The sequence below is a fragment of the Caretta caretta genome, chromosome 27, assembly GCF_965140235.1.
Source record: "Caretta caretta isolate rCarCar2 chromosome 27, rCarCar1.hap1, whole genome shotgun sequence".
Taxonomy (NCBI): Eukaryota; Metazoa; Chordata; order Testudines; family Cheloniidae; genus Caretta; species Caretta caretta.
This window is the reverse complement of record NC_134232.1, coordinates 12,815,714-12,947,698: the sequence shown is the minus strand read 5'-3', so window position 1 is coordinate 12,947,698 and position 131,985 is coordinate 12,815,714. Positions and strand designations below refer to the sequence as shown.

The following is a 131,985-nucleotide window of genomic DNA, read 5'->3' as shown; positions in this document are numbered from 1 at the left end:
AGGGCTGGCAGTACCACCAGCTCTGAATTCGCCCCCAGGGACGAGAAGACCCATCCCTCCCCTGCCTGCAGGGTAGTAGGACCGGCCACTCAGCAGAGCCAGAAATTCAAATCTCCCACCCACTGCCAGAGCTCTGGTGATGGCCGGGCCCACGGGAAGCCAGGTTGCCTTCCTCCCAAATTCCCCACAAGACCTGAAGCTTGGCCACCGGCACATTGCGTAGATCCAGCAGCTTATCTGCCCTCCTGATGCTCCGACACCCTACACCAGGGCAACGCCACGCAGCCCGATGGACCCAGGCCCCTCGTAGCACAGGGACTAGAGCTAGCTCTCAAAATGGACCCATTTGTCATGCGTCCTTCTCATAAAAAGACTGGACCAAGCCCCCCAGCCACGTCAGACGAGAATACCAAACCCAGGGAAGGGATAGACATCACAGGCTCGTCGACGCTGTCAGATCTTGGAACTCACAAACCAGCTCAACCAGAAATGGATTTTCCTCAGCCCATTATTGGAGAGCGCAGCGTTGCTTTAGGGAGAAGTGGCCCCTGAACCCAGCCCAGGTTGGAATACGCTGGAAAGGCCTTTTGTTTGCCTGCTCCATTGGATGCATGCCCCGACAATGCTGGTGGAATGGGAGCTGGTACGGTTTTTATCACATCTGGATATTGCAATTGGAAAAATGCACCTTCGTGAGGCAAAGGTTTCATCAAACCTGAAGGCTGCTTAGCCCCCTTGAATGCAGTGGCTGATGGAATTGCAGCAAGGGAAAGAGAAGCTACAGGTAATTTTTTGCTATGTCGACATTTCTGTGACCCCCCCTCGGGGAGAACAAAGAACCACAAAGAATATGCAGTTGAATCAACTGGCTGTATTTTGTATACAATGTTATTGTGTAGTAAATAGATGTCAAGCAAGATTGCTTATGAAAGCTTGTACTGTTCTAAACCTGAGAGTCATTATAAGATCTGGCTACAAAGCCTGGTTATGAATTTATGTATTTGTGTATATAAAACTGCTCATAATTTGTGCTGCTAAACCCCACTAATACAGGGTGGAGAAGCAATCAGGGACCGGGAGGGATGCCGCCCCAATGGGCCAGGACTAGCTCCAAATAGGATTGTACAACCTAGGAACAGACCCTGGTGAACCATTAAAGTTAATGGGAAAACACGGAAACAACGTGAAAGTGAAAATAAAATCCTAATTGTGGGAAACTACGAAAGGAGAAAATTTTAACTAGATTTTAACTAAAATCTAAAAAATTTTAACTAAATTTTAACCAGGCCAAGAGGACAAAAAACCAAACCAGCCTTTGAAAACCAGCTCTTCATCAGCATCTACAAACTTTCAATCCTTGCACTTGGAGGAAAGCTCCACAACTTGATTGCAAGATCCAGCACACAAAAAATGTTCTGATTTTATTATTTCCGTGTGTTTGTTCGCTCGAGAACATTCTGCAGTTATGAATTTGATTTTTATATTTAATTTGATCACAGCTTCCTTTTTCAGTTGCCACACTGGCTGCTTTGGTGTCACCCTCACAAAATGGAAAGAAACAGGTAGTATTTAAAAACCTTGGCAAAAGTTATGCAGTTTGCGGTGATAGATCTTACTCCGAACAATTCATCAGGAATTGTCATCAACCTACTTAAACTTATTGCGGGACACGATCCAGAAGTCAAGGGTGCGCGGCAAACCATTCCGAACAATGCGAACAATTTCACACGCTGCTGAAATTCAGAATGACAACACTGATATTATGAAGATGGTTTTGAAATATATTGTTGAAGATATTCAGAAAAACGGTGATGTCCTAAAATATGACACAACAAGGGATGCTGTGACTGTAGAAAATTTATCCACTGGTTTATGCTACGCTGTTGGTGGCAAAGTCCTTGTGGGAGTAGCCCAATTGCATGGCCTCACTGCCGAAGCTATTACATAACAAATGTTGAAAGACCTCCATGAACTGGGTCTTGACTAAAAACACTTGATGTTCTTGCTTTGATGGCTCCAACCTTACGTCAGGCGGCGTACAAATACTTTTACATGGGAAATTAAACAAGCAAATACCTGACGCACACTGCTTGAATCACCAATTACATCGGGTGCTCACTCCTGTGTGAGAAAAACTCAGCAGGGCCAGCTATGTTCTCAAATTGTAAGTCTCTAGCTGAATTTTTCCGCAGACATGACGGGAGTGTGCCGTACAAAGCCAGCACCTGCAAAGACTCACAGAAACAAGATGGCTTGGAAATAATCCCCAATAATTTTGAAGCGATTCGGAGTCTTCTGTCAAACTTTTTGTGGATGAATATGGCAACTTGTCCACTGACGCAAGAGGGCTGTTGGATGTTTCAGAATCATCTACATTCTTGTTCTTAGCTGAGCTTAAAAGAATGGTTTTGAGTGTTTGCTCCTGTGAACAAAGCCCTTCAGAAGGAACAAATGCACCTTGCGAAAGGAATGAATTGATCACACTTGCCGGTGAATAAGTGATGGGTTTTTCCTCAGCAATTTCATCCATGACCCTGTTTTGAAAGATGAACATTAAGATGTGCCACAAAAGGGCTAAGATTTCATAGTCGCTGAGCACTTCCCAGGCTGTCAAAGTGTCGGTGAGCCTCCGTGGCGCCAGATGCACCATGAACTGACTGATGAACACAGTGGTGAATTGCAAAGGAGATTTTTTTCTGAGAACACCAAGTCACACAAAAACTTGTCAGCAATGTACTCCACCTGAGCTCCAGACTTCTTGAGACTGGAATCTCGGGGTGCTTTCATTGACGTGCTTGGATTAGGGATTGAGCAGGTGAAAATGGAAATGGCTGTACTTAAAGCAGGGGCGCAGTCACAGGTGGGCCATGGCCCACCCACTTAGCATCCAGGCCACCCAGATCTGAGCAGGGGTGTAGGTCTGCCACAGTGGCCCGGAGCATCTGAAATCCAGGAGAGAGCTCTGCGCCCACCCTCCAGAAAGCTACACTCCGGCAGCTCTGCCTTGCCACGTTCTGAGCTGCCCCATGTGCGTGCCCAGCTTGGCAGGTGGAGCTGTGCCAGGGGGCACCAGGGCTAGGAAGAGGGCATGGCATCAGGGGAGAAGCTGAGCTGGCAGAGTCATTGCCCCTCCACCCGAAATGCCCACCCAAATTTCCATGCCTAGCTACGCCACTGACTTAAAGCAAAGAATATGGAGAACTTCTAGGTGCTGCCAAGGAATTAAAGGAGACGTTCACATGTAGTCCTGAAGTGTCTACAGTGGTCTTGCTCATCATCTGCAAGGTGTGAGAATTCCTTTGCTTGTTTGTGATCACACCAAAGGACGAGCATGACCCAGGACAGACCTAATCGACTTCAAACCTGACCTGGGCTGTCTTTGTGGCAGAATTCAGACATCATTCGCCAGGAAGAAATCAACTTTAGTCTCTGACCAGTTTGGGGATTACATAACACTTTCACGTAATGCTCTAGTCTTTTACATTTCTGACTCTGTGACCTGAATATTTCTCATACGGAGCGAGCCCATAAATAGGGCTTTATTTTTAATTGCATAAAAACAAAGTTAAAAACAAGGGTTCTGACTGACACTGCGTTTTTCACTCAGTACATATGAACTTCTGAGGACATCCTCAAGTGTCCCTCTGAATGCATCCGATGAAGTGAACTATAGCTCACGAAAGCTTATGCTCAAATAAATTGGTTAGTCTCTAAGATGCCACAAGTCCTCCTTTTCTTCTTGTCAACCAGTCTGCTCTGTGCCCTGCGGCGGTGTCTTAGTGACAGGCCTGCTAATGGCCCCGTCGGGCCCCCAACTCCAGCGAGGTTGTTGAATGGAGTTGGCCTCCTTCCCAGCAGTTTGACACTCGGCTGCCCTGGGGAGGGGCCAGCAGAACTGCTGGGATTAGCTAGGAATGCCCGACCCTCAGTTAACAACCGCACCTGACCCTGGGAGCAGCTGGCCCCGGTGCGGCCCGAAACAGCGCGGCAATGCCCTGGGGGACAGATTAGCCGCTGTGTGCTCTGCCCCGTGCCCAGTCGCGTTCCTGACCCCTGACCAACATAGAGGCCGATGTGATTAGTGTGTGTGTGTGTGTGTGGGGGGGTGGGTTTCAATCCTCCCCTCGCAGATCACAGCTGAATCGTGGCACTTTGGGCTCAAACAGCTAACCCAGTGCAGGGGGGCGCAGGGACTGTCCATGCTGGGGGGCAGTACGGGAAAGGGGGGGGCAGGGCAGAGCAGGTGTTGCCGGTTTGCTTACAGAATCTGCTCTGACTGGGGCAGCAGAAGCCACCGGCTGGTTTTCCCACTCCCAGAACAGAAGATCCCCGTGCCCTGCCGGAAGGCCTGGTAACGCTGGCTGCCCCATTCCTGCTGGGCCCTCACAAAGTCCCGCCTCCTCTCACGTTTGATGGCAAGGGGTGGATCTCAGCTACGCACCCCTCTCCCCCCGATGTGATTAAGCAGCCTGTCAGCGCCTGGAAAGCAGGACCTTGATGGCTTTGTGCAGAGAAATCCCTTTCCCAGCCTCCAGCCCAGGGGTGTCAGCTGACACACCAATGGCTCATGCTCTAGGGGCACAGATAGCCCCATGGCTGCCATTCCTGCTGGCTAAGGGCTACCCCAGAGCACTAGCCCCAGCCCCATCCACCCCCCCCACAGCCCAGGGGCCACGGCTGTCCGTACTGACACCTCAACCGCCACCATAGCGGAACCCAGGCAATATTGGGGCACCAGACTTAACCCACCTTGTGCCCCACAGTCCCATCTCCAGGGGGTGACGGCAGCTGTCAGCGTTAAGATGAATGGGCCAATTTCACCTCTCTTGGGGCTGTTGTTTTAGGCTCTCTGCAGACTCAGGCAGGCAGAGGGGATATTCCCCCCCCCCCGCCCACACCCCAGGGTCACATTTTCAAACTTTTCTTTGCATCCTTGAGGACTAGCAATAGGTTTTCTTTTCTTTTCTTTTTTTTTTTTAAAGCCAAACTCTCAGCCCATGACTCCGGAAGCTGGAGCTGTAATCCCTGTGCCCAGTCAAGGGGTTGTAAGAGCCCCTTCTGCCTGTAATACCCATTCCCCCCCCCCCAGGCTACGCAGGGGGGTGTAGCGCCAGGCAAAGCTGGGGCAGCTTGGCCCGGTCGCACAGAGTCACGTCAAGTGGGGAGGGGGGCAGGAGCACTGGGGTCGGGGCAGAAGTCACACCACTACACCTAAGATCAGGGAGACCCCTTTGCCGAGGGGGAGATGGCCTGTCCTGACCCCGGCCTCTGCCTTGCTTGTCTCCTCTTGATGCCACAGATGCCCTGCCAGGCAGCAAAGCTCCCCCTGTCCCTTAGCGCCCCGGAGGCTGGAACCCGGCCCTGTGAGGCGGCCGCTAATCCCAGCCTGGTGCATAGAGCGCAGCTGACCTTTCGCCAGCCCGGGGACGCCGCGTGCTTGCCCTTTGGACTAGCCAGCTGGCCGCCAGCGCCCACTCCCCTCCCTGCCGCTGAACTAGACGAGCCCTCAAAGGCAATCTGGCCCTACTCCTCTTCCCCACCCCTCCTCGGGCCTGGTGCCCTGTGACGAAGTGGGACTGTTCTTAATGTTTCCTCTGAATAGTGTGGGGGTGCCTCAGTTTCCCCTAGGCAGTTCTTAAGTATCTAGGGGGTGGGGTAAGGGTGTATGATCATTGCAGAGCCCTAGAGGGCATGTGTGTGCAGGAGTCTGGACACAGAGAATGGCCGACACCCTGTTTCCTGGCAACTGATGGCCTGGGCCCTTCCCCCCCTGCAAGGTGAGAGCTGAAGGGTTGGAGAACAAAGGAATCAGGTGACCACCTGGCCCGGGAAAGGAACAAAGCCCAGAGGAGGAGGGGCTGGAGGGGTTTTCAGTTTGGGGCTGGCTGGGACATGGAGTGAAGTGCAGACGTGGTTGTCTGGCTCACTGCCCCCCAAAATGGACCCAGCTGAGGGGTCCCGTTCTCTGCACCTGCAAGCTCTGTGTTAGACCATGTTCCTGTCGTCTAATAAACCTTCTGTTTTACTGGCTGGCTGAGAGTCACGTCTGACTGCGAAGTTGGGGTGCAGGACCCTCTGGCTTCCCCAGGAGCCCCGCCTGAGCGGACTCGCTGTGGGAAGCGCACGGAGGGGCAGAGGATGCTGAATGCTCCGAGGTCAGACCCAGGAAGGTGGAAGCTGTGTGAGCTGTGTGTCCTGAAGACAGGCTGCTCACAGAAAGGCGACTGCCCCAGAGTCCTGACTGGCTTCATGGGGAGCAGTTCCAGAGCATCGCCCAGGGACTCCGTGACAACTGGTGGCAGTGGTGGGATGTACTGCACCCCGTGGATGGCGCTTCCTGCAGTAAGTGACTGGGGAGCAGTAACACGAAGGGGGATTGCCGAGGACCAGGCCTGCTGAAGGCTCAGAGAGGAGCGGTTTCGGGGGGCGGTTAACCCCTGGGAGTGTGTGACCAGCGAGAAGGACTGTGCAGTAACAGGGTTCCCCTGGGGATTGCAGCGAGCAGTCCAAGGGGCGGAGGAGTCTGCAGCTCGACCTTGGCAAAGAGGTGGTGACCTCGAGAAGGGCTGGCACACTAGGGGTTCTCCCTGGAAACCGTGGGGAGCTGAGAACACACGGGCCTGTGAGTCCACAACAACTTGGGAGGAGCGGAGTGATGGCCTGTCACCGTCTCCTTAAGAAGGACATTGTAACCCTGTGCAAAAAGAGAGGGTTGAGCATTGGAAAGTTCACCAAAGCAGAGTTAATCGTGCAGCTGGAGGAGGATGACCGCTCTAAGGAACAGATTCCTGACCCCAACTGGGGCTATAGCAGGATCTGGGAGCAGCTGAAGCGGGAGCCAGGCATCGCCAAGACTCCTGTCCCCGACCAGACGGTCTTCACGATCGGGTTCCCCATCGGGGGATCGAGACGGACGGGATTGGAGCTGAGTCTGAGAGAGCAAGAGGACCGTGGGAGACAGCGAGAGCCCGAGAAAGAGCTGCAGAAGCAGCAGCAGCATGAACTGGCGGTGGGGGAGCGGAGAGGCCTAGGGGACCTCCCCGGGGTAAGTGGGGATAGACCCCGGGGGGCCAGTCTGCAGGGAACCTCAAGACTAAATTGCTGCCCCTGGTTAAGGAGGGGGGGTGTGGATGCCCACCTCACTGCCTTTGAGCAGGCTGGCGATTTGAACCAGGGGGACCCTGCGGAAAAGCCCCGGTGTCTAGCTCCCTTGCTGGGTCCCAAGGCCACAGACTCCGTCAGCCAGATGGTTGGGGATGTGGACAGGCTCCCACTCCTGACCCCAACCTATATGTCTGTGTGGAGTTTCCTGGGGCCAGGCCCCTCGGACCTCCAGTGGGAGCAGAAGGTGATGGTCAATGGGGAGACATTCTTGGGGTGGCCAAAGGGCATGGGCTGCATAAACCTTCCCACATGCGGCCTGCGAGTGCTATCGAACACCCCTGACCTAAGGGAGGGCGGGAAACTGGAAGGGCCTGGTGTAACTCCTACCAAGGAATGGGAGAGATGCTGGGGCATCCATGGGAACGTTGGTGGCTTCAAACTTCCCCAGGTCACCGGCTAAAGTGACCCCGCTCAGTTCGATCTCGAAGGGGGGAGAGATGTGACGAAGTGGGACTGTTCTTAATGTTTCCTCTGAATAGTGTGGGGGTGCCTCAGTTTCCCCTAGGCAGTTCTTAAGTATCTAGGGGGTGGGGTAAGGGTGTATGATCATTGCAGAGCCCTAGAGGGCATGTGTGTGCAGGAGTCTGGACACAGAGAATGGCCGACACCCTGTTTCCTGGCAACTGATGGCCTGGGCCCTTCCCCCCCTGCAAGGTGAGAGCTGAAGGGTTGGAGAACAAAGGAATCAGGTGACCACCTGGCCCGGGAAAGGAACAAAGCCCAGAGGAGGAGGGGCTGGAGGGGGTTTTCAGTTTGGGGCTGGCTGGGACATGGAGTGAAGTGCAGACGTGGTTGTCTGGCTCACTGCCCCCCAAAATGGACCCAGCTGAGGGGTCCCGTTCTCTGCACCTGCAAGCTCTGTGTTAGACCATGTTCCTGTCGTCTAATAAACCTTCTGTTTTACTGGCTGGCTGAGAGTCACGTCTGACTGCGAAGTTGGGGTGCAGGACCCTCTGGCTTCCCCAGGAGCCCCGCCTGAGCGGACTCGCTGTGGGAAGCGCACGGAGGGGCAGAGGATGCTGAATGCTCCGAGGTCAGACCCAGGAAGGTGGAAGCTGTGTGAGCTGTGTGTCCTGAAGACAGGCTGCTCACAGAAAGGCGACTGCCCCAGAGTCCTGACTGGCTTCATGGGGAGCAGTTCCAGAGCATCGCCCAGGGACTCCGTGACATGCCCCCCTTGCTGACTCCCCAGGCAAAGCTGCAGGGAGCACCCGCCTCTCTTTTGCAGCCTCATCTGGGCGCACGGGCCGCAAAGCGGGGGGATGATGGACAGCCAGGGGTCGGGTAAACAACATAACCAGAGACTTGTTAACTGCTTCACGGGGCCCGCTGCCAAAGCCAAAGGGCGGGGGGGGGGGAGGGGGAGATGCTTTGAACTAGCACAAAGATAGACGCCTCCTAAATCCCCCAGCTTGGGGGTGACACATGATCCAAGCCTACAGCAGCAACGCCAGCCCCAGCTGCCCCTCTGCGGCCACGTGCTGGGCTGCAGGGGAAGGGGAACGGCCCCGTCTTCATCCCCGGCAGGCAGGCTCTAGCGAGTCGTTAGTCATGGTCGGGGTAAGGGCCAGAGGCACTCGTCAGGGATCAGGCCCCTCCCTCCCGTGCCAGGCACTGTACATATTCCCCCACAACACACAGTTTCAGGCCCCCTCCCTCCCATGCTAGGCACTGTACGTGTACACACACACAAAACAGGTGGCTGAAATAAACAAATAGGCAGCTCTCAGCCCAGAGTCAGCAGCCCGGCTGCCCTGAGGGCAGGCCTCACTCTATCAACTTGACCAACAGGGACACTTCATCCATCACTGTGGCCTCCTCCTCTTCCTCCCCGCCTTGGGGCGCCGGGCTCAGCGTCACCAGCGTGGCCTCGGGGCTGGGGGGCTCCTCCTCGCTGGAGGGCCCCTCCTCGGCCTCCGGGGGGTAGTAGTGCCGGGCAGCGGAGAGGAAGTCATCGCCCGCGTCCAGGACGAGCAGCCGGTCCTGGGGAGGGAGAGACACAGCCAGGCTGGGATGGGGAGGGGCACAAGGTCAGGGGCAAGCAAGGGGCTATGACCAGAGGGAGGGACCCACCTCCCCCTGTGGGGGGAGCAGCAATTACCCATCATCCCTCACGGAGGGATTGCAGACACGGGGGAGAAGGGGACCCCTGCCAACTGCCCCCCCCCCCGCCCCACACACCAGGACGAAGAGGTAGCGCTCGGGGAGGCTGCAGTGGCGGTCGAAGAGGCTGGTCTGGTCGGCCAGGGCGGCGAGGAGCTGGCGGGCCTGCAGGGGCTGGCTCAGGGAGCTGTAGGAGGCCGCGGAGGTGATGTCGAGCAAGCCGTGGGCCTCGCCGCTGAACCCTGCCCAGGGATGGGAGGAGAGAAGCCTGTGAGCCCACGCTCGCCCTCGCTAGAGCTATGCGGGGCCTCTCTGCGAGGGGATAAGAACCTACTACTGCTACCAGGCGCTAGAGGAGTTACTCCCTCCAGCCCCAGGGCAGAAGACGCCAGCCCCTCAGACCAGGCATTGCCCTGGCACCAGCCCATCGCCCTGGGCTCATTAACACTCCCCCCACGGGGGTGAGGCTCCGGCGCTCAGGAGAGGCAGGGTGAGTCCTGCTCTCTGGGTCCGACGGTGCGTGCTGGGCTCCGCGTCCCACTGAACAAGCCCCTCAGCTGCACTGCCTCCCGGCGAGAGGGCCCAGCCCAGCCCCCCCGCCCCTCTCCGCCAGCAGGGAAGGGGATGCCGTACCCAGGACCTCTAGGATCTGCCTCCAGCGGTCCTTCAACTTGTGGCGGATTTGGCGGTGGGCGCTGATGTCGAAGCTCAGGCGTCGGTAGCCCTGCGGGGGAGGGACTGGGGGTCAGGCCCCGGAAACCACAAGGCACCAGCTCTCCCCCCATGGCTGCCGTGCACCAGCACCACTGATCGGTCCACGGCCACGGTCCCAGCCCGGCCTTGGACACTGACTGGGAGTTTCACAGGACAGTGCTGCTTTGGGCAGCAGGGGGCGGACCAGGAGCCAGGACTCCTGGGTTCTATTCCTGGCTCTGGGAAGGGAGTGGGGGCCAGTGGTTTAGAAGAGCAGGGGCTGGGAGGCAGCTGGCCTGGATTCTAATTACAGCCCTTACTCCACTATGTGACTGTGGCCAAGTACCAGCCTCACTGTGCCTCAGTTTCCCCATGGATACAGTGCAGATCTGTTGTGAAGGCTCTGAGATCCCAGCATCAGAGCAGCCTAGAGCACTTCAGTGCCTGGTAGATGTGCCAGCTGGGGTGAGATCCCACCCAGCCGAGCTGGGCACTCCCATTGGTCTGACACGGCCACTCACTCACCCCCTTCCTGTAAGGGAGTTATGGTCCAGTAGCAGCCAGAGGAGCTAAGTGAGAGCAGGGCCCTGTTCTGTTGGGCGCTGCCCAAACACTGCCAGCCACAGCCCTGAAGAGCTCCCAGGTTAAGCAGACAGGCGGGGAGGAGAAACTGAGGCAGACGGGACAAGGACTTGCCAAAGGTCACAGCACCAGTCAGTGGCAGAGCCAGGCATAGCCCAGGCCTCCTGGGGCCCCATTCAGAGCCCTACACGTCTCCAGCCCCAGGGAAGAAGAAAGTTCCCTGCGGGTAGGCGTGCTCAGAGGGGCCCTTAGGGAGTCCTAGGGGCAGCAGGGGCCGGGGGCACCGACCTCCGAGCCGCGGCGCAGCCTGGCCCGGTTCTGCAGCAGGTTGTAGAGTTCGCGGTCGTCGTCGCGCTCCATGTGGGTGTCGTCCACCGGCTCGTTCCACAGGTTGGTGGCCTGGGCCCGTTTGCGCTTCCCCAGCTGATCGAAGTACCGGAGCATCTCACTGCAACGAGAGGAGAGCGGCCCCGGGCGAGACAGCGCATGGCATGCACCCAGCCTGGCGCCCAGGCCTTAGGCAGCACCAGCTGGCTCGGCCAGACGCTGGCATGCAAAGGGGGCCACTTTACTGGGCAGTGGGGCAGCTTTCCCCATGGACCCCTCCCTTCCAAGCCCCTGGCTGCAAGACTGGGGGTGAGGGAAGCCGGGCGGGCGCTAAGCAGGTTGTAACAATGGCTCATCCAATACCCTGCTTCAGTGGCAGCCCAGAGCCAGTGGCTCAAGGGGAAGGGGACCCCCCCAAACCTCACACACACTCATGTGGCCTGGTGGAGAATGCAGGGTCCTGGGGGGTAACCAGGAAGGAGGCAGGGAGCTCATACCCCCAACTGGAAGAGGCAGTCGAGCCAGCAGGAATCTCGCAGGCGCTGGCAAGGGGTGAGTGGGGGGAGGTGGGTACCAAAATTGGCAGCAGGGCAGGTTCAAACCGAGGCTTCCTGACCCAGGTGCCGGGTGTTTTTAAAAAAAGAAAAAGGGGGGGGGCCTGAAATGCCCTTTAGATCTTTGTGGGGGATGCGCCTGGGGGCTCTAGGGACATTGACAGGGGAGGGAGATCCCGCTCAGTGCTGGCAGCAGTGGAAACGTTCCCTCTGCAAATCCCGATCCCAGCGGAGCCTGGCTGGATAGCCCCGCTCTGTCCCCATCAGCCCCCCACCAAAGCAGCCCCCGTCATTGTAGAGGAAAGAGGAGCAAAGGTGATTGGGAAGCGGGGTTCAGAGGCGTCTGCCCTGCAGCCGTGAGCACGTCTTTCTCCATCCTTGTATGAACGCCTGCATGGCTGCCACGTCTTGCTTCTCCCGGGGCTCCGAGTTCCTCCGACACACGCTCGGGGCCGGGATCCTGGCACAGAAATGGAGCTGGCCCCGCTGCGGAACATGGCGGCCGCTGACCAGCATGCGGGGATGCCGTGCCAAGCAGCTTCAGACAGGCATGCGGGAGAGAACACCTTACGCTTCTCAGGGCTGCTACCATAGCACCGGACGCAAACGCTGAATTCACTATGATGTCGAACAGAAGGGAAGGACGGACGCGGTTTAAAGCACTGAACCGGGACTCAGAGCTCAGCCACACATACCGCGTGTCGCGGTCTTGCTCCGTGCCTCAGTTTCCCCAACTTTAAAATGAGGCAAATAATGCTCTCTTTTGCATCCAGTTCTTCAGAGAAGCGACTGCCTCTCACTCCGTGCAGCGCCCAGCCCACCGGGACTCCAATCTGACTACCCTACTGATATTAATAAATACCTGAGGAGTGGATTGTTCTCTGGCTCTTCTTGTTCACAGGAGCAGCAGCAGATCTGGTGCCAAACATCCATTCTCCTAATGCGTGTATGACTCAAACCCAGAGGAGCAGCAGAGGTCTCATCAAGGGGCCGCAAACACTTCTCCTGCGAAGAAACGGCTCTGAAGGAGAGTGAGTGAGAAGTTCAGTGTGTTCTAAATTTAAGAAAAATGCAAGTCAAAAGCCCTGATCATGTGAGATCCCCCCTCACCAGGGCTCACAGCCTTAAGCAAGGGGGACGCAGCCTTGCTAAAAAAGAGGCTCTTCTCTGCATCGCTTGGGGTTACTGGGCAATGAAAGCCGGTTTGTTTCCTTCCTAGCAGAAAGCAAACCCGTGGTCTGTAATGGCTGTAAATACACACCAGGCCCAGCCCAGGAACATGATGACCAGGTCCTGGAAGGCTGGGGGATTCGGGCGCAAGCCAGGGATGTCCCCTCTCCTAGTACCTCTTGGGGGGAGCTGCTCAGATGCAGTGGGAAAGGGGTTGCTTTAGCAGACGGGTCACACCGTGCTTACCAGCCGGGCAGTACAGTCAGGCTCAGCAGAGAGCAAGGACTGTCTGGGCCACGGAAACCGACCTACTCCTGGAGAAATCCCCCTTCCCCATGCAGGGTGGAAGCCCGTGGGCATGAATGAGCGTGTGCGGGTGACACACGGAGTTCTCCGCACACCAGGACGGTCACGTTAACCCCCCATCTCCAGCGCTCCCCTCGCATTCACGGCTGAGCACAGCAAGGAGCGAAGAAGGTGCACCGTGCCGGCATGTCACGCTAACGGCTCTGTTAGCGGCCTTCATTCCCCCCACCCCCCGCTGGCGACACACACCGGGGCAAAAAGGGATGCTGAGGCCTGTGGAAGCTGGGTGCCTGCCAGGGTGTGGAAGAATTCCTTGCACCCCCTCTACCCACCCGAGCAAAGCACAGTGCAACTTTCCCCTGCCTAGATGCAACTGGGCCCCGCTCCCAGCCGGAGGGGGCCTGGGCCAGGTGATCAGAATCCTGCTGGAGGCATGTGCCTTTTACTCCGCCTTCCAGCGGGACACAAGGGGACAGAGAACTGCAGGGTGCACTAGACTGGTGGGCCGTTGCCTTTCCCTGGCCCCGGAGTTACCCCTATGTCGACAGGGGGAGGGTGGGGCCCCATTTGCAGTAGGTGGGACTTGCACTTGGCTGTCAGCCCTGCTTTGAAGGCCCGTTGGTAAGCCAGGGCCCGGCTGGCTGGGCCTTCCCAGCCGGCAGGGACAGTGCAGGCGTAAGTGGGCTGGTGTGCCCTTACTACGACTCAGTGGGGATGTTTTGGTTGCTAGCTCCTAGTACCGAAAGGGGAAGGGTCGATGGGAAATCAGGACCCTGAGACTGAGAGGCGCCAGGAGCAATGGGGAGAGGTCAGTGCTCCAGGTCAGCCTCAATCACAGGGTGGGCTAATGAGGGAGTCAGGAGGTCGGGGGTCCCGTCCTCCAGGGGAGCTGGAATGGCCTGGGTCAGACTCAGACAGAGCGGGGCAGAGCTAAGGAGAGAGCAGGGGCCCGAGCTGAGTGCGGGAGCAGGGCTGCGCCGGACAGAGAAGCAGCCCAGGGGGCTGGAGCCGTCCGGAGCCGGGCGCGGGGAGGAGCTGGGGAAAGCGAGCGGGGGACCCTGGGCAGCCGGCCCAGTGCAGGGAGACGCCCCAGCCAAGCCACCTGGCAGGCCAGACTTGGAGGGGATCGTAACCCCGACGGGATGGGAGCAACGCTGGGAAGAAGGGTCCTGCCACTTAGAGCCCGAGAGCGCGTGGCCACCACCAGAGCGAGTGTCCGACCCGCAGCCTCCCTGTGGCGCAGCCAGGGCCTGGGCCATGGGAGGGACACACTGACCTTCCCGAGACACTGGTTGGGACGTCCCCGGGCCACAGAGCGGGGTGACGGGTTTCCTTGAATCTTTCCCATTACTTCCTTTTTTTAAAAATTTGGTTGCTGTTTAATAAATTGTTTTTGCTTTGAACTGTATGTAATGATCAGTGGGTCAGGGAAGTGCCCAGTGCAGAGAGAGCACCCAGGAGTGGGTACACCCTAGCCCCTGTTCTAAGTGACCACGACACAGTTGGGGGTCGAGACCCCCAGGAATCCTGGGCCCAGCCTTGTTGGAGTTACGAGGACTCTGGCACACAGGAGAGTGGAAGGGGAGCCCCCGAGGTCAGGCAGGCGTCTGGGTAAAGGGAGTGGGAGCGAGATCCTTTCGGTAGCCCACTTCACCGGGATGTGTATAAGCCAGCAAAGTTCCCCACAATAGCGGGACCATTTCCCCCGCTTACACAGGCTCTGTGTTTTACTATATGATTAAAAGGGCTGGCCCTGGGAAAGGTCGGACGCTGCTGCTCCCCCCACAGCAGGGCTTCAACCCTTTAGGGGACGGCTATTTGCAAGCTGCCTTTTGCCTCTGTCAACACCAGCCAGGCGTGGGAGGCAGGCAGAAAAGTCCCGGAGCGTCAGTCCAGCCACAGCGAGGGCAGGGGTTCACGCAGCCCCAAGAGAGATTCGCTGCTGTGTGCGGTTGAACTGGCTTCTTCACCGAGTTGCTGTCGGGTTTGTTTCACAGGCTTAGGGCTTCTTAGTTCTTTGCTTCATTTAAAAGAGCAGGAACCAATGGGCCAAACGCAGAGGGGCAGTTCCAGAGCCTTCAGTGATCCCACCGAGATGGACTCTTTTGGAAAAAGCAGGGGCGAATTTGATCCATCATCTCCAGCACTCCAATGACAGAAGCTGCCAAGATGCAAGCCAAGGTGCATGGGAGCCCTCTTATCTCCCGGGTGTTCAGACTCAGAACCAAAGGATGGGGAAAGGGTTAGAAGTGGGGAAACCAGGCCCAGGGGAAGACACTGATTTGCCCAAGATCACACAGCAGAGCTGGGCACAGAACGCTGGATTCTCTCTGCGCTAGCCACTGAACCATACTGCCTGAAGCAGGGAACCAACCCTACGAACCCGAGGCGCAAGGGCAGCCCCATTGCCTCTCACGGTCGTGCTTCATGTTACTGCAGATCTAAGCACTTGCAACTTGTTTCTTGTCATTCTCGCAGTGCACCAGGGCTGCTTTCTAGCTGGCCAATAAACCTCTTCCAGGCACCCCCAGGCCGTACGGCCCTGCTCCAGGAAAGCACGTAAGCACATGCTTATGCAAGTATGCCCACTGGGCTACAGCAGCTTACAAGTTAGGTGGCTTTACAGAGGCCTAAATGACAAGACAGTGGGGCGCAGTGTAACGTTGGGCGACACAGGTCAGAGGCTCTTCTCTGTTGTAGGTTTTTATTTGACGAAGGTACAAAGGTTCCAGGCGGAAGGCAGCAGTTTATTAGAGCGACAGGCTTTCTAACCAGGCTCAAGAGGAGCCCCCACCCCACCGTGGAAGAACCACAAACCCCCTGGAACTCGCTGCACAGTCCCCGGGGCGGGGGTGCACAAGGTCCCCAAAAGATGCTTCATGTCGAGGCGATCGCTCAAAAGCCTCACGTCCTGGCGTGCGTGGCGCGGGGGAATCGGGGTTAGGGGAGCGAGTTAACGGTGTTTTCAGATTTAAAGAAGCTGAACGAACAGGATGGAGATTGATTTTTACAGGCCCCGCCGAAACTAGTGAACAAGCAGAGGTTAGTATTTCTTCTTTACCCCCCCACCCCCCCAAGGCTGTATCATCCCCCCTCACAAGTATTAGTCTATCCCCAGAGCAGGGGACTACTTCACTTCGTTATGAAAATGGGGTCACAGCCTCAGAGGCCAGTAGCCATCGCCTTCCTTTGACTGCCCTACGCAGCCAAAAGGGACTTGCCAAGGTCGCTCGTTCCCGGACTGAAAGGTTTCCTAGAATCAGGCAATCCTTCTCCGAGTTTAAAACCGTTTCCTCCCCAGCATCCCACCCACAGACGCCACGGCTGCTACGTCAGCGAACTATGGCAATGGAACAAGCCTGGCAAGGCTCCACTGGTCCTTCGCCAGAGCTTGTGGTGGACACGAATTCTCAACAGGGAAAGATCTTCGCGAGCTGGAGCCAACTAAGAAATGGGGAAGTGGTTATTTGAATAGTTTTTTTTACCAGGGTGCCCTTCCCTGGGCCCAGTCACATCAGAGATCCAGATATGCCCACAGCTGGGGCTGCAGAGCTATTCTAGACTTGCAGAGACTCTGCCCTGGGTATATTTCACAGCCTTTTGTGGACCACACGTGCCTAAACTAATCCGCCACTGCCTGGCAACACCTTTATCAGTGTGCTCCCTGGCAGCTGAGGAATGACAAGGGGTAGCCAAGTGCCCACAGGGTGTGAGCTACCAGTCATGCCATGTAAAGCAATGACTGTCAGCAGATCAGAAGCAGAGGCTGTCACATGCACCTGGTGCCGAGAGTTCCTCCATTTCCCACTTTAACCATTCTCCAGCAGCAAAATGAATAGGGATGCCTGGCCCTGCCCTTCCCTCTCCTCCACAAGGCATTTAGGTAAATACAGGAGCTCCAGACCAATGAAAGTCATACACCATTATCAGAAATTTTTTAAAAAAGGACAGGAGACATATTGGGGCAGTGGTGGGATTATCCAGCCAGAAACTGCCACCTCCGCTGGGTATGGCGAGGGAAAACAAAGTGATCAATAAAGGGGTTTGGCACACGTTTAAATCACAAAAGTCTCCACTGATTCCCAGAGCTGCTCAGTTAGTTTGATCCTTGATTGGAGGGGTGAAGAGAAAGGGATCTGCGGGAGTGGGGAGGGACCGAGGCATCCCTCGGGCCTCTCAAGGCATCCACCCCCCTTTCTGCATTCCTGCAAAGGTTGCTCCAGTTAGCATTGTTGCAGTGATAGCCACCTCCCTGGTACATGGTCTGGTGCAGCCCTCCCTGCGGGGAGGGAAGAGGTCTGCATTCCAAGCGCAGGCAGCTCCGCGGCAGGCTCGCTCTGGCTTCTTGGAAGTTGTTCCCCACTCTGTGTTAAGGAGAGAGGGCAAAGGGATGTCCCGTGGAGGGTCATGAGCTGCTGCTCAAGGCCTGCCCGACACCTCGTTGACCCGCTGCCGCAGGTGGAATGCAAACTCGAACATGGTAGCTGCCAGGCTTTGATGGATCAGGTAACGGGGAAGCCGACCCTACAGAGAAACAACAAACCGGGAACACAGGGGTTTATTTTGCTGGCTAAGATTGTACATAGTTCCTATCCTGCATCTGAATCCTGGGGAAAGCTGCGCTCCGGATCGTCTCTCGGAGGCACTGCTCGTTTTGTCCCGCTTGAAGCCACCACCATGTTTCCAGCACAGGTCTCTGTGGCTGCTCGAGATGGGTTTCACTGAGTATTAACCAGAGCATCTCAGAGCTTTTTTTAAACAACTGCATCAGTGCGGTAACAGGACGGGCCCTGTCTGGCGGATTGGCGAGAATCACAGCAAAGAGCAGTGACAGCTCCCAACTGCTTTGAGCTGCTTTTGGGTGTAACTTCAAGTGTTTTGATGTCTATAAAAAACCCCGCATGGTTTGGGTCCTCAGCTGCCCTGTGCCATACTGCTGCAGTAGCCATCGGCAGTGGCATTCAAGCCAGTCCTCGCCCAATGGCAGGGGGCTGTGGGTGGAAGGGGAGGCGGGGCAGCCTGTCTCCTGTGTTTGTGCAATGCCTTGTGCAGTGGGGTGCTGGTCCGTGACCGTGGCTCCTAGACGCTACTGCAAAACAGATCATCAATAGTAGTAATAATTCACCACGGTAATAGTAGTAATAATTCACCACCAAGGCCCAGCTCTTGTAACTTTGAGGGCATGCGGCAAGGCCGATTTTGCCAGCCTCTCCCCATGGGGACTGCATGGAAGGGGCTGAGAGGGTGTTTGGTGGGCGGCTGTTCTGCAGGGTACTATGAAATATTTGCACTGCCGTACCACCCCGGTAGCCTGTCATTGACCAGGACCCTGTTGCATTAGATGTTGGTCAAAAAGAACAACACTAAAGGCCGTTCTTTACGGGCATTTCTTCAGGGACACAGGATATGCCAGGAGGGCTGGAGCAGTGGGTCCACCTAGCTCGGTAGCCGTCTCAGACAGTGGCTAGCCCCAGATGCCTCGGGGTTAGGTGAGAGCTGTATAATGGACAATTATGAATAGCTTGGCTGCTACAGAAGTTTCTTCCTCACAGGCAGCAGAGAGCAGTGGGTGAGGGCCTGTCTCACAGAACTAGGCAGGTTTTCACTCCCCATTGCAAACAGCTGATTTCTTCAGAGCCAGTTCCCATAAAGGAGACCCAGACACAAAGCTCTGGGCCCAACAGCCCGAGTGAGAGGCGCAGCTGGTTTCTGCTGCTCTCAGCTCTATCCCCCAGTTTGATTCCCTAGCAGGACGGTTGATTTTGGAAGTGCTTTTCAATCATGTGATGAGCAACAGAATAGCCGACCGACTTCTCTTGGAGGGGGCGGGGGGAGATGGCGCAGGCCAAGCGCTCCGATGAATGAGGACTTTGTGCTTCCCCGCTGCAGCAGAGGGTTACCCCGTCAACAATGTGAGTGCTCAGCAGGCCGGGTCTCTTCTCACCTCCCACCAGCCCCTGGCACCTGACCCCGGCTGGCAGCTCTTTTGTATGCTGCCCTTGCCCGAGCAGACAGCAGGGACCAAACACAGCAGTGTAGCCAATAACTCCAGCTCGGAGTCACTCGACGTGTTCAAGGTGCCTTGCTCCCTGCGAGGGGAGGCGGTTTCTATTACAGGTTATTGGCAGCAACGGACACAAGGGTGGGCAAGCTTTGGGACGGCAAGACAAGATCTCACTGCTTGCGAATACTGGCAGAGCCGCGAGCCAGATTCTCCAGCTTGTGCTCTGGGGAGCCCCGGCTGTGCTGGATGCGAGGCACATGCCGACGTGGAACCCACTTTACCTTGAGGTCCGTGTTGAGGATCCAGAGGAAGGTGCACACTTTGGGATTGCTGGCACATTTCAGTACAATGAAGCCTCCTGGCCCGTTCTCGCCCCTGGGAAAAGGAACAGCACAGCATGAGGCTCTGCAGACTTCATGTCACATACACGTACGCTACTGGGCAGATACACAGGCAGGCAGCCGGGATCCCGAATGCGCCCATGCAGCACAAAGCCAGCAGCACGTTCGAATGATCCGTCACTGCGCTTGGGTGCGCCGAGAGGCGGGAGGTCACAGCTGGAGCAGGCCTTGGGCAAACCTAACCGGGAAACAAACCGGGCAGGAGCTCGCTAGCTCTGCTGCCAGAGAGAACGCCGCATCTTCAGCTGCCATGTGGAGATTCCCGCTCATGCCGCACCTTCAGCTTTTATTTCCCACTGGAAGAGTTAAGCGAGGTCCAGTGGCCTGTGTGAAGGGACTGGGGGTGGCGGGGGGAGGGGGGGTAGTAGGCATTTCCACATCACAACATGCCCTGCTACCTCCACTGGCAACAGCAGAGACACAGACATGGATGGGCCGAGCAGGCTCCTCTCTATACCGGCTGGGGGCGCCTTCAGCCTCCAGAGCAGTGGTTCTCAACCTGTTTATCATTGTGGGCCCCACATGCAGGTCTCCACTGGATGGCAGTGAGGATGTCCCATGGGCCACAGCTGCAGGTTGAGAACCACTGCTCCGGAGACTGCTGGTGGGGCCCGTCTCACCAGCGCTACCTTTGCTGGATATTGAAAGCCAAACCCAGTTAAATGCTGGTGCTGGTGAAAAGAGAGCTGTGGCGAATGAAACCCTTTATGGTCAGGGCAGGTACTGCATGGGCAGCTTCCTCTTCACGCCTCTGGGTCTGCTTAGCAGGGGCAGATACCAACAGATCCCTACTGATACATGCCAGATTTGTGACTAAGAGGCGAAAGGCCCCATCCATCCAGATATGTTTAAAAGGAGACACGTGTTACCACGTTCCTGCTTTGCGACACTACGTATATTTCTGCTGGATATGGCCTTAAAAGGATTCTCAAGGCCTGAAAAGCCCCAGCACCTAAATAGACTGAGGCAGTTACTGAGCCTGTGAGTTAAATGTCAATTACTTTAATCAGATTACTCTGAAAAACAAAGTCAGTAAGAGAAGCAGCTGAGCTGGTCACTAGCCACCTGCGGCACAGCCTGACTGTAACAAAGAGGCCTTGTTGGAAGAGATTCAGACCCCGATTAATGCATCACAAGGCAGCCGGCCACTGTAGTTTGGAGTAGAGAAATGCCAGAGACCTTGGCCAGTGCTTTGAGAGAGCTGTAGCTCACGAAAGCTCATGCTCAAATAAATTGGTTAGTCTCTAAGGTGCCACAAGTACTCCTTTTCTTTTTCCGTATTGAAGGGCTCTCTGTTCACACCTCCTGCTCCGTCTCTCTGTGCCCTAGGCCTTTATTAAAACTACGGCCAGGCATGAGAGAACAAAAGGGCACACACATAACAAACAACACACATGATGAGTTCAGCTGCTTATTCCCCCTTTGAAGCTGCAACTGTCCCCATGCGAGAGCTAATTCCACAGTGATGGGATGTGGAGTCGGTCAGGGTTTTTGATCTGTTGTCCCCCCCTACCCTGCCCCCACTGCCTCAACCCGAGCTGCTGCTGACCTCCTAAGCAACATGATGATTCCATACCAATTGTTCTTTAAACAAAGGAAGAGGAACACAGGAAGTAGAATACAGTTCTGCAGACAGACAGGCTGCCAGAGGTTTTGTAAAGTGGCAGTTTCCTTTAAACAGCGACAAGAAACGCCCCCCCACCCTTTTTTTAAACTCAAGCGTCTGTGTGCACTGAATGTCTAATATTATACAGCAGTGTGTGCTACAAGAAAAATCAGACATTTCCCCAAGCCAAAACCCAAATTCGTACCTGACGTATTTGGACAGCGGAGGCTTCAAACCGTGAGTGGTTGACATCCCTGAGGAAATATAGCGGTCTCGTCTTCTTTCAATGCGACGCACGTTTACAAAGTCCCTACATAAATAAAGGGGAAATCAACTGCTGTGGGGTCTGCATGGGAGCTTTAGGACAGCACAGACATGGAAGGTCCAACATTCAATCTACTCCTATGGAAAAGGTGTGGCAAAAATATTTTAACATGGAGACACTATGTACATTTATGGTTATTAACGGGACAGACCAGGTATTCAGTGACTCACACAGAGGCTTGGAGCCAAGACTCCTGGTTCTCATCCTGGCTTGGCTATCGATTTTGGCATAGGACCTTGGGCAAGTCATTACACTACATACTACACTATGTTACCCACCCATAGGGCAGGTAGAAATGCCCTCTTGGACCCATGGTATGTTTCATGAGTAAGATGGCTGGCCTGGAGCTCCCTCACACAAAATCTCCTTGATGTGTTCTAGGTGCTTGGTGGACTAGGCTCCGGAGCGGAATAAACTCACCTGGGTGACACTACACCACCTGCAGCCCCTGCTGCAATGTCGTACGAGACAATGGTGTTATCTTCAACCCGCTGTAAGATCTGAGTGAAAGGAGGACAGAATAAGAGATGTTTCCTCTCACCTGCCTGTGGATCTGTACATGCCAACAGCTAGGAATAAGGAGCCTCCCTCAAAATTGCCCATGGATCCAAAACAAGTGAAGAGCCTTTAGCGGCAGATCTGACAAATACAAGCCTTGGAGAGTTCAGCATTAGCATGACCACGTTCACCTTCTGGTGTTGAGAATGGTCTGCTCTGCCCTTCTGTATAACGAGCAGGCATTTCCTTCGCATCCTGGACACAGCAACTGCCTAGGGTGAGTAAGCTCCTCCAAGCCAGGGCAGCGAGAATGACCTTGGCTCTGTGCCTCCCTGGGGCTTTCGTACAGACAGGCTTTTGGTGCAACTAGCTACTTCAGAACGTTCAGACCGCCTGGATGAGCAATGTATCGGTATTCAAATGCAGCCATGCCTCCAGCTCCTGCAGGGCCAGGCACGGCATGCAGTAGGTTCTGTGCTGCGAAGTTCCAACTCCAGAGGGTTATTAAAATGCCACCTTCACAAAGCACTTACCTGGCAAGCTGCCACTGTTTTATTCCACAGGATCATCCTCTCAGGTTGGAGAATCACCTCCTGGTAGACTGTTTCAGCAGAACACTGCATGAAGGCCTGAGAAAAGGACTAGACAGTTCAGTTTGCCCCAGCTGCCTTCCCTGGAGCGTGTATTCAACATCACAAGATAAAGATCACAAGGGACAACCAATTGAGTGAAACAAGTGCTCATGAGAAGCGATAGCAGAAGAACTGGCTGGAGCCAGACAGTGCAGACAGGAATAGCGTACCTCCATCCTGAACAGAGCAATGCCAGCTATTCCACCCCTGGGCTACTCTGGCGTCTACCACTTATACTGAAGCAGGCAGCTGTTTCAGGAGGTTCATGGAAGGCTACTAAGAGCGTCAGCAAAAATGAAACACTCGCCTTCATCTGCAGTCTCGTGTGGGTCTTTAGAGGCAGAGGGATAATGCAGTAACATGGGGTCACCCAGATCTCCGTTCATTAGAGTCTTTTCATGGGCAGTTCTGGCAACATATGTACCGACACAAAGAAAAGTCACCACGGCAATAGGCCTTCACTAAGAGATTGTTTATAGCCAAACCACTACAGTGAGTCACTTCCTAACAACATCTGTTAATGCCAGATTGCATCTGAAGTGGGATTACCCCTGATCTTGGTGGACGGGCAGTTGCTATCTTATTGTAGTTCTGGAAGCTGCGGTTGGAACAGGATTCTTTCGTCACCTGGTCCAGCTTTCTGCCATTGGACCCCAGCGTATTTGTGGGGGGTTGGATCAATCTAGTTTTAGATGGCAAGCCCGGGCGTTATCCAGGCTGTAGAACAGAGCTCAGTGTAAGCATGCAGCAGAGTTGTGTTACTGAAAGTCCCACCAACAAGTAGAACGGGCTTTGCAGTTTGACCCGTATTTCTGGAGCCACAGAAGAGCATGAGGGACCAGCTGTGCTGGGCATTAAGCAGAGTTACTGCCTGGGGATTATGCCCCTACAACAAAGCTGCAATTTACCAAGCAAGGAGGTAGAGGCCAGAAGTCCTTACCTTTAAAATAAAGGTCTTGCCATGGAAAGGAATTTCAATGGTGTAAACAACATCGCCAAACTCCTGCGCAAGAGAGAGTCAAGTCACACTTCACATGCACAATCCTTTACACGCCGGTCGCACCTTGCACCCCAGGATCTCCAAGCACATTTGAGACTTGTGTCACGAGCCAAGCTGCACAACGGGCAGACCCACTGCCATGGCTAGAGTCAGCCCTGAAACGCAACCCCCTCCATGGCAGGACCTTTTAAAAGTACAGATCAACAGTCCGCAGCAAGTTTAGGACAGGAAGTGAAGACTGTCTCCAGCTGAATTTTAACACGCTTCCAAAAATCCACATGTACAGATGGCTGCAGACAGAATGCAACACGCTGTGGCATACACGTGACAAGACACAGAAATGGGATGAATCTGTAGCTGGATGCGTAGCAAAGGGGAGGAGTCTATTGCATGTGACAGCTCCCTTAATTCTGGGTATGGTGGTTTTCAAGATGGCACCACTCACTCCCTTATTTTACCAACAAATGTCTTTGATCCTTTCCCACTCAGTCATCTGCAGTTCCACACCATAACTGCAATTAAAGGCTAACCACACTCCTCCGCCCGCCTGTGGCTGGGGTGGTGGGGGGAAAGACTGATGGGTTCCCTCTCCTGTCAAACAGGAAGGTAATTGAACGTCTAATTAAATAAGAGGCGATTTACATTTAACTGAACTGGAATAAGATTCCTAATTCAATCATGTCATTGTAACGCTTGTTAATTTTTCATGGCGTAACCAGGTTCGGAAAGCCCCACCGTTCTGCAGTCTGCTAACCCCTCCATGCTTTCTGCAGGCAAAGAAGGGAAATACTTACATTGTTTTTTTCGAATTTCCAGTTTTCCTCCTGGGCTAGGATTTGATCCACAACCTCCATTGCTTCTTTGCCTTGCTGGACATATTCCTTCTCCTAGGAGAAAACGTGATCTATTTACTGCTCCCTTTACTAATGATCCTGAGCGTGCGAATGAGTGATTTTGCCTCCTCGTGGCTGAACAAAAGAGGAAGGGACTTTCCACTACTGCACCTGCTACAGATATCCTCCTTCCACTCGGGTGGCAGAGGCAAGCGTGTTGCACCTGGCAGGCCAGAATTCTAGCCCTAGGTGTGTCATTGACACACTAGCTGTGTCTCTCCACAGTTGTGATACCTTTCCTCCTGAGAGAGTCCCCACCATTTTTGCCAGATGAAATGGTACAAGCCACAATGAGATCACTTCTACTCCCATGGAGCTGCAGCCACCTCTGGGGTGAAACAGCAACTGCTTAGCTACCCCGCTGTTTTGGAAACAATGTGAAGAATCCTGTGTCCAAGTGAAACGCTGATGGGATGTTAGGGAGGGAGAAGGCTGTTACCCACGCTGGAATTTGACAGGATAGTGGAGTCAACACCCCCTTCCTCCTTCAGCAAAGGTAACCAGTAAGAACCAAGGAAACTGGAGGGAGCAGGAAGGAGACAAGCTGCTGTCAGGGCCACAGACGCCTTTAAAAGCTAACTACAGGAGGGGGGTGAAGGGGAAAGTAACTGATGCTGCACACGAGACGAATGATTCCCAGTAATAAGGGGTGACTGGATACTGAGTCAGACCTGTTTTTCCCAGAGCACCTGAGCAACATCGCTCAGCTAAGGGAATGATTTGCCAACGTTTCTTGGCAGCAAATAACATTTTGTGACCTTCGGTTCTGAGAGGAGAAGAAGAAAGGGGACAGGATCTTTAACCCCTCGATTTATTCAGCACCTTGATGGGTATGTGCTGGAGTAATTAGCTAATTACAGACCCTCATGTCAACATGCATTGGGCAGCCATCAGAACCAGACATTGAGAGATGCTCAGAACCAACAGGGGCAAAAGTGGGTCTCTAAAATGGCAAGATCACCGCTCCTCCATTTACCTGGGCTGTCAACGCTTTCCTCCCCATATCATCTTCATCAGACTCATTATCTGATCCTAAAGAAAGGTACAGAGTTGTGAGGAAGCTAGAGATCCTGCTGGTATGATTTTATGAAGGGGAGGGCCCTCATCGGGTTAGCCCTCCCTCCCTTTCCACTTCACTCTCCAAATGCACAGATCCATGCAGGATAGTCGGTGTGTTCTCGTATAGGAAAAGCGAGAGTGGTTACAATGGGAAATGCTCCAATCCCCCAGCCCCAGTGCCGTCCCCTCTGAAAATGTACCAAAGCCACAGGTTAACACCCTTTTCTGCAGCAAGCTGTGCAGTTCACACTAGCTTTTCGGGTGTCCAGGGTAAGGCCTTTGCTCTTCCCAGAGCAACCTCAGACTGTGCATTTCAAACCCTGTGTCCTGAGGCCTGGAGCTTTGGTTGAAACACAGCTGAGAATGGATTTTGATAGCACAGGAAAGTCAGGCATCAAATGTAAAGTAGGTGGCTATTTTTCCACCTCCTGACAATCTCATTCTGATCCCACAGCTGGGCACAAAAGCAGCTACACAACATAATCTGCCCCCAACGCTGGAAGCAGAGGGGAGTTCGTGGTACTGTGCTGTAACACTGCTCAAAAGGTCGGTCTAATTAGGGAAAGCTCAGCGAGGAACTTTGAGAGGCAATAACAGGGAAAAGGAAACCCAGGGGATCCTGCAAGCGGAACGAGCTGAGAAAGCAACTCAACCCACATACAAAGGTCACTGCATGCCAAGAAGAGGCAAAAACATTCGTCACCTGCAAAGGACTCCGGAGGGGAATAGAACTGCCCGTCAGAAAGGGCTCCGGAATAGAGCAGAGGGCCGCGGGAGGCTGCGGCCTGCGCTGCCAAGTACCCTAGGGAACCAAGAGACACAAATTGTAAACATATACAGAAGCCAGAGTTTACTCCTAACATTCATCCATGTCCTTCCTCCTCCAGGTTAAGCTACCCAGTTATCTAATGCTTGGAACACAGCTCAGTACTGGGAGCCGGGCTGTCTCTGGGACACACAGCCCAGCCTAGAAGGAGCTTTCAGTCCCTGCTCCCTCACTTTTCATTTCAGACACAGCGCTTTATCTGCATGGAGATCAATGAACTCTTTTCCCTGTCAAATCCAAAGGTGATTAAGCGCCTAATTAAATAAGAGCTTTCCCTCGAAGCAATCCAGAACACGCTCTTAATCCAATAGAGGCATTAAACACTTGCTCATTTTTCATCTTAAAACCTCCTCACAAGACCCAAACATCCTCTGGTTTTTCCCAGCCCACCAATACATTTGTGATCAAGTCTCACTAGACAAATTCTTCCTGGTTTAGACGCCGCCATTTCCCCCCCCTACACTCTTCTGGTTGGGAAGACAAGAGCGAGAGGAGAAGCTCCTTTTGCAACCACGGCCACGAGAACTGGAGAGTTACAGGTCAGAGTGGGACCTTGGGATGAGCACATGAGCTCCTATATAGCCCAGGTTGGAGAATTTCAGCCAGTCTCCCCTGTGTTGATCCCAACAACAAGGGTTTGGCTAAAGCATCTCTTCCAGAAGGGCACACGGTCCCAACTCTGCTCTTGGGAGACTGTGCCAGTGGCTAATCACCCGCACTGTTAAACAGTGAGGTCTTATTTCTAATTTGAATTGGCCCGACTTTAAACTTCCAGCCACTGGTTCTCGTTCTACCTGTCTTCTTTACAGTAAGGGTCCTTTTAGTAGTTGGTATGGTCTCCCTTGACCATAATCAAGTCAGACGAGGCAACTGATCTCCACAACCTGCCTGGAGATCACTTTTAATCCTGGTTCCCACACACCACCTGGTGACAAGCTGCTGCCAAAGCCCCAGCCGGTTTGTTTGCTCCAGCCGTGAAAAGGGAAAGTGACTTACATCGTTCCTCTTCCGCCTCCTGAGATAAGACTTTAAAATCCAGGAACCAAGTTTCTAGCCAGGCGATAACGAAAGAGACGATGGGAAGTAAGTACCCAAAAGCTCCCTTGGCTAGCAGCTGGGGGAGAAAAAGAAAACCACAGGGAGTTTACACAAGCGGGGAAGTCACACCATGAGACAAAACAAAATCTCCCATTAGAGCCCTTGAGAGCAACTGACCTCCGAGAGGATGACCTTCACGATGAGGAAGGCACTGGACACCAGTGTAGTGAACTGGAAAAGGGAAGATGGTTACACACATCTACATGCCAGCTTCAGTTTAAAGAGAGACAAAGTCCAATACATCAACAACAGAAAATGGATTCCTTACCGCGATGACCCACCAGTGGCGCAGTTTTAAGAGTGCATAGCCCAGAAGTAACACAAAAAACCGGAAAAAAGCCAAGACCTTTAAAAAACAAAAGAGGCACAGATAAGGAGAGAGTAATTATTATTTCTGTTACACTCACGCCGAACTGATCATGCAGGGTGCCACACTGACAGAGCAAGCCACAGTAAGATCTTCAGACATGGACTAGCTAAATAGTCAAGACAAGAGGTGGGAGGTGAACGGCCCAAGGTCCCTCATCAGGTCAGTGGCAGAGCTAGGCACAGAAATCAGGGCTTCTGAATTCCCGTCCAGTGCCCTATCCATTAAGCCATCTTGCCTCTATCTTAGAGAGAAATGTCTTTCCCTTTGGCTTTTTAGCATACTTACAAATATATCAAAGAATGAGGTTTTAAACTGGTACTCAATGATTTCGATTTCCAAGTTCTTCTGAATGCCATTGTTGGTCTGAGGGTTAGAGAGAATAGAAACAGAGAAATGTTGAGTGCAGAGATAAACTAAAGAGGATAAAAATCAGACAGTTCTGTTCAAAACATTAGTTAGCTCAAGTTAGGTATCAGGGTTGTCTGCTGAATGCGTAAGTGGACTCATCAGCAAATGTTTAGCCATGAACGTATGCAACACTTCATTTCACTTCCATTTCACTGTCTGTTTCACATGCAAGTAACACAGAGCAGGAACAGCATGTAGATGCTTTAAAGTGCTTGGGTACTAGAAGGTATTGAAAAAACACCCATTGATTTAAACCCACTGATTTAAAAACAAAAATCTCAGTCACTGAAAACCAGCTTCCTTAAGAAAACTGCTTGTGTGTCTTTTTTCCACTTGATTCCTGATGCTAACCAAGGACCCCTTGCAATCCCACACTCACGGAATAAGCAGCCACTTTGACCTGCAGGATTTCAAACAAACATTTTCTTTTCGAATCCAGTTATTGGAAGCGTGCTCTGAATGGGATTGAAAAAAAAACCAACTGATTTTCTTAAAGGACCATTGACGAAGAAAGAACTCGGAAGGTTGTGTGATTGATGATGCTTCCACAGGGTGTTGTCTACATAAATATTCTTTTTCTTTTACAAGTTATACCATACAAGATCTCTTCAAGACTACTTCAGATCTGTTCTCAGATGATACCTATTAACAGGCATTCCAACGCTAACAGAGAAGTACACTAAGGTTAGGTCTACACTACGAAATTAGGTCGATTTTATAGAAGTCGATTTTTAGAAATCGATTTTACACAGTCGATTGCGTATGTCCCCACTAAGCGCATTAAGTCGGCGGAGTTTATCCTCAATACCGTGGCTAGCATCGACTTACAGAGTGGTGCACTGTGGATAGCTATCCCATAGTTCCCGCAGTCTCCGCTGCCCATTGGAATTCTGGGTTAAGCTCCCAATGCCTGATGGGGCAAAAACATTGTTGCGGGTGGTTTTGGGTACATGTCATCAGTCGCCCCTCCCTTCATGAAAGCAACGGCAGACAATCGTTTCGCACCTTTTTTCCTGGGTTACCTGTGCAGACGCCATACCATGGCAAGCATGGAGCCCGCTCAGCTCACTGCTGCTGTTGTGAGCATTGTAAACCCCTCGCACATTATCCTGGAGAATGTGCAGAACCGGGCTAAGAGATGCCAGCACGAGGACGATTGTGATGAGGACATGGACACAGACGTTCCTGAAAGCATGGGCTGTGGCAATTGGGATATCATAGCGGTAGTGGGGCTGGTTGATACAGTGGAACACTGATTCTGGGCCCGGCAAACAAGCACAGACTGGTGGGACCGCATAGTGTTGCGGGTATGGAATGATTCATAGTGACTGCGAAACTTTTGCATGCGTTAAGGCCACTTTCCTTGAACTTTGTGAGTTGCTTTCCCCTGCCCTGAAGCCCAGGAATACCAAGATGAGAGCTGCCCTGACAGTTGAGAAGCGAGTGGCAATAGCCCTGAGGAAGCTTGCAATGCCTGACTGCTACCAGTCAGTCGGGAATCAGTTTGGAGTGGGCAAGTCTACTGTGGGGACTGCTGTGATCCAAGTAGCCAAGGCAATCACTGAAGTTCTGCTATCAAGGGTAGTGACTCTGGGAAATGTGCAGGTCATACTGGATGGCTTTGCTGCAATGGGGTACCCTAACTGGGGTGGAGCGATAGACGGAACGCATATCCCTATCTTGGCACCGGACCACCTTGCCAACTAGTATGTAAACTGCAAGGGGTACTTCTCAATGGTGCTGCAAGCACTGGTGGATCACAAGGGACGTTTCACCAACATCAACGTGGGATGGCTGGGAAAGGTGCATGACGCTCGCATCTTTAGGAACTCCGGGCTCTTCAAACAGTTGCAAGAAGGGACTTACTTCCCAGACCAGAAAATTACCATTGGGGATGTTGAAATGCCAATAGTTATCCTTGGGGACCCAGCCTACCCCTTGCTCCTATGGTTCATGAAGCCGTACACAGGCAGCCTGGACAGTAGTAAGAAGCAGTTCAACTATAGGCCGAGCAAGTGCAGAATGGTGGTAAAATGAGCCTGTGGATGTTTAAAAGCTCGCTGGCGCTGTTTGCTGACTATGTTAGACCTCAGCGCAATCAATATTCCCATTGTTATTGCTGCTTGCTGTGTGCTCCATAATATCTGTGAGAGGAAGGGGAAGACATTTATGATGGGGTGGGAGGTTGAGGCAAATCACCTGGTGGCTGATTTTGAGCAGCCAGACACCAGGGCGATTAGAAGAGCACAGCTAGGTGCGCTATGCATCAAGAGAGGCTTTGAAAACCAGTTTCATGACTGGCCAGGCTACTGTGTGACAGTTGTGTGTGTTTCTCCTTGCTGCAAACCTGCCCCCTTTGTTGATTTTAATTCCCTGTAAGCCAGCCAACCACCCTCCCCCCTTCGATCACAGTTGGCAAAGGAAATAAAGTAACTATTGTTTTGAAACCATGCATTCTTTCTTTATTAATTAAAAAAAGAAGTGAGATAATTGACAAGGTAGCCTGGGTGGAGTGGGGTGTGGGAGAAGGGAAGGACAAAGCCACATTGCTTATTGTAGCCACACTACAAATCAAAACTGTTTGAATGACAGCCTTCTGTTGCTTGGGCCATCCTCTGGAGTGGAGTGGCTGGGTGCCCGGAGCCTCCCCACCGCGTTCTTGGGCGTCTGGGTGAGGAGGATATGGAACTTGGGGAGGAGGGCAGGAGGTTATACAATGGATGCAGCGGGGGTCTGTACTCTTGTTGGCTTTCCTGCAGCTCCAACAGACGCTTCATCATGTCTGTTTGCTCCCACATTAGCCTCAGCATCGCCTCCTGCCTTTGCTCCTCACGCTCACTTAATGCTTTCCTGGCCTCTGCCACTGAATGCCTCCATGCATTAAGCTGTCCTATCAGTGCGGGAGGACGCATGAGCTCTGAAAACATGTCATCACACGTGCATTTTTTTTTGCCTTCTAATCTGCGATAACCTCAGGGACGGAGATGATATGGGGAGCACAGAAACATTTGCACCTGGGAGGGGAGGTGGGGATAAAAAGGGAGAGTAAAATTTAAGATGATACATTTCTGAGAACAAAAGGGAGACTCTTTCACAGTGAATCAAGCAATTCACAGCAGACAGCACATGTGCTTTAGGTAGAAGGTCGCATTTTGCCTTTTATATTGAGCGCCTGCTGATATGGTGACACATCACAAATGGCTGGGCAACAGAATTCGGTTTCCAGGCAGCCATGGTAAGCCTTTTGGTACGCGGGGTTGGCTTCTTACACCTTCATAACATGTGGGAATGGTTTCAAACTGCAGCGCCATCCTTTCCCATAGCAAGCAATGCCGGTTCAGTTTCACATTTAAAAGGAAGGGCTGCAGTTTTCGGGTGGATGTGAAGCACACACCTCCCCACACCCCACCATTTGGCTATTCTCTGGGATGATCCCTTCACCCCTCCCCCCACCGCGTGGGAATTCTCTGGGACGATCCCTTTTAGCCAAGCGCAAACAACCCAGCATGAACAGGGTCCTTTGACTGTTCGCTTACGAAAATTCCCCCATTTCAGCCAGGTGACCATGAATGATATCACTCTCCTGAGGCTAACACAGAAAGATACAGACTGAATGTTGCTTGAATGTGACTAAAACCCAGGACCATTCACTGACATGCTTTGTGCTGCAATGATTCCAGACTACTTGCTACTGACTTGGTGTGGTAAAGTGTCCTACCATGGAGAACAAAATAAGGCAGCCCTCCCCAGAAACCTTCTGCAAAGGCTTTCAGAGTACCTCCAGGAGAGCTTCATGGAGACTGGGGGGAGGGAGAGCTTAGTGGTTTGAGCATTAGCCTGCTAAACTCAGGGTTGAGAGTTCAATCCTTGAGGGGGCCATTTAGGGCAAAAATTGGGGATTGGTCCTGCTTTGAGCAGGGGGTTGGACTAGATGACCTCCTCAGGTCCCTTTCAAACCTAATATTCTAGGATTCCGGCTCCATCCCCAGACACGTTAACAGACTTTTCCAGTAGCTGTACTGTCCGTGAATGCATCCCAATTCTTCAGGGCAAATCAAACAAACACTATTGCTTTTAAACCCTGTACTGTAGTTACAAATGTGCACTCACCAGAGCTGCCTTCTCCGGCTTCAGGGTTGGGGATCCCGCCTCGGGAGGGTATTGGCTCCAGAGTGATGAAAAGGTCCTGGCTGCCGGGGAGAACGGATTCACCGCTTGCCTGCTGCACATTCTCCTCCTCCTCCTCTTCCTCATCCACAAAATCCTCCTCCCTGTTGTGTGAGACTTCCCCCTTGCAGGTGTCCACGAACAGTGGTGGGGTAGTGGTAGGGTCCCCCCTAGAATGCCATGCAGCTAATCATAGAAGCGGCATGTATGGGGCTCTGATCTGCAGCGACCGTTTGCCTCCTTTGTCTTTTGGTAGGCTTGCCTGAGCTCCTTAACTTTCACGTGGCACTGCTGTGTGTCCCTGTTGTAGCCTCTCTCCACCATGCCCTGTGCGATTTTGGTATATATATTAGCATTTCTTTTTGATCAGAGTTCGGCCTGCACAGATTCTTCTCCCTATAGAGCAATCAGATCCAGTGTCTCCCTTTCAGTCCATGCTGGAGCTCGTTTCCAATTCTGGGGGAGACTGCATGGTCACCTGTGCTGCTGAGCTAGCCATGCTGACCAAATAGGAAATTAAATCAAAAGTTCCTGGTGCATCGGAGTTCAAAGTGCCGTACAGAGCGGTCACACTGGAGCACTCTGGGATAGCTCCCAGAGGCCAATACTGATGAATTGCGTCTGCACTACCCCAAATTTGACACAGCAAGGTCAATTTTAGCGCTACTCCCCTCACCGGGAAGGAGTACAGAAGTCGATTTTAAGAGCCCTTTAGGTCGATGGAACGGGGTTGGTTGCGTAGATGCATTCATTTTAAAATCGACCTAACATGGCTAAATTCGACCTAACCCCGTAGCGCTAAAGGGCTAAAGAAGGAAGACGACATTAGCACTGATCAGTCAACTCCCAGGTAAATGTGCTGTGGCTTGAGGCAGAGGGGAAAAAAGGAAGCCAATTCGTTCTGTACAGGAATGCTATTAAGGGTCTAGCATCTATTGTGTCAAAATAACTCTGCTTCAGAGCATAGTTAAGGGCCTGCCAGTGGGATTTTTGTACCACAAATCCTATTTTTAGAGGCTTGGAACTTTGGCTTATGAGGGACTGGATGGTTCAGGTAATTGGAACCAGCCTTTCACCTTCAGGCTATTGGGTGGAATACAGCCCAGCTGGACTGGAAGTTGTTACATTCTGACAGCTGTTTCATGGTCTATGAGAAACCAGTTGGTGGGTCTTCGTCCATAGCGGACAGCCATTCGCATCATAAAAGCCGCTGCTGTCATGCGTACCCTTTTGCTGGAGAGGCCAAGGACTGACTAGGCAGCCACCAAAAAGCGTTCCCTATAGATCAGGGCTGGGGCATATGGGAGGAGAGCAGTGATTCTGCACTGCTGCTGTATCTGTTCTGTGGTGAGAGGAGTTCTGTCTCCCGGGCTGGCAATCCAGCAGGTTTCACAGAGCAACGGCTTAAAAATTCATACCAAAGATTGAATTTGACAGGAGATCTCACCACAGGAGGGAAGGGACGAGGGCTTTGGGCTAAACTTCTTGGAAAAAAATGGTAGGTTTCAGAGTGGCAGCCGTGTTAGTCTGTATTTGCAAAAAGAAAAGGAGCACTACAGCTTACGTGCAAATAAATGTGTTAGTCTCCGAGGTGCCACAAGCCCTCCTGTTCTTTTTTTGGAAAAAAATGAAAGTTTAAACAAACACCGCTGCCCCGAAGAAACAAAAGACTGTTTGGGGAGTTCCTTTCACTCAGAAACGGACGTGCTTGGACAATTCAAGTGTGCAGGTGACTGGTGCACTTAATGAGAACTGAATGAGTTGTCAATATTGCAACAAGCGAGTGAGAACCATTTGAGCGTTTTAGATGCATGAGTCACTGCACGAACCTGGTAATTTTCACAGCAGTGCAAGTGAGCCATCTTAACACGTTCAAACATACAGCTCCTGGGCTCAAGGCCCATAGGTTATCATTTAGTCTCAGTTAAGGGCAACTCACAAGCTAACACAGCTGGGAGCAAAACTGGATCCTGAAAAATAATTTGGTAGCTTGGACACTAGCTTTATTTCCATGAGTCACGTTGCAAATCAAAATTCAAGAGACCCCTCCTTCCTCTCCCACCAGCCCTGGAGGAGGGCAATCCCACAGGGTCAAGGGAATTCACAAGAGGACAGGTCCCACAAGGGGTTTCTATAGTAACCCATTGGCCCTAGTGGAACACTGGCTGTTAATTTCCTTGCTCCTGTGGTTCCTAGACAGACCCTCAGTACTACTCACGTCATTTCTGGGGGGTGGTGTGAACTGAACTGCGGACTGAGACAAACTGTTAAGTGCAGACTCTGAACGAGGTAAACAGGACATGAAGATAATAGCTGATATATCCTCGGGGATCCAGTCATAATAAATAAGGCCAGACTGGTGAGGGCTGCACGTAGAATTGGAGATGCATCTCTGATCATCTCCTTTCTGCTCCTACCATAACAGGATAGAACAGCAGCACATGCAGCTTCAAAGCCCAGTCGCAAATGTGTAAGCAAGAAGTCTCTCCCTGCAAAATGCAACATCCCCCTTCACCCGGCAGGGAACACCACAACACAGGAGACAGGCAGCGGCTCGCAAAAAGTTCATCAGTTCCCCTTTACTAAGGGGGACGCACTGGAGGAGGTTGGTCAGAACAGACCCGCTGCTCAGACTGAGCAATGCAGCTATCCACAGGATCTCAAACCAGGCTCTTTTCCAGCTGGGATGGTAGCACCAAAGCTGTTGAGATGCTGCTTTTCTGACCACTTATTAATATCACAAGCAAGGTCACTGTGACATTCTGTACCTCGGGGGAGTGCCCTGTAACCTCCATGTTCCGCATTGATATAGAATTGTGATCTTGCATATAAAGCAGGCCGTGTGAGGTATCGGGGGAAAGGTTCTGATCTGCTGAAATACATATACGGATAGAAAAATGACTCTCATTAATGTCTATGAAGTTATGAGAATTGTGTTGTATGGTTGTCACTAAAACACGCTGTAAGTTGGCGAAATCAGCCAGATATTAGCTCCCCAGAGGCAACAGCAAGGAAAGTAACCAACACCCCAGCAGGGTTTCAAACAACCCATCAACAGCCATTGTCCAGCAAGGGAGGGGCAATTCAATGACCTGCAGGAGGCCACACCAGGGGAATTGCTCAACCTTGCCTAATGACAGGTTTCAGAGTAGCAGCCGTGTTAGTCTGTATTCGCAAAAAGAAAAGGAGGACTTGTGGCACCTTAGAGACTAACCAATTTATTGGCGCATAAGCTTTCATGAGCTACAGAATGCATCCGATGAAGTGAGCTGTAGCTCACGAAAGCTTATGCTCAAATAAATTGGTTAGTCTCTAAGGTGCCACAAGTCCTCCCTTTCTTTCAACCTGGCCTGGAGACTCAGCAATGCCCCCCAGACATGCCTGGACTTGTGTGTTCCCCAAACACATGGGACTGAGGGTATAACACAGAACAGAGCAGGCCCCTGCTTCACCTTTCTCCTGCCCCCACCCATGCTGCAAGCAACAAGGACACAGAGAAGACTGGCCCAGATTTCAAGGGTGAAATCTGTGTACTATGAACTGCGATATCCAGTGGGGTGAGAAAAAACTGCTTAATCTAGATGTTGCCCAATCTAACAGGGTTAAGAGTTTAGACTGGGTGCTTATGTTTTATTTTCTTTTGGTAACTGACTCTGACTTTTTGCCTATCACTTAATATCACTTAAAAAATCTATTTTTTGTAGTCAATACATTTGTTGTACTGTTTATCTTTACCAGTGAGTTTGTACAAAGTGTGTGGCAAATCTGCTCAGGTTTTGCGAAGGCTGGTGTATATCCACTTTCCATTGATGAAGTGGTGAACCAATTTGGGGTGGGGGTGTTTGGCTGGGGCCTTTCCCTGTGTGATTCATGAGTGGATCTGGGAGCATTCATTCAATCTAGCTGGGTGTTGGGTCTCCACATGAGTGATCACAGCACCTGGAGGAGTTTGCTGCTGGTCACTAGCAAGGCGCTGAGAGACAGGCCAGGCTGGAGAGAGTTCAGGGGGCACAGCAGTCCCACGGTCCCAGGCTGCACCCCGGGGATCCTGTCACAGTCACCATGTGCCCAATGCCAAGCCCAGGGAAAGGATGAGGACCTCTGTTTGTAACAGCTTTATGGGCCAGATCCTCAACTGGTGTGAAGTGGTGCAGTGCCCTGGAAATCAGCTGAGGACCTGGCCCTAGGGTTTCAGAATGGGGCTGTTAAAATGGGTGGACGGCATCCCAAAATCAACAGGGAAGATTCATTCACTGCTCCCCCATCAGAAAGCGCCCAGAACTCACATTCAGCTCAATTATCCACAGCAGAGACACAAACAGCAGGTCGAAGGTGACAAAGAGGCAGAAAGTCCTCCTGACATCCGAGATGGCTTTCCTCTTCTCCGGGGAGAAGTAATAGCGCGGTGAGAAGCCCTGGCTCTGCGAGAGGGAGGTGCTCATGGATGCAATGGCTGGGAGGCTCCGCTCCAGGTCATGCTGCAAGTCTCTGGGCTTGCTCATCCTCAGCCGAAACAACTACATCCGCGAGCTTGTCACCATATCACCTGCAGGGAAGATGGAAGGGACCTTTAGACACTTAAAGGGATGCTTGGTTTGCTTTACTAGCTGAGCCAATTCTTATTGGCTGCCTTGCAGCCCCAAAGGATCCCAAGCTAGGAATCATAGAATCATAGAATAACAGAGTTGGAAGGGACCTCTGGAGGCCATCTAGTCCCACCCCCTGCCCAGAGCAGGACCAATCCCAACTAAATCATCCCAGCCAGGGCTTTGTCAAGCCTGACCTTAAAAACTTCTAAGGAAGGGGATTCCACCACCTCCCTAGGCAACGCATTCCAGTGTTTCACCACCCTCCTAGTGAAAAAGTTTTTCCTAATATCCAACCTAAACCTCCCCCACTGCAACTTGAGACCATTACTCCTTGTCCTGTCATCTCCTATCACTGAAAATAGTCTAGATCCATCCTCTTTGGATCCACCTTTCAGGTAGTTAAAAGCAGCTATCAAATCCCCCCTCATTCTTCTCTTCCGTAGACTAAACAATCCCAGTTCCCTCAGCCTCTCCTCATAAGTCATGTGTTCCAGTCCCCTAATCATTTTTGTTGCCCTTCGCTGGACTCTCTCCAATTTCTCCACATCCTTCTTGTAGTGTGGGGCCCAAAACTGGACACAGTACTCCAGATGAGGCCTCACCAATGTCGAATAGAGGGGAATGATCACGTCCCTCGATCTACTGGCAATGCCCTACTTATACACCCCAAAATGCCACTGGCCTTCTTGGCAACAAGGGCACACTGTTGACTCATATCCAGCTTCTCGTCCACTGTCACCCCTAGGTCCTTCTCTGCAGAACTGCTGCCTAGCCATTCGGTCCCTAGTCTGTAGCGGTACATTGGATTCTTCCGTCCTAAGTGCAGGACTCTGCACTTGTCCTTGTTGAACCTCATTAGATTTCTTTTGGCCCAATCCTCCAATTTGTCTAGGTCCCTCTGTATCCTATCCCTATCCTCCAGCGTATCTACCACTCCTCCCAGTTTAGTGTCATCCGCAAACTTGCTAAGGGTGCAATCCACACCATCCTCCAGATCATTAATGAAGATATTGAACAAAACCAGCCCCAGGACCGACCCTTGGGGCACTCCGCCAGATACCGGCTGCCAGCTAGACATGGAGCCATTGATCACTATCCGTTGAGCCCTACAATCTAGCCAACTTTCTACCCACCTTGTAGTGCATCCATCCAGCCAGGAGACTGACCCCTCCAATATATTCATCCCATGGAGATGATCAAGGGCACAAATGGGAGCCAGCTGCCTCACTGCCTTCTTCACCTTTGAAAATCATCCCCACCCCCAATTCAACAGAATTAACTCCCCCTGCTATAAGCAATACCTGGTAAGAGAGGCCAATGTTTGCTCTTTGGTTTACGAGAGCTCTTGCGTCAGCAGCAGGAAGCGTTTGGGTTATTTTTCCTGCCCCGTTTCACACTTGTCCTCTGAGCCTGTTAAAATGAGTAGGAACCTCTCTTGCCTCCCCCAGCTTTCTGCCACACCCCACATTCACACTCGTTTCAGGGGTGTGAGGATGTGCCACCAAAGGGTCTGGCTGAAAGAGAGTCCTGGTGGTCACGAAGCGCAATTTCACTCCAAACTAAATCTGTCTATGCTCTCCTGCTTCAGAGCACACTTTGCCAGCACAGAAAGCTGGCCTGCTTGCTTCTTTGACCGCAGAATCTTAGCTTTTGCCACTGATGCGGGATGGCATGGCCTTGGGGAAAGGGGCACATGAGATGTTTTTGCAGAGGCAGAGATATGAACAAAGGGTCCTTTAATATAGAATCCCAGGAATAATCCCAAGGCACCCAGCTGTGGTGGAACAAGTCAGTCTAGTGGGGATGGATGGTCCCCAAGGGCTAAACGTTCCACATGGCTCTTGGGTATCGTTACTTTGTGCCATTAGCTGCCCATCCCACGGACGGAAGCGCTGCCTGTGTTTAAGTCACGTAGCTGCGCCGCTCCCTGAATCAGAGCTACTGACTACACAGACCCTTTTTTCAAAACCCCCGTTAGAACGGCAGAGTGAGGTGGATTTTATTCTGCCCACTGTATTGACAGCCCTGACAGCCAAGCTCCGATGCAGCATCTTTATTGCTGCACGTAGACTAAAGGAGGCAGAGAGAACAGCTGCATTGTCACACCCAGAGAAAGCTGGCCGTGCTGGGCATTTAGGATAGACCTGTGAGCGGAGCAAGATGGATCAGGAAGGCGTTAGGTGGTGCGACAGCACCTGGTTTAGATGTACGTGTGACCTGTTGCACTGGAACAGGTTTTCCCTTGCCTGTAGTCAACAGGAAAATGCCATGCTGCAATCATGTGAAGTACTGTGTTTAACCCTGGCAGGTTCCGTGATACTGCTATCTAAAAACCAGTGAGGTGTCATCATTCATGAATGCTCGATATGATTGGTCAGCGAGATAGTTACTGTAGTACTACGGTGGGTTTTTAAATTTCCTGTGCGACTGTAATGATCCAGCTTGATAGGGAGCTGTGGGAAGAGCAAACAGAAAGCAGTGCACTAGATCTAGATAAGAACATCCCAGTGTGCAGACACAAGACAAAGCTGTTTGAAGCTGTTAGCTTCAAAGAGCCTGTCTCCAAGGAAGCTGCAAGTCTGGTTTTGCCCAAGCTAGGAGCCTGGAGAGCAAGAGAAAAGAGTTTTAAAGTCCTTTTTAGGGGGAGTCACTTGTCAACAGCTATGTATGGAGACAGGCTGCCAGAGAGAGTACGCAGAGGGAGTCTGAAGCAGCTGGGCCCTCCCACATCCAGGGAATAGCCAGCCTCGGGGTAGACTTAGACACGATGTTTTCTCTCAAATGCTTTTGTTCTAAATTACTTTTTGCGAAGAGAAGGCTTTCTGGTCACTGCACTAACCACAGTCATTGTTCGCAGAGGGAAAAGACTGCAGGGCCCGAGCCTAAGGTCATTATGTCAGCGTCCACACTACAGCCTTGCTCCCGCTGATGTAAGTGCCCTGCTGCACCGACAGAATAACTCCACTTCCACGAGATACGTAAGGCTTCTATCGGTGTAGTTATGGCAACGCCGTGTCCCTGTAGACACTGGGGGTTACTTATATCAGCTGTTGGCTGTCATTCTTGTCAATTTCATGGCTCCCAGCCGGGCTACGCCCACCCGGCTCCCTGCTTCCCACTGGGAGCCCGGCTGCAGGATGGGCAGCCAGGCTCCTGGCAGTGAGGAGGTGAGGAGTTGGGGAGGCAGCCGGCCTCCTGGCAATGGGGAGTTTCTAGGGTAGACATGCCCTAAGTGTGATATTCTGAGGCCATCACAGTTAGTACCATGGGCCTGCAATCCCGAGGCTGGTCAGAATGGGAGAATCATGTGATACCCCTGAGCCAGGTGATGGCTCAAGGCCTGAGAGCAGGTGCACTTGATGAGACGAGGACAGTTCAGAGGTGCAGTTTGCCCAGTAACTGTGATAGGTACCTAGGATAAAAGATGTTCCTTAACCCGGTTCGTATGTGGTTTTTCCTGTCCATATATGCAAGAAGCCACCGTGTTCTAACCCTGATGGTGCTCCACCACGTTCCCCAGTTGTGTGGATCATTGTAGGATAGGAAGGACCAGAGAAGGAATAAACATGGAGCCCTACAAGTCATTTTTACAGTCACTTTCTGACAATGGCAGCACTTTAGAAGAGAGACGTCACTTTTTATAAACAGTAACAACAAGGCCTTCCACCGCTACGAGTGGTGGGGAAGAGTCTCCAACTGAAAAAAGTTAAGACATCTGTGAGTGCTAAATAATATATTGACACGTACACAGTGCCCCATTCTCTACGGTAGAGTGTCATTGTGTTCTCAGCCTGAACAACACTTTACACTTACAGTCCTCTGCAACTTCCATCAATTCTTCACAGCCGCCGTCCCCCAGCCAGATACATAAACAGCGGTACCCCCTTTTTTACAGCTGGGGATACGGGATGGGAAGTAACTTGCCCAAGAAAACACGCAACCAGGACTAAGAGTTCAGAAATTCCTGGTTCCCACTCCATGCTCTGTCTAAAATAGCGCACCGCCTTCCTAGATAAAACCAAAATATACCTCTTTACTTAGTGGATTTTTTTTTTTTTTTTTTTAAGACTTGATCTGCTGCGAGACCAACACGCTGATTAAGAACACCTGAGAGAAAACGAGCGCTAGTCCACTTGCCCTTCGATATGCAAAGAGCAAGTTGAATTTTGCATTAAACCCAACTAGAAACAGATCTGAGGGAAAGAGGACTTTTCGTTTCCAAGCAATTCTAAAAGATATGAATTCCAAAGCTCAGGGACAAGCATGGGTTAAGGTACTGTAGAATTCTGATAAGCAAGTGATCTTAGAATCTCATTATAAGGTCCGATGTGATGCATTTCTTTTCTGGGTTCTCCCAACACAGGCCTGTTCCATTAGACAGGGATGGAGTTTGGAGAGGGAACAGTAGCATGCCAGGGGGGTTTTTTAGCTTAAAAAAAAAATCCCCCCAAAAAACCCACACAAGCTTTCTTCTGTGTGAAAGATTAATTATTGAGCACCCTAGTGCTTTATTACATATTTATATATTCTCTGAAGTCTCTCTTTTTGTAGCAGGATGTCTGCTCAATCCAGGAGAGAGAGAGAATTGGTTTTATGGTGCTGCTCAAGGGGTGATGCTCGAATTCCAAACACAACAGGGTTTGAGAAAGAGCAGCAGGGAGAACAGAAACAGCACTTGCTATCTTGAGAAATTCCGTGGGTGACGATAAGACTCAGAAAAGGCACCAGGAAGCTAGAATGTCCTATGGACACTCTTCTGATTCAAAAAGCAGCGGTAACATTATTAACATCTTTAAGGAGAGTTGGGGTTTTTTTCTTACTCCTCAAGAGTTTGTGTTTCAAGCACGGGCCATACACTGGGATAATTCACTAACCAACTTTGTCCTCTCTGATGAGGAAGTGTTTCTAATGATTTGAGCAGGAATTTTGGAGACAGGAGGCCCCTGCATCAAACAAAGTACTTGTCTTAATTTTCAAGGCCTTTAATGTCCTATCCCATCATCTTTCATTCACTGATCGAGATATTGACACCTACCTCCGATTGGCCAACAGCAGCCTCTATAGCCCACTTGTTAGATTTTCAAACAAATGTCTTCTTGCTTTCCCCAATGCTGCCCCTCACTTTAAGCATCCACAAAGCTACTTCCCTATCCTCCTGCAAACCCCTACATAAACTCTCCTTTGCTGCGATGCCTACAAAAAAACTTGACAACAGTTGGGTCACTGATGAGCTGAGACCACCGCCTGTCCTTCCAATCAGTATTGTCTTATTGTCTCCTTGTGCTCCCGCTTCTGTCTGCATCCACCTGTTTCTCATCTCATACTTAAATTGTAAGCTCCTTGGGACAGAGACCGTCTCTTTCTTCTGTGTTTGAACAGTGCTTAGCACAACGGGGTTCCGGTCCACGACTGGGGCTCCTCGGTGCTACTACATACCGATAAAAAAAACCCAGCTTTGCCACTGACTGTGTGGCCCTGGGTGAGTCACTTAGGGAAGCTGAGATAGTGTTTATCTGTACAAGGGGCACAATACCTACCTCACATAGCTGTGTTGCAAGAATTACTTGGGGTTTGTATGGTACTATTAAGTGCCAAGTATCATCTAGAGATGCCAAGAACTCAAATATAGTAGTTACATTGTAAGTGAAAGGGGACGTGTCCCACCCTAGCCAATAGCAGATCAATATCCACATCACAAAGACACCTCAGGATTCAGTGAGACTGGCAGTGGCTGTGTGTCTGTTTGAAAGGTCCAAGCCTGGAAAAGCAGATGGCACTGAAGGTCAGGGTTGAGAGACACTGGCAAAGCGGCTTGCATAGCACCTGTCCACACTATTCTGGGATCTCGACAGCACTGCCCTTTAGGCAGCAGCGAGTGGGCCCAAGAATCTGAACTTGTCAACAGACTTTTCAAGTATTAGATAAACGTGAAAAGAACACCAAATGCAAATAACACACTGCCTTTCACACAGATCTGTCCTATGAGGCCTGACGTGCTAACACACACAGATGTTATGACCCAAAAGAGACACCTGTGTCAAAACACTGCAGGGATTTGCATTCAAGTGTGGTTATGTCATATCCTATGTACTGCACAAAGAGACACTTAGGGCCTACCATGTCAGCATCCACTTGGACTGCCTTGTTCTGCAGATTTAAGTAATAAGTTTCCCATTAGCACATGTTTGCATGTTAATTACATGTCTTGCAGTAAGAAGACTCAGTCTAGTAAGAGTTTCTCTTTGCCTCCCACTCCCTAGACTTCCTATTACGGATGTGTGTTCTCAGCTCATAAAATGGCTTTAACAACTAATTCTCAAGTCACCTCCTTTGATAGTTGCAGATTTTACACCAAATACTGTATCAGAAGACAAACTGGCTCAAGAGACTATTAGACTTGGATCCTTTCAAAGGGATGAACTACAGAGGATTTACTAGAAGTTAAAAAAAAGTCCTGGATTCCCTAGAGAATAGACATGTTTTCAAATGTAACCACCACTGTACACTCCCTAATAAAGGGGAGAAATCCACATTGCAGATTTCTCTGTTTCTTTGCCAGAGTGACATAACATCTACAGCTCAGCTCTCTCTCTCTCTCTCTCAGGATCGTAGAGACATAATTTTGTTAACACACAGCAATTACATTTTTGATCATAGCAATAATTAGCACTTACACACCACTTTACAAATGTTAATTAATGTTCAGCACACCAGAAGGCAGGTACAGATTATCTACTGAATACACTTTCCCCTAGTGCTGGAATCTTATAAAATTTGGGGCGTGATTTTGAAAGCAAACTTTTGCAGCTTCTCTTTAAAGTCTTTCAGGACAAATTAGCATCTGTACCAATGTTACTGAAGGTTACTGCCTGGGTCATATTATGTATTTGTTTCTGGTAGCTCCCACAAAGTGCTAGGACCTGTCCCAAAGAGCTAACATTGTAAAGTGAGGGAACAAAGACAAGGATGGAGGGAGGGAAGAGAAAAGTGAATAGCAGAGTAGCAAGGTAGTAATCTGGTTCTTAAAAAGAAAAGGAGTACTTGTGGCACCTTTAGAGACTAACCAATTTATTTGAGCATAAGCTTTCGTGAGCTACAGCTCACTTCATCGCATCCGATGTACTCCTTTTCTTTTTGCGAATACAGACTAACACGGCTGTTACTCTGTAATCTGGTTCTTGACTCCATTCTGACAATGAAAAGTTTTACTTTTAACACAAGCTTGGGGCGGGGGCTTATCTATAGAAACAGCCTCTCAAAATCCTCTACAAACTCTGCTATTAAAGCTTATGCTCAAATAAATTGGTTAGTCTCTAATGTGCCACAAGTACTCCTTTTCTTTTTGTGAATACAGACTAACACGGCTGTTACTCTGAAACAGCTGGATTGTTACTTGAAGAGGTGGGCTTGTGAACGAGCTGAAGAAAGGTGCTCCACGCCTGGGGGGAAACAGTTGCTGAGATGTTTGTAGAAGTGCTAGACAGAAGAAATCCTTCCCCCTGCCTCCCCATAGCCTTTGCAAAGAGCAAAGTGTGAGTGGGATCAGTGCTGGGCATAAGTATATTGGTGCCCCATACAATGTTATTTTGGTGCCCTCTCCCCATCACCTCTGCTTCCCTTAGGAATCCAAGCACATCTTTTCCATCGGGCACCTCCAATCCTTGCCCAAAAGGTGCTCTCCCACAGCATAGCTGATTGCCCTCTGCAAAGACAGCTTCTTTCCATAGCAAAATCCTTCCTATATAGTGGTGCCCTAGACAGGTGCCATCCAGTCTATGCCTAAATCCTCCCCCACAGCTGGCAGCCTGACCTCAGAATTTCACTCTGCAAGCAGGAGGAGGAAGGCCTGTGAAGGGGAAGCAGTGATCCTACTTCATGCCACAATGCTGCTGAAGGGCCAGTGCCCTATTATCAGCCCCTCAGACCCCTTGATCCTGGTTCATCTCATGAAAGCCCTGCCTGGGAGGGACAAACGGGCAAGGAGGCCACATACCAGCAGTGCAGGTTGGAGGGGTGAGTCTGTGCTGTGTTTAACCCTGGGTGGTTTTCTGTACCCCACACGAGTGCCCTTCCCCTGAAGGGCAGATGCCCCCAAACTGCCACTACCCCCCACCCCACGAGAAGGAACAAGGAAGAGCTCTTACGGCTTCCTTTCAGCACCCAAAGCTTGGTATTGCAGCCATCGGCGCTGAGCCAGGGACATGTAACTTCTTTGGGAGTCAGAGGAGACTCCTTAGTCCCCCCCGAGCAGGGATGGTTACTCAGTGAGGCGAGGACCCTGCCTCCCCACTTCATGGGAGGACAGGCTGCTGCTGCACAACTCCAACCCCGTTATGTCCCAACAGAACCAGACTGTGTATTTGACTGTACAACGCTCAATTCTTATTACCTGCTCTCATTCCCCCCCAGAACAGGGTGAAGCCTCCTCATGGAGCAGGCCTGACACTAATCAAAGGTGGATTTGTTTGATGGGCTTCATTTTCCCCTTCCCAGTTAAGATTTTTGCTCAGACCTGGGTGTAGACAGGCCCCTGGTTTCTCCAACCCCACCCCCTTCATCAGCAGTCACAATCCCAGAGATCAGACAAATTGCAGTCAGAGTTATAGCGATGACACACGCCTTATCACATGGCTCAGTTTCCACTAGTGACTCTCCTTCCCCTACCTACTGAGACTTTCCATCACTGAACTAGATGCTCCCAGGAGACGCTGGGCATTACAGTCATGTGACTTAACAGTAATCAAGTATTTGGTGTTACAAGAAGAGGTTAATCAAAACCCAAGGCTGTGCACGTCCTCCCTCACAAGCAGAACAGTGAACTTTAAGCCACTTTATCTCTGGATTCAGAGTAGCAGCCGTGTTAGTCTGTATAAGTCTGTGTCCACAGAAAGAACAGGAGTCCTTGTGGCTCCTTAAAGACTAACAAATTTATTTAAGCATAAGCTTTCGTGGGCTACATCCGATGAAGTGGGCTGTAGCCCACAAAAGCTTAGGCTCAACTAAATTTGTTAATCACTAAGGTGCCACAAGTACTCCTGTTCCTTTTATCTCTGGAGCTTCTTTAACTAGCCACCAGACACCACCTAGGGCAGCAGGAAGACCAGACAAGGGATTCTCAACTTGAGAATTCACTCTTGGTCAGAGGGCTGTTTTAAAACAATGCACTTGCGGTTACTCACACACGGTGACTCAACAGGACAGGCTGGCCTCTTCTCCTTCCTTCATACCCTGACTTCCTCCGGCTACGGATCAAAACTGACAATGCGTCAGCAGTCTTCCTAATAGCCCTGGGTCAGCAGCTGGCCAAGGGTACATTAGGGAACTGAACCCAAACTGCAGAGTTCAGTTTGGATCCAAACACGGACATCTGAGCAGGGGTTTCGATCCCGCGTTCTGATTCAGGACCATGTGGCACACAGATACTCAGACCTCAGGGTGTCAGGAGCCAAATTAGTGATCAACATTACCCAAAAGAGCCACAGCAGCGTGAATTCATTATTTACTGTTTATATATATTGCATATTTTCCTCACAGCAAAATGACTGATCAAGTATTATTTTATCAACGACAACTGGTTAATAGTATAGTAAAAGCATCCTGATTGGTTAATAATTCAATCACACAGGGTTTTAATATGTGCTGCAAGAAGGAGACACAGTAAAGAGCCACTTGCGGCTTGCAAGTATCACTGATCTAGCAGAATGATGGGGTAAGCCCCCCAAAGAACTGTTTTCTGGCATTTAGTCTCACTGCCCACAAGAGCCTTGTGCTCTCTGATCCATACAGCTTACTGATCCTGAAGGGCTGAACATGCCCTAAGGCAGCTCACTCCCTCTCCTTTCCTAGGGGCAGAACAATTTGTACACAGCATGCTGTGCGACTCATTATCCCTGCCAGCTCTTAGGGCACCCCCCTCCTGCCTCAAGAGTACCACCCCTATTTACTGCATTCTGGCTATGTTACTGTTGTGTGTGCCCGACGGCAACTGTCTGTGCAGCTATTACCAGCAGGAGAGTGGGGTGGGAGGAGGTATTGTTTTATGGTCTCTGTGTATATAATGTCTTCTGCAGTTTCCACAGTATGCATCCGATGAAGTGAGCTGTAGCTCACAAAAGCTCATGCTCAAATAAATTGGTTAGTCTCTAAGGTGCCACAAGTCCTCCTTTTCTTTTTGCGAAGACAGACTAACACGGCTGTTACTCTGAAACCTGTCTGTGCAGAGTGGCTGGCTTTAAAAGGGCTGTGCTAACTGCAGAGAGCCACTGTAAAGGCGGATGGCACCTCTCAACCATGTTCTGCAATTAGGGAGATCAAAAGAGCCCCCCCAAAGCCTTCTGGCTTACCCATTTTTCCAACATCCCTTGAAACCTATTGAAAAATCAAGATCACACTGTGCAGCCATATCTAGGTTCCTTCTTTATTCAAAATGACAGAACCCTGTCTGCATCCAATTTGCAGTCTCCGCCGTTCAAGCGAACACCCCCCCCAGTGCAGCTGCCTCATTAGCCCTTCACACTATCAAAACAATTTTCAGAACACTTCAGTGGCAACTTAATTGTTCGAGCCTCTGCTTCACACCAACTCCATCGTGCTCTCTGATCATAGCAACTTTGAGTCCAGGGGTTTGCGCTTCTTCCCTTCCCTCCTCCCATGCTCCCCTGGAGTTTACTGTCTGACACCGACCACTTCCCTCCCATCCCTGCGCCTGCAAGTCAGCAGGAAAAACACCCTGCCTAAATATTCAGGAAGGCTGATTTCCATGCCACTGCAGATCAGCTGCGAAACTCCAACGTGCAGACTGGCAACTCAAGGTCTCACAACTGTGGGATGAAATCTCAAGGTCTGATGTAATTAATCACTGTTTTTATTAACAATCACCAGCAGCTGCCAGCTTGAGTTTAGAGACCGACCTTAATGAGGAGACTCTCAGGGCCTCATATAAAAATTAGAATTAAAACATGCAACAGATCGAGTTTGTCTGGAAGTAGGTTTAGGAAACATAAGATTTGCTATTAGGCCATTACTCCATTAAGTTTCTGGCCTCCGGCAGTGACCATCAGATGCTTTTAAAGGAAATAAAATTCACCTCATATCCACAAACTACTCCTAGCATTAAGGGGCTCATGGGTGGAGAACGGTCATGACCCCTCAGGCCCCACCATAGCACTTTAGAGGTTACTATGCAGTCACGGATAAAATCCAGTTTGCCACGAGCTTCCTGGAACTGTGACTGCCACAGGCTGATTACATTCCATGCGAAGTAGCATTTCCTTTTATTTCATCTAAATTTAATCTGCCATTCATTTTACCAAGAGACCACTTATTCACTCAAGGGCTTGGGTTCAGATTGTATGCTGCTCAGAACAGGGAACTGTGGACGTATTTGTCTATGAAGTTTCATGCACTCAGGGCTTGGCTACACTTACATTTCGTAGCGCTCTAACTTGTTGGCTCAGGGGTGTGAAAAATCACCCCCCGAGCGCAGCAAGTCAGAGCGCTTTAAAGCGCTAGTGTAAACAGGCTCCGCGCCCTGGGATCCCCTCATGGAGGTGGATTACCAGGAGCGCTGCGCGCGACCACACTCGCACTTCAAAGTGCTGCCATGGGAGCGTTCCCGTGACAGTGCTTTGAAGTTTCCAGGGTAGCCATGCCCTTAGTAGCAGTGCATTAATAATAAAACACACAGTGTAAAGAGACTGATCAGATTGCACTGTACTTTTAATGGAGATTTATTTAAAGTTGCAAAATCTCCTTTTACTTGCGTCCTTTATGGTGGTGTGATCACCTTTGGCGAGGTGCTCAGATCCGGTGGTGATCCATGTGACACAAACACTTAGAAAGATTCAGATTTATAAACACATGAGGAACTTTAGATGAACTTTGTACTGTTCAGTGTAGACCGTAATCAGCGTTACCGTAGGGTGGGGAGAGTTGCAACAGTCTTCGCAAAGTCAGGTCACTTTGTTTGCTCATGAAGCGGCTGCCAGGGCCAACGCACACCTTTGAATCTTTGCTTTCGAGCAGCCCAACAAGAAGCACGCGGCATTGTGCGCACTTTCAGATCAATGCAGCACTCCAACACAGACAGCAGCATTTTCCTCACACCATAAAGTTTTACAGCACTCAAGTTTGGACAATACTCGTAGCAGCACCAGGCGAAAGATCAAAAGCAGACATATCCAACACTTCTGCTGCGCAGAGATCCCAGGGCTGAAGTAGAAGGGGCGAAGTATATCAGCAGAGGTTGGGCATGGGGGGAAAGCAGTATTAGAAAGCAGGGACACTACCTGTCAGGTTGGATGGGCAGACCCCTGAAAGTCCGGCCCTCTAGCCTTGTCCGTAGCTTGCAAAGTGAGGGCAGCTACAATGCAAGAACAGGAGAGTGGAGAATCATAAAGGCTCTGAGATGATGACAACATGTTTTCCAACATGATGTGTAAACTAACAAGATTTTAAACATGACTTAGTAGCTAATGGAGACAGGACAAGTTAGGGTTAATCACAACCAGCTAACACGTATTTTAAACAAGAATGTTTGCCCTCATTAAGGACAAAATTGCACTGATTAACAGGATAAACATTTTCTAACATGAGTCATTCTCCTGGTGTAAACACAGTCAGACTCCTGTGAAATGCCCTCCTACCCCCAGAAAACAGAAACAATAGTAGTATTTAGATTTCAAAAAAAAAAAAAAAATAGCACCAAGAATAAACAAAGACTTAATTCTGACAAGCTGCCCAGCAAAGGCAGTGTCTGGATCACTCTCATTTGCCTGCATAGTTCAGGGTCTCAATATGTTTTGCAACACAAGCCTCTAAAAATAGAATATTCAACTACTACATAAGCACCAGCCTTTCATGTTACAGGTTATTGATGAGTGACTACCACATAGAGGTCTCAACACTGCAAGTCACAGCAAGCTCTAGGGATATTCTTGGCTTATTCCTTCTGGTAAGTGTTGTTAAACAGATAGAGGGGGGTCTGCAAGTCAGGAACTGAGTTCTGGTCCCAGCTCTATCTATGATTTGGCGTGACTTTAAGCAAATCACTTTATCTCTGTATGCATTAGTTTCCCCATCTGTAGGCAGGAGATGATACCACTTCCCAGCAAGGGGAGAGAGGCTTAACTAGTTAATATTTATAATAGCACCTTGAGGTCTTTGGATGGAAGCACAAGGTGGCATTAGTAAATATTGCTACAGCTTTTAGCAATCTGTTAGTCTCTGAACGCTTCTAATAAATGTTTACTGTCTACAGAGCTTTCTCTTCTCCTCCTTGCTAGGTCGACTCTCCTGTTTATTACCACTATTGCCAAAAAAACAGATCAGATAGTTTTAAGCCACTTAAATGTAATGGCGCCCTTGGCGAATTAGTGCATAAAGCAGCTTTGGAAGGATTTGATTTAAATCAGAAAATCATTGGTAATTGTCAGTTTCTCCCTCCACCCAAACATCAAATTCCATTGTCAATCAAGATTTACAGGGAGAATGCTAAACCAGAACACTGCTACTCTTCTAGACAACAGGTGTCCCTTATTTGCTCTCAGTTTTATCTATTAATCAATGATTAATGCGAAATATGATCAAGGGTGACTTTACTCACTGGATCTACTTACCTTTAGCACAGGAGTGGGCAAACTATGGCCCGTGGGCCACATCCGGCCCATCAGACCATTTAATCCGCCCTCAGCTCCAGCCAGGGAGCAGGGTCTGGGGATTGCACTGATCCCACGCTCCCGCTGGGGAGCGGGGTCTTGGGCTTGCCCCGCTTCACACGGCTCCCAGGAAGCAGCCGGCATGACCCCCCTCTGGCTCCTACCCAGTACGCACAAGCGCAGCCAGGCGGCTCTGCACGCTGCCCCGTCTGCAGGCGCCACCTCCGCAGCTCCCATTGGCCGCGGTTCCTGGCCAATGGGAGCTCCAGGGGTGGCACCTGCGGACAGGGCAGCGCACAGAGCTGCCTGGCCGTGCCTCACAGTCGGAGCGGGGACATGCTTCCACGAGCTGCTTGTGGTTTAAGTGCCGCCTGGAGCCTGCACCCCTGAGCCTCCCCCACGCCCCAATCATCTGCCACAGGCCTGATCCCCCTCCCGCCTTCCAAACCCCTCAATCCCAGCCCAGAGCCCCCTCTTGTACCTCAAGCCCCTCATCCCCAGCCCTCATACACCGCCAATACCCCAACAGCCTGCCCCAGCCCTGCTCCCCCTCCTGCCCTCCAAACCCCTCTTTCTCAGCCTGGAGCCCCCTCCTGTACCCCAACCCCCTGATCCGCAGCCCCACCCCAGAGCCCTCACCCCCCACTGCACCCCAACCCGGCACCCCCTCCCGCACACTGAACTTCTCATTTCTGGCCCCATCCCAGAGCCCGCACTCCCAGCCGGAGCCCTTACCCCCTCCTGCATCCCAACCCCGAATTTCGTGAGCATTCATGGCCTGACATACAATTTCCACACCCCGATGTGGCCCTCAGGCCAAAAAGTTTGCCCACCCCTGCTCTAGCACGTTGCAACCCTTTCCCCAGGCCCTTCACTTCATCTGCTTTGTTTAGCCAGACTGTAAGCACTTTGGGGCAGGGACTTTACTTACTCTTAACTATATTAATATTATTTCTTCTTTGTAATCCTGTAGCATCTAGAGGCCTCAACCAATTTAGAAGGATGATCTAAGGGATAAGAGACTGGATTTGGACTCCGGAGATCTGTGTTCAAATCCCTGTTTAGCGCCAGACTTTGTGTGTGTAATCTTGGGCAAATCAATGAACCTTTCCTGTGGGAATATTATTTCCCTTCCTCCCAGGGGCGTTGCAAAGATAAAATACATTAATAATTGTGATGCACTTGGATACCATGGAATGAGGGCCATGTAAGTATCTAAATGGATTGGAGCCCTATTATGCTAGGCAAACAGAATAAGAAACAGCTCCTGTTTTAACAGCTTAACAATTTAAATTATACAACACTCTACACAATGTGACTCCAATCCTGACCATGGCCTCAAGCTCTACCGCAATACCAATAATTAGAGTCATAAGTATTGAGGGTTTTTTTAGTTTCCCACTAGTGCAAAAATGTAAAAGGGTCAAATCTGGCTCAGATTTTAAATTCCATACATTTTAAAAAATTCCAAAAGCAACCTAATACATTCTCCTGAATGGCTGAAGCCAAACTTTGTAGAACGGAAAAAATTAGAAATGGAAGTGACTCACGACTGACTGGAAAGAGTGAAAATTTTCATAATCAGTCTGCTTAAGTGTTTATTTGCAGAGCTGTGAGAAACAGTTCTAAAAACTAAAAGAAAAAAAGTGAAAAGTACATTAAGTGTTCAGTTTTTTAAATCTAAAATTATTAGAAACTTGGGAATTTTTAACACTCCCAAGAATCAGTATAATGATAAAGTTTTGAAATAAACACTTGCAAACACTCAGGTTATTAATAGGAGAAAAATCCAGAATCTGAGCCCACAGATAAGCCATCACACTCTGATAGCTGGTACCAAGGGACCAGTGTTTCTCAAACACTTTTCGGGCCCACCAGGACAGAGAGAATATGAAGCTGGTGTATTGGCAGTGGCCAATGAGCGGACTCTCTCTTATATGGATGGAGCTGTCCTGCGGGTGAGTGAGAGAAGTGATAACTTCTTCCCCTGTAGACCTCAAAGCAATTTACAAATGGAAGCTAGTATCATTATTACTTAAATACACACACACTGAAGTACAGAAAGAGCATGGGACTTGCTTAGTCACACAGCCACTCAGTAGCAGTCAGGAGTCCTGACCCCAAGTCTTGAACACTGATTTGTGGGGATCAGTGCTCTCTTATTTCTCCCCTCCAAACCAGCTGCCTTTTCATGGGGCTAACAGGCACATCGTGCGCAATGAGGACAACACACCAATGACCGCCAAAGCCTCGCCACAGAGCCGTACAAAGGTGTCAGCTGGACCCCTCGGACAACGGCGCTGAACAGAAAGAGCTGACCCCAAGGGATCCCCCTGAGGTGGGGAGGCTCCATGAGGGTCAGACTGAGCCTCCCGCAGCTCCCCAGGCCTGGCACAGATCACAGCCTGCAACCCCGCCGCCCGGATCAGAGCAGGGGACACAACCCAGGAGGGACAGACTCAGGCTGGGGGAGAGGCTGAGCCCTGACCCCCCCAGCAGAGCATGACGAGGGGGACGGACAGACAGACAGACACCAAAGGGGGGGGTTAAGGCACAGACACGGGGGTACGAGGACAGACAGACACACCAAGCTGGGGCGGGGGAAGGGAATAAGGGGCCCTGGGAGGGACTCAGAGAGAGGAGAGGGCCAGTGAGACAGACAGACGGACTCAATAGGGGAGGGTCAGACGGACAGGCGCGGGGGGGAGGGTCGGACAGACGGACGGACAGACAGACGCGGGGGGGGGGGGGTCGGACGGACGGACGGACAGACAGACGCGGGGGGGGGGGTCGGACGGACGGACAGACGCGGGGGGGGGTCGGACGGACGGACGGACGGACAGACAGACGGACGCGGGGGGGGGTCGGACGGACGGACGGACAGACAGACAGACGCGGGGGGGGGGGGTCGGACGGACAGACAGACGCGGGGGGGGGTCGGACGGACAGACAGACAGACAGACGCGGGGGGGGGTCGGACGGACGGACGGACAGACAGACAGACGCGGGGGGGGGGTCGGACGGACAGACAGACGCGGGGGGGGGTCGGACGGACGGACGGACAGACAGACAGACGCGGGGGGGGGGGGTCGGACGGACAGACAGACGCGGGGGGGGGTCGGACGGACAGACAGACAGACAGACGCGGGGGGGGGTCGGACGGACGGACGGACAGACAGACGCGGGGGGGGGGTCGGACGGACGGACAGACGCGGGGGGGGGGTCGGACGGACAGACAGACGCGGGGGGGGGTCGGACGGACAGACAGACAGACAGACGCGGGGGGGGGTCGGACGGACAGACAGACGCGGGGGGGGGGGTCGGACGCCACAGCCCGGGGTGTCAGGGCGGGCGGCCCCGTCGGTACCTGCTCATGGCCCCAACCGCCGCCCGCGGCTCTGTCCCGGCGCCGGTGACAGCTTCAGGCCGGAAGCAAATCCCGGCTCGGGGCAGGCCGCTTCCGGGCCCCGCGCCACCCACAGGCCGCTTTCACCAGGCGTCGGCGTGACCCCTGACCCCGGAAGAGATCGGGACTTTCCCTCCCTCCCTGCTCGTGGGGAGGAACCATCCGGCACGGGGGCGGACATCGGGGAGAAACCATCGCGGGGAGAGGGGGACTGAAGCCGGGCTGCTGGGCATTGTACAGCCAGAGCGGGGGAGCCCCTGACTGCGGGGGCAGGACACTCCTTCATGGGGAGGGGGAGCCCCTGATTGTGGGGGGAGCCCCTGTTTGTGGGGGCAGGACACCCCTTCATGGGGAGGGGGAGCCCCTGTTTGTGGGGGCAGGACACCCCTTCATGGGGAGGGGGAGCCCCTGTTTGTGGGGGGAGCCCCTGATTGTGGGGGCAGGACACCCCTTCATGGGGAGGGGGAGCCCCTGTTTGTGGGGGGAGCCCCTGATTGTGGGGGCAGGACACCCCTTCATGGGGAGGGGGAGCCCCTGATTGTGGGGGCAGGACACCCCTTCATGGGGAGGGGGAGCCCCTGTTTGTGGGGGCAGGACACCCCTTCATGGGGAGGGGGAGCCCCTGTTTGTGGGGGGAGCCCCTGATTGTGGGGGCAGGACACCCCTTCATGGGGAGGGGGAGCCCCTGATTGTGGGGGGAGCCCCTGTTTGTGGGGGCAGGACACCCCTTCATGGGGAGGGGGAGCCCCTGCTTGTGGGGGCAGGACACCCCTTCATGGGGAGGGGGAGCCCCTGTTTGTGGGGGCAGGACATCCCTTCATGGGGAGGGGGAGCCCCTGATTGTGGGGGCAGGACACCCCTTCATGGGGAGGGGGAGCCCCTGATTGTGGGGGCAGGACACCCCTTCATGGGGAGGGGGAGCCCCTGTTTGTGGGGGGAGCCCCTGATTGTGGGGGCAGGACACCCCTTCATGGGGAGGGGGAGCCCCTGTTTGTGGGGGGAGCCCCTGATTGTGGGGGCAGGACACCCCTTCATGGGGAGGGGGAGCCCCTGATTGGGGGGGGGAGGACCCCTACGTGGGGATGGATGGCACCCCCCCTCTCACTGCCCCTTCGCTAGGAAGGGTCTCATGTAAGGGGCTCCCTGTGGGGATGGGCGCGGTGCAGGCAGATGCTGGCATAGGGCAGGATGTCTCCAGGCTAAGGAATCTATGGAGGTGCCAGCATCCTGGTTCCTGCTTGGCTCATGGAGATAGGAGCCCTCGGACACCTCCCGTCCCCCAGTAATATAATGTGAGGGTGAGCTGGTGCCTGCTCTCCGTGCTGCGGATGGCCCCCCTTCTCCTGATCAGGGCTGTCGGCTGGATTGTCAACGTTCTCAGCAGACTGGGACGAGCTGTGATCTGAGCACGGGACCAGGAGCTTGTCCTGAGGTCCAAAAAGCAGGGCGGGCAGAGGCCTGGGAGAATGGACAACTGTCTGTCTAGAAATGGTCCAAGGCTTTCATCAACCTCCATTCTCCCTTTGGAGCCTCAGCAGTTTGCCTCAAACTCATCAGGCCCATCTTGCTTACACTGGGGCAAATCACGAGTAGCTACTGAAGTTAGTGGACTTGCTTTGCTGCAAAGCAAGCATCACTGAGAGGAGAATCAGGCCCTCCAGGCTGTGGGGTGAGCACAGGCGCTTGGAAAGAGATGGATTGCATATCACCTGACTTTCAGCTCATTTGCTGGTAGGTATTGTTAGTGAGGCAGCAAACCCTGGAGAGCCTGTGGGGGAAACCCACGGAGGTCAGTGGAGTCTGTGTGGGTCTCTGGCTAGAGGAACAAGACTGGGAGTCAGGAAATCTGTATTCAGCATGACCTTGGAGAAATCACTTCACCTCTCTGCCCCAAATCCATGTTCCTTAAGTGGCAGTACAATATGGTAGCCAGCCCCCTCTGAGCCAGAATTTCCTACCTGGGTAGTCCACTGCATTCCTCATTGGATCAGCCCAGAACAAGCCCTTACAAGTCTGCCACCTTCCTGCGGGAAGGGATCAGGGAAAGAAACAGGCCTGTGTTGACTGGAGAATGCAGATTGACTTTGTTAATAACATGAAACTGGCCCTTGTCCGCAGTGGGACGGGTGCCAGGACCTTGCATCTTGGCAGCTTTATTTATTTCCTTGTGAAAAGTCAATTGGTGGAATGAGGGTATTGCTGGCTTCACTCAAGATGCTGCTCTTGAGCAACAGTGCCCTTGCTGTGAGCCGTTCCGTTGCCAGCCAAAGCAAAAACCAGTTCCTGTACAAAAACAAAGGTACCCCTTGACGCTGCATTGGGCAGCCAAACCCGTGTGCGTACTTAAAACACACACTGGGAGGAGCACAATAAGGTGTAGTGAGGTGGGATTAGCTGGACTAATAACCTCCAGAGGCAAGAAAACAGACTAGGGCCCAGATCCTCAAAACTATTCAGGCACCTAACTGTTGTTGATTTCAATGGCATCTCTTGAGTACAGCATATGGGTCATGGGACTTAATGGCCAACTGTTACTAATAGCACTGCAGAATTCAGGGGGGCTGGTGGTGGATTACAGAGACCCTTAGACCTAGGTCACTGCTTCTACTCCAGCCCAGCTTGGGTGGGAAGTTGTTACTGACTGATCCTAGCAGGTGTGGCTCCATATCACAAAAACCCACCACCACTTCACCTCCTTGTTGAAAGCCTCAGCAGAGAAGCCAAAGACTGACTGGATCCTGACTGCCCGTCTGACTCTGAGAGGGGAGCCTGGCAGGTCAGTATGATGAAGCTTGCACAGGTGCTGCCCATCCTGTACCTAGCCCTATTTCCCCTGCCTTTCCCATCCTTGTACAGAGAGCCTAACAGCCATTGTTCTGAGTCTCAGACAAGAACCTGCTCTTTCACCATCTGGCGCTGCAGTGACTCCAGCCCACGCTCCCTCTGTCACCATCTCTGTGGCTCTCCAAGGCCCTAGCACCCTATGGAGCACAAGGGATTGCGAGTTGCGGCCAAGTCTTCTGCTTACCAGCAGGGAGGCATTAACCTCTACATCAGCCCCACACACTTACTGTACCCTGCTGGGAGGCCTTGGGCCCTTGGTGACAGAAGGAGGACTAGCCAGGCCTATTGTATCAGAGTGTCTCCTCCTTTACCCTCTCCCATTAAAACACACTGCAAAGATTTATTTACAAAGCTTTATTACCGCAATGAGGTGCACGGAAGGGGCGTTGCTCAATACAGGATCAAAGGGTACAGAGAGAGAGAGAGAGAAGGAGAGAGAGTGACCTAAACTAGACTAAGAAGCTGCCTCTTGCTCGCAGTCCCCATTAGGGATGATATAACCATGGAAAACAGCATTTTGGATTTGGCAAACAGGAACTTGCATGTTCCATGTTAATGTTCCCACCAAAGGGGCTGGTTCAAATCCAGCTCAAGCCACTAGCCATTGTAAGCTGTGTGGTGGCTCCTGTGAAACAAGTCAGTGGGTTCTTGGCTCAGGTCCCAGGAGATAAGTGGCCACATGACAAAAATCACCCTCACTAGCACAGACTGGCCTCTTTTGTTAGGCAGCATCAGCCTGGAAGCCAAGGATTGAGTGGGAGGCCTTCATCCTCACTAGAGACAGGGGCTCTAGGGGAATTAGGTACGTCCAAAACTTTGAGGATCCGAGCCAGGGTCCTTGCTACAGATTGAGCTTGAGGCACGTTGGTGGGGGAAGTTTGACCCTGTCTGCCCTAGGATATAAACTAGAGGACTTCAGTCTCCAGGGCTGGTGAACCAACACTATGGTTTGGCTCCACCTCTGTTCAACCCTCCGGTGCCATTTCACATTTTAATTTTAAAGTAATCCCACCTGACCTATCTCCCCTGTGTTCGGTGCCCCTGCGCCCAGACTCCGCTCCGCTGAAAGTCATGGAGATGCGCTAGTGGGTGGAATCATCTTCAAGCTTTTCTCCTCTGCTCAGCACTCCCCTAGTACCACTGGGCTTCCCCCTGCCACATGGAGCTGGAGTTTGCTCCTGTGTTCCTCTCTTGCTCTGTGGTCTTTCAGAGAAGCTAAGAGCTGGTTTGCTTTAATGAAACATACAAACCAGTGGAGATAAAGACCAGATAGTCTCCCTGCTGGAAGGAAGGAATTCGTGCCCAGCTTTGCCCGTGCATGCACCCACAAACCCTTCCACACAAGCCAGGATTTCACACCCTAGGGCAGCTCTTGCTAGGACAACTCCAAGGCTTGTGAGTCTCAGGGTCTGTTCCTGGTGGGCAGGGTCTCCACCTCCCCTGCACCACCATCACTGACACTAATTGCCCCCCACACACACACTTTTAGCATGCCCAAGCAAAAAGGGCAAGGACTGAATGGACCAAAAAGACTGAACGGTCCAAAGGAAGGGCCTTTCTTTAGGGTTGAAGACACGGGGGAAGCTGGCTTTGCTGCCACCTGTACTGCACTGGGACGTGCGATTGTCTCCTAAGCGAAGGAAGCCCCATTGTTTGGCACAGTTAGACGGATAGGACAGAGTACTAGTAAATGGAGAATAGGGGAAATCTTGCAGTAGCCTCCGGGCCTGGGATGGATTAGATGCCCCACGGCAAGAGGACTTGCCCATCTCTATCATCTTGTTGGACATGCAGAGACTTTCAAACATCTGTCCAGCTGCCACCTTTTGCCAGCACTACATTCACTTAACAGAAACAAGCCAACCATTGGCAGGTGATGGGAAAATCAGAAAGATGAGAAAGGAAAGGGGGAGGGGGGAATAAAGTAAATGAGGCTGTTAAGGAAAGAGAATCCATAACGTGGAGCGGGAAGATGAGTGCGTTCCACCTGTGGGACGGCTTCCTCCATCTTCCTTCCGCCACCCAGGCTAACTGGTGCCTCCCAGCGGGGAGGTGGTGGAGCAGTTCTCTACGTTCACAGAGCGCGGAGGTCTCTCTGCAAAGCCAACATGTCTCCGCTCCTTGATGTGTTCTTGGGAGGGGAAAAGGAAAAAATAAAATGCAGAAGCTGTAGATTGTGAGCTCCCCAGGGCAGGGATCAGCGGTTATTTGTTTGCACGGATCCTGCATTGACAGGAGTGCTTCGTTTATGGCTCTGAGGTGCAGGTCCTTAGAGCTTGGGACTGCTGGGGCCCCGGGTCTCTGACACTCCCTTGTCACCACCAAGGGAGATGGACAAAGCAGCACCTCACCAGTCCTGGAAGGTCAGGCCCCGCAGGAAGTCCTATCGGAACGGCCAAGGTGTACAGCCGCCTGATTGGCTCGCACCCACTGCTTCAGCCAGGAAGCGACCCGAGGGGGTGTCTGAGTAACCGTGCATGCTCCCCATTGCGGCTGCATCAGATTCAGCTCTTGCCTATCTCCCGCAATCTGCCTCCAGCCCATTCCCACTTCACTCCTGCCCTTGCCTCATCTCTGGCTACAGCCCTGACTGCTGGCTAGCAGACCTGGCCCTGACCCTGGCTCGTCGGCTGCCTACTGACTCTAACTGGACCCTGCAACCACTGATCTAAGTCCTTCCCATTGGGCCAGACAGCCTGTGCCCCGCTTCCTAACACTGGGGTGACTGTCCTACTGGGGTGACAATAATCCTGAATGCAGCTCTCCAAACTGCCCCAGGCTGAGATCCCTTTCTCTAATGGGAGGACCTTGCTTCCCCCAACACTCACTGTCATTTGCAAAACAGTTACCATTTGCAATCCAAATGCATGATTAGAGGGGGAAAATCCATTCCATGGATCCCATCAAGTGAACCTCTGGGGCAGGGATCCCAGCTTGTAGCTGTTAAAAAGCCACATGGCTCTTTTTGTGAGTGTCTGGGTGTTAACCAGAGTGTTGTGGCCAAACTCTAGCTCAGGGGAAACCTTTCCGCTGAGCCAAGCTTCTCCATGCGGTTTCAACAGGATGCAGGTTCCCCCTTCGCTTTGTGTTCCCAACTGTTAGTTGCCGTGTGCTGTTAAAACAGTAGCCACGTTCCACCCCAGAGGTGGCTGCATTTCAGCACTGGGGATGTGGCTCTTGTATTTTCCTTTGCTTACCCCACGTTTGTGGGTTAGATGAGGCTTCTTTAATGAATGTCTGTGAAGCTCTCTGAGAGCCGCCCAAGGAGCGGGTCTCCCTGAAGCGTCAATGTGCTCTGCATTAACTGGCTCTATTTATGGACTCTGCATCCAGCCCCGATTAATTCTGTGGTTGCTCCTGCTACACAACATACACCCCACCCCTGTTCTTGCTCCTCAGGCTCATGACGTTACCGCTCGGGGAAGGACTGTCCTGCCCTGGATCTGGATCCTGGGCCTTGGGCCCGTCTCCTTCAATAGCTTCAGGTTTCTCCCATTCAGCAAGTGAGTTCAGCTCATCCCCGAGTTCCGCTATCCCGCCAGCGAAGGACACTTTCTGGCCACCTTCCAGGAGTAAACACCAGCATGTTAATCAAATTCTAGGAGTGTCCATCCCCCAGCACGGAGGGTTCCAGACTTCATGCAACAATCAGACAAGTGCTTTAAAATGTCACCATGAATCAGTGAAATCCTGATTATTGATCCAGATCCAAGCCCTTCTTCCCCCAAAATTAACACTGGGATCCTCTGGAAAGACCCTTCCCCTTGTTTCCTCTACCAAAGGCTCCAAAGTTCCTCTCAGTCAGCCCACCAATCTACACACTCAGTCAGGGAAGGCTAATGAAAGACCTTGGGAAGCCAGATTAATTTGCAGCCACAAAAAGCCGCTGATTTGGGGTATCTCGATTTCTGAGACACCTGGGGGCCAGCTTACTGAGGAAGAAGAGGTCAGATGGACAAATCGACGGGAGCTGCGGGTGATCAGTGCCCCCTGAAAATCAGGCCCCTCCTGCCTTAGGCCTTGTCTACGCTACAAATGCCATCCTGGCAACGCCCCCGGTGTAGACGCAGCTTGTGCCAGCAGATGGCGTTTCTCTGTGGGCATAGCAAGACCACCTCCCTGAACAACATTAGCTATTCTGACAAGACTTAGTAGTAGGCACCTGGCCTTCGGGTTGGGGGCTGGAAAATGGTGCTAATTTTAGCCTTGATGCTGCAAAACCCAAACAATAAAAATGCAAAGGGAGACCAAAACCAGGGCTGATAAAGTCTCGGCCCCAGGTTAGTGCCAGGCCAGGTAGGTGCCTCCTCTGAAAACATAATGGAGATGCTGACTGACCCTTAACCTTGGAGGTATTGCTGGGTCTCCCACCCACTGCAACAAATCCCCACTGATTCTCCGTTGTCTATCGCACCGGCGGATTACCTTTCCTTTTGTGTGATTTGATGACAGCTGGAGAGATACGGGGTTCAAATGCCTTGGTCTCATTTCCCGGGGCTTTTCGGGAGGCAGCAACAAAGGAGAAAAAGAACAAGACGCGTTGCACAGAATTCTCCGTTGGAAATATTAACAAAGGGGATAAACAAGGCGGCAAGGGGGCCACACGCCTGTCGCAACTCCATGTGCTCTGAGCGATGGCCCTGCAGGGGTACAGAAGGGCTCCCCTCTCATAGCTAAGCTGAACGGTGGGACATGCTTACCGTGTCCAGGCACAAATCAGGAAGGCTCAACCACTTAAGCAGCTAGATCCTGAGCAGCACAGTATTAGGGGCGATCAAATGCCCAGTGAGAGCCCCGACTCAGGGGGCAGGGGTTGGGGGAGAGCACAGATAGATATCTGAGCGATTCTCCGATTTACATGGGTATCAATCTGAAGTGACTCCTTTATAGTCAACGGAGCTGCACTGGATTAGCCCCAGCATTAGCACCTGGAGAATCAGGTCCCCTAGGCTGGGAGGAACCCAGTGCTAGGACAATCATGTCTGAGAGCTATGGGACACTGGTGCCATCTGAGTGATCCCCCACCCAGGGGAAGTGGGTTGTGGCTCTCTGCCGATGGTGTCACACAGCGTGAGACCACCCCCTAGGTTGGTTATGCCCTTAGTGTTCAGCTTTCCCTAAAACTGGAGGTGTTGCAGCACCTTGAATGGAGAGAGATCAGACTTCTATTGTTTCCCTGTCAATGAAAACACCACCCTCACCCTTTATAGGGTTAACACGCTTCCCTGCAGCGTGAAGAACCCAAATCCAAGGGGAACTAGCTAGTTTGTGAGAGCCCGAAAGCTGAGAGTGGCTAACCTCCAAAACAATGGGTACACTCGCCCCTCCACACACACAGCTTTGGGGGCTGAAGGGGAAGGGAAAATGGAACTCAGAAGGGAACCGCCTTCAGTTTGAGAATCACAAAGCAAACTCCTGCTGAAGGAGGTTTTGCAAACCCAGGGTGTCGTCACTGCAGAGTTAACTCTGATGTTATCCCCAAGCCCTCTCCTATCCACACAAAATCCTGTCGCCCAAGTGGGTCTATCTTCACTGCAGTTAACCCAGGCTCTTATCCAAGTTTTAGCTCAAACCTCTCCCCACCAACCCCCTCTGACCTGGGTTTGGAGACGCTCTAAGCCCAGGCTAGCTGACCAGGATGGGGCTGAGTTAGCCCCGGGCTCTAGTTTAACCCAGGGGTTAACTCCGGCCACACCACTTGAGTGCTGATTGTCCTCCAGTGTTTTCCCCACAATTCCCCCCAGGTGCCCAGAAGGACAGACAAATTCTTTCCACGGCTGGCTGGCAAAGAATCCTAGAGCAGCCCAGCTTACTGCACACAAAGAACCAAGGGATCTTCCTCCCCGAGAAGTCCTAGCAACACACACAGGAGTGCAGCACCACCAGTGAGGACCCATTAACGGGGGCTCGGCTGCTGCTCACACCAGGGCTAGATTAGCAATTCTGCAGTGCAGCCAGACCCCAACAGCACAGCTGGGTTTTGTCTCTTGCTGCTGCCAAGCAAAACCAAAGTAGTAGCAGAAAGTGAAACTGATCAGCTTAGTTTCCTTGTGTGTGTGTGTGTAACTGTGACTCCTGCTCCCTGCCCGTGTGACAGGGCTGTTAGCCCTCACCAGCCTGAGCCAGCACACGCCCGAAAAGGCAACAAAAGTCAAAATGGCACCAGCCACAAAAACTAAAATGAAGGTTGGGGGTTTCGATTTTGATGCTTTCCATTTTAATCCTCAAAGGGGTTTGTCGTGACCCAGAGAAGGAAACATCGGGCCAGATGCTGATCTCAGTTAAACCAGCATAAATCCGGAGTAATTCCATTGACTTCAGTGGAGTTACTCCAGATTTACATGGATGGAAATGAGATCAGAATCTGATTTTGTTACCATACGCAGGGGCCAGAGGCTGATTTACCCAGTGTAAATCCAGAGCAACTCCATCAGTGTCTCTCTGGTTTTACCCCAGAGGAACTGACAGCAGATTCTGGTCCTCAGTTTTTTCTTGGCAACCTCCCTTTCAAATAGAACAGTGCCAACCAAACCAATGACCTGTTGTGGCAGGGGAGAGCGAGGACTCTGGGGCAGTGAATGCAAAGGGGTTTCCTTTATTACGGCGGCTGGATGCAGACAGACACCGCGATTCTCTCTCACTCCAAGACCTGCTCGACAGCCTGCGTTCCGCAGTGTCAACCTTTCTACGCTCCACCTGCCCCCCCACACACCAGCCTTGCCGCCCCCCTCCAGAACCTCTGGATGTTGTGTTTGCAAGAAGCCTGGACACCAGCGCAGGCGTGAAACCCCAGGCCCGTCTCCCCGAGGTGAGAGACGCCGCCCGCCGCGATGACATGTGCCTCCTTCCCGAAAACATTTCTCTCTGCTGCAATCACCAGCTTCCCAGCGCCTCTGGAGCTTAGCAGCAGGGCGGGGAGTGTGCGTGCAAACTCGGGAAGGGGTGAGAGCCTGTGAAAAGCAGCGTCAGCTGTTTCCCCAGTTTTGGCTGGAACCGTTTTCTTTCTTTCCATGGTACTTCTTTTACAATCCCTCTTCCCTGTCCTTTCACAAGAGGGAGCCATTCCCTTACCGGAGTGCTGTTTTGGCAGAACTGGCTTGGGACGGGCTGCTGGTACCTCAGGTGTCAGAGGCAGCTCCTTCATCGCCTGGGCTCCTGGAACGAATACAGTAGCAAGATAAGCCATCTGGGGAGCAACCAGCGAAGGTCAGGGCGGCTGGCGCGCCGTCTGCAGAGCACAAATCCTGTCCCTCCCCAGCCCTGCCGGCCCCGGCCATTTCAGCCCAGTTCAGCCCCTGTCTGCTACCCCAACGCCCGATCGCTCTTGCTGCCCTCTGATGGCCCTTTGGTGGGGTGAGGTTGGCAGCTCTTGGTCCTGTTGCAAATAAGACAGGTGTCCCCGCCGGGGAAAAATCTCCTCCTGCCGCAGCTGGCTCTGCTAATCCCCCTTTGTCTTCAGCCACAGCAGAGCAGCCAAGGACTGAACGGGGCCTGGAGATCGGCTGCCTCTCTCAGCCCTAGACCGATGCCACCAGGTCAGGATACAGCCCCATTGGGCCAGATTCCTCATTCCCTCATGCTGCCACGGCGGTCTAGTAGCTAGGCCTGGGGGGTTGGGACTCAGGAGACCTGTGCTCTGGTCCGAGTTCTGGCAGGGCCCTCAGGGCAACTCTGTGTCTCAGTTTCCCCTCCCATCCTTTACCTCCTCTATTTAGACAGTAAGTAATGGGGGGGCAGAGGCTGCTTCTCGCTATAGGTACATATAATTCCCTGCATCGTGGGCCCCTGATCACTCTGAGGCCTCTAGGTACCTCTGTAATAGATGGAAATCACAGAACGCAGGGAGGACCCTCTGCAGCTGCTACCCTCCCTTCCTTCAGATGCCTCCGCAACCATGCGGCCTATCAGAAACCAGCCAATTGGCGACGGCTGGAGGGGCAAACTGGGACAGCTGGTGCTCTGGCTGTTGCTAATTGCAAAGGTATCCATGTCTATAAGATTGTATCTGTCTGATTATATCCTTCTCTCCCCCTTTCCCCCCGACTTCATTCCTGACTTGTCTACTTAGACTGTAAGTTTGCTGGGAGTTAGGACAGGTGCCAAGTCTTCCCAAGTGTTTGTGCAGGGCCTCGCCGCCTGGGGCCCCGATCCTGACCAGGGCTTTTAACTGCTACTGGGACACAAATCTGAAATGGACACTCAGATGCTCGGGGAGGGGCACATGACAGATTCCTACACAGATTTCACTACCTTTGTGTTGCCAGCACTCTGTGCATATGGGGAACCCAGGACTGGAAGGGAAGGGTGCTGCAGGGCAGGACTGAGGGGGCATTGGCAGAGCTGTGGCGGGGGGAGCCCAAGGCTGGGATAGAGGGGGATGTGCGTCAGAACTGAGCAGCATCAATGGATCTGTGGCGTGGGGTGGGAGCCCAGGACTATAAAAGAAACAAAGAACTTGACTCTAACCCGAACCAGCCTTTCCCAGCTCTCGCTGCCCAGAGCGGAAGGGAGCTGAGATGCCAAAGTGCCAAGATAAACGTCCCCACCGTGACCCGGGTCCATTCTGGATGAGGAAGCTCAATGATTCCCACCCCCCACCGAATTTAACTGGGAGGGGGGGAGAATCTCGCCATCCCCGGACGGTGCAGGGAAAGCAGGTGGGTGGGTTGGGGTGGGTGTGTGTCTCTGATTGAATGCCAAGGCACCAGGCTCACCGCTCCTTCGTGCCAAGCAACAGTGATGGTTTCCTAGGTGACTGACGGCTCATTGTACCAGGGAGGGAGCGTATGCGTGGAGGCAGTGGGGAATATTTACAGGTTTCTCCCTAGCAGCAAAGGCGCTAAATGAAGGGATATTTTAGTATGCGCAGCGGGTCCCCAGCGAGTGGGATCTGAGGAAGGCGGGGGGGGACAGGGGAGAATAGCGAGGCCTTTAAATAGAATCCTGCTACGCTGGCAGGCCTCCCACCTGCTTCCAAACTCCTTGACCTCCAGACTCGGATCCAGGGAAAACTGCCCTGGACTAAAGCAAATCCCCTTCCCCCAGGTCGCTTCCTTCCAGGGCTCAGAGAGGTTAGAACCCCCAGCCCACCCCCTGCTTCCCACAAATGGCCAAGAAAGCCCCATCTGCCCTCTGCGCTCCTGAGTTCCACCCCAGGGCCTTTGACCAGCTTATTCTGAGCTTCTTCCCCCAGTTCTGATTGGGTAGCATCACTGAGCCACTTTGCACTGGTGTCACTGACTGCACCGGGGGGCACGGCGCAGGGTTCCCACCCATCTTGCCACCGCAGCTGGAGTCTGTGTGGTGCTCGTCCCCGGGATATCTCAGAACCTAGGGAACCCAAACAGCTGAGCCCTGCACAGGGATCCAGTGCACCAGGGCACTGTGCTTGGAAACCTCCTTCTCTCAAACAGGAATCTCAGCACAGCAAGGCCAGCAAGATGCCCTGGGAAATGCCCAGCCATCCTTTGAGCTGGAGAATAGATGCAAACTCTCCTGGAGGGGCCAGCAAACAATGGCAGCCAGGACTGGGACGAGTCATCCCGGAGCTCCTGCTGAGTCTAAACCTGCAGGTAATTACCCCCGATGATTCATCCCGCTCTCTGGTTCAGGGACGGCTCCTCAGCCTTCACGAGGCACCTCAGGGATGGACTCAGCACAGGGAGGAAAGCAGCGATTCCCATCACTGTGATACCGAATGGGACGACCCTTCTAGCTAGAGAGCTGTGATTTGTGCTGGCATCTATCACTGTCCCCACATGGAGAAACTGAGGCACCGAGCGGCTCCCCAGGGTCAGCCGGAAAGCATCTCTCCTGAGTCCAAGCCTAGCAGTGACAGGAGTGCAGCAGCAGCCGCCAGCCATTGGCTACGTCTGTTGGCTGCATTATTTGCAAAGGACCATTCACCCGGGGCTGTTTGAAACACAGCGCCAACCTTACGGGATCCAGGACTAGACGCCCGTCTCCCTGGCTCCCAGGCCTGTCCTCGTAGGACATGATCACGCTGCTTCGCACGCTCTGGGCTCCCCTCCTTTGGGAAGATCTAACGACCTGAGCGTCCCTCTCTGGCTTTCCATTACCCCTCTTCCCGGACAATGGCACCGCTGTGTTACACTGCTGTGTGGCAAGGTGCAGTACCGACTGCTGCCACTGGGGGCATCAAGCTTCTCCCGGCCTGGGAGGCTGCAGGACACCTAGCTGCCCCTAAGGGGAACCTGGTGGGGCCGACTCGAGGGACGCCTGGCTGCCTGCACACGCCCCTGCAGCCCTACAGCACTTGCTCTGGGCACCAGCTGCTCCTGCCCCTCGCCTCCCCCAAAGTGGCTGGTTATGCCGCATTTCTCTTACCAGGAACGACGCTGCTCTCCAGTTCACACGGGCCGGGGATCTCGGAGTCAATGTCGTCTGGGTCACATGACTTGTCGTCCTCGGCCTCCCCTTCGGAGCTGTCCTCCTGCTCGGCAGCATCCTCGTCCTCCAGGCCGCTGCTGGCCTCCAGGTGCGACTGCACTATGCGCTGCATGGCTGGAATGCACAAGGAGGGAAGAAGAGCCAAGTCGTGCCAGTGGGAGCCGGGTCCAGCCAGTGCAGGTTCCAGGCGACCCAGCCCCTGTTGTCTCCAGCACCAGAGTGCAGAGGGATCCAAGAGACGGGAGCCACACCCCACTAGCGATCTCTCTGTGTGTATTGTACTGTAGGATCTCAAAGCTCTTCACAAACACCAGATCACATTCACAGCCTCCCTCACAGCAGATCAGTGCTATCCCTGCTGCACAGATGGGGGAAACTGAGGCACAGAGCGAGGCAGTCACTTACCTGAGCTCAAACCCAGTCAGTGGCTAGAGCTGGAACAGAACCTAGGAGTCCTGGCTCCCAGTCCTGTCTTCTAACTACTTCACCTTTCTCTCGGTACTCCATACAGACCTAATTCTTCTTTCACTCACATCAGTTTTATGCCCAAGTTTACACACTGATTTCAGAGGAGTTAATCCTGATTTCACTTGCTGAGAGAATGTTACCAAGTCCGGTATCTATAAAGGACATTACCAGTGTATCCTGGTACAGTAACACCACCTGTGAACCTAAAGTTTGTTCCCCAACCAGCTTTGCCCCCTCCATCACCCGTGCACGCTGGCTGGCTTGTTATAGGGTTGCTTGTAAGGGCTGCGCCATGTGACCACTGCTTGGCTGTTGTGGGTGGCTACGAATCGCAGGACCACGTGCACTGGCTTGTCATTGCAGGGCAGTTCCCCGAGTCGTAGGCTTAACAGGTGCTGACAGCACCTTCAGAGACGAGTCAGTGCCTGACCTCCCTGCGCTCTGGGTATGTTTGCGGAGCTGCTTTCTGGACGCCCCGGTTTCTCCTCTGACTAGCGGACCCAGGGGAGTCGGCAGACTCCTCCTGGGAGCAGAGAGGCCTGGTTGCATGGTAGAGACCCACCAGCCCTGCACAAATCAGCCCTCTGCTAAAACAATCTGCACGTCTGCCTGTCAACCTGGCCATGGCAAAGCTCTGGGTACGCAGGCTCAGTGCAGAACACAGGGCAGCCCTACAACAACAAATGTCAGTGCCTGGGTACACTCAGCGCCCCCCCCCCCCATGTGCATTTGCTCCGGACGGACGCGTCTAGCATGCTAACGGACCGACCAGTGGAGTGGAGACACGCAGCTTCAGAATAACAATGCAGCCTGCAACGCTGCAGCCCCAGCTTCCTGCGACCTTCCCCCAGCCTGCCTGGGGATCGTATGAAAGCTCAGAGGTCGGATGGCTACAGTGCGTTTACTGCGTTTAAAAAACCCGCAGCAGCACCCAGTCTCAGCCTGGGTCAGCTGATCTGGGCTTGCAGGGCTCGGGCTCCAAGCCTATCCAACTGCAGTGGAGACCTTTGGTTTCTGTCTGGAGCCTGGGCGATGAGACCCCCGGTGGAGACATACCCCAAGTGCCCCCCTTGAAGAGCTCCACAGTATCTCATGAAGCATCAAAGGAGCCAGAGTGGAAAACCTGGCCAGGAAGTGAAGTGGGGAAGCCCCAAGGAACTTAATAGGGCCCCAGCTCCCACCAGGATGATTGTCCTGTCAGCAGATCACGCTGCCTCTCACACCCTGGTTTGCAAGAGGAATTAGCTTCCGGGCCAGTGACACAGACAAGGCACATGGGGCAAAGCCCTCCCTCCCTCAAATGAATCCGGCGCTGCCTCAGCGCTTTGATCACTGGACACGCTGACTGGGTCCGGGTCTTCCTCCGCCTCCTCCCCTTCACCACCACGGGATGAAGTGGGGACCATCCTACCCGCCTGCCCTTGGTGCGATAACGGAGGCGGCGCAGAAGGGTTCCAAGCCGCGTGGCAGCCTTCAGGAAATCTGGCTTCTCGTGGGATCTAGTGCCACTGTCCACGAGCTTCCCAGCCCGGGGAGTTTGCGGCTGGGTGACCCTAGGCTAGAGAGCGCCGTACTGCGCTGGGTAATGTTCACACGGCAGCTGGGAACCAGCCTCCTGGCCCGGGCAGACAGCCTCGCGGCTCTTCCGGCTCAGGCAGGTGCCTGGGCTTCTGAGCCCACCCCCTCGGCGAGAGAACCCGAGCCGGAATGGCCACGCTGCTAGCAGGGGTCTGCTTACGTGCCCTGGGCGATTCGCTCCCAGCTGCAGCGAAGACAAATCCTCTGCGGCCTGCTCCTCATCACACCCTCCCAAGAAACCCTGCTGCTTTAGCAGCGACCTTGAGATGGTCCGAACAGCATGGCATTTCCACCCCCTCCGAGCCAGCACCTGCTCTCTCGGGCCGGAGATCGCCACTGACTTGACAATCTGGCCATGGGGTCACAGTGTGGGGCCGAGTCCTTACTGAGATGCTTCAGTGCAAGCTGAGCTAAGCTGAAAATCTGGTCCCAGTTGGGGCTGCTGAGAACCCAGCAGGTGGGGAAAGCTGACCCAATTTTTTGGGGAAGCTGGGGAGGGGGCAGAACTTGCCACACAACCCAGGGCTCAGCTCAGATATGGGGCCTTTTGTTTAAAAAAAAAAAAAAAGGCAGTTTAAATGTATATTTCAGGGATGAAAAATAAATGGATTAGGGCTAGATGCAGCAGAGTGGGCGTGCTGGGTCACTGGCAGGAAGTGGAGGTGGCTATAAACACCACCACGGAATAAGCCACTGTCAACAGTGAACCATTGTCTCCGTCTCTCGGATTGGTTTTGTTTCCCCGAACAAGGCTGGTCACATTCCTTGCTGAGGACTACATCCCTGCCAAGGCTGAAGAACAAGGAAACATTTGCTTTGTGTGAGCTAAGAGCTGGGTACAAAGGACTGGAAAGAGTTGATTACGGGCACTCAGAAACAGCAGTCTGAAATGCAAGTGCTGTGGCAGCTTTGAGCCGAGGGGAAATATGGATTTGGGGATAAAATGGGGGACAGGGAGGCAGGACTCCTGGGGTCTCTTCCTGGCTGTTGATTACAGCAGGAGGCAAGGGAGTCAGGTTTCTTGGTTTGTAACTGCAGGAGGAAGTGGGGTACATTGGTTAAAGCAGGGCCCTCCTGGCAGTCAGGACTGCTGAGTTCTGTTCCTGGCAGGGAGAGGGAATACAGTCTAGTGGTTGGATCACAGGGTTGGGGGCCCCAACTGGCTTCTATTTCTGAGAGGGAATATGGTTCAGTGGTTAGAGCAGGGGCCTGGGTTCTATCCTTGGCTGGTCAGTGTAGGCGTCTCAACCCCCTGACTCTACTGCTCAATTTAGGGCTGATTTATTTGGAAACTTGATCCTAGGAACTGAGGCAGGGGAACCAGGAGGCCAAATCCCAGCTGGACCTGGGCAGGGTGCGACCTAAAGCCATTGTCCCTTTAACACACGGGTTAGCTTGTTCCAACAGTAAAGCAGGACTGATCGCAGGGGGAATAGGGGGCTGGGCCCAGCTGCCCTCCCGCCCCAGATTAGAGGAGTGGGAGGCTGTGCCAGAGAGCCCCACGGGCCACACTTCGGCCTCCACTGGCTCCGAGGCAGCGAACTCGGCAGGCCAGCCCAGCGGCCTGAGCTGCCGCCAATGCACTGAAGGGGAGTGGGGGAGGTTGGGAGAGGAGCCAGAGAACTTAGTGATAAGCTCAGTGGGAGAGATAAGAGTGATGGCAAAGGGAGGTGGGGGGAGAGCACCCTCCTCCAGCCTTGATGGCAGCACAAAGGAGCCTGCCGGGAGCTCCCCCTCCGGCCGGCCTTGGAACCAGCCAGTGCCGGCATGGGAGCAGAGAGGCAGGAGCAAAGCCAGCGCGGGCGGATCGGTGGCCGGAGGGCCAGCGATCAGCATGGCAGCTGCTCGGGGCTCCCCGACGCTGGCTGGGATGCCCCAAGGCCAGTCGGGGACAGACCATCACAGCACCTGCTGTACTAAGGGCTGGGCCGTATTGACCCTCTCTTCATTCCACTGACCCCTGGGCCCTGATTCACCCCAGCGCTGGCATGGAGTGTGGCCTGGGGACCGAAGGGAGAGGGTGATGTGCCTCTCTAGTCCTGGAACCTGCTCTGGCCCTGGACAGAGTTAGAGGGGCTTTGAGCCCCCATGTACAATGGGCATTGGAGCCGCCCAGGGGAGCAGGGCATGGGAACACCCTGGCCATCCCTCCTCCTGCCCCTGGCCACCCCGTCCTGCTCCCAGAACTGGCTGTGGAAAGGGGATGATTCATGGGGCACGGGGCTTACAGATCAAAGGGGCCATAGGAAGCTGAAGAATTGGCCCTTGGGTGGGTCATTTTAAAGGCACAAGGGTGTAAATCTTCTAGGGGGGAGGTGTACAAGTCCCTGGGCTCAGCACAGGGGTAACTGGGTGAAATTTACAAGGGGTCAGACTACACGAGCCAATTGTCCCTTCTCGCCTTCAACTCTGATGAATCCTATGACTCTTTGAGTCCATCTGCACAGCAGTAAAAGACCCATGGCACGGCCATGGCTGGCCCAGGTCAGCTGACACAGGCTTGGGCTGCAGGGCTATAAAACTGCCATGCGGGGAGGGTCCCAGAGTCTGGGCTTCGGCCCAAGCCTGCAAGTCCACATTGCTATTTTCAGCCCTGCAGCCTGACCTCTGTGAGTCAGCTGACCGGGACTCAGACTGCAGTGTAGACGTGCCCCATGGCACAACAAAGCAAGATCCAGGGCTAGATCCTCCGCTGGTGTAAATGGGCACCCCTGCGCCGGAGCCGTACTGGTTCACACTAGCTGAGGGTCCAAGCCCAAGGCACTTTGGGGTTTTTCTAAGTTGTGTGGCCTTTGCTGGCCCAGGATCATCCAGGCTGGGCCTTTCTCTACCCAGTGCTCCCTCTGGGATGCCCGTTTTGGGAGCGATATTGACCCAGGGCCTGATTTCCCCCTCGCTTCCCCCTAATCACAGCCCCCTCTATAGCCCCATGGGCCTCGGCTCCAGCTGAGGGAGCAGGTAACGCAGCCCCCCCAGCACCATCTGGGTCCTTCCCTCTCTCGCTGCCATGCGGGAGGCAACGTGCCTTCAGAGGCAGCAAGGGAACAAAGCAGGGGGCTGGGAGGGAACACGGGGGAGGAAGAGCAGAGCCTGAGTCCTGGCAGATTTCACAGAACCCGAGATGTGATAGAGACAGGTGAGAACAATAGGTGCATGCAGATGAAGTGGGAGCAAGCGGCTGATGGGAAATTGCTATGTACAGTACAGAGCGTGTGTGCGCATATGTGCGGGTTTGATGCAGTGCATGTGTGTGTGCGAGAGCGAGACAGCGTGTGCGCGCGTATGTATGTGCAGGAGTGAAACAGTGTGATTGTGTAAGTGTGAGAGAGGGAGCGGGAGAAGTAGCAGAGCAAGAAACGTTGCCTAAATCCACTCCTCATCCCCACTATTCACCATTCATATCCCCGCTCCGGGCCTCAGTTTCCCCATCTGTAACATGGGAGTGGCTGCATTTGCCCACCCTGCGGGGGGTGGGGGTGAGCCTGAACTCCAGGAGGTCTGCCCTGTGCACTGAGATCACAGGGACGGCAGTCAGAAGGGGCGAGCTAGGCAGAGTGATGACCCTCTCTCTGCAGCTCACCCCCTGCTGTGGCAGCCCCTTCGCCACGCACCCTGCAATGAGGTCCCTGCGTGGCAGCGAACTCTTAAATACCTGGCAGCGTCTGCAGCGCAGACAGATTGTCGAACGCACACACGGCGTCAAATTAGGGCTTTAAATAGATCATGTCAGTGAACACGCTGGGCCTGATTCATGTCGCTTTGACACTGGTGTAACTCCACCCGCTCCAGGCAGGTCGCTCCTGATTTACACTGGGAGGGGGAGAGAGTGGAGAACCAGGCCCTTTGATTTTGCCATTGAGGCTCGTTAAGATCAAAAGGTGCTAATGAGAGATTTGAGTTTGGTGTGGGGTTGGTTCATTACACCCTTCCACCTGGCAACATCTGACAGCTCAGATAAGGACACTTGCTGAAAAAAACAGGGCCATGCCCGTTAACTCCACTGAAATCAGACAGAAGAAGTAATTTGCTCTGTGTTTGTACAGAGCCTAGCGCGACGGGGCTCAATCTGGTTGGCCTCTACAAGCTCCTGTAATATAATAATGAGAAAGAACCTGGGAGGGAGCAAGAGACCTTCACCTCGGCAGAGAGGGTCCTTCCCAAACCTCACGTACCATCTAAGTCCCATTTAAAGATCTCAAAATAAGGCTTAAGTGGGACATCAGCAATGCACAAAATATATGCTGGCCCATTCCTCAAAAGATCATTCTTTCGCTGATGAGGACAGCTTGGCCATAGGCAAACCTATGAGAAAACCACAGCTCTTTAACCCGCAAGATCAGACCATATAATTGTCAGAATCGTAGAGGGAACACATTCTGGGTTTAAATCTCTGTCTTTTTTTTAACACAACGCCTCCATAAAGAGGGAGCCAGGACTAGTGGAGTGAACAAGAGTCTGGCCGCCAGGATCTTCCTATTCTAAGCCCAGCTGAGCCACAGATTTGCTGTGTGGCCCTTGTGCAAGTCACTGCGCCTCTCTGTGCCTCAGTTTCCCTACCTGTAGAACAGGGATGGAATTATTTTGCTCCCTCTTCAGGCTGCTGCTGGGCTTATTTGATCTCTGTAGAGCTTTTAGCATTTTTAAAGTGCTGCACAATTACCACCCCTCAGCTCTGAGGCATTTAAAATAAAACTGACTGGCTATTTTTAATGGGATATAGAGGAGGGGAAAAAAAACCCCAAACAGTGTGCCGGCTCCCCCTGCTAGCCCGGCTCTGCAGCAGCAGTTGAAGCCCCAAAGTTATTATCCAAAGGATTTTGTGGCCTTTAAGGATTTTAATTTTTCCCTTGTAGCTTTTGGAAACCTAACCTCACTGCAGGGAAATGTGAAACTGGCTAGAAGCAGGAAGTGAAACTGACCAAGATGCGCTGTGCCAAGCCGATGGAAGACCAATAAGGTGTCCATCAACAAGGAGGTGCGTGAATGAGGATGAAACACGCAGCTGTGTAGAGGACAATAAGAAGGCCACGCATCCCTAGGGGATGAAGCAGGACTTGACTGATACAGTGACATTGTGGGTGAAGTGGGACATACGTGATGCATGGACTTTGCACTCTCCCTCGGCGCGGGGTGAATTTCACTGCTGCTCCCAAGCTTTCTTTTTGCAAGGGATGACATGAAAGTACACGTACCTTTAAGAGAGGGAGGTGTGTAGACACACGGGTTGGTCCTCTTTGTTTTAAGCAGGTGGCCCTCTCCCAGCGTTCTCTGGAAGGGAGGAGAATGGATTGTCAACAGCACCAGAGCAGAGCAATCAAGAGAGTCTCCAGTTAACATGGGTCTATGAATCAAGGGCCAACCTCAGGGCTGGGACAGCAAGTCGAGCAGCCCCCCAGGTGACCCAGCCAAAGAGGCCCCAGCTCTGCCGCCTTCCCCCGCTCATCATGGGGAGAACCCACGTGCGCTGCCTGGTGCCCCTCTCTTGGCAGGGACAAAGGCTGCCTGGGAGACCTTGGATGATGGTTGTTAAGCACAGAGGCCCCAGGTGGGGTGGCGTGGTGGGGAGCAGGGGCAAAGTGCAGGGAATCCGAAGCAAACCTTGGGCACTGAGCAGAGCAAACAAACTTTTGAACAATGTGGAGCGAGGATTTCCACGCCACTTTGCGAATGGCTCACTCACCCCTTGGCCCTGGGCCTCACGTTAAAAACAAAGCCCTGGGCCCAGATTCGAGGCTGGTGAAAAACACGGGCTCCACCAGCCTAGACACTGAGGTCCAGGTCTTTAAAGACTGCAGAGGTGTTAGTTGCCCACTTCATGCTGAATGGCTTCTTGCAACATGTATTAACTCCTTGTGCTTAACAGCCTGTGAGTACCTTCCCCGGGCCTGAAGGAGAGCTCAGGGTGGCTTGAAAGCTCCTCTCTCACCAACAGAAGCTGGTCCAACAAAAGATATTCCCTCCCCCACCTCGTCTCTCATATCCTGGGACTGATACAGTGACAACACTGCCCAGGTATTTCACTATCCCTTAAAGCACTGGGAGTTTGGCACCTAAACGTCTCTGAGGAGCTGAGTGCCTCTCTGCAGAGAACAGGGACAGTGCGGTCAGAGGTACCACAAGCTCCACCACCCACCACACTGCCAATGTGCGTCAGTCCGGAGCAGAGTTCTGTTCGCTCCCGGAAGCAACTGGCTCCTTACTCCACCTGGGTGGGAGAGAAGTGGGGCTTTCTGGAGAGAGAGGATCTAGAGGGCGGGCTGAGAATTCCTGGAGGAGGAGCCCTAGGAGCGGCCAGCCCTGAGGAAAAGGGGTTTGAACTGAACTTTGCTTCACTGTCAATTCCCCAAACTCCAAGGAGTGGGGACGGTGGTCAGGGGGTTGGGGGGAGGCCGGGGGAGTTTGGATTCTAACTCATGTGACAGGTTTCAGAGTAGTAGCCGTGTTAGTCTGTATTCGCAAAAAGGAAAGGAGTACTTGTGGCACCTTAGAGACTAACAAATTTATTTGAACATAAGCTGTCGTGAGCTACAGCTTACTAAAGCTTATGCTCAAATAAATTTGTTAGTCTCTAAGGTGCCACAAGTACTCCTTAACTCATGTGAGTGGACTGTGTCTGAGAGCAGGTTGTGGGATGCCCTCCTCAGACAGGCCACTTTGTGCCCCTTGCTAGGTGGAGCTGGGCTGAGGCCAAGAGCATTCATGTCACATAAGTTGTCAAACAGCCATCGGATGGTTACAAGTTTCATTCACTGTCACCGAGCTGGGGCAGGATTTGAACTGGCCACACGGAGGTGAAAGGTTCCATATGGCACTGTCCATGGCCGCCAGCAAGGGGCTGGTTTTGTTAGTACACTGCAAGGTGGTGAAAGTCCACGGCAATTACGAGATAAGTCGCAAATCCGCTACAGTAACAAACTGCGAGTTCTCTGCATCGTGGGGGGCGGGAGGGGGCTTGAAGAGCGGCCAAACCCTTAACCAGTTCCTAAGCTTCAGATTCCTGGCTCCTGTTCACTTCATCCTCCATTACAGCTTAGCACTTTGCGTGCGTTAAGGAATTTAATTTCACTCGAGATCAAGGAGAAGTCATGGAAAATGTGGGCAGAGATAATCTCTCGCTGCGAGCTCCTGGAGCGTGGGGATTGAGCCGGGCTTTGCGGCAGCTCAAGTTGTTTGGGAACTTCCAAGGTAACTTTGCACGGCGCAGTCTATCACTGTCATGCTGGCCTCACAAGAGCGAGGAAAAGGCCCAAGGCCGTGCACCGGGGGCGCCCTGACGTTTTCTCCCTTCATCAATGCTGAGTAACTGCGGTGACTTGCAGCGCTCCTGAAAGGTCGCCACCGACAGCAGCAGCTACGCACGACCAGCGCAAGCTTCCCCTGCCAATGCCCCTCCACCCTGACCCATGGTCCCCCCCGGTTCCAGTCCACAGCTCTGCCAATGCCCCACAGGCCTGACTGTGCCCTCTACGTCTCCCATGCCCCGACCCGCACGCCCAAGCTTGCCAGCTGCTGTGGGGAAGAGGGCAGTGCCAGGGTAGCAGGTTTTTCCACCAGAGGGTGAACTGGGAGGAGTCTCTCTGGAGACAGGCCATGCCCCCGAGGCCGTGTTTGTGCCTATTCTCAGCCAGTTGCACCACTCAGGAGGAAGGGGTCTTTGTAGCATCCGTGTTGCCACCACCTCCACCCTCCCAACTGACTGGGGCTGCCGACACCGGTCAGAGCCTGGGCTGATCGTTTTACTGCGTCTCCATTCAGCCAGCCCATCCTCCCTGCTCCCTCCGGGCAGGGCCCCATCACTGACCTGGTATGGGGAATAATCCTCTTCTGCAGGAGGGAGAGGGCGGGAGAGAGGAGGGAAGAAGAAAAAGACAATCAGGGCACAAGCCAGGGCAGCAGGACGACAGCAGGGGGCACCCGCTCCTGGTCAGAGAGGGGCCCAGGTCCCTGGGTGCTTGGGGCCAGAGCTGCTAAGAATGGAAGGCAAATGCCACTTTGGTTCGGGGCCCAAAGGCCAGGCCAGAGCTGCCCCCCACCCTTTGCCCTGCTTCCTCTGGGCAGGGAACTCCCCTGCCCGGTGGGAATTGCCCCATGCCAGCCTCAAGCAAGGCTGCAGCGAGATCGCCAGGCAGGGAGGTGCCAAAATGGGAAGAGTCATCTGCCAGCACCACCATGGAGCTTCCCAAAGGCTGCGGCACCAGGCCATAGCAGCCCAGAGCCAGACCCACTCTGCTGGGCACCGAGAGCTACCTCGGGCATCCCTCGAGGCCTCTTAATCTGGGATTTGCCCTCCAGGCTGGGAGGGAAGGGGGATCCCCTGGGACCAGGAGGGGGCATTGGGGTGGGGCATCCTCAGGCTTTAATCCCAAACCCTCTTCTCACCAGGAAGGGGTCACCTGCCCTGCTGCCCCTCAGCTAGTTGGCGATGGCCACGAGATCTGCCCTCAGACCCAGCCATCACCAGCTGTGACCTGGCAATGGGTCTGGTTCCCCCTGCCCCGCAGCCCTCTCCTCCCCTCCAGAAAGGCCGATGAGGGCCCTGATGGTGGCTGAGCCCCTGCCTTTGTGGAAACCTCCCTCTGCCGTGTCCCCCTCAGTTGGGATGGAGGCCACGACCCCCTTCCAGAGCGGACTCACCTGGGGACGAGTGCTCCGACATCTGGAAGAGCATGGCGGGCGTGGGCCTCCGGCGGCGGATCTAAACCGGGGAGAACGGTTTGAGCATCTCTCTGTTGCCCCATGGGGGGTGGGGGTGAAGAGAGGCGATGGAGCCTTGCTCCCTTCCCCCACAACCTCGCTTCGTTCTGGCCCACAGGGAAGAGGTTTCCCCTTCCTCCACTACCCCCCTCACCCATCAGACCCATTGCTGTGGCCCCCAGGATATGGCACCGGGGGCCATGCAAGGCATGGCAGTGGGATGCTCAGCCAGGAAGCTCCCTCTGACATCCTTGGTGCTGACACCCATGAACACGGTAATGGTTAGGTCGCTGGGGCCCGGATATCACAGCCGACCATGCTGACCAATGCTGTCTCGTTGTTTCCTGGCGCTCCCCTATCTGAACCTATCTCTTGTGTTATGCTTCACTTGCCAGCTCCTTGGGGACAGAGATGATCTGTTTATTGTGTGTTTGCACAGCACCCAACGCAACAGGGTCCTAGACCAGGACTAGGCTTCCTGGGTGCTACGGTACTACAAATAATAAAATCCTGCGCCCCTCAAGTAACCCATCACCATCACGTGCCCTCTCCAGCCCTCCACTGGCCCTCTAACCCATCACCCTAAGCCAGACAACTTCTAGTCCACCACCTAGCTGTACCAAAAAGCTGCAGCCAAACCCTTACAATGTATGAATCATCACCGCCCTCTATTGGGCAGCATTGGACTTGCACATATATACCCTCTACAGGTTATAAGCCATGCAACAGCTACAGCCACTGGGGATTCCCCAAGGGTTAGGAGCAGGTTTCCAGCCCTGCCACACTGCCCTGGACATTGCATGTCCTCTGGGAGCCCTTTGAAGATCACAGGGCAGCCAGCTCTCACGATTTTCTCTCTCGACATTGGACAGCCCCGGCCCTTGGACTCACGAACATCTCCGATTTCATTTTTTAAAAATAAGGACGTTTGCAGCCCCTGTGGCTGCTGGGGAAAGCAGGGGAACGTGACGCAGGGGAAGTCTCAGAAACCGGCAGGCAAATAAAAAGAACCCCCAGTTTGTTTAGTTAAAAAAACAAACCATGATTTTTTAGCCTATCTTGTGATCTTTTGGGGGACTTTGACTTGTGGTTTTGGGATGCCTGGAGCTGGCCAGGCTGGCTGACAATCCTACCACCCTTGTTGGGGGGGGGGAAGTGCGAGAGAGAGAGAGAGAGAGAGAGATTCTGACAGTGATCTAGTGTGTTCCTTTGCACAAGTGTGCATTGATTTTACATGAGTGTCTGGTGTGTAAGTTTGGGTGTTAGTATCTGTGTGTAAGTGACCTTGTGCGTGCATGTGCATTGGCTTTATGGGGGAGTGGCTGAGTGGTGTGTGCCTTGGTATGTATCAGGGTGTAAGCGATCGTGTGTGAGAGGGGTGCTGTGTGTGTGTGTGGTGTATCGGTGTGTATGTACACGATCAAGCGTGGGTATGCGAGTGTGAGACAGGAGATGTAAGGGGCTCGGACCTGGGGATGTACCAAGGTCTCCGCATCCCCAGTTTATTAAGCAGGGACGCGTCTAAGCATAGGGACACCCTTGAGAGGAGTTGGTAGGAGAGGATCGGACGGGCAGCCCAGCGGGATGAAGGGAGAGAGACCGGCTCTCGCAGGGGCCAGGCTGGTGGCGCCGAGCACCTGGAGGAAGTGAGATCAAAGCTGAGTGCATCTTACAGGGGCCATTCTGGGGGGCACATGTGGGGCAGCATCAGGGCAAGCTGCTGGCAGCACCATGGTAGACCCATCCCTGGCCTGGCTGGCGCCCCCACTTGAAGGGAGGGGAAATCAGTCTCTCTAGCCCTTTGGCCTCCCTGTTGAGGCTGCTAACAAGGGGGCCAACTGGTGCTAAGGGTGCGATTTGTCACATGGACACAGGTCTGCCAGATGGAGGCCCCTAAACTCAGGTCACATGGGGCATCCGAAGTCCATGAGATGATAACGTGACAGGCCACTGGGAATGTAATTTCTCCTAGAACTCTGGGCGTAGTCTGGGGGGGGGCATTGCCCCCTGCACCAAACTGCAAGCCTTGGGCAGGTGCAGAATTTCCCCCATTCACGTGCTGCCCCATTGGCCTGACTGGAGCTCCCGCCCCCAAATATAGGAGTCAAACTACTCCCATGCCTAGAATGGAAACCAGGTTTCATTTTTGACCGATAACGCTGAGGTCACACTCCTCTTGAGTAACACGCCGGCTAGCGCAGGTACAGTTACGTGGCTGGAGGGGGGAGTATATTGGCTAGACGTGCAATTCACGAGGCTGACCCATGCTAGTGGAACCGGGTTCACTTGTGAAATTGCACCTGGCATCATAGGTGCTGGAACGAGGGGTGTGGGGAGTGGGGCGGGGGGCCGCCGCACCCCCTGGCTTGAAGCGGATTCCATTATATCCAGGCTTTACCGTTTGGTTCAGTGGTTCTCAGCACCCCCCACTCTACAAGTTATTCCAGCACCCTACCTGGCATGCACTGCCTGTAATCTCTCCTGACCCGGCTTGGCACTCTAAAGCCACCTCGCTCCATCAGTCAGTAAGCAGGCCCCCCAAGACAGGGGGGAAACTTTGAGCTGACACCCTCCCCACCCTTCTGATCTTGGTGGGGGGGACCCGGATCCAAGTTGCATCTGGATTCAGCAAATCCAGTCCTCAGTGCTGCCTGTCTGGAGGCACCGGGGCTTGACAAACACAACTTGTGCTCACCTGTGCAGCTGGGGCAGGTTTTTGCAGCCGGATTTAAGCCCACGCGGTGACGGACAAGCCCCCAAATGGCTGTTCTCACTCCAGGGGCATGGTTAGGCAAACAGCTCAGGTTCTGCCCTCCTGGCTGCTAAGGGACTAAGGTGCCTTTTATGAAATTCCATCCATTTAATGCCCAGATGCCTTAGACCGCTGACCGGCTCGAGGACAGTCCTGGCTCGGCGCATTCTCCATAAATGGAGTTAGAGCTGAGCCGGGAAGGCATTGATGGGGGCATGGTGCTTTCAAGGCGATGTGCTCAGCCCTTGGCTAACCAGAGATCAGGTTCGGGGTCATTCTGTAGATAGGGTCTGATGCTCAACCGGTGTAAATCAGCCCCATTGAGGTCAGTATAGCCTCACTGATTCACACCAGCAGTGGATCCCGCCCGCTGCTCGTTGGCGTGTGAGCGTGAAGGATGCGTGTGTATGTGAGTGTGCGCTGAGCTTGGGTGTGCGGGGTGCGTACCTGAGTGGGCTTTGATTTTTTTATTATTTTTAGACGGAGTATGCCGTTCAGTATGCCGGTGTCCTGGATGATTGGGTGTGTGAGGGATGCAGCGTGCACACACCCTGGCATTTTAGTGAATGCACGGCTGTGCGTACGAACCTGGGGTGCACACAAGTGGCCTAGGGCGTGAGTTTGTTTGCACTGGTTTTGTGGGTGGGTGTGCAGGAGGGCTGGGAGTGTGCAAATGGCTAAGCGAGTGTGTGCAGGTGCGAGTGTACCCGAGTGGCTGGCTGACCACCTGAGTGAATTGTGTATCCTCACGTGTGTCTGGGTGTGTGTGTGACTGGACCTGTGAGTGAATGTCTCTGAGCCTGTTTGGTCGGGGGTGCGGGCGCGTACGTGACCCGAGCAAACAGGCGCCAGCCCTAGGACCCAGCATTGCTCCGCTGTGTAAACTCCCCCTGCCCCGGCGGCCCCCAATCCCAAACGAACCCGCCGACACGCTACCCTTACCATGTCCACTGCCCTGGGGTCCAGCTGGCTGGGGGGTGCCGGGACGGAGAACTGGATCTTCTTGCGGTCCTTGGGGTCCATCGCACCGTCGCTCTCTCCCACTTCCCAGGAGAGTCTCCAAGTCCACGTCTCTCTCTGCCCCCTGAACTGAACGCAGGGAGAACCGTGCAGCGTGGTCCCCCCCCTCTTCCAACCCAGGCAGATACTGGCTTAGGCCAGCAGGGTCTCTCCCTCTGCTCCCCAGCAAGTGAGCCTGCGCCCCGTCCCCCAGCCGAGTTAGACAGCTCCTGAGCCCTGCTCCATCCCCGCTGCACAGTGAGTGGTGGAGACGGGAGGGGAGAGGCAGAGAGAGAGAAGAGGAGGAGAGAGGGAGGGAGGGGAGAGCTGAGCAACTACTGGCTCTCAGGAGTCTGCCTGAATTATTAATCTTCCTGGGCAGGGGGGGCAGAGGGCTAGCTTAATGAGCCCTTGCGGGGAGCCAACTGGCAGGGGGGCGGTTCAAACAAAGCCACCCACATCCAGTCTTAACCCTTTCACCGCCCAGCTGCGGAGATGCCCCCCAGAAACAAATGGATTCTGATGGGCAGCATTGCCCAGTGGGGCAACCAGGCTCTGGATGTTGTCCAGGAGATAAAGCAGCAGGCTGGGAGTCAGAAGACCTGGGTTTTATTCTGGTTCTGCCCCTGAGTTTAGGCAAGGCATTTAGCTGCCCCATGCCTCAGTTTCCCCAGCTGGACAGCAGGGGCAGTGATTAGCGCTGGTTGGGACTTGTTCAGTGAATTGTTTTGGCATCCCAAAAATGCAAGTTAGCGAGACAGGGTCAGGTGCAATGAATTTCCCAGCTTGAAAATAATGTCGAGGAAAAACAAACCAACCAAACGGTCAGTGTTTCAGAACGCTGACATTTTCCAATGACATTTTCTGTGCCATTTTTCCGGCACAGAACAACTTTTCAGTCCCAACTCTAAGCTGATGTTACTGAAAAGAAGTTTAAAGAAGAAAGGCTGAAATCTAAATCAAGCACTTCAACGTGATCAGAGTGAAAGTTTTTGATTGACCTGAAACAAGGGGAAAAACATCAAATCGTTTTTTCAGTTTGTGAATTCTTTTGAGGCTTCAACGTTTCAGCCCCATTTGAGATGGGAAAAGAATGTCAACCTCTCAAACTCATTCGCCACTGCCCCCCCAGCCCGCCACATGCTGCTATTGTAATTTGCTATGGGGAGCTACACTGGATGCGCATGGGTACCTAAGGCTGCTTTGGTCGTGTGTATGTATGGCGTATGCTCTTTGCATGTGTGCGCATTGGTTTTGTGTATGCATCAGTGTGTGTGTGTGCACACACCCATGTGCATCAGCTGAATGTGTGGGCATGGTGCGTTATGTTGTGTGCAGGTGTGGGTGAGCGCACTCTGAATGTGTACACATGAAAGCAGGCATTTTTTTCTTCTGGCTGCAGGTGTGTTTGTGTCGGTTTTGTGTTTGTGGAGTAACACACACCTCATTCCAACAATCTCCTCCAGCAAGAGCCTGCTAATTTGGAAGCTGCTGCATTTCAAAGGGCAAGGTTAGTAGGTATAATGGATACAACACTGGGCAGGGACAGAGGAGACCTGGCTCGGTCACTGACGCTTTGTGTGACCTTAGCAAAGTCACTTATATCTCCCCAAGCCTCAATGCCCTATCTGCAAAATAGGGATAACATCTGTCTCACAAGGATATTGGGAGGGAAAAAAATCCATAAATGAGTATGCAGATCAGCTAAATATCTAATAGGACTGGTTTTCAGAACAAAAGGTCAAAAGACTGGAACTTACTTTGGAACGCAATGTTCCAAAAACCCTTGAGTCAGAAACGTCGACATGTTTCTGTTTCCCCATGATGCACGGAGGCCACTCAGAGGCAAGACCACGGTGCATCCTGGGAGATGCAGTCCAGCTAGGGAGCATGACCTACAGGGAAAATGGACGCATGAGGGACCTGCGACTACAACTCCCATGAGACACTGCAGTGGGCAGATGCAAAGATTAATGGAGACCCCATCCCCAGACTAACCATTTTGTGTTGATTTTCCTGCAGAAAATTCTCCCGAAATTGATCTTGCCCCTCAGAAAAAAAAAAAACCCTAGATTTTTGGACAAAACCCCCATTTTCTGATGGGAAAAATATTTCACTTGACATTTTTCCACCGGCCCTAGAATGCTGATAGCTAGAATCCACTGGTATCATGTGGAACAGATGCAGCTCCAACTTCCCCATTAAAACTTTGATTAAAACTTTCCATAGCTACACATCAAACCCACCCGGGGGACTTGGAGTTATTTAAGATCCTTTCATCTGAAGTCTTTAACATCGAAGCTGGATGTCTTTTCTAAAAGATTTGCTCTCATTCCACTGTGGGCTTGTTAGTGTCACTTATATGGCAGGGGAGAATAATTCTCCTCGTCGCAGCAATTGCTGAGTGGGAATCTCTGGTTGGTGTTACGCAGCAGGTCAGAGTAGAAGGTCACAGTGGTCCCTTCTGGCATTAAAAAAACCTTACAAATCTCTAGACACACAATTTTCAGAGGAACAGCCGTGTTAGTCTGTATTCGCAAAAAGAAAAGGAGTACTTGTAGCACCTTAGAGACTAACCAATTTATTTGAGCATGAGCACATCTGATGAAGTGAGCTGTAGCTCACGAAAGCTCATGCTCAAATAAATTGGTTAGTCTCTAAGGTGCCACAAGTACTCCTTTTCTTTAGACACACAATGTACATTATTATGTGTATTGTATTAGCATGTCACAGCCTCAGTCATGGACCAGGAGCCCGATGTGCCAGGGGCTGTACAAACACAGAACAAAAAGACCATCTTTGCCCCAAAATGCTTCCAGTCTGTATCTAAAGCCATTGGCTCAGTCTTCCTTAGCTCTCAACATTGCTTTGCCAGCAGTGTCTTTGCTCTCTCCAGAATGCCGGTCTTAAAACCTAGGGGCCCCCAGTCGGTGTAAATCAGCGCGACTCCATTGAATTTGTGGATTGCCACCAGCTGAGGATCTTACCCAATGAGCCTAGGACTGTGTATTAGCTGCAAAGAACAGGCTGTTCCTGCTGTCGCATGGTACAACTGAGAACGGGACGGCTCTGGCCCCAGGGGATGTAGGAGGAAGGGAAGGGCCTTGGAGGCTAACCTGTGATTTCAGGAGCTGCCAGTTGCAGAGGGGAAGCGGGGAGCGTGTGTGCAGCCAGCCAGTTCCACACACAGGGGCGTATGGGCTGCGGACCTGACTGCCAGGATCAGCAACACCGAAGGGGACATGCCCAGCTCATTCTGGAATGCGTTGACTCTGCCAGGCATTGCCCAAGCAAGCTGCTCACCCCCACTCTCTCTTCTAACCCGAGCCCTGCCAGCTTCCCACTGTCCTGCTGGTTTAGCCTGCAGCTTGAGGGCCCTTGGGGAGAGAAGGCAAACCCCAGAGCTGGTCGCACGCCGGGGTACAACCCCACCCGCTTGGGAGGGGCTGCCTGTAGAGATCCACAAAGCTACATCATCCTCCTTCAAACTTCCCCCAAATTTGACACCGGCTAGGCTGCTGCTGAGCTGAAATGCTGCCTGCCACACTGACCAAGGCTGTCGCACTGTTTTCTTGTACTCCCCCATAGGTCTGTTTGCCTCCATCAGGTGTCTCTTGCCTTGTACTTAGATTCTAAGCTCCTGGGGGCAACGACTGTCTTTCTTGTTCGGGGTTTACACAGCACCTAGCACCCCATGGTCCTAGCCTGCCACTGCGGGCAACAGTGATGAAATAAGAAACAATGAGAGAACCAGTTTGCCTGATAATGCATCCAACAAGAATGGCACTGCCTGCGGGGTGCTCGGACAACAGCAGAGCCCAGGGGAATTGAGCTCCAGCGTTTTACTTTTCAATACAAAAATGACTTTTTTGGAAAAAACCCTCCCTGAAAATCTTATGAAAATTCTTGGTTTCATTTACATTTTTCAAGTTTTCATTGGCAAACAGTGTAATTTTCAATTTCTTGCTTGGCAAAAATGGTCCATTTTGGGTTGTTGGAATATGAAAAAAAAATCATTTTTTGGTTTTTCAACCAAAAGCTGAAAAATTCAGTGAAAACAGTCTCAATTTTTTTATTCTGATGGGAAATAAAATCCATTTTCCAGCCAGCTCTTGAGAACAAGATTCAGCAGCTACGCATCTCTTCTAAAAGCCAAGGTTTGGAACGTGAACTCCCGACGCTTGTTTTAATACCTCGCTCTCGTGTCATGCTTTTCAGCAGGTGATCTCAAAGCACTTCTGAGCCTTTATTGCATTTATCCCCACGACACTCCGCTGAGATAGAGCAGGTGGGAAACTGAGGCACAGAGGACGTAAGTGACTTGACTGAAGTCACCCAGGAAGTCTTCACTGCCCAGACCACTGCACAATCCTGTCTCAGCTCATTCAACTCAGAGCCCCATCTGTTCCACATGTTTTCAGCTTTGGCCTGGTCTTTGCTGGGACATAAGGTGTGTTTTTGCCACATGTTAGCGGCTAATTAACATGTGGCATCCTTCTAGCGTGGACAAGGGATCTGTGGTTTTAACACGTGAGCATGGCACCGGAGGAGCTTTTTGCCTCAATTAGAGTTTGTGGCCCTGTTGTAACTATGCCCCCACACCCTGCACCAGACCTTTCGGTTTGTGTTCTGTAGAGGATCCGGGTGAACAGGGTTTGTGGTTACTAGATGCCCTGCCTGGGTAAATATTTTCCTGGAACTTGGCCACTTAAAGCAACTGGATCACCTCAAAATCCCAGCACCTGAGCCTGTCTAGTGGCCTGCAGTAATCTCAAAGGCTAAAATTCCTACTGACTGCAATGGGGAGCAAAGTTAGATCAACATGGAGGGGGGCTTTGGAAAATACCACCAAGAGCCTGAAACTCGGTCCCGGGGCTCAGTTAAAGGACATGCAAATGAAAAGCAAAACTGAGCTTTGCTGGGTGTTGCATCTTTACAGTGGAGAAAGACAGTGGAAAAGTTTTCCTCCCAAATAATTTTGGGGTCTTTCTTCAGTTTGGTTAACATAAATCTATCACCCCTGGCTAATGAACAGTTGGGAGAAAGATTTCCTTTGTTAAATATTTAGCACCACCGCCCCTGCAATTAAGGTCTGAAAGGCTCCCAGCAGGTACTCAGAGAGCCCTCCTCCCGACATGCCTGTGCTCTCACCACTGGGCCATGCTACCTCCCACCGAGCTGCCCGGGGCCGAATGGCACGAGAATGCTCCGCAGGGCCCGGCGCTCGGGCACGGTAGGGGAGACTGATCATGCTGCCGTCTCCGCTGTGCCTGGCTCTCAAAGCCTCCTGGGGAGGCGGCAGGCTGGCCCCAGCACCAAGTCTGCTCTGCTCCGCAAAAGAAACGAGCGCCGAACCTCTCCCCTTCCCCGCCCCGCCGCTTTGCGGCCTCCCCCGCACCCCGCCCCCAGCTCGTGCTCCCCGGTGGACTCCGCTCTGCGCAGCTCCTTGCCAGCTGGGGCTCTGCGCCTGAGGCAGGTGGGAGGAGCAGCTTCGAGGCTCGTGACACAAAGAGCTGTGAGTCACCCGGGGTCCTCCGGAGACCCGTGTGGTGGCTGCTGGCGCTGGGGCATGCTCGGGAGGGATGGAGGCAGCTGCCAACAGCGAGCTGGGCATGGCTCTGGTCCAGCTGGGGTCTGGAAACGCAAGCTCACAGGGTGGGGACGGAGCGGTTCACCTGGGATGCCTGGAGGTTGCGATTCTCTCTCTGGCTCCAAGCAGGCTTAGGGAAGGCCAGCTGCTGTCTACACTCCGACTCCCACCATCGCAGCCTGGTGGGGGGGGCACCCCACTGCTACAGGGAGAGCGGGAGCATGTCACCAGCCCTCAGGAGGCAGAAACGAGAGGCAGCTGGAGTCTGTTCCCGGGCCGTTGCCAACTGGATGGCTCCAAGCTGGGAAATGTGGGCAACCCCACTGCAGAGAATGGGGATAGCTGGGGGTCCCTTGGGCTACGCTCTGGAGAGCAAAGGGTGGTGCCTGGCGGGGTCCTGGTGAGTAAGGGGGGGCTGGCTGGGGGCCCCACCAAAGAGATGCCCTGGAGAGCAAGCAGAGGTCTGCCGGAGTCTCCAGGGTCAGTCCCAATCTAGCCCCTTATTCACATGGCTCCTTCCTCATTCCCAGCCGAGGAAGAAGCACAGTGACTGGCCTGGGGTGGGTCTAGCCCAGGGGAGGCTGAGCCCGTTCTCTGGCTGGATCCACAGAACCGGCTTTGTGACCACTGGCCCCCCCGACACGCACACTTCTGCAGTCCTTCTAGTGCCCCTGCATTGTAAGGGGGGGGGCTCCAAGTGAAAGAAAAAGAGCTAAGGTGGGGCATGATTCAAAGAAGGTTGAAACCCCCCTGGCATGAAAGGAATCACCCAGAGATCACCCAGGATATTGACAGAGCCCAGCTGAGGGCCTCCCGCCACCCCCACCCCCCCATGCGGGTGACTTCAAGGTGGGGCTTGCCAGCTCGTCACTCGGCGCCCTCCCGGCGGGCGGCACAGGGTTAGGGTTTAGGGTCCGGGCCCCTCTGCGCCTTTCGGGCCCACGAGAGCCTCGGCAAGCCGGCTAGTTACGCTGCAGCCAGGGTCAGGGAGCCAGAGGGTTACCAGGCCCACAGCCTGCGAAAGGGGCCCGGGGGCATTTCCCGGCAGGCAGCAGGGTGGGATCTCGCAGGGGTTGGCACCCGCCAGTGGAAGGGACCCCAAGGTTGTTATGGCAACGGGGTCTTTTGTATTGTTCTTAAAGAACACTGGGACTTTTTTCTAACCACACGAGGTTTCCCCCTTGGTGACTTCTCCGGGGCAGGCGTTTCCCGGCCACCCAAGGGAGCCATGGGTTGGAAATAGCCCCCCCTGCCTCCCCCCCACTGGGCTCCTCCCCAGAGGGCAGAGCACACATGCCAGCTCCTGCCATGCGGGGAGCGAACCGGGCGCACTGCAGGTCATTCAGCCTCAGCCGCACAGCTCGCCACAGTGCGACTCACCACAAGACTCAGAGGGCATGGCCAGGGCTGGGACAGCAGGGAGCTATGGGTCGGGAGGGAGGGGCATCGGCAGAGCTGTGTGTTGGGGGCCAGGGCTGGGACAGCAGGGAGCTATGGGTCGGGAGGGAGGGGCAATGCAGAGCTGTGTGTTGGGGGCCAGGGCTGGGACAGCAGGGAGCTATGGGTCGGGAGGGAGGGGCATCGGCAGAGCTGTGTGTTGGGGGCCAGGGCTGGGACAGCAGGGAGCTATGGGTCGGGAGGGAGGGGCATCAGCAGAGCTCTGTGTTGGGGGCCAGGGCTGGGACAGCAGGGAGCTATGGGTCGGGAGGGAGGGGCAACGCAGAGCTGTGTGTTGGGGGCCAGGGCTGGGACAGCAGGGAGCTATGGGTCGGGAGGGAGGGGCAACGCAGAGCTGTGTGTCTGGGGCCAGGGCTGGGACAGCAGGGAGCTATGGGTCGGGAGGGAGGGGCAACGCAGAGCTGTGTGTTGGGGGCCAGGGCTGGGACAGCAGGGAGCTATGGGTCGGGAGGGAGGGGCAACGCAGAGCTGTGTGTTGGGGGCCAGGGCTGGGACAGCAGGGAGCTATGGGTCGGGAGGGAGGGGCAACGCAGAGCTGTGTGTCTGGGGCCAGGGCTGGGACAGCAGGGAGCTATGGGTCGGGAGGGAGGGGCAACGCAGAGCTGTGTGTTGGGGGCCAGGGCTGGGACAGCAGGGAGCTATGGGTCGGGAGGGAGGGGCAACGCAGAGCTGTGTGTTGGGGGCCAGGGCTGGGACAGCAGGGAGCTATGGGTCGGGAGGGAGGGGCATCGGCAGAGCTGTGTGTTGGGGGCCAGGGCTGGGACAGCAGGGAGCTATGGGTCGGGAGGGAGGGGCATCGGCAGAGCTGTGTGTTGGGGGCCAGGGCTGGGACAGCAGGGAGCTATGGGTCGGGAGGGAGGGGCATCAGCAGAGCTTTGTGTTGGGGGCCAGGGCTGGGACAGCAGGGAGCTATGGGTCGGGAGGAAGGGGCATCGGCAGAGCTGTGTGTCTGGGGCCAGGGCTGGGACAGCAGGGAGCTATGGGTCGGGAGGGAGGGGCAACGCAGAGCTGTGTGTCTGGGGCCAGGGCTGGGACAGCAGGGAGCTATGGGTCGGGAGGGAGGGGCATCGGCAGAGCTGTGTGTTGGGGGCCAGGGCTGGGACAGCAGGGAGCTATGGGTCGGGAGGGAGGGGCAACGCAGAGCTGTGTGTTGGGGGCCAGGGCTGGGACAGCAGGGAGCTATGGGTCGGGAGGGAGGGGCATCGGCAGAGCTTTGTGTTGGGGGCCAGGGCTGGGACAGCAGGGAGCTATGGGTCAGGAGGGAGGGGCATCGGCAGAGCTTTGTGTTGGGGGCCAGGGCTGGGACAGCAGGGAGCTATGGGTCGGGAGGGAGGGGCATCGGCAGAGCTGTGTGTTGGGGGCCAGGGCTGGGACAGCAGGGAGCTATGGGTCGGGAGGGAGGGGCAACGCAGAGCTGTGTGTTGGGGGCCAGGGCTGGGACAGCAGGGAGCTATGGGTCGGGAGGGAGGGGCATCGGCAGAGCTTTGTGTTGGGGGCCAGGGCTGGGACAGCAGGGAGCTATGGGTCGGGAGGGAGGGGCATCGGCAGAGCTGTGTGTTGGGGGCCAGGGCTGGGACAGCAGGGAGCTATGGGTCGGGAGGGAGGGGCATCGGCAGAGCTGTGTGTTGGAGGGCAGGGCTGGGACAGCAGGGAGCTATGGGTCGGGAGGGAGGGGCATCGGCAGAGCTGTGTGTCTGGGGCCAGGGCTGGGACAGCAGGGAGCTATGGGTCGGGAGGGAGGGGCATCAGCAGAGCTGTGTGTTGGAGGGCAGGGCTGGGATAGCAGGGAGCTATGGGTCGGGAGGGAGGGGCATCGGCAGAGCTGTGTGTTGGGGGCCAGGGCTGGGACAGCAGGGAGCTATGGGTCAGGAGGAAGGGGCATCGGCAGAGCTGTGTGTTGGGGGCCAGGGCTGGGACAGCAGGGAGCTATGGGTCGGGAGGGAGGGGCAACGCAGAGCTGTGTGTTGGGGGCCAGGACTAGGACAGCAGGGAGCTATGGGTCGGGAGGGAGGGGCATCGGCAGAGCTGTGTGTTGGAGGGCAGGGCTGGGATAGCAGGGAGCTATGGGTCGGGAGGGAGGGGCATCGGCAGAGCTGTGTGTTGGGGGCCAGGGCTGGGACAGCAGGGAGCTATGGGTCGGGAGGGAGGGGCAACGCAGAGCTGTGTGTTGGGGGCCAGGGTTGGGACAGCAGGGAGCTATGGGTCGGGAGGGAGGGGCATCAGCAGAGCTGTATGTGTCTGGGGGCAGGGCTGGGACATCAAGGGGTCAGGATGCACATTGGAAAACATAATCCCAACTATACATACACAATGATGGGGTCTAAATTAGCGGTTACCACTCAAGAAAGATCTTGGAGTCAGTGTGGATCTTTCTTAGAAATCATCCCCTCACTGTGCAGCGACAGTCAAAGAAGTGAACAGAACGATGGGAATCATTAAGAAAGGGACAGATACTAAGACAGAGAATATCCTGTTGCCTCTGTATAAATTCATGGGACGTCCACACCTTGAATACTGTGAGCAGATGTGGTCGCCCGTCTCAAAAAAGATCTATTGGAATTGGAAAAGATTCAGGAAGGGACAACAAAAATGAGGAGGAGTCTGGAATGGCTTCCTTGTGAGGAGAGGTTAAGAAGACTGCAACTGTTCAGCTTGGAAAAGGGGCGACTGAGGGGGGATCTGATCGAGGTCTGTAAAATCAAGACCAGGGTGGAGAAAGTGAATAAGGAAGTGTTATTCACTCCTTCTCATAACACAAGAACTAGGGATCACCAAATGAAATTAATAGGCACCAGGTGTAAAACAAAGAAAACGAAGTATTTCTTCACAGAACGCACAGTCAACCTGTGGAACTCCTTGCCAGAGGATGCTGTGAAGGCCAAGACTACAACAGGGTTCAAAAAAGAACTAGATAAGCTCATGGGGGATAGGTCCCTCAATGACTATTAGCCAGGATGAGCAGGGATGGTATCCCTAGCCTCTGTTTGCCAGAAGCTGGGAATGGGCGACAGGGGATGGATCACTGGATGTTTCCCTGTTCGGTTCATTCCCTCTGGGGTACCTGGCACTGGCCACTGTCGGCAGACAGGACACTGGGCTGGATGGACCTTTGGTCAGACCCAGTCTGACCGTTCTTATGTTCTTAGGATTGAGGGGCATCAGCAGAGCTGTGGGGGGAGAGAGCACAGGGCTGGGATAGCAGAGGGTCGGGATTGAGGGGCATCCGCAGAGCTGGACACTTGCTCAGCACTATTCCTGCTGGGTCTGAGGGAAGGCAGGAGGGTGCGGTGACTAGCAGGGTCCATCCAGAAGCCAGAGGGTTTAGATGCCAGCCGAATGTCTACTCTGCATGGCTCCCCTCCTCACCAGGGACTAGTCGCTGAGACAGCACCTGTCGAACCCAAGCACTGCAGTAGCCACCCTGCAGGCCCTTAGCCGGCAGCTCGGGGGGTAGGCGTCCCTGGTGCGGCAATAAGGACCCGTCTCTGATGGCTGATCCTAGGCAAGAAACCTGGGGAGAGAACTGGGAAAATCTCAGGATGGCCTCCTGCAAACACCCCGAACACCCACGCACACGCATTCATGGACACCCCCTCACCCCCCAACCCTAACACACACATCACAAACACCCACGCACACGCATTCATGGACACCCCCTCACCCCCCAACCCTAACACACACGCCCCGAACACCCACGCACACGCATTCATGGACACCCCCTCACCCCCCAACCCTAACACACACATCACAAACACCCACGCACACGCATTCATGGACACCCCCCAACCCTAACACACACACCACAAACACCCCAAACACCCACGTACACACACACGCCTCCCAACACAGGCACACACATACAAGTGCACACAGGCCTGGTCACACCAATGCACGCGTGCGCTCACACACACACACACCCATTGCTAACACCCCCCCGTCCCCCTCCACCAAATACTCATCACCCACATGCACTGGGGCCGATCCTGCTCCCACTCCCACCAGTTTCACCCCGCAGAAGAGCCACTGACCCCAGCCCAGCAAGTGTGGAGCGGCAGGAGGGCAAGACCCGGGTCTGCTTTCGAGCTGCTGCAAAGGGCTGCGCATTGTCTCAGCAGCAATTTCTCTAGCAAAGAGCGAGTAAAAATAGCAGAACATTTCGGGTAATTGCCACTTACAGGCTCACCCTTCTCTAGGAATTAAATTACATTTTATTACTTTGATTTGCTTTGATGGAGCATTATGGGGCTGCTTTCAGCGGAGAGAAGCCTTCAGCTTGGGGTGGGGTGGGGCGCGAAAAGAAGGAAGAGGGGGGGGCTCGGAAGCTGAGGTGGGGGGCTTGCAAAGGAAGGTGTTTGGGGGAGGGGCTTGGAAGGCGAGATCCTTGGGGGTGGGGCTCATGGAGAAGGGGAGATCTGGGAGAGAAGAGGCCTGTTGCCACAGGGAGGGCAAAGCGGAGGAGGAGACAGGGGAGTCGGAGTGCTGGGGCGTCTTCCATTGTCCCCAGTCCCTTGCCCCAGGCTTTTCTGGGCAACTCTTGGACCCCAGCCCCCCTCCACCCCCCCAGATCAGCAGGGGAGGTGCTCCTCGCCCACTCTGCACTGCTGTCAGCGGCCAGCGCACTAATGATCTACGCCTAGTGTCGTGTTAATTACATGCCTGCCCATGCTCAGCTCCGCCCCAGGGCGAGTGGCCTGGGGGACCCCCAGAAGCCCCACACTGTAGGTTCAGTGGGTTTGTTCCCTCCCCTGACCTTGACAGGGCAAGGAAGGTCTCTGGGTCAGGGCATGTGGTGAAAAGACAGTGACCCCCCCGCCACCATCAGGGACCTCTGGATGCACAGATCTAGCCCCCATCCCTCCAGCACCCTGGGGAAAGGCTGCACGGGTGATTTGGGGGGGACAAAGAGCGCATACAGTGTTCCCAGGGGTTACACATACCCTCTCCCGAGGTCCATGGGTAGCTGGAGGGCAGAATTTTTCCTGCCTCAGAGGGATCCCTTCTGGGGATGAGATCAGTTCTATCCAGGGCTGGCAAGTGAGAGGGTTAGGGGGGACAACTGAACCAGGGCCCCCCAAAACATCTGTAACAGGGCTGAAATGGGAGCAGACTGATACAGTGGGGCCCCAAATTCCTCTCCCTGGTCCTGGGTCTATCTCCACGGCCCATATGCTCCTTGGCCCTTCTGCAGAGACTGTTGCCAAAGGGAGCTGGGCAGCAGCAGCGTGAGGGGGGGTGCCACCTCCAGAGCACCCCCTCATGGCCCCCATATGGTCCCCACCCTCCGCTCCCTCCCAATGCCTTTAAAACACAGGTCCCCTTCTGGGGTCTCATTTACCAGGTCTTTCCAGGTTCCGGTGGCTCGAGGTTCCAACCTGTCCCTTGTAGAGAAGGGATCGCACGGCCCTCCTTCCGGGGTGTAGGCTGCACCCCTCCCTGCCACTTTTCAACTGCCTTTTCCGGTTCCCAGGCAGGTGGTCAGGAAGCGGAGCTGAGCACGAAACCTCCAGGGCGAGACCCTCTCCCGCCCCAGCCACTGGGCTGGGGCGCAGTCTGCTAGCCGTCCAGGGCAGAAGCCTGACGCCGTCCTTCACCCACAGCTGTCTCCCCAGGGCTCTCCCTTATCACCTACCCCAGCCGAATTGGGTCACATGACCTTCATTTCCCCCACCTGGGGAAGAGAGGAGGCATGTCACAGGTGGGGCTGAGGCCCATCTCCCCTTAAAGGGCCAGTCACCCTGCAAGAGGCAGCCTCGCTGGGCCAAACCCCTTGGACATCTGACTGCATCCTGTCCAAAGGCAGGGGAGATGAAGGACCCAGTGCAGGGGTATCGGAAGCGGAGGGGGACCAGAGGCCACGGCCCCACCACTTTTTACCAGTTGCAAGGGCGAGCGATGGCAGGGAGGGGCGGAGAAGAGACGGTGCGGAGGCAGGGCCGAGGGGGGACGGGTGGTGCATGGGCTGGGGCCACGGTTCATGTGCCGGTGGCCCCCCGCCACTTTTAGGGGGCTTCTGCCTGCTCTTGAGACGCCTGCTGAACCAGGGACGCCCACAGAACAGGCAGCATGAGTCACTTGCAGGTTCAAACTCGTGTAAATGGTGGCATCCCTGTCACTTGAAGGCTTTAACTCACGATTTGAGGACGTCTGTGTCTCAGGTCGAGATCAGGGGCTTGTACGGGAGTTCTGTGGCCTGCAATGTGCAGGAGGTCAGATGAGGTCCCTTCTGACCTTAAAGTCTCTAAGGCAAGGCGACCCCCCCCCCCCCCCAGCTGACACCACCCTGGTTAGAACCAGCTGAAAAAACTGAACTTCTTTGGGGTCTAGAAATAGTCTCCCCCTCACCCGCTCCTCCCCCCAAACCAACACTTCCTGTGAAAAGCCGTAGGCATTCTCAACATTTCCCATTCTCACCCACTGCTTTTAATCCAGCGTTTTCATCTGCCGGAAAAGGCGTTTTCTTGCTGAAAACCGGCCTTTTGGTAAAGAACAACTTTCAAAAATGACGTTGATACAAAAATGCAATGAAAAGTATCTCAGAGAAGTGGGGAATCCCCCAACCCAGAAAATGGCTCCATTTTGACCCCCGCGAAAAGGAAACAATTCTGAAATTTATCTCAAAATCATTTCCCTCTTTTTTTTTTGACCACCTGAAGAGCCCCGGTCTCGGCGGGACAGTACTGGTCTCTTGTACCACCAGCAAGGAGGACGGTGAAAGACACCCAGACTTCCCCTGGCCATTGTGCCACCTTGAGACGCCATGATACAGCATTGACGTTACAGCTGGGGATGGGGGGAGCCCAGAACCATTCTGGGTTTGGGGCTGAGCCTCAGGATGTCGAGATGCTCCCAGGAGTTCCGGACTCGGATGCGCTGGTGGGAAACGGGTACGGACCATTAACCAGACCACTAGCGGATACTCTCTCCAGTTCTGGTGACCACATTTCAAGAAGGATGTTGATAGCATGGACAAGGTTTTGAAATGAGCCACAAGAACTATTTGAGCTGGAAAATCTGCTTGAAAGTGAGACACCAGAGAAGCTCAGCTAGTTTATCCAAGCAAAGATTAAGAGGTGGCTTGATCATGACGTACACGTACCTACATGGGGAAGAAATCTCTGAAAGTGGAGGGCTCCGTAATCTAGCAGGCAACGGCAGAAGGAGAACCAATGGCTGGAAGATGAAGCTAGACAAATTCAGACTAGCAATAAGGTTCACATTTTTGCCAGTGAGGGGAAGTAACCACTGGAACGACTTACCTAGAGTTGTGGTGGATTCTCTGTCGCTTGAAGTCTTTAAGGCTGGGTGTCTTTTTAAGGGATACACTGCATAGCTCAACCTCAAGGTATGGGTGGGAAGAAGGAACTGTTGGGGGAGGCCGTCTGGCCTGTGCTTATGCAGGAGATCTGGTTAGATGATCACACTGGACCCTTCTGGCCTTAATGAATTCTTAATCCGGCCCAGGCCCTCCTGGCTGTCCGAATCGGGGCGACACCAGTTTCCAGGGACCGGAGCGAAACTTCACTTATTAAACCCCAGCTCTGGTATGGAGGATTCATCAAAATGCCAGGTGTTATAGGCACCTGAACCTTGGGGGTCTGACTCTTATGCTAAGGGCCTTTTAAGCAGCTCCAGCAGCATAAAGGGGCTTCAAAGTGGGTATAAATGCTCCCCATCCCCTGGAAATCCCACCTGGCTGGTGTAGCGCTGGCAAAAGGTTCTTTGCTCACACCCCCTCCCCCCCAGCATTAGGTTGTGTGTTAAGGGTGTCGCATGGCTTTAGAGCTTGTCTCCGCATCCTGGGGGCATGGGGAACGGAGTGCAAGTTAGAGCAGTCCTGAGGGTGCTCTAGCTGACACCGGCAGGAATGGGACAACTGAGAATCAGGCCACAAGCCTGATCTAAGAATCAACGGGAACCCTCCCCACCCCCCAGCTCCCCAACCACCTCCCCACCAGGCCAGTGGTGCCTGGTGCCCAGACTGCACTCCATCTACGCTGCTGCACACGCCAAAGGGACTTCAGCAGCTCCTTCCAGGCTCAGCGTCTCTCCCATGGTCCCTGTGCATCCGGTTCCAGACAGCTCACCAGCTCTGGCAGGGAATTGTTCCGTGACCTTGGGAAAGGAGGTGGCAGTTTGATTTGCCAGCCTCTGCCCCACCTCAGCTCCCTGTCTCTGGGCTGCTCTCTCCCTTTAAGCCGGGCAGCTGGGAGGTTTGGCTGGAATGAGAGTGCTCCTGGATGAGGAAGTTGGCACTGGAGGCTTCAGCAAACAAGAGACTGGGGAGGAAAATCTCACACGGCTGGTGACCCAAACCACCCTACCCACTGCACCTCACTTAGCCCCCAGCCTCAGACACAGGGATCCCAGCCCACAGCTGCATAACTGGTATGAGAACAGGCAGTGAGGGTCTAGTGGTTAGAGCCAGGGGAGAGTGCTGGAAGGGCAGGACTCCTGGGTTTCATTCCTGGCTCAACCACTGACATGACAGGCAACCTGAAGTTTCCCCTCTGCCACAGAATTCTGGAGACCAAGACCCCTTACCAGACTCTCCCTACACTTGTGGCTGCTTGGATCCTAGCTGCGTGGCCTCCGCTGGCCGCTGCTCACTGCACTGGGAAGGGAGTTAATGAGGAAAGTCTCATGCTTCAGGGTCGAGCAGCCCACTGCTTCCAGGGGTCAGGAAGGGGATTTTTCTCCCTACCCGCTTTGCAACATCACACTATTCTCAGGGTGAATTCCACCTTCCTCTGAAGCACCAGGGCCACCCCACTGCCTGAGGGACGGACACTCAGAGGGCAACCAACACCAGGGATTGCTGGACACACGGGTCTCCGCAGCTTGAGCCACGCTGCCCCCTGGCTCAGTAACTGGGCTCCCTCTTAGCAAACCTTCAGTTCCTCTGGAGGAGTGGATCAGAGAGTACGTGACGGGCCCAGCAGCCCTGGAAAGGGGAATATTCCCAGCGCGGCGGAGGCGGCAGAGCCGCATTAGAACAGGGGTGGGTGGGGAGCGCATTGAAGAAGTGGCGCGTGGGTGCAGCGTGTGTGGGGGGGGTGAGGTGGGGTGAGTTTAACTCATTCCTGTCCGGGCTCCCCACGTGGGCCTCGTGTAGCTCTCTCGCCCCCTCTAATGGCCAGATTGTGGAGAGACCTTCCTCCCAGCGAACCGGGCTGCCGTTAGCTCAAGCCAGAGCGGCCTCAGGTGCCTAGAGCCAGAGGCCCCAGGGACAAGCCCTGCTGCTGACCCAGCCGGGGTGTTCTTGCACCTGCAGGAGAATTATAAGGCCTCACAGAGTTTAGGGCCAGAAGGGAGCATCAGATAATCGAGTCTGACCCCCCGCAAATCCCAGGGCAGAGAATCTCCCCCACTTCCCTTAGTCACAAAGGCAGTGTTACGACCCGCCCCTTGCCCAGGAGCTAGCATCCTGTTGTCATCCTATCCTCCTTCACTCAGGTAGGGAGACTGAGGCACAGAGGGGGGAAAATAACTTTGAGAAGGTCTTAGAACTGGGAACACAGCCCAGGAGTCCTGTCCATTAACCTCCTTCTCCTGTGCAGGGCTAGGGCAATGGCTCAGGCTGTAGGCTCGGATTTAAGAACATGGGTCGTGTACCCAGCTCTGCTGCTGACCTGCTGGAGGAGTCTGGGCCAGTCATTGTGCCACTCTGTGCCTCAGTTTCTCCTCCCACCTTTTTTCTGTAGAACCTATCTGGCCTGTAAGCTTGCCAGGGCAGGGACTATATGCCCAGCCCAACCGGGCCTTGATCTTGCTTGACACCTCTAGATTCTGCTGCAACAGGAAAATTAATCAAGCCCCCACCGCCTCCCTAAGCAGCAGGCGGGGATGGGACCAATCGCTCGGCGCTGCTGTTTCTTTTCATACCCGTGTGTTGCCCAAGCGAAGGGTCCAAGTGCTGCAGAGCCACCGACAGCCAGCAGGTGTCAGCCCTCAGCCATCATTTGCAGGCAGGCCGGGCGCTTGGCAGGCAGAACCCTGCAGCAGGCTGGCATGGCTGGTGCCTCACACATTAAGAACTGGGCATTAGCTCAATGACCTTGGCGCAGGGGATCCGGCTTGGAGACAGGCTGGATCAGAGCAAATTTGGCAAATTGTCGCTGGCCAGCTCTGCCAAGCCTCCCTGGGCAATCAAGGTCCTTTCCCAGCCTGTCCGCTAACAGTGGCCTGTGTCTCTTTCTTCTCTCTCTACCGCTTTCCTGGAGCCTGACATGGGCAGCACCCTGCCTATGATCCAGGGGAGAATGCCAGCCTGTGCCCAGTGAGCCTGTGAAGCTTGTTCCGGGGACGAGATGCCACCCCTCGGTGCCCCCCCTTTGCCAGGGGTGCCGTTGGAGCCACCGTCAGAGTAGAAAGTAGGGCGTAACAGTGTGGGGGGGGAACCCTCTCCCCTCCCTGGCGGATGGCATTTACTGAGGGTTTGCCAGCGAATTAACAGACCAAGGGGGCCCTCTACCTGCCGCCTGGGGATGCAGGCTCTGCCAGCTGATTCGCTTTGAACACCTGTGACAAACACACGGCAGATTTCAGCACTCACCCCGGGGGGGTTCCTGGCAAACGCCCCATCTCTACACACAAAGAGCTGGGCACCAGGCTGCCCACGAGGGCGACCAAACCTTCAAGTGCTTTGGCTCAGTGTCAGGAGAGCAGCAAGTCAGGCTTGTGGGCGCTGAGCTGGCTTGGAAAAACTCATCAGGAGGGGCTTGACTTGGAAAGGTCATAGGGTCTAGTGGTGAGAGCAGAGTAGGCAGGGGCTAGAAAGCAGGACTCCTGGGTTCTCTTCCTGATACTGGGAGGAAAGTGGGGGTCTAGTGGTTTTTGAACAGGGGAGACCAGCAGTCAGGATTCCTGGGTTCTTTTCCCAGTTCCACCACCAAGTTAGCATGCAACCTTGTCTATTGCCCCTCAGTTTACCTGTCTATATAATGGGGATAACCCTGCCCTAAACTCCCTCACAAGGGGAGCAAAGAGGGACAACTATTGTTGAGGACCAAGCCAGAGATGTTGCTTTGAGATCTTCACCTGGCAGATGCTACAGGTGGACAGTTCTGCACATTCCCCAGTACTCAGAGCCCACATAGGCACCCGCACCCAGTGAACCGCAGCAGGGCCATGGGCGGAGCAACCCCCGCTGGGATTTGAACCTGCAGCCACAGGGAGCGCCCAGGCTCCAGACCTGGGCCTGGAGATCACTTAAGGCCCGAAGTCCCTGTGCTTTGAAAACCCTGCGCTCTGGTGCTCCTCCTCCTGGCAGAGACCCCACTGGGGGCTCCCGGAGGCCTCCCCAGCTGGAGCCAGGCCTGTGGTCAGCCTGGGGTCAGGAACCCACTCTTGCACGCCACGTGCAAGGCTCGGGGGCAGCCCAGCACAGAGGTGGCAGCGGCACAAGGAGCTTGTATGGGAGCCAAGATCCCAGTGGGGCGTCAACTTCAGCTGAGACCCCCATCGTTGTCCCCTCGCAGCAGGGCTCAGAGCAAACAGCCCCTCCGAGAGGGGGAAGGGAGCCTGATGAGGGCATGAATGGGGCGGGTGGAACGAGCATGGCTACGGACAAAGGGGGGGGTCACAGCATCCCAATGCCGGTGGGGCGGGGCGGCTGCGATCTGGACAGGGCCCGAGCACCCCGTGGGTATCCCTGGGACAGCACCATGCACAACATGCTGAGGGGCTGGGCTGTGATGGGGAGGCGGCACTGCCATGCCTGAACAGCTGACCCTTGGTGAGACCCAAGCCCCCGGGAATAATAAATCTAGTCGGCTCCCCCAGGAAACGGGGCAGCCGCCGCTGGGAGTCAGGAGGTCCGGGGTCTACTCATGGCTCTTAACGAGAGTGAGAGATGAAGTCAGGACTCCTGGGTTCTCTTCACATTACTGAGAGAGGAGTGGGGGTTTGTTGTTAGAACAGGGCGGGGGGGGGGGGGGGGAGAAGAGCAGGGAAGTAGGATTCCCCAGCTTTATTCCCACTAGTGGGAGGCAGCGTGGTCAGTAGTTACAGCAGGAATCAGGACTCCTGGGTTCACTTCCAAGCTGCTGCTCATCCCTTCCATGGTCTGTGCTTCAGTTTCTCCATCTGCGAAGTGGGGGTAATGATCCTTAAACTTCTCCCCAGAAAATTTCTCCTCCGGAGGCAGACATCCAGCATGGTAAATTTCAGCCTCAATGGTAACAAACAACTGAAAACAGGTTCTTATAATGGAAAGTGTTGGGGAACCTTAACTCCATGTACTGCCTATAATTAGTGCAAGCTACAGTGGCTTGGTGTGACACACTGTCCCCCACAGTGCTGGCTAGGCCAGCTACTGATTGAGCTGTAGAGGATTGTTCATTAAGAACCAGGTTCTACCCCTGAAGCACATGATCTACTCAGGGGTTCGGGCTTACATTAGAAGCTCAAATCAAATCCCAACACCGCTAAACTCTGAGGGGGTGTCCAATTCAAATTTGAACAAATGGCCCAGTTCTTTATTTTGAACTGAACCAAATTTTTGTCCTAACGGCTGCACCATTTGGAAGCTGCTTGAAATACAGACTTGGGCTTCATATGGAGATGGGCATCGTTAATGCAAAATAAAAGAGGAAATTCCAGGTCCATGGTACCTTAATTGTGAATGATCTCCACCCCACTTTCCCAGCTCTTAGGGTTGAGGGGGAAGTCCTCCATGGAATGCAAAGCCCACAATAATATTTATATGTATTTGTTTTGCTTTGAGTTTTCCCCAAATGGCTCAATTTTGTGGAAAACCTTCTATTTCCCCCCTTGGAATTAAGACCCCTTTTTAAGCAAAAAAGTTTCAACATTCAATTAATTTTTTTGGAGGAAAATCATTTTGCATCACACACATTTAGCATTTTGCCTGTGTGAGATTAAAGACACCGATTTTGCTGAAAATGACATTTCTGGGTTATGGAACGGCCTGAAGGTTCATGACCAAAACTAATTAGGTGCTTTCACACGGTTTTCACTTCCTCTACTATTGAAACGCAGCCATCTCTGGGGCGGTGCACAGCAGCTGCTTAACAGCCACGCGGCACAACTCAGCGTCGGACAAGTGAAGAAAAATCCTGTATCCAAGCGAACCCGCCCATTGTTCTCCATTGACAACCAAGGACTTCAGTTGCGGGTTCTTCTACCTCTGAATTCTTTCCCCAGGCAATCTCGCCCTGATGTCATAGCTCATCCCTGACTTCACAAATAGTTGCCATGGAAATGACTGCGATGCAAAGCATTGTGGGATGTGCAAGATCAGGCTGCAGGGGAAGGCAGGCGGCAGGGGCTCTGAGAGAATCTGGATTGGTTACAAACCACCGTCTGTGATGGGGAAAACGATGTGGGAAAAGCCTCGCTGAGCATAACAGGGCCATATTTCCACACATCACACACACAGTTGCCTCAGCATCCAGCGTGGAGCCCTCACTCCAGCAAAGCCACCTTGAAGTCAATGCATCATGGGTTCAGGATGCAGCCCAGTTAGACCCGTCAGCCTGGTGAGACAGAGCCACCCCGCCCAGCCGCAGGTGAGGTCAGGGGATCGTACCTGGATTTGGACTTTGAAGAACCTACCAATTCAGGGGATGTTGGCGCCGAGGTTCCGGTTCAGCGAGTTTTGAAGGGACTCAGAAACAGTCTCCCAGGTTGGCTGATGGGGGCTCCATCCAGTTGGAGGACCATCTTTTGGTTGTTTGTATAGTGCCCAGCACCATGACGTCCTGGGCTATGACTGCGGCTGTGAGGTGCTACACACACACACAGTGGTGGTTGAAGTATGCGTCTAATGGGAGAGGTAGTTCTGAAATATTTGGAATTATTTGCTTTAAAGACTTTTTTCAGTTTTTCCCTGGTTTTTTAAACTCAGCTTTGCAAGAGTGTTGGTGTCATTTTTCAGGTTTGGGGTTCCTTATTCCCCTCTTTCCTCCTTTTCCATTTTGCCATGGAAAAGGCAGGGCGGGGGGGAGGAAGAGAGAAAGGAACATTTGCCATTTAGTTGAAAAAAAAAAAAAAAGTAGAAAACCCCCCGGCCACCCAGACAGACATTTTTGGTGAATTTTTTTTGTTAAAGAACTGGCTGTTTCTCATCAAGCCATTTCATCCCGTGCCACTCGCAACCTTTCAGAGTGGACTCCGTGAAGAATTCTCTGGCCTGCGTTTGACAATAGCTCTGGCTGGGGGATCTTGGAGGTTCCCTCTGGCTTTCATATTTATGAATCTACCTTCTGTAGGAACAAGCCTGTCTTGGCCAGAGGAGAGGAGTTTAGCTAGGACCCAACAGGCTTTCCCCACCTGTCATTTCCATGCAAGGAGGAATCCCAGAGCCCTGTGCAAGGAGAGAGACCTTCTCATGAAGGTCTGATCCCATCAGAACCTCTTTCTGGAGTTGCGACTTTATCCCAAATGGGAATCCAGGTTTCTCTCCATGGGCATGCATTTCCAGTTATACCAATAGCATTCTACAGCTACAGAAGTACGGAGATGTGGACACATTGTGGTTCAGGGCTGAGCTACCCAGTTAGAGAGGCACTGGAAACCCTGCCTGTTCTGTGCCCAATTCCATCGGGCCATGCACAATAAAGTAGCAGTCGTACAAGCACTGAATGCCAGGCTGCTGCACTAGTAGCCATGTGGCTCTTTTTGGCCTAGCTCAAACCCCTTCCCCAGGAACATAAGCTTCAAATTAAGAAAAGCCCCTCTTCTACTGAATCAGCATCCCCACTGGGGTTATACCGGTGTAACCAGATTTGTTTACATTCAGACCTCAGCTTATACTGAAAAATAAAGGTCCACTCCAGTGCAATGCAGCCATGAAATGCCACCGCTCTGCTCTCACTGGTGTCTGTGATGATGTGGGGCAGGCCAATGGGGATCCAGGCCCACCTGAGGAAGGCTGATGCAGTGGCCGGGGTGCTAACCTTGCTGAACTGGCTTCAAATCCCTGCTCAGACTGTCATAGCTTCCCTGGGCTCTTAGCGAACACAAGAGGGGAAAAGGTTCAGAATATCAAGTAGGGAGATCCACATCTTTGCTCTAGGTCAAAAAGAAAAGGAAAGACAGATGAGCTTGGACAAATCTCGGTGGGCTCATCTACAGGGGGAAATTGGGAATAATTACTCAACTTCCAGAATGGAGTGTTCCCACAGGGGATTTCTGTGATCATCCCCCTATAGGCAGGTTAGCCTAGGGGATACCAGCCTGTACCTCAGTAAACCTGGGCTCTATTCCCAGCTCTGCCACTGGCCTGCTGCATGACCTTGGGCAGGTCATGTCCTGCTCCATGCCTCAGTTTCCCCATCTGTAAAATGGGGATAATGATCCTGCTCTCCTTTGTAAAGTGCTTTGAGATCTACTGATGAAAGGAGCTAGGCATCACTACAGGTATGCTGGTCAGTTTCTCTGTTCATCACTCAAGGTGGGGACAGTGGAACTGCTACATGGGGCTGGGGAGGTGAAATGCACCAAAAGTCGTGAGGGGCTCAGATCCTACAGCTAAGGGGCTTGTTACATACGGACAATGGCTAGACTTCTGCCACAGAGGAATCCTCTGACTTCACCAGGGAGAAAGGGCTGGTGGCCAGCAAAGAAGCAGGAATGTGCCTCACCCCTTTCCCTCTCCTCCAGCAGCACCTGGCCTGAGCTGCAATCACAGATCAGTTTGCTGCCTGCATTCCCAGAAGAAAGAATAAAGTTAAAACATCTGTTAATTTATAAACCAATTTAACCATGACTGGTTAATAAATAGCTAACAGCTGCCAAATTCACTACCCCTCAGCTCAGGAGAGGGGCACTCTGGGATGGCAGAGATGAACAGATCAATCTAGGTAGTTTTTCCATCTCTCCCTCTCACTCACTCTTCCCTGTATATTTATTATTGTAGATTCTCCCCCCAAAAAAATCAAATTGCACTCATTAGGAGGAGGTTTCTAGATCCATAAGAAGGGGTGTGTGTAAACAAGCATACAGGCTGCATTCCTCCTCTTTGCTATTTTCCTGCTGGATTTTAATTTGTAGTTGTGGGGTCGGTTGACACGTTCAAGTCGGTCTATCAAGTAACTGGGAGATGGAGATAGTTGTTGGTTCAAAGCCACACCAAGAGGCAGTAGGCCTGGTCCAGGAGCTCAGCTCCAAAGGCCCTGGGCAGGAGGCAGTTTTACAGCTGGTTCCTGTTATGTTTGTGGCAGCACTCAGAAGTTAGATAAAAACAAGAGACTTTCTGGAAAGCTGCACCCTAACGCAACTTGATTCCTTACAATTCAGAACAATCACATACAGGAACCCCAGAGCAGAGGGAGACAAAACAGGTTGCTCCATAAAGCAGAGAGGCACAATTCACCCCCTCCTCATTCTAGGCTGGCTGGCTGAACTGACTTGGATCACAGGTTGCCCTGCAGAGGCTCCTAGCCTGCAAGCAGGGCCAGGAAACCCATTCCAAAAGAAAGTGATAGCTTGTAATTTTAACATAGGTTTCCATTCACCCCAGTTCTTAAGGCGAGTTTTTTCAGGGTTGGCCATTGATCCTGGCAGCCTCCATTTTTGAATCTCCTTCTTCTGAGATCAGCCGGGACCAAGGAACAAACAAAAGCAGTTGTCCAAACCAAGCACATGTAGCTATAAGAAAGGACAGCAAAAGGGGTGGGCACTAGCCTGGACCTTGGGGAGACCTGGGATCAATTATCTGCTCTGCCACAGACTCCTTGCCTGCCCTGGGGCAAGTCACTTATCCCCATTCTACAAATGGGGCAACGGAGACACAGTGTGGCTAACAGCACTGCCCTACCTTAGAGGGGCATCGGGAGCATAAACACAACAGATTGTGAGGTGCTCATCCTCTGGTGATGAGGGCTATATAAGTACCCAAGATAGAACATTGTGGTTGAAGTCAACTTATGGGAGTGAGGGTGAAGTCAACTTATGGGAGTGCATGGTGTCCCAACAGGGGATCCCCCAAAATCAGAGGCTTCCTTGAAAACAGGCCTAATTCCATACTAGGCCAGACAGAAGCCTGAAATCCTACCACCCACCTGCTTGCTGGGAAAGCCCAGCTACGGACTCCATCGCTCAGGCCCAAACTCTGCTGGGAAGGTGTCTCGGCTTTAGGCCTGCGTGACACTTCCTGGTGTTTTGAGGTCTTCTGACTTACGGCCCAGATCTTGCCCTCCTACTTGTGATCCTCACAGGACTCAATGGGAGCCCAACGCTGTAGTCAGGGCCCAGGTAAGGGAGCGCTAATAAAAATCCAAATGCAGGTGGAAAGTATCCAGGCTTTTAATGATCCACTACAGACTCAAAGCTCAGGGCTGCCATGAGTCTTCGCATGAAGCAGGGCTGAGATATGAATCATAGAATATCAGGGTTGGAAGGGACCTCAGGAGGTCATCTAGTCCAACCCCCTGCTCAAAGCAGGGCCAATCCCCAATTAAATCATCCCAGCCAGGGCTTTGTCAAGCCTGACCTTAAAAACCTCTAAGGAAGGAGATTCTACCACCTCCCTAGGTAACGCATTCCAGTGTTTCACCACCCTCCTAGTGAAAAAGTTTTTCCTAATATCCAACCTAAACCTCCCCCACTGCAACTTGAGACCATTACTCCTTGTCCTGTCATCGTCTACCACTGAGAATAGTCTAGAACCATCCTCTTTGGAACCACCTCTCAGGTAGTTGAAAGCAGCTATCAAATCCCCCCTCATTCTTCTTTTCTGCAGAAGAAACAATCCCAGTTCCCTCAGCCTCTCCTCATAAGTCATGTGTTCCAGATCCCTAATCATTTTTATTGCCCTTCACTGGACTCTCTCCAATGTATCCACATCCTTCTTGTAGTGTGGGGCCCAAAACTGGACACAGTACTCCAGATGAGGCCTCACCAATGTCGAATAGAGGGGAACGATCACGTCCCTCGATCTGCTGGCAATGCCCCTACTTATACACCCCAAAATGCCATTGGCCTTCTTGGCAACAAGGGCACACTGTTGACTCATATCCAGCTTCTCGTCCACTGTCACCCCTAGGTCCTTTTCTGCAGAACTGCTGCCTAGCCATTCGGTCCCTAGTCTGTAGCGGTGCATTGGATTCTTCCGTCCTAAGTGCAGGACCCCGCACTTATCCTTGTTGAACCTCATCAGATTTCTTTTGGCCCAATCCTCCAATTTGTCTAGGTCCCTCTGTATCCTATCCCTGCCTGCCACCATATCTACCACTCCTCCTAGTTTAGGATCATCCGCAAGTTTGCTAAGGGTGCAATCCACACCATCCTCCAGATGATTTATGAAGATATTGAACAACACTGGCCCCAGAACCGACCCTTGGGGCACTCCACTTGATACCGGCTGCCATCGATCACTACCCGTTGAGCCTGACAATCTAGCCAACGTTCTACCCACCTTATAGTGCATTCATCTAGCCCATACTTCTTTAACTTGCTGACAAGAATACTGTGGGAGACCATGTCAAAAGCTTTGCTAAAGTCAAGAAACAATACATCCACTGCTTTCCCTTCATCCACAGAACCAGTAATCTCATCACAGAAGGCAATTAGATTAGTCAGGCATGACCTTCCCTTGGTGAATCCATGCTGACTGTTCCTGATCACTTTCCTCTTGTGTAAGTGCTTCAGGATTGATTCCTTGAGGACCTGCTCCATGATTTTTCTGGGGACTGAGGTGAGGCTGACTGGCCTGTAGTTCCCAGGATCCTCCTTCTTCCCTTTTTTAAAGATGGGCACTACATGAGTTTTCAAAGATAATGGACAATAGCCCTGCAATCACAGCCACTAACTCTTTTAGCACTCTCGGATGCAACGCATCCGGCCCCATGGACTTGTGCACGTCCAGCTTTTCTAAATAGTCCCTAACCACTTCTTTCTCCACAGAGGGCTGCCCACCTACTCCCCATGCTGTGTTGCCCAGCACAGCAGTCTGGGAGCTGACCTTGTTCATGAAGACAGAGGCAAAAAAAGCATAGAGTACATTAGCTTTTTCCACATCCTCTGTCACTAGGTTGCCTCCCTCATTCAGTAAGGGGCCCACACTTTCCTTGGCTTTCTTCTTGTTGCCAACATACCTGAAGAAACCCTTCTTGTTACTCTTAACATCTCTTGCTAGCTGCAGCTCCAGGTGCGATTTGGCCCTCCTGATTTCATTCCTACATGCCCGAGCAACATTTTTATACTCTTCCCTGGTCATTTGTCCAATCTTCCACATCTTGTAAGCTATGAGTGGGGGTTTGAACTGGATCCAGGTAGAACCAGCTTCCCTGGGAGCAGAGGGCATGTCCTGGTCCTGGAGTGTTGGGATCCAGTTGGGAATCTGAAGTTTGGGGGGCAGGGGGTGAGCCCTGCTGAGCCCATGACAAGGTTGGGGTGTAGGGTAGATACAGCAGTGAAGCCAAGATCTAGATCCAAACAATCCTAAAGCCTAAGTAAGTTTGGGTCCAGAGATCAGTTTTGGGGCCTGTCTCTAATTCTGGGCAAAATGAGAAGAGTTTGGGGCAAGTTCTCTGGGTTTATTTGAAGCCTGCATGAAATAAGATATGGGGGGGTGGTGCTGGGAGTGGAGTGGGGGGGGGGGAAGCATACACCTGATCACTGCAGCTCAAAAAAAAAAAAATCTTTGGTCCAGATCCTCAGCTGGTGAGAGTCTGTGGTGCTCCACTGAAATCAGAGCTACGCTGGATTGATGCTGGCTGGGACCTGACCCTTTGATTCCTACACAGCTTTGCTAAGCCCTGCTCCAAAGCTTGTTGGAGCCAACAGAAGACACCCACTGACTTCAGATCATGTCCCTGGTGTATATCAATACACACATGTAGCTCAGCCCCTCCACTCCTGTAATTCACATGAGCTCCAAAAATTGAAAAACTGTTAACCAAATAAACCTGCAGAACTGCACGCTGGGGGGAGTCCTGGTCTGTAGAGTGTGGTTTAGATTAGATGGCAAAAATCTCATATGAAAGGTTCGATGCCTTGGAAAAAGGGAAAGACAAAGGCAGAAAAGTAGGGGAAAGGGATGAGAAAGAAAAAGAAAAAAATCAGAGAATGAGTTTGATGGAAAAGAATCTTATCCTTTCATGAAGAAATTGCACTTTTAAATTGGTTCCACACAGAGGAATCTCAGCTAAGGAGACTTTCAAATGCAAATCTCTTAAAAGGGACGGAACATATGGGCAAAGCAAAGCACGCACTTTTCAGAATGAAATTATTTGTAGGGCGTTTGTTTTTCTGCACATGTGAAGGAATGGGGTGAGGGGAACCCAGCTTGTATAGTTGGGCTCCCAAAGGGATAGGGCCCTGTTAAGACATTATGCCTTTGTTAGGAGAGATTGCCACCATGGCAATACAGGAGGGGGGGGGCTGCATAATTATTGGCAGACTTGGAAAATAAAAATCAAACTCTCCTCCCACCCCAAAGGAAACTCCCAAATTTAAACCCCACAGGCCAGATGCAAACTGGCCATTGAGTCCACTGGGGCTGGACCCATTTCCACCAGCAAGGTATCTGGTTCAACGAGTGAACGAATGGGATTATTTTGGGGTTAGCAGCATCCATGGAGAGCAGGGAGAACGGGTGAATCGTGGCATGCACAGGTGTGTTTGCCAGGGAAAGGAGTTGTGTGCAGAGAGCTGCAGTTCATTTGTGACCGACTATTACAGCAGTTCTGTAACCAAGTCTGGGTGTGTATACATGTGCCTGTATAGTGTATTAACCATTAACAGACACACAGCATGTCTAGTGTGCGTAGGGTGAGCATGGGGCTAGGCTCTCTTCCCAACTCCATCACTGCTGCTTTGCTGGCCCACAGCCTCAGCGCCCCCTTCTGCAAAATGGGGTGGTGACAGCGACCCTCCCTTGTAAAGCATTTGGGGATTATGGATGAAAAGTGAAACAGACGTGCAAAGTATTAGGGGGGCTTCTGCTATAGAGCAGTGACACTCGGACTGAGGCTCGCCAGCCAGATGGGGCTCTAACATCTCTCTTGCAGCATGCTGCAACGTGAGATATTCAAACCCTGGGTGATTTAATTATTACCCAGGGAGCGGGTTTTCACTAAGTTATTAACCAAATGTAGTTGATAAAATACTTGATTATTCTCACAGCAAAACCAATCTATATTTAAAAACAAAATATCTCCAGTGCCACTGGTTAAATAGGACTATAAAGCACTATAGTAAATGAAACAATGAATTCACACTCCTGGGGCTCTTCTGGTTAACGTAGATTGCGAATATGGCTCCTGAACCCCTGAAGTCAGAGTATCCCTGTTCTAGAGCAACGCACAGCCTCTGTGTGTGGTACACACCTGGCCGAGCTCATGTCAACGGCTCTGTGTGTGCACCTCTCTGGTATTTGAGCTGCTGCCCGATGTGCAGCATTCAGCCCTGTTGAACCGAAGGTGCTTCAGGGTAGGGACATTGCGGGGGGATTCTGCCCCCACTTCAGTCCCTCGATGTGGCTGAGGGGTGGAACAGCTCAGCTGAGTGTAGAGTTCCCTGCTGCAGGGGTGTCAAGGCTAAGACAGACAGTGCGAACTCCTAGACCTGCTCCCCAAGCCCCTCCTCCCATAGGGGCATGGCTAGGGGAAGGAGCACTTTGTACCTGGGCTCACTTGGGCTGGGGAGACACGGGGTGACTGTAGGAGTTAGAGCAGCCAGAGTACTCTGGGACCCCGACAGCCCTTGGAGCAGCCTGGGATTCTAGAACCCCAGAAATTATTTTCTCTCTCTCTTCTCCCCCCCACTCCCCCATGCATCCCCCAGCCTGGGCTGCATCTCCTATGAAAGGTTTCAGAGTAACAGCCGTGTTAGTCTGTATTCGCAAAAAGAAAAGGAGGACTTGTGGCACCTTAGAGACTAACCAATTTATTTGAGCCTGAGCTTTCGTGAGCTACAGCATCCGATGCATCCGATGAAGTGAGCTGTAGCTCACGAAAGCTCATGCTCAAATAAATTGGTTAGTCTCTAAGGTGCCACAAGTCCTCCTTTTCTTTTATCTCCTATGAAGTGCAGCATAGAAGCTGGGTCCATTTAGCAGGAGTGAGGATCAACCCAAAGAATCCCATAGGCCTCTCCGAGCAAGAGAGGATCTTATCCCTGCTTGGCAATAGGGCACAGGCTGAGCACGGCCCTGGGGGAGGGAGAGCGCCCGCATGTGGCTATACACAACTCTGGGAGGCGGAGAGTTTGTGCATGTATGACCAAATGTGTGTCTATGACTGGGTGTTTAGTGCATGCGGAAGCATAATTGTGCAGCTTAGGTATTTTGTGACCGGGGTGTTCATACAGAGACAGACTGAGCCTGTGTGTGACATGGAGTTTGTGTGTATATGTACATATGATCAACTCTATGTGGCTATGAGAGAGAGAGAGACACACACACCCCCACCCCCAACCATGGGTACGCAGAGTCTTGAATTTCTTCCAAGCGCTCTGGAAGTAATTGACTGCCACAGCCCCTTCCCAGCTGGATGGGAGGGGACACACTTAGCAGCTAGTGTGCCTTGGAAACAGCCATACAGATCTCCTCTCCTTGGGTCTCAGAGGGAAACAGTGGTATCGCAGCATTAACCAGGCCAGCCAGTCTTGGCCCCACCCGCCTGCGGCATCCCCATAGGGCAGATGGGCACAGCCTTCATTGCTAGCCGCCTGCCTTGTAGCTATGACCCTGGATTCCCTTCCCGGCTCCTTGGGGCAGGGACTGGCTGCGCAGCGCCCAGCATAAGCCCCTGATCTTGGATGCAGCCTCTAGTGGCTATTGGAATACAGATAATTGCTTTGTTGCATTGGGGGCGAGGAGGGGAGGGAGGAGGAAGGTGCCTGGAAACAGACTTCCTATCTACCCCCAGACTGGGTGCAACACCAACAGCCCTGCCCCTGACCTAGAGGCTCTCACCCCTGCTTGGGTGGAGTTCAAGCGTTTGGCTGCTCTGCAGAGTCAGACGGCCAGGCACTGGGTGGCTTTGTGCTGTGGACACCCCCCCCCGGAGTGAGCGACTGGGCTAAGACCCGCCAACTCATTGCACAGGGAGAGGTGTTCGGACAAGCAGCAAGTAATTTAAGAGCAAACACTTGGACAGTTCAGCTGCAGCTGTAACTAGGAGCTGGCTCCCATTGCCGTCTAACATCCTGGATCAGAACCAAACCCTTCTTGGAGATATTCAGTATCACCAGTAAAGACATTAACTCCAGCCTCCCTGGCATTACCCAGCCTTCCCAGAAGCACCTATGTTATTACCATACCCAGGTGAAGGTTGCTCTAACATGGCCTGATCCAAAACCCACTGAAATCAGTGGGCCACAGAGGAGGCTTGAAACCAAGAGAACAGACCCCAGCTCTGCAAAAATCAGGACCAAGGCTTCATTGTTGTTTCCTTTTAAGCCTGAGCTGCAGAAAGCTCAGAGTTCAGGGGGAGGGGCTGGATTAGATGTAACACTGGAGACCTGCACGGTGTCCAAACTTTCCCAGAGAGTTGGGGCTAGAGGGAGGATAGGCAGTATTGCCAACACATGCTGTTTACTTTAAAGCCCCAAGTTCCTGGAGTCATGTGATCATGAGAGAATCTCAGCTTTCATTTAAAAAAAATGAAATAAAAGCTGCACTCATGGTTGCAGAGAAAGCTTCAAAGCATGACCCAAGAGCCCCCAGAGGCTTTGAAAAAGGCAAAAGAAAAAAAACACAAACAAGAACTCAACCTCTATTTTTAAAGATTTTTTTTAAATCATGATTTTTAAGTCAATCTCACAATTCGGGGAGGGGCTTTGACTCAATTTTCAAAGGTTTCAGAACCAGGTTGCACAGAGCTGCTGTTACTGATGGGTGCTTGGGAGAGGGCTGCAGATTAAGACCAAAAAACCCAACCCCCCTCCTTATTGGAAGGCAGGGCTTTGAACAGCCCAGCAGAAGAGAGACACGGTCTGCTTACTGGGGCATCCGATCTAACCATTAAAGCAAGGGGCTCTTGGCTTTAATGTGAGAAACACAGTTTGGACCCATCTTCACCGAGAACAGGGAGTGGAAATAACCAAGTTCTTCCCCCTCCCCAGCCCTGAACCTCCAAAAAGGATTCAGTTGGAGATTCTGGATGGAGATGCAGAACTGGAGGTGAAGGGGGGTCACGTTTAAGGCTACCGGCTGCCTCACCCATAGTCTCAAATGGGACTTTTGTGCCCGGGGTTTAGGAAGTCCCAGGCCCTGGTTCAATCTGTCTAGAAGGGTTAAATTCTTTGCCTGGTGAACCCCTTCCCAACAGCTGGGTACAACACCACATGTCACACTAGTAATGTAATTTGTAAGTTAACAATGGGCAGATTGAGGTTTATATTTAATTACAACGTTTGCACCAACCTGAACTCACCCTTATTTCATCAATAATGCATGGGTTTGTGTTTATCGCTGCTTAATTAATCCGCGCTTACGACAATTAAAGGCTTGCAAAATCCCCGAAGGTGGCTGTAGGGGAAACTCTGCAGTGTCTACTGCTAGAGACTGCAGTGTGGGGCAGGGAAGGACAATGGGCAAGCCTGACACAAGGAGGGACAATCTGCCTGCAGGTTCATAGAGGGATGCCCACAACTGTAGTATCTGAGCACCTCCCAGCTCAAGGAGGAGGTGGTAGCAGGAGAATCTAAAGATTTTGATCATCTCTGCACCAAAGTGCAGAGATCCCCAGACCTGGAACTTTGGGAACTCCGGAGGCTGGCTAACTTTACAGCGGGACAAGCCGAACCACTCCAGAACATCAGATCAGAACTTCCCTAGGCTGATCTCTGCCATGGCAGCATAGACACACCTGAAGGGGTTTCAAGTTCCAGAACATTTGATTAAAAAGGGAGGGGAGGGTCCCTATTTTTGACCAACTAGAGCCAGCTGCAATATTCTGGATTTCAAAATTCTGATGAAATTGCAAATCTGGGGAAGACATTCACAACCCCCCCCCCCCCAATTTTTCAGTCAGCTCCACCTTGTCCAGGTGGATCAACATGAAAACAGTGCTTCAAAGCTGACCCAGAGACCTGCAACATGAACAAGCCATTGCGAGGCCAAGCAGCAGGATGAGCTAGTAAGAGGCCCTCGGCAGAGGCCAAAAGCCCAGGGCTGCCAGGCCCAGAGCTAAACTCTTCCCTACTTGCTTGTAGACGATAAAGAGATGAGGGCGTCACACACACCAAACAAGGGGGCTGACAGTGAAGGGGTAGCTCACGCGTACAGGGCAAGTCCCACTCTGGAGAGCACTGCCATGAATCCAAGCTCTTCACCAGACCTTCCAGCCAAAGCAGGAAAACGAGACAAGCCAAACCACCTGGGCTCAACCTAGACTGTGAGGATCCCCCAAGGGAACAAACGGTTTGTAAACGCACCAAAGAAAGAAACTGCTACAGAGCAGCTCAGGGAGTTGCACAATGGGAGGGGGAAATGGTCATACTATTAAAGCACTGGGCTGGGAGTCAGGAGACTGGGGGCTGGACTTGAGGACTTCGTGAGGTCCCTTTCCTGTGCTACATGTCCAGGAGATCTGCGTACAGCTCTCAGGGTCAGCATCACACCTGTCAAGCGGCAAATAATCCTTCCTTTGACGGTAAGATCTTGAAGGGACCATCTCTTGCTGGGTTTTTGCACAGCACCCAGCCTAGAGTAGCAGGGGTCTCTAGCAACTGCAGGAATATAAAGGATAGTAATGGACAACATGTGACCTATGAAATAGAACCAGACGTCCAAGTGAAACAGAAACAGAGCCATCCGCAGGCCAGAGAGAACTTAAGGAGACTGAAACCCTCAGGTCAGGAGCAAGATACAGTCCCAGTTGAGTGTGACCCATCACTGAGGTACAAAAACAAACAGGATGTTGGGGTCATATACAGAGACTAGCAGCCCACCCTGGGTGTCAACAGGTTATGGAGGTCGCTGGGTGGCCTAGCGGACTGCAAAGACCTGGGTTCAATCCCCAGCTGTGCTACTGACCGACTCACATGTTCGCTGTGTGCCTCAGTTCCTCCAGCCACAAAGCAGGGATGTGGATACATCCCCTCTAAGAGGCAAGAATTGATCAGAACTGTGAGGCAGCTCAGAGACCACAGTGATGGTCACAGTCGGACACAATCCTGGAATCAGTCTCAGACTGAACAGAGCCAAAGGGCAGTTTTAGGCCCCTGAAATCATCCCCTAGGAAAGCAAAGCTGATGAATCAAGAAACACCCAACAGGGAGAGAGGGAAGTGCCCAGAGAAGTAAAGTCTGCTTAGCTGCAGGAGGGGGTAGAGCTTGTGGCCTTTGTAGGTAAGCACAGCAGTTACCAAGTGGACCAGAAAGAGTGGATCATGCTGGAAAGAAGGGGAGGGGGCAGGAAGCCAGAGAGAATTTGTATTTAGTTCATCATCTACACCCAGCATCATTAGCCCCATTTCACCATAAGCTCACTTACCTCTCAGGCCAGTCCAAAGGGAAGGAGCCCCCAGCAGTGCCAAACTATCTCCAAACTCAGCATGTCTTTCCCACCACAATCACCCTGCCTCCCACCCCTCAGTTCAACTTCCCTACGGGGTCTGACTTATATAGACCTCATGCTCCTCCCACTCCCAGCAGCCTCTGAGAGGATTGGCTCAGTGGAGTCAGCTGCTTGGGAGGGAGGGGTTTGCCCATGGCCACAGTTCAGCAGGTTGCCCTGCTCTTATATTAATAGCTCCTTGAGCCCCACTGTGCTTGGTGCTGTATAAACACACACTCAGAGACAGCCCTGCCCTGGAGAGCTTGCAGTCTAAATAGAGAGGGGAGCCAGAGGCCCTGAGATTTGCCCAAGGTCACATAGCAAGGAATGGAAACCAGATATCCCATGGCTCAGTCCAGGACTCCCTCCACTGGGCCACATTCTTCTTCTCTTTCTACCTCCTGAGGAAGTGTGATCTATCGGTTAGAGCAAGGACCTGGGTGTCAGGGCTCCTGGGTCCTATTCTTGGCTCTGTGAAGCAGTGGTATCTAGTGGTCAGAGAAAACAGGGCTCCTGGGTCCTTCCGCGCTCTGCCACAGACTCCCTGTGTGACTGCAGCTCTGTGCCTCAGTTTCCCCATCTACAGAATGGGGGGTGATGATACCAAGCCCCCCCCAACCCCCCCCCCGACGGGTCTGAAAGGCTCCATTAATTAACACCTGAAAATCTCATCAAGACCCTGGGATGAATTTGCGAGAGGCCTGCTTAAAAACCAGCTGTTAGCGCAAGCAGTGGGGGTCAGGAGCCAAGAGCGCCAGACTCTCTGGCACGTTGCCCCCTTGGTTACTGGGTCTCTGCCCACACCAGCGATGCCCGGCGCTTTGCCAGCACACGAGGGCAAAGGGCAGGAATGCCAGTGCCGCTGTGGCCTCTCCCTCCCTGCCACACCACCGAACTCGGCCAGCCAAGCTACGCCGGGTTGGGATTGCGCAGGGGAAGGGCCAGGGAACTGGAGCAGCCCCCCCCCCCCGCCCCCCTCCCCCCAGCCAAGGGAGAGCTGCCAGCTCCCACCAGCCTTGAGATCTGGGCTTCTCACAGCCATGGAGGCCCTCAAAGCCCCCCCTTTTACAGGGATAGGTCACCTACCCTCCCGCCTCTGTCCCTCCATCTCTGTCCCTTTGCCTTTTCCTTCCTTTCCACCAGCTCTCTTGCGCCATGACGACCCATCTCCTTGACTCTTTCTCCCCAGCCCAGACACCTCTGCTCTCTTAACCTCCATCCCCCTCTCTTCCCACCCCCCCGCCTGGGTTGGTATAAGACCTGCCCCAGTAAGTTTCTCTCTAGACAAAGTTGGGCCCACACTCGATTGTCTGGGGAGGAGGGGACATGAAACACGCCTGGAGTTAGCTGAGAGGAAGGCGGGATTGTTCCATCCCAGCACCCTGGACTTTTCACCTATCCCTCCCCCCTTGAAACCCAGCGCCAAACAAATAAACAAACAAAAAAAACCCCAAACGGCGTTGCTGTCCCTTTAAGATGCTACCAAAGAGCGCGGCTGTCCCGGATCAGCCGGAGCGCCTATTAAAATTTTATGCGAAGTGTAAATGGGCCAGGTCTCCAGCTTCCTCGCTCCCATCGAATGATTTATTACTCGCAAATACCACAGAACTAATTAGTATAGTAATTAATTAATACGAATTTGCATATTTGCATGTGCAATTAGTGCAGTGGAGTGATTACTCTGAAAATGAGAAGTTGGGCTTGTCAGATGTTAGTGTGAACTGGACTGGAAAGCCTCATGCCGATGAACTTTAGCAGCATTACAATCCCGGCTAGGAAGCCAGGCGGGTGGGTGTGCGAGCGCACAATCACTGGGGGGGTGCTGGGGGGTTTACACCAGGCTTGGGGTGCAAACACAACTTGCTGCACACTCATGCCGCGTGCACGAGATTAAAGCCTCCTGTGTAACAGAGCCCCCCCCTTCCCTCACCGCTCCCCCCTCAAACATCCCTTTTATTCATCTATTTCTTCCGATGGCACCCGTCCAAGTTTGCTGGAATCAAAGCTTATTGTTATGCATTATGTTTCCCTTTTGTAGCTAAGCTGTGTGTAATGGGATGGTACAAGCTGCTTCCTAACCAAGGCCTTGCATTAAGAGCAGGGCCACCTTAAAGGTGTAGCAACCCTTTTCCTTGCACTGCCGGGATCGGGAGGGGGGCTGAACCCCCAACACCCCCGCACCGTTCTGCAGCCGTTCCCGATGAAAGCCTGTGAAGCCGGGGGGGGGGGTTAATTTCGAGCCAGACTCGCCCGTCTTGGCGTTACCAGCGTTGCCAGTTTTTAACCCGCCTGTCTTGCCGGCGGCAGGGGTGACCGGGACGCCGGGGGCCTTCGTGGGGAGGGGAGCGCGAGATAAGACTTGGAGAATGGTAGCACTGGAAGGGACCTCGAGAAGCCGTGGGGTGCTGGTTTCTCACTGGTTTCCATTCCCTCCCTTTCACCAGCAGCCCTAGCCCCCGCTCTGGATGCCACCACCCCCCCCCATCGCCCTATTGGGCGGATTCCCAAAGCCAAGCTCCCACCTCCCCCTTTGCAAATGTCCCCTTGTCTTTGCCATGGCCCGAGCCACATCCCCAGGCTCTTGCCAGGCAACCTCACCGTGGTGACTGTTCTAACCATGGGCCATCTCCATGGCAACTCCCCTCACCATGCACCATCACCATGGTAACTGGCCGTGCCACACACCCTTGCCATGGCAACTGTCCTCACCAGCACTGTCGCCATGGTGACGGTTCTCGCCACGCCCCCCTCAAACGGTGGGGTTTTGAAAAGCCAGATCAGAAGCTGGTGGCCTGGGCGTCTCGCTGTTGGGCACCAGCCTTTCAGCTGCTGGGATTGCACAGTACACGCACCGTCCTATGGGGCAATGGCCCAGGGGTGCCTGGGGTCCCAGCAACAAAGCAGCCATGGTGATCCCCCAAACTCCTTCCAGCTGTGCTGCTGGCATGCGGGGTGTATATGGGGTGGTGGACTCAGGCTCGGGGGGGGAACACAGGCTGCCAGGGGGATGGATGGAGGGCCGGGCCTAGAAATTTAGTGCATGAGACCATATAGGGGATAAAGCAACATCTTCCCCATGCATTTGTCACACAGGGTGGGAAGGGGGGTGATGGTGGGGGCCCTTCTGCGCAGCATGCCTGCGGCAGGGTATAAATACTGGCAAAATTGGAGCCAGACCCCCTCATTCCGCTGCCCCTGAAATTTGGGAGTGCTGGTCCTGGTCTGGACCCACAAACAACGGTCTGTAGCATGCATGCCACATCCCGGCTCCTCCCTTCTCCCTGGCCTCTGAATTGGGATCCCCTGGGGGCCGAAGGGGGGGTTGGCATTCTGCCCCCCACCCCGAAGTCTGAATTAAGGCGTGCTGTGATGCAGTACATTTCCATAGGCTTCAAAGATAGCAGGAGCGTTTCCTGTCTGCTCCAAATGCCATGGCAGCCGGCCAGTTCTGTAATATTCCATGCGCCGCCCCACGGGTTCGGAGCGACCCCGGCAGCGACCGGGAGGCGAGGGATAGAATTTGTGTGTCCCGCTATGAAGCGGCACGTGGGGAGGGGAAAGGCAGGTGGGGGGCACTTTCCCAGGGACGAGGCGCCGGCCGGGGTCCCGCATGCGGGCATGGAGAGCGGGTCCCAGCTCCTGCCCCGTGGTTCTGCCACCCTGGCAGCGCTGGGCCCATGATCGCTCACACGCCGTTCTCGGAAATGGGACTAAGCTGGCACCATCTGCGGGACGGAGCGGGGAGGGGAGTGGGCCTTCGCACGTCTTCCGGCTCCCCGCAGACCAGCTGTGCCTGGTGCCAGAAGCGCTCTCGTTAATCCATGACATACTGTGGGTGTGCGGGAGCCAACGGCGCATTTGGGCTTCAACCTGGATCGTTTCCATCCCGTCCGGCTGGCGGCCGACTCCGGGAGGAGCGTACTGGCTTTGCGGCTGTGGGGGGGAAAGCCCTGGGGCTGGCTGGGAAACGCCCTTGAAATCAGCTCCAAGGGGAAGCAATGTGGGGGCGAAGCGGGGGATGTGTCTACCCTGGCAACCTTCTGGTGCCCAGCTCCCTGGCAGCCACAAGAGGGGCTGTGAGCATCGGGGGCGCCTCGAGGAGGGGAACTGGCTCTCCCGGCGCTATAGGCCAGGGTCACTTTAAGTGTGTCCCCCTGGCCCCGCTCCTGGCCGCCTTCCCAATGGCCCCAGATCAGCACAGTCCCTGGCCTGATTCACATGCTGCCTTCCCTCCCAGCCCTGCCTCCTGCAGCCCTCCTCACCCCACCTAGGGCGACCAGACAGCAAGTGTGAGAAATCGGGAGAGGGGGTGGCGGGTAATAGGAGCCCAAAGAAGAAAAAGACCCAAAAGTTGGGACTGTCCCTATAAAATGGGGACGTCTGGTCACCCTAACCCCGCCCCTTCGTCAAGGAAACGTCACCACCTGCCGCTTGGGATGCTGCGCAGAAGGGCCCCCACCATCACCCCCCTTCCCACCCTGTGTGACAAATGCATGGGGAAGATGTTGCTTTATCCCCTATATGATCTCATGCACTAAATTTCCAGGCCCGGCCTATAGCGTGCACAGGTGCAGGGGCTGAGAATGGAGACAGGGCAGGGCTGTGATGAATAGAAAGGGGGATACTTTATAAAGGCAGCTGGACACAGACAGCCGCACCCTGTGGTTCTCCTTAGCTCCCAGCCTGCCCTGCTCACCACACGGGCTCTGAGCATAGGCTGGAGCTAATTTGCACCAGGATCCCTTTCTGCTGCCATTTCCACTCCTTCTCTCCAAGAGATCTTTTCTCTCCCTCCCCCACTGCACTTCCTCCCTCCCCTCCTCCGATTCCACTGGGCAACCATGGGCATTATTACAGCTGGCACCACCAGGTGGTGCTGTTGCACACCGTTCCTTTTCTTAGCGTGCAAGCAAGTTTAGACACTTGGGAAGACATGCCGCTGTCAGTTCTGGGTTGAGCAAGATTGTGTGCAGGGGCGGCTTCGTGAGCCCTCCGAGCAGCAGGGGAGTTTGCACTGTGGCTATGGTGAGGGCCAATTCTGGGGGCAGAGTTGCTCCCGTTGAGCTGAGATCCCTGGGAGTACGGATTGCCTGCATGCTGGATACCATCTCCGTTCATACACTCACCAATCCTGGACTGACAAAACCCTGGTTCCACCACACTGATTTAGCCTCCACTGGGAAGCCAACTTGCAAGGCCCGGGACAGCTGTTACTCCTGGGCATAGGGGCAAGGATGGTGTCAGGAATGGGATACCAGTATCAGCAGAAGAGGTGACAATATTGTTCCTATTACAACAGTGGCTGGTATTTCACTTTAAGAGGATCAGGATTTTTTTCTTGCCATCCATTCATGTTCTTTCATTCATGGTCTCTCTCACTGTCTCCTGCTCTCCCCACCCCAAACAGTGAACACCTTCTCCCTCTCAACCCAGGGGGCCCCCTCCCCAAACCCAGGGGGCCAGCCCCTGCCCAAGATTGCCAGACCCAGAGACCTGCTTTATCCCAGACTTGAAAATTACACAACTCACCCTGGGACTTGTAAACAATTTTTAAAGACACAGCCAGCATTAATTATGCAGATAACGACTTGGGAATTGTCCAGTTACAAACGTAACCGCTGTCAGAATGGAGTGGGCAGGGAATAACGCGCCTCACGGCTGGAGATACACATCTCACAGCTTATCTAACACAGCACCAGGTGAGGTTGCTTCTGGTCACAGCGCTGCCTAAGGTGACGTAGGCACGAGGCCGGGAGATCTGGCTTCGATTCCCAGCTCCACAAGAGGCTCTGTGTGTGACCTCGGACGAGTCACTTCTTCACTCTGGGCCCTGATTTCCCCCTCTGTAAAATAGGGATAACAATACTTGCCCACCTCCTGAGGATGCTCAGGTGGTACCTGATGGGGTGAATATAGGTACTCTAAAAAGATCTTTGCAATAGGTTCCGTTCAAACTATACCGTCAGTGTCATGGGAGAGCACTAGATTTATAACACAGGAGCACTTTAGACCAAACCCGAACTTGACTTTGTTTGTACGCTTTTTTGGGGGGTGGGACCATCTCATTGTTCTGTATTTGTAAGGTGGTGGGCACGGGGCAGGGGGGGCTCCTAGGTGCTGCAGTAATACATATAATAAATACTAATAATTAACCACAGTCTTGATGAGGGACCAGCAGCCTATTGTGCATGGTGCTGTACAAACTCTCAAGCCATCCATTGCTCCAGACAGTTTGCAATTGAGGCTAATGCTATTAACCATGTCAGGCAAGCAAAGGAAGGCACAAACTTTGGGCGGGGTTGCTAGACTTGCCTTCATTTACCAAGGAGGGAAGCAATTAGCAGAACTCATTAATTTTTTTAAATGCCTCTTTTCACTGAATAGATCCCTGGCCACAGAGTGTAGAGGGAAGGGCTGCACAGGTATCACTAGAAAAATTCTTCCAAATGAAGCACGGCCCTAGCCTGAATCACTGGGGTTTGAGATTGGCTGTGAGTGTTAAATACAAGGGAAACAGACTGCTCGTGATCAGCAGGGGCATGATAATGAAAGGTCCAGGAGCTGGCAAAATGTAGGCCTGGTCTCACAGTACAACAGCCAGGGACAGTGGATGGCATGGCAACGTGGCCCATTTAAAACAGATGAGATGCTTTTTCATGCCCTGTGCAATCAGCCAGCGGAACTCACTGCCACACGTTGAGTCCAGGAGCTTAGTGGGATTAGGGGGAAGGGGAAAATCAGGCATTTATATGGAGAACAGGACTAGGCGGAGCTGTAATAAGTAAGAGTTAAAAATAGCCGAAAGCTTTGGAAGCATTACAAACCCACATGCTTCAGGGCATAGACCAACCTCTAACTGACAGGGGTCAGGAGGAAACGTCCCCTAGGGGCAGGTCACCCCAATTACTGCTGGGGTTCTTGCACCTTGCCATTGCTGGCCACTGTGTGCCACAGGTTACGGGGCTAGATGAGCTATTGGTCTGATTCACTACAGCAATTACTAGGTTCCTCTGGTCCAGGGGATTGTAGGAAAGGGCCACCAGCCAGGGGAGTTGAAATGCCCCAATGCGTGATCTTGGGGAAGGGAGCTGACCTCCCTGCCTCAGTTAAACTGGCCTGGAAACCGGGCACAGAGAAAGCAGGATTTTCAGGAGGACGACGGTGCTGAAGCCGAGATGTGATCAGATGCAACAGGAAACCTACTGAGGCCTTGGATCCTGTTTTAAGTCTGTGGTGGGACCCTTCTGTGTGTTGTCTGCTTCCTGTGGGGCTACCAGTGCCCAGGGACCAGTCACACACACAGCCTTTGTGTGGTGTCTATTGGTTGGGGGGGGGGGGAAGAGAGGAGGGACAGTGTGATCCAGCAGCTAGGGCATTAACTGGGCAGTCAGGACTCCTGAGTTCTACCCTTGGCTCTGACACTGACCTGCTATGTTGCGTCCCCTCTCTGTGCCTCAGTTCCTCTATGATCAGCCCTCTCCAAAGCGCTTTCATGCCATGAGCTGTCCCGGTGCTCAGCCGGAGGAGTGAATTTCATGCACATTCTCAGACCATAGAGGGAGCTCTAGGGAATGAAATGGGAGTGGAGGAGGCAGTTGGTGGGAGCCTGGGGGGTTTGGGGACTTCGCTTGACTGAAGAATCAAGGCTCCTAGAATTTCATTGATGGAGCAGCTGTTTGCCATGGTGCTGCTCATCCACTTCCTGTTAGATCCCAGCAGGGTCCACTAGGTGGCGCAGTACCATGGCCCCTATAAGAAGTGGCTTCTGGGATCTCATGGCCGTAGCGAAGACCGAGCTCTTTGGGGCAGGGATGGTCTCTCATCCTGCGTTTTGTACAGCACCTAGCGCAGTGGGGTCCTAATGGGGGGTGCTACGGTAATACAGAAGGGCAGGCAGCCTCCACTAGTTCTCCCACACACAGCGAGCAGGTCCTGCGCATTCAGGCTGCATGGGATTTTGTTTTGTAGTTAAAGAAAGCAAAGAAAGAACGAATATAAAGTATCCCAGAGAGCAAACGTAGGGGGAGCGACTGGCTCTTTGACTTGACTCCCAGCAGGGCCCCTCTCACAGGTAGGGAGGGAGAGCTCACCTATTTAAAAGTGCAGGAGGCACAAACCAGATCCCTAACGGCTTTCATGGATTCACGTAAACGCCTATTAGGCCAGGGGGGTTAGGGATTGCTGTCCTGCCGCCCAGAGCAGTGGATGGGGAGGGCACACGGGAGTTGGCGCCAAAGGTCTGGGTTGAGGGGCACTGCACAGCTGTGGGAGTGGGGAGCCCAGGGTCGGGGTAGCAGGGGGCTGTGGGTCACAACTGAGGGGCATCGCCCGATCCATGCCTGTTGGGACCCTGAATGTGCCCAGCTCTAATCGCCCTGCGTTGATCTCTCCCTTCCAAGAGCACTGAACCTGCTCTCCAGTTTCCTTCCCTTTCACCCCCCTCACCTGCCTTTTTTGGCAGCACGGGCCCCTCCCTTGCCCCTCACAGACAGGGGCCATATACCCCCCTTCAGCCCCCTCCTCTCCCCAGACACAGCTGCCACCCCCCAGGCGAGAGATTGAGCAGCAACAGAAGGAGTTGCCGGCCTCTAGCCGGGAACGCAGACTGGCTGCCAGCCCTGCCAGTCTCCCCGGAGGAGCCGTCTCACTGGCTGAGAACGTGCAAGCGAGTGGCCAGAGAGACAGAGCATGGGGAGCAGGTGGGAGGGGGGGGAGGGATCAGCTAAACTCTGCCTCACCCGCCCTCCCCCCTTGGCCTAGGTGAGTGCCCAGTTGGTTGCTGGGTCAGGATCAAGTCCTGGAGCTGATCTCTGGGCTTTATTGGATCCAGCCGCGCCTGAAAACAAGGAGAATTTCCTCCGGGAAGCCGGAAGACAAACAGGCCAGGCCAGCCTGGACATGCCGGCGCGGGAATGCGGCAAGGCCCGGGAGCGCGGCCCCAGCAGGAGCACAGGGTCAGCACCGCTGGGAAGCAGAGCCAGGAGCTTCTGAGCGGCACCGGCTGCAGGGAGATAGAGATCAGAGACAGCAACACAATTGATACAAAAGGAACAGGAGGACTTGTGGCACCTTAGAGACTAACCCATTTATTTGAGCATAAGCTTTCCTGAGCTACAGCTCACTTCATCGGATGCACGCTGTGGAAAGTGTAGAAGATCTTTTTATACACACAAACCATGAAAAAATGGGTGTTTACCACTACAAAAGGTTTTCTCTCCCCCCACCCCACTCTCCTGCTGGTAATAGCTTAGCTAAAGTGATCACACTCCTTACAATGTGTATGAGAATCAAGTTGGGCCATTGGAATTAGCACCACAGGAAGGGTGGAGCCGAGCGCGCCACTCGCCAGCATTGCAACCCGAGTCGGCAGAGCAAATGGGCTCGTTGCCATCTCTGCCCCTGCAGGCCTCACCTGGAGAGGGCTCCCATCGTGCGAGGCACTGTAAGGGCACCTCCCCTTTGCTGTGCCTCAGTTTCCTCAACTGTAACAGGAGGGTAATGATTAAGGAAGCATTCTGAGATCCGTGGAAAGAGCTAGGGAATACTCCCTATCCCCCTGTGCATCAGGAGAGCTCGAAGCATTTTATACAGGAGAGTGGGACCATCATCCTCATTTTACAGAGGGGGAAACTAAGGCACGCGGCAGGGACGCAACCTGCTTGAGGCCACCCAGCGGGCCAGTGGCAGAACCAGGAATAGAACCCAGCTCTCCCAAGTGCCAGTGATCTCTACACAAGGCCATACTGCCTCTTGCAACAGCAAAGTTGGGGAGGGCGGGAGAAGGGGTGGCGTTAGCTGCAGGGAGCTCTCCTAGACACAAACTCGGCCCTAGCTGAAACCTGAACCTCTTTCTCCAGTCCCACTCTACAGAACCCAGCACTTACCCCCTTGTCGATGTCTATGGATCCCATTATCCACCCCCTGCAGTGTCTCATCAGCTTCCTCACTCACATCCGCGTCTTCCCTTCCACTGCTAACGTTCCCCTCCGCTGCCCTCTCATTGTTCAAGGCCTTTCCGAAAGCCCCCGCCTCCCACTGACACTAGCTCAGAACCAGTCGCCTGACGGATTCCTATGTGGATGCTGCCTCAGTTTCCCCAGCCCTGGAAAAGGGGGGGTGAGGAGCCGTCCTTTTTCAGTCTTGCTGATTTAGATTCTAGGTTCTTCAGGGCGGGGACTGTCTCCCCCCCTCCCCATGGGTTTGTACAGCACCAAACACAACGGGGCCCCAATCTCAGCTGGGGGCCTCTGGGCACGACTCTAACACACGATAACAATCATCAATTCGTACAGCTGGGGGGAGGAAAGGGTTTTTTTTCCCCTCCCCAAGGAAAATTTCAACCACAAACAAACAAAACCGTCACGTTATTCAACAGTTTCCTATGGAAAAACATTGGGGGGGTTGGACATGGAATCCCCCCCCCCTTCTTTTTAAACCCCAAATGTTCAGTTTTCGGCAAACCAACCCAACCCATTGTGGACCCAGCACTGAAGACCTACAGCCCCCCCCAGATATTTTGCTCCAACACAAAAGCTCACCCCTCTTTGTAGATTAGCCAGGTAGGTCACTGCATGTTTGTGCAAGGCTGCTTCTCCCCTCCCAGGGGCTTAGCCCACAGGCTCCCAGCCTGGATCTCTCCTGGGAACCAGAAGCGTGGCCTGCGAATAACAAGAAAGTGCCTGCCTAGAAGCCCCCACTATGGGCCAGACACCCTCTGTACAGACACTCAGTGGGCTCTGTGGGGCATGGACTAGCTAGTCAGACCCAATGGCTGTTGCACCGCGAAGCCTTGTGGCCTAGTGGATAGAGCACTGAACTGGATTTCAGCAGGCCTGGGTTCTAGTCTGGCTCTGCCCACTGGCTGGCTGGCCTATGGCAAGTCCCTTTCCCTCTCTGTGCCTCAGTTTCCCCATCTGTAGAATGGGGATAATGATATTCCCCTCCTTAGGGAAGCCCAGTCAGATTGACTGATGAAGAATGGCGGCAGTTAGTCTATAGCCCTTCATCTTCACAGATCTCAAAACACAGGCGGGTCTGCAGCATTAGCCACCTGTTTCAGGTGGGGAAACCAAGGCACAGCACAGGGCTGTGACCCTCTGGAGGTCAGTGGCAGAGGTGGGACTAGAGCCCCAGTCTAGTGGGAGGCAGGAGCCCCGCGTTTTAGCCACTGGGCCACGCTGCCTCCAGAGAAGAAGCCCCTCCGTCCCCCAGCTTGGCTGATGGCCAGCTCCCCTTAAACTCAGCACCCGCTCTTGCTGCTCCCATCTATTTTTAAGGCCCCGCAGGTTGACGGCGCGCAGCCGTCGGGATCTTAATAGGATTCGAGCCCATTAGGAACATCTGTGTCGAGGGGAATCGGGGGAAGCGGCATTAAGAATCGGACCCTGCAGGGATCCCGGGCCCTGGTCTCGTTTATTCACCGGTGGGGGGGTGCTGGATGGATGGGGGGGAGGTTCCTCTCTCTCTCCCCCTCCTCTGCCATTTTCCCTGACAGTGGTTCCATTACACACATTATCCCATCGATCTATCTGTAGCCAGAAATATTGCCATGTGGCCATCTGGCACTGCCTGGCCTCCCCCCGCTTCGCCCCCAACTGCAGATTGCAGGGTAAGGGCTCAGCTAGGAAGAAGCAAGAAAGAGCCGTGGAGTTGGCTTCACTCGGGGGTCGGGGCAGCCCGGTGGCTCATGTTGTCCTTGCGGAGGGTCCACGGCTGGGCCTCAAGGCCTGAGGGTCACCCCTGTTCTACCCCATGGGAAGTGCATGCAGCATGGGCAGTGACAAGGTGAACCCTCCCCCCCCCCGTGCCCCACTGGCATCAGATCTCACCTGGACAGGGTGGCAAGGTGCCAGGAGGACAGAGGCAGCTCATGGGCTCCGCTGAGGCTGCCAGTAAAGGGGCCAATCGGTGCCAGTGGCCTCGTTGTGATGTGGGAGCCGGGTGGAGACCCAGCAAACTCGTGTCCTGCAGATACCTGGTGGGAGCCCAATTCCCCACACAGCTTCGCTGGGCTGGTTTGTGACCAGCTACCGAGAGCTGAACTGGCCCGAGCCAGCGAGATGGGCTGTTCAGGTCCGAGGCCAACGACAAACGCCCCCATCCAGAGGGGGGAATGGCCACAAGGGCACCAAACGGGAGCCCCGCAGTCCCTGGCTAGCCCAGCCCCGGGCTCCCTCCCCAGATCTGCAGTGCCCCTCGTCCTGATCCACAGCCCCCACTCCACCCCCCGCTATCCCAGCCCTTGGCCCTCTTCCCAGATCTGCCAGGGCCCCTCATCCAGATCCACAGCCCCCACCCCACCTCCCACTAGCCCCATCCTGTGCTCCCTGAACCAGCTCTGCCAGGGCCCCTCGTTCTGACCTGACATCCCCCTGCTTTCCTAATCCTGGGCTCCCACCTCCCACCCCACTGCCTTAAAGCAAGTTACAGCTCATCTTAAAGTCCTCAGTCATCCCCTTCCTCTCTGCACCAGGTTCTTCGGGGAACTTTCCTGGGCACGGGGCCTCAGGGTTCTTCCAACAATGAAAAAGGAAACCCAGAGGATCTCCTCCTACCCCAGGGGAATCAATTCACAGCCCTTCATAGTGTCCAGTTCCCCCCGCCTCTCCCGGCCTGCCAGCTTACCTTTCTTCCAAGCAGCTTCCCCAGCCCTTCTCTTTCTGGCCCCCCTCCAGGGTAATCACCACAGGAGCTAACTCTCCCCCCCCCCCGGCCCCCCAGCTCTCTTCAGGGCCTTCCCCTTGGCCCCTCCCGCCACACTCCTACTGCCAGGCATTTCTCCTCTGATCCCCTACCTACGCTGTCACCCCAGCCCTCATCAGGCCCAAGCTGGGTGTACCTGCCTGGTCATCTGGGGAGCAGGACCAGCCTCACTTAAAGGGGCCAGCCACCCTGTGAGGAGGGGAGGGGTGAAAGCCCTCCTCCCTGGGACAGCTGACTAACCGACCAGGTATCAGGTAGTGGGCACATGTGGGGTTTGGGAGCAGCCTGCCCTCGCTGCTTGCACATCAGCTGAGCCATCCCCGGGGCTCACCTGTGTGCCGCAGACAACAGCTGAGCCGTCCAGGACGAAGGGCCCGGTCTGCCACACGCAAAGCAACTCCCTGGCTCGGGTCACCTGAAGGCCTGAGGCGGGATCTGCAGCTGTACGGGCAGAGACCAGCTCTGGGAGCTAAAGGACCAGCAATTACCTGGCTCCTAAAACACTGGGGACAAAATGCGGCACCCTGTTCCACACAGCACAGGTCCCGTTGTATATACCTGGTGCCTTAGACTGTAAATTCTTCCTGCTGGGCACCAGCTGTTTGTTCTGGGTGCAGCACCTGGCTCATGACGGGGGCCTTTGGGTGCTACCGTAATACAAGGGAAAATGTGAATCATCCCCAGATGAGATGCGCTATGGGGCTCATGCGTCCCGCCGCTGCTTGGGCATCTGGCTAACGAGAGGCCTGCTGTCTAAAACCTGGTCTTACTTTGGGCACCTGCCTATAATCGAGGGCACACTGTGGGGTGGGGGTGCAATTCTCTGAAGGCATGCAGACCTGGACCACAGTGCCAGGGAGGAAGAATCCACCTTCCCTTCATTGGTACCCGCAAATACCGACACCCCGAGACGACTGGGAGACACAATCCAGGAGAGCACACTGACACGGTGTGGCTTTGTCCAAAGAGCACCCTTGGGTTTGAGCCCTGGGGACAAGCAGCCCCTTGTTTAGGTGTCTACGTAGCAGCTGGATTCTGCTGAACGTTTGAGTGGGAGCAGCAGGGGGAGGCGTGGAGGAATTAACCCTCTGAAAATCAGCCCCATGTGTCTGGGGGGGAAGAAGGGGGGGATTGATGCCACCTTGCACTGGCCACATCTGCATCTCAGGCCAACTGCCAGCTGCTACTCCCAGGGTGGCTTGGGGAGGGGGCCAACGAGGAAGTGGGGGAGGGGGGGAAAAGGGAGCTATCCATTAGAGAAAGTCCACAGCACAATTAAGACGCGTTTTGGTTTCCATCTCGCAGCTCTCCTTTCATCCGCTCTTCCTTTTTCATGTCTCCACTTCCTTCTCTCTTGGAGCGGCCGTGCATGCTGATGAGCCCAGGCCACTCGCAAAGCCCAGTCGCTCCTTTTCAGGTCAGTGGACTTGACTGGACTCCCGGTTTGAGCTTCTGGTGGCTTCCCCCCGAGTTTGAGGGGTTTTTAATGCCATCTCCTTAGTCCCTAAGCTGCTTCTTGGGTGGAGCTTTTTAAGTCACTTCCTCTCCCCGCCAGTCTGCTCCAGAACTGTGACTTCCTTGGTCTCTTACCTTTATAATCTATATCCGCTTTAAGGCACCTACAGTGGGCATTAAGGGGCCTGGGCATTGCTGAGAATCGGGTCTTTTGTAACTTTCAGTTGCTCTCTCAGAGTTTTATACAGCTGCCCATCACCGTAGCCTCTGGCTGCGTAACCTAACAGCAATAGCCAAGACCCCAATGGACTTGCTCCTTGTCCGTTGCCTAGTTTGGTGGCTACATTTTAGCGCCACAGAATATTTATCATTTGTTATTATTTATAGTGCAATGACGTCTATAGGCCGCAGCCAAAACTGAAGCCCCATTGTGCCGGGCACAGTCCAGATTCATACCGAGCGACAGTCCCTGCCCCAAAGAGCTTACAGTCCAAACAGACTAGATCTAGGATGGGAAGGGAAACTGAGGCACAAGGGCGTGAACCCCGCAAGGTCACTCAGTGAGTCAGCGGTGGAGCTCGAACTCAGGCCCCTGTAACTCCCATCTGTAGAAGGAAGGAGGGATATAAGGTGAGGTTGGAGAGGCAGGACTCCTGGGTTCCACTCCTGGCTCCACCACTGACACGCTACATGACCTTCAGCAAGGCATTTCCCCCATCTGTGCCTCAGTTTCCCCTTCTGAAAAATGAGGGTGGGAACACAGGGCGGCTTGCGAGGCTAAATTCACTCGTGTCGGTAACGGGGTTTGATGGGCTGGTATAGCAGTTGGTGAGGAAAAGATACAAGTTGCATGACTTTGCCCATCCTCTGGCCAGCTGGCCCTGGTATATTTGGGCTGGAGACTCAGGCTGCCCCACGGGCCTGACCTTGGCTCATGACCTCTTCTGAGCCCTCGTGGAGGAGGGGATGGAGAGACGGCCAAGGTGGGTGCGTCCGCACCGCCCCCCGTCCTAGTTTAAATGACAACGCAAGGTGCGAGGCAAAGGGAGTCGGGCCCCGACTTTCCTCCTGGCTCTTAGATGGGCGAGGTGACTCCGTAAACAAGCCTCCGCTGGCTCCATCCTCCGTGTGTGCTGCGGGCGCTCACGTGATGGGGGGCATCGGCTCCCTGCACAAGAGCTGCGCCGGAGAGGCAGCCTGCTTGAGCGAACGCTCTGGATGCTGCTGCGTCTGGTGCCCTCGCAAGCTGCCACCTCCCTCCCCTCTGCGGTGGATGCCAGTTCGTGCTCTCGGGAGACGGGTCGAGAGACACACTTTGGATCTTAATATGCTAAGACGAGGAAAATCAATTTCAATCTCCACAACGCGGGAGCAGCAGAGCAGAAGGGGAGTGAGCATTTCCCAGTCACTCGGCAACCGCGCAGTCTTGAAGGCAAAATAAATATATAAATCCACGGCCAAGGGCGAGCGGAAGACGGACGGAGGCGTGGGCTGAGGCCGGGGGCCAGGTGGCGCGGGCGAGCCCCGACCGGGGCTGTGGCGAGAAACAGGGAGTGGGGCGAAGGGGAGATCTGGGGGTTGCCTTCCCCCAGCGAAATGCATGGCACTTCTGGGTCTGCACAGCCTGGTGCAGAGATACGGGCAGTGAAGCTGTGGGATCCCCGTCGGTGAGCAGGTTTTAAGAACAAGCTGGACAAATGCCCACCAGGGACGGCTCACTTGGCCCCTTGCTGACCTCCCGTGGTCCCTTCCGGCCCCACCGAGCCCCCTCGAGGCAGGGGGTTATCTTCAAGGTGCCAATAGGCTCTCGGCTCTTTCAATGTTCACAGAGCAGGCCTCGCTTGGGCGGGTGTGCGTGCATGGGAAAACGTGTGAGCGTGTGTGAGTGACCACGTGTGAGCACGCACGCTTCTCCATGCATGGACATGCGTGTACACCTCTATGTGTGTAGGCATGTACGTGAGCACACACGTGTCCATTCACACTAGCCCCTGCATCTCTGGCCCTGGCTTTGTGACTCACACACACCTGGGATCCAGGCAGACAATGGTCCCAGCTCCTGTTTCGTAATCCCTTCTGCTGCCGAACAGCTCTCACGCCAGTTCCTGAAGGTGCGGCACCTCTTGGGACGTGTTTCACCTGAAGATCTGCCTTCTCCGGAATACAGAAGTTGGTTGATAATAAACCTTGGGCCTACGTGGGGCTGACAAGGAGCCTGGCTCACTCTCAGATCTGGGCCATAGCTGGGCCTGGACATGCCTAGGTTATTACTACTTGCTCAGCGAGAGGGTACAAAATGCCCGTCTGATCACCTGGGTGCCTCATTCGGCCAGCTGGGCGTGGGAGACATTGCGTCCTGTGGTCAGTTCCTGGGATCTCGCGTGGAAGACAGAAGCCCAGAAGGGGAGATTTGAACCATATCCCAGCAGACATTTGTCGAAGCAGAAGGGGAGGTAAAACCACACAATCAGCTTTGTTCAGCTTCACCTGCTTTCCCACCCAGGCTTTGTCCAGGGAAAGGCCTACACAGGGGCCTGCGACAGGCCAGGCTAACCATACCTCGGCTCCAAGGTGGCGTCCGAATCGGCCAGCTCTGCCTCCCTCAGGAGAGTTCAGCCTCTATCGATAACCCGGAGCTGCTGCTGAATTGGTCACTCTAGTTTAAAGAGAGGGAGAAAAGGGAGCGGACACCTGGGGACCTTTGATGAGTGGCTGTTTCTCAGCTGAGA

The 131,985-nt window shown here is 53.5% G+C and overlaps 4 protein-coding genes across 7 annotated transcripts in view; 1 reads left to right on the top strand and 3 right to left on the bottom strand.

Annotated features, from left to right (window-relative positions):
• Window positions 1-8,810: 8,810 nt before the first annotated feature.
• Window positions 8,811-12,940, bottom strand: LOC125626586 (melanoregulin-like). The gene is made up of 5 exons (XM_075123681.1): window positions 12,286-12,940; window positions 10,831-10,990; window positions 9,901-9,991; window positions 9,346-9,509; window positions 8,811-9,147 (listed from the first exon to the last, which is right to left on the bottom strand). The coding sequence occupies exons 1-5, from the start codon at window positions 12,354-12,356 to the stop codon at window positions 8,932-8,934; spliced, it is 702 nt and encodes a 233-aa protein (XP_074979782.1). The 5' UTR covers window positions 12,357-12,940; the 3' UTR covers window positions 8,811-8,931.
• A 2,646-nt stretch (window positions 12,941-15,586) lies between these two features.
• Window positions 15,587-53,946, bottom strand: STARD3 (StAR related lipid transfer domain containing 3). Of its 3 annotated transcripts, none has more exons than XM_048829701.2 (15): window positions 53,798-53,946; window positions 36,473-36,732; window positions 27,897-27,974; window positions 27,510-27,587; window positions 27,359-27,412; window positions 27,140-27,257; window positions 26,021-26,119; window positions 25,235-25,290; window positions 24,160-24,252; window positions 23,306-23,368; window positions 22,267-22,374; window positions 21,656-21,735; window positions 21,116-21,220; window positions 19,185-19,278; window positions 15,587-17,423 (listed from the first exon to the last, which is right to left on the bottom strand). In XM_048829701.2, the coding sequence occupies exons 2-15, from the start codon at window positions 36,686-36,688 to the stop codon at window positions 17,319-17,321; spliced, it is 1,347 nt and encodes a 448-aa protein (XP_048685658.2). In that variant the 5' UTR covers window positions 36,689-36,732; window positions 53,798-53,946; the 3' UTR covers window positions 15,587-17,318. The 3 variants fall into 3 exon arrangements, with proteins under 3 accessions (XP_048685658.2, XP_048685659.2, XP_048685663.2); XM_048829702.2 differs by having other exon boundaries at window positions 22,267-22,362; XM_048829706.2 differs by lacking the exons at window positions 36,473-36,732; window positions 53,798-53,946 and adding an exon at window positions 32,130-32,356.
• Window positions 53,947-57,019: 3,073 nt separating this feature from the next.
• PPP1R1B (protein phosphatase 1 regulatory inhibitor subunit 1B) lies at window positions 57,020-81,918 on the bottom strand. Its single transcript, XM_048829707.2, has 9 exons — window positions 81,525-81,918; window positions 77,771-77,831; window positions 76,938-76,960; window positions 74,329-74,404; window positions 67,028-67,204; window positions 63,752-63,835; window positions 61,106-61,177; window positions 60,094-60,243; window positions 57,020-58,811 (listed from the first exon to the last, which is right to left on the bottom strand). Exons 1-9 carry the CDS (start codon window positions 81,603-81,605, stop codon window positions 58,708-58,710), a joined length of 828 nt encoding a protein of 275 aa, XP_048685664.1. The 5' UTR covers window positions 81,606-81,918; the 3' UTR covers window positions 57,020-58,707.
• A 48,897-nt stretch (window positions 81,919-130,815) lies between these two features.
• NEUROD2 (neuronal differentiation 2) overlaps window positions 130,816-131,985 on the top strand; it is a 7,661-nt gene continuing 6,491 nt past the window's right edge. Inside the window, exon 1 of one of the 2 annotated variants that reach the window (XM_048830362.2) lies at window positions 130,816-131,709. The gene's annotated coding sequence lies outside the window, so the exon portion shown is untranslated. The other variant, XM_048830363.2, reaches the window with a different exon arrangement.

What these genes read in the sequence shown, in the direction of transcription:
- LOC125626586 (XM_075123681.1), bottom strand. Translation starts at nt 12,356, where the DNA reads ATGGATGTTTGGCACCAGATCTGCTGCTGCTCCTGTGAACAAGAAGAG. An exon ending in GCAGATCCTAGAGGTCCTGG is followed by an intron (nt 9,510 to 9,900) that starts GTACGGCATCCC and finishes ATCCCTGGGCAG; the next exon opens with GGTTCAGCGGCGAGGCCCAC. An exon ending in AGCGCTACCTCTTCGTCCTG is followed by an intron (nt 9,148 to 9,345) that starts GTGTGTGGGGCG and finishes CTCCCTCCCCAG; the next exon opens with GACCGGCTGCTCGTCCTGGA.
- STARD3 (XM_048829701.2), bottom strand. Translation starts at nt 36,688, where the DNA reads ATGAGCAAGCCCAGAGACTTGCAGCATGACCTGGAGCGGAGCCTCCCA. An exon ending in GGAGGCGGAAGAGGAACGAT is followed by an intron (nt 26,120 to 27,139) that starts GTAAGTCACTTT and finishes TTGGTTCCCTAG; the next exon opens with GGTACTTGGCAGCGCAGGCC. An exon ending in GGTGGTGTAGTGTCACCCAG is followed by an intron (nt 21,221 to 21,655) that starts GTGAGTTTATTC and finishes TTATTTATGTAG; the next exon opens with GGACTTTGTAAACGTGCGTC.
- PPP1R1B (XM_048829707.2), bottom strand. Translation starts at nt 81,605, where the DNA reads ATGGACCCCAAGGACCGCAAGAAGATCCAGTTCTCCGTCCCGGCACCC. An exon ending in AGGATTATTCCCCATACCAG is followed by an intron (nt 74,405 to 76,937) that starts GTCAGTGATGGG and finishes CCTCCCTTCCAG; the next exon opens with AGAACGCTGGGAGAGGGCCA. An exon ending in GGACAGTCCTTCCCCGAGCG is followed by an intron (nt 58,812 to 60,093) that starts GTAACGTCATGA and finishes TCCCCTCCCAAG; the next exon opens with AACACATCAAGGAGCGGAGA.